Raw genomic sequence first — 140,376 nt, 5'->3', positions numbered from 1 at the left:
AAAAATGCCTTCCCATAGATTCCAGGCACCAGCACTGCCAAGAATTGAGTCAAACAGCTGGAAGGCTGGGCCCGCCGACCCTCCTCCAGCCACCTAGGGCTGGCGCAGCCTTCCCGGGAGCACCGGCGCCTGCAGTAACTCGTTCCTCGGGAGAGCCACGGAGCAGCCTCAGGGTGTGGCTTCAGGCAGCTGCGAGGTTTAGCCCCCGGGCCTGCAACGTGAGTCAGACTTCCCAAATCCCATTAAACGGCTCTGAAATTGTAACTTCATGTTCAAACGAGCCCAGTGGTTCTCCAGGACCTGGGATTCCTTTCTCTCCCAGGGCGCCCCGTCAGTGGGATGTGGGTTCAGTCCGCTGCGACCGTTGCGCCGTGCTCGCCTGCCCTGACCGTCCGCCACCGGGTTTTAACTCCCTGAGATTCAGCGCATCGGGTCCCGCCAGCCCTGCGGCGGGTGTTCTACCGCGCCTGGGCCACCTGCTGGCCCAGAGCGCCCACTTTCCTGTGGGCGGACCAAAGAGGGCGACTCCAGGCTCGTGTGGGCCACCCCCTCCCAGCCCCGGGCCCTTCCTGCTACCACCCTGACGAGGTCACGGGCAGCACCAGAGCTAAGCCTGGCCGGTTGGACCTCCTCTCCCAGGACCTCGGTTCTCCCACAGAGAGGGCCGAGCCGACATCGGGACCTCTGCTCGCGTGGCTACGGCGCCCGGAGGCCGCAGGAGCTGCCCTGGCCCTCGAGGCCCCCAACGCCCCTGCGGGTGCCACAGCGCCTGATGGGTGCCACCCCACCCCCTGGTGAGAAAGCTCTGTGGGCCGCCAAAGTTGGGGACTTGCTCATGAAGCTCCTCAGAGCCTGGGAATTTTTTTTAAAATTCTAATTATTTTGATTAAATAATGTATAACCTTAATACAACATTCAAAATGTTCATAAGAAAACTCTGCAAAAATGAATTGCCACCCCCGCCGCCCCACCCCATGCTGCCAGAGTCGAGAAATCTACGCATCCATTGTCAAGGCAACTGCAAACCTCACAAACAGGACCCTCCTCGCACACGGATCTGCAGCCTGCTGGGTCTTCCTTACCAACTAGCTTTGGGATCTCAAACCATTTCTGACGGGAGGAGCTAGCTGGGCGCTCTGGCTGAAAGGAACGAGGACCCACGGAAGGGATTCACGTCACCTGGCTCCCAGGAGCTGCGGGCAGGAGAGGTTGGGGGGGCCCTGCGGCTCTTGCAACACCACTGTTTCCTGTTGGGAGAAACGCGTTTGGGAGACGTGACAAAAGGCCTTTTGGCCTTCTCAGGCAAATGTGTCCAGTCCCCGCGTGTGCGTGTGCGTGTGCGTGGCGCTGGCTGCAGGCGTGTGCGTGGCGCTGCGGCCTTGCGCCGTGTGACGGCGCGGGACCATCTGCACTTATTCGCCTTGCAGCAGAGGACCTGGCCCAGAGGCGCCGGCGCCTGCCCCTGCGTGAGCCGCGCACTCGGGCCACCCGAGGCCGTTGTTTTCCCGCTTCCCAGCCCTCCTCTGACTTTCCTCTACCGGGAACAGCCGCTCAAATCCGACGTCGCCTGCTGAAGCTGCGCAGCTTCCGGGCCTCCCTTTCTGGGACGCTGTCTCTGGCCAGCCTGACTCTGGCCAAAGGCCACTGAGGGCGTCCCACAGCCCCACAGGCCAGCCCAAGCCCTACACTTACCCACGCTGACCCCAGCCTTTCCCTAATCCCAGCTCCAATACTGACACCAGCGTAAATTAACAGACGTGGAGAGCTGCGCTTCGCGCCCTGTCTCCCCAGACACTGGGGACCCCTGGGGCCTCGGCCGCGGAGCCTGCGTGCTGCGTGGGGAGCCACCGCCTCCGCAGCTGGCGCCCTCGGCACCTGTGCTCTCTGCTCCCACCGCCCCTCGGCCTGAGCGGTCCCCGCCGGCTGTGCCCCAGGCGTCTGGCCTATCGGGACTGGCGAGTGGCGCCCAGGGCGCTGTGGGTGGGGGCGGCGCCGGGGGCGCACCGGTTTGCTCGGCGTGGCCGGGGAAGGCCTCTCGGCGATGGCCTGAAGGGAAGGCAGCAGGGCCTGCGCGGGGCATGGGGCAGGGAGGGCTGGGAGGCGGGGGGAGGACGCGGGCCCGGCGCGCCGCGTGAGCGAGGGCGGCGGTGGGCGCGGTCCGGGGCGCCGCGGAGGGGGAGCTGCGCAGGCCTCGGGAGCCTCCAGGGCACCTGTGTGGCCGCACGGCCGCCTGGACGGGGCCGGGACCCGCGCGGCCGGGCGCGGGGCGAGGGCGGGCGCGGGGCGAGGGCGGGCGCGGGGGGCTGGCGAGGAGGCGGCGGCTGGGACCGCGGGGAGAAGCCCGCGTGGGGCCGCGGCAGGTGCCGGGAGCGCCCGTCCCACTGGCCCTGCAGCGCCTGGAATGGGGAAGGGCCAGGTGTGCGGCCGTGCACCCAGCCCCCGCGTGCGCCAAGGCTTCCGTCCTGGGTAGCGGGAAAGCTGAGCTGGGCGGGGGCAGGCTCCCTCGGATCGGGTGCCCGGCCACCCTCTCCAAGACTTCCCCTCGGCTCTCCGAGGCCTACAGCCCTCCGTGGCTTCGCTTGCTGCTGTGTGTGTGTGCGGTGACAGTGTAACCCACAATGTGCCCTTTTAACCACTTTTAAGCCTGCACTTCAGTGGCACTGATTACTTTTACAGTGTAGTATTCACCACCTTCCGATACTAAAACTTAGTCGTCACCCAAAGCAGAAACTCTTCATCCTTGGTGCAGGTTCGCCTTAACGCCATAAAGCCCGCGGGGATGATTCACAGTCCTGCCCCGTCGAGGCTCTGCCGTGCAGGCCCGCTGCTCGCCCGCTCTCCTCGCAGGGGCAGGGCCCTCCGGCTGCTCCTTCCAGCAGAGCAGCCCGACACCACCTCTCCCGGTACTTGCAGGAGCACGTTCTGTAGCACAGAAACTCAGCTTCACATGCAGCTCGAAAGGCTCTGAGCTAACTCTGGAAGCTCGCTTTTGGGCTCTGCTGGATGGTAATTTGGGAAGTAAGGACTGGAAACAAACAGCCCAATGAGGCCGAGGCCGGCCTCAACTGCAAGACGTGGGGAACGCTGCCCGGTCTCGCCCCTGTTGCAGGAAATGTCCCGCCGGTGTCCTCTGGAACAATAGAGCCAGCTGGAAAGTAAACAACTCCCTTTCCCCTTGGACGTCCTGCCGGGGACATCCCTCTCCCCGCCGCCAAGGCCTCCGCCAGCTGAAGCCCTCTGCAGGGGCTGGGGCCTGTCTTCGCCTCTGGTCAGAGGTCAGAGGTCAGAGGTCAGGGCTGAGCCTGCAGCTCCGCCCGCTCCCAGGCGTGGCCCCATCTTCCAGGGAGGAAGTGCGAGTGCTTTTTTGGGGGGAGGCTGCAGCTGCGAGTCTGGGGCAGGGGCAGATCGTCTGGTTCCTGCGTCTCTGGGCCTTGCTGCTCGAGGCTTCGTTCCAGCCCCTTGGCAGTGCTGCCCAAGTGACCGCCCACGTCCACGACTCTCCTTCCAGACCCCACGCCAGGACTCCGGCCGGGAAGGCAGGCAAGGATCCGCCCCCGGAGGCAGCTGGGTGTCCTCCTGGGGCCAGGTCTGATCTGCAGGCTCCTGGCCTCGGGGGGACCTGCAGGTGGTGGGGGGGCTCAGATGCATCAGGGGCCAATGCATACCTGGCTGGAACACGGGTTATATACCGTTCAGTCCTCCAGCTTCCAAACTAGGCAGGTGGCGTGCTTACCGCCATCTTACGCAGGAGGAAATTTTGTCTTGGAGACATTAAGGCACCCAGCCTGGAAACGGGGCCAGGACGGAGGCCCGTGGAGTCCAGGGCTGGAGCCGTTGTGGTGACCTCCGCCCTCGGCCAGGGCAGGGGAGGGTCAGCGCGTGGCCGTGCGTCTTGGCCCCTCGGGGAAGGGCCCTTCCGCAGACACTCATGAGGCTGCTCTGGGAGTTCAAGGACAGACGGGACGAGGCCCGGCATCCTGGCCAGGGCCGCTGCACCAGGCTTTACTCGGCAACGTTTCCTGGATGACGGAGAGTAAGGACGTGCAGTCTGCAGGATGCTAGCGTTCTGCGGCGGGTGTGCATGACTCTGGGCCTGAGGCTTTGTAAAACGCTTTCCTACAAGGGCTAAGCATGAACTTGAGGGGGTGGAGGACCAAGAGTGCCGTTTGCTGCTGTGCTCAGAGCAGCCGGCGCCACGCCCGGCACATCCTAGGTACCCGGGGAGGCTCGTCAGGTGAGCAAAGAAGCATGACCATGAGGGGAAGGGGCTTTGGCACGGTCAGAAGCGTGGCCCCGGCTAGATGGGTGGCCCAGGCGAGGCTCCAGAAGGTGCAGGGGGATTGTGCCGCCACCTCGCTGGGGCCCTGTGCCCTGGGAAGGGACGGCACCTCCTCAGCTCTGAGTGCCGCCTCTGCACAGCAGCCCAAATCCCCATCAGGGGGAGTGCACAGGAGCCGGCAGGAGCCTTCAGAGATGAGCGGGAGGGCTGAGGACTGTCCCCAGGGGAGCCCAGATCCCTGCCGGAGGGCCTGGAAAGGGAGGTGTGCCTGTGACCTGCAGCGCTCCTTAAAACCGCCTCCTGTGTGCGCAGGACGTGCAGCTGCCATGTGACCAGCTGGGTCAGGAGCAGCACAGCACACAGGTGGGAGGCTCCCTGGCCGAGCGGGACCCAGGCCCAGCCCAGGACAGCCCGACCCATCTTCCTGCCCTGCAAAGGGCCCAGGGAGGCCCTGCAGGCCCTCGAAGGCACTGGGGACAGGCCTTGCGTTTGGTCGATGACTGTTTAATGAGCACCGCCTTAGTGCCCGGCGCACGGCCAGGCGCTGGGATACAGCAGGACCCGAAGCACCGCCTGCCCTGCTGGAGCTCACACCCCAGGGCGAGGGCAATCCCAGGCCCCCATACGTCGGGAAGGCCCCGTCCAGGAGTGGCTGTGTCTCCCCTGCAGCCAAGAGGGTGGCTGAGCAGGACAGGCGGGGGCTGGGGAGACGGACCATCAGGCCCACTTTGACCAGTAACCAGTCCTGCTGGTCACAAACCTCCTAAGCCACAGAGTTTTTAAAAAGGCATCTTATCTAGAGTTCCAGGTACACAGTGTTTTATTAGCATAGCTTTATGTGGTGCATTCCTATTTGTAACATTTATTTACTAAGCCAATTGATGAGGACTCCAAGGCAGTTCTGATGAACACAACCACGGAAATCAGGGCGTGGCGCTCCGTCCGTCTCAGGCCAGCCCAGGCGTCGATGCTTTCTCCTCTCTCAGGGTTTTGCAACCTCGGGATTGTTGACGTTTTGGGCCGAATGCTGTGGGGCTGTCTGGAGCACTGCAGCGTGTTTAGCAGTGCCAGCGCATCCCCTCCTCAACTGTGACAACCAAGAAGGTTTCCAGGCGTTGTCACGTGTCCATTGGAGGACTAAATCGGTCCTGGTTGAGAAACACTGTCATACATTTTGATTGCTCAACCTCAAGAAAACCCTGTTCTGCATGAAAAAATATTTGCAATTATTAAGGCTTTTTTTTTTTTTTAATTAGCTGTCCTGACACTTCCAGGCCCATCTTTAATTAAATAGAAGTTTTATTCTAAGGTCTGCTCAAAAAAAAAAAAAACCCACAAAAAAATAAAGTTAATGCAGCTGCCCAACTAATGTGTTAGTGGTTTTCAATATACTAAAATTTGTATGTCATGCATTTGTGTGGGTGTGTTGTTTTTACTAGAATTTTGAAGAACAGAAAAATCTCCATATTAAACATATTCAAACCAAATGTTGTCAAATCCCCTGAAGCTGTTTGAGAGGCAGCTTGGAGCCAACGTTAGGAAATGCCCGTGGAGAGGGACAAGAATGCGGTCCCGTCGCCGGCCTGGGCTGGGAGGGCAGTGTCTCGGTGCCCGTCCCCCAACAGAGAGCTCCTCGGCTCCGCCACTTAGCCTGGAGGGGCAGGGAGGGCGTGAGGAGGGCCGGGGCCTCTCAAAGGGACGCAGGAGTGGAGTGAGGAGAACTGAGGCCGACTTAGGCATGAGAGGACGGGAGAAAGGCCATGCCGCGCCGAGAACGAGCCCATCATCTCGGTGAGGCCAGGCCAGGAGGTTAAACCCCAAATACTCATAATGGAAACAATCTGTTTGCACTATCTGATGCTTCCAGAAACTTCTGGGAGCAAGTCCAAGGTGGAGAATCCCAGCCGGAAGCGCTGCTGGTTGGAACTGAGAAGGTGGTGGTGGGATGAGGAGGCAGCAGGGGGCATCTTTCCTGGCTTCCTGGGACGGGGGGCATGGGGACAGCGTGCCCCCTGGAGCAGCGGCCCGGGGAAGGGGCAGGGCGCCTGCAGGCTCAGAAAGGACGGCTTGCTTTAACGTTCCTAAGAGAACCGTCCCTTGCTCTCCCTCCTCTCTAACCGGGAACCAGACGCACTGTCAGGGCGTGCTCCTCAGGAAACCTGCCTGAAACGGTGCAAGCCGCTGACCGCAGGCCACCTTCTCCCCCCGCCGGTGGGGGAGTATAATGAGCACAGCAAAGCTGACAGAAGCCTGGCAAGGCACCCAAGACCCAGCCCTCCTCTCCTCGGCTTCCAGGGGACTTCTGAGGCGCCCGGCCCGGGACCGGTCAGACGAGCCGGGCTCCAGCCGAAGTGAACCGCGAGCCGCCCGTCTCTCCCTCTCCTCCCCTGCAGCGTCACTCTGGGGAGGCCCATGCTTGAGATACAGTTGACCGCTTTTCAAAGAGCTGCATGTCAGAATGTTGGTTTCAAGAGTGATCTTAGAAACCTCCATCACTGGTGTGGAGGCAGCGGTCGCAGGAGGTTCTGAGGCGAGGGAGAGGGAAAAAGAGGTGTAAGATGGGGGCATTTTCTGGACATGGATTGTCCTGAAGGACGATGCAATGACAGATACAAGCCGTTATATATCTTGTCATAAATCCTGAAAGTGGTTAAAACAGGAAACTTATATTATATGGACATTACTGGAATAAAAATGTAACTTTAAAAAATGAGTGACCTTAGAGATAAGTAGGCCCAACTCCTTATTTTACTGCTGGGGAAACAGGCTCAGCACAGTGACCGTCCAGCCACCTGCCCAGACCCCCTGACCATGACCCCTACTTGTTTCCTGAGGGGAAGGTGGCTTGTCCAGAGCCTCTCAGCTTTGTCATCCAACCTGGTGTCTCCTGGCAGGAGTGTGACGGCGTAGGTGTGTGCACGTGTGCACTTGTGACTGTGAGCCCCGCAGGAGAGCGTATGTGTCTGTCTCCACATCTTTGTAAATTGCTCTTGTTGGGGAGCCAACGTGGCTCAGGGATTAAGCTCTGGCCTCCCACCTACGAGGTCTGGGTTCAGTCCCCAGTCTGGCTCCTAAAAAAGAGAGCGAGAGAGAGAAAATCGCTATTACCAATCTACGCTTAGGGTAAGGGGTTGGAAGTTGGGGTGTGTGAGTGAGCATTGAGAGGGGACGCTCTCAGAGGCTTTGACGGGGGTGGTGCTGGACTGGGGTCAGGCTGGCGAGAGAAGGCATGAAGGGAGCTGCATGAAGTGGGGTGCACAGGACGTCGAGGGCTGAGGAGGGCCTGGGAAGACCTCCCAGCAGAAGGGACGTGGCTAAGCAAGCAGCCAGCTCAGGAGGCACCAGGGCTGGGGAACGTTTACTGCGAGAACAAAGAGTGCGCTGCCAGGCATTTACTGACACCTGCTGCGTCCCGGGCACTGGGCTAAGAGCAGAGATAAAGAGAGCAGACTGGATTACCCAGAGGTTTTTCTGTTCATTTTTCCAAACACTTCTCGAGGTGCTAGCCCGTGGCACACACTGTGGATTCCAAGAGCAGTGAAGCGCAGTCCTGCCCCCAAGCACTCACAGTCACGGGGAAGACGATGCAGAAGCAGACAGGAAGCGGAGGGCAGAGGCTGCGGGAGGGCGCCTGCCTTGTCTCAACTCCCAGATTGATCCTAACTCCCACCTCAGGCTTCCGGGTTGGTTGTTTTTTTTAAGATTTATTTTATTAATTTATTCCCTCCTCCCACCCCCCATTGTTTTGAGCTTGCTGTCTGCTCTCTGTGTCCATTTGCTGTGTGCTCTCTGTGTCTGCTCGTCTTCTCTTTAGGAGATACCTGGAACCAAACCTGGGACCTCCCATGTGGGAGAGAGGCACTCAGTCACTTGAGCCACCTTGGCCCCCTGCTTTGTTGTGTCTCTCATTGTCTTTCCTCTTTGTGTCTCCTTGTTGCATCAGCTCGCTGTACCTGACTGTCGTGCCAGCTCACTTTCTTGCCCGTCTTCTCCAGGAGGCACCGGGAACCGAACCTGAGACCTCCCATGTGGCAGGCAGGAGCTCGGTAGCTTGAGCCACATCCACTTCCCTCCAGAGGTTCTTAAACTGAGAACTTGGGATGACCCCTCGGGGATCTCTAAACCCACAGACTCTGCGTATGTGTAACCCCTGCTCCTGTGAGAAGATTCTCAAAGGGCCCAGATAAGAAACACCCACCTGAGAACCAGCCCCAGGGGCCTGACAGAGCTTAGAGCTCACGGCTCATCGGGGGACAAGCCCCCCGGTACAGGGCAGCGCAGCTCACTGGGTGAGGAGATCTCTGCCAGCTCTTCTCTAACTCCTCATGCCGCAGGTCCTGCCAGGTGGGGCCACCCCAGCTGCCCCCCGCCGCTGCTCCACCTCGGAGGCTGGCACCAGCCGACCTCAGTATCCCCCCAGGACAAGTGGAGGCTGCGATGAACCTCATCTCCAGTTTAGAAGGCCTGTTGCGGGCTCTGCTGTCCCAAACCTCTCCTTTGGCGCGGTTGGCGGAGCGGCCAAGCTTCCAGTGCACAGACAGGGCTGGGGCTGCCCCGGGCCCATTTCCCCTTGGAGGCCCTGCCCCAGCCTTCCCTGTAGCCCCCGCCCTGCCAGGGCCGGGCCCCTTCCCTCTGGACGCAGGTGGGTGTGGGGCCGCCAGCCTCGGGGGTCCGGGTGGGGTGCCCAGGAAGGCCTGAGCTGCCCTCCACGCTGCGGGCGGCGGCGCCCCTGGCCTCGGGGCCCTCCCTCTCCTCGTTAAGGCAGGATGTGCACAGGAGGGAGGAGGCGCTGGGGGCGCCGAGCCCCTCCGCGAGTCACCCGAGGACGCGAAGGCTTCTGAGCAGCCTCGCACCGGGCTTCGGCGCGGGAAAGAAGGAGCCCCGGGCGGCCTCGAGGGCGCAAAGCCTGGCACGTGCCAGAGCCGCTGGGCCCCGGCCGGGGCTGTGCTGGGGGCGGCGGGCAGGGCGCGGGCCGGCTCTTCCCCGCGGGCAGAGCTCTTGGAATTGCGCGGCCCCTTGAGCCGACCCAGGCCGCTGCCCCTCCCGCTGCCCGGGCTGCAGCCCCTGACCCGCGGGGCGAGGACAGCCTGGGGGCGGGCGAGGCTCCCCGGTCCTCATCCGCCCCCTCTCCCCACATCCGCCCGCCGCCCTCCCCGCCTCCGCTCCAGGCCCCTGGCCTTCCCCTCCGCAGGGGGCCGCGCCGCAGCCCCGGCCCTCAGGCCGCTCGGGCTTCCGCCTGGACCGCCCTCGCCACATCTTCTTCTTCCCGATCAGTGCCCACCCTCCAGGCGCCAGAGCCGCCCTCGCCTCCTCGGGACGCTTTGGTGGCCTCAAGAGGGGGACGCTTTTGTCCCGTGCCCTGGGCTCTTCCCCAGCGCCCCTCACGGCCACAGTTAATTACGGGAGGACGACCCAGTCCACTGAACTCCCTTCCCCAGGCAGAGGAGGGCTGGACGGTGCTGCCGCGCCCACCTTCCCGCGCCAGGCGGCCTTGGAGTGGGAGGCGCCCGGCGGTTGTTGGGTTGATGGATGATCGAGCCACTGTTCTGGCTGGTTGGGGTTTTCTGAAGGCACTGCCTTGAGGCCCTGCACACGTGGGGGGCAGGAGGAAGGCGGGGATGCCCCAAGAAGGTGGCTGGGGAAAGGGCAGGGCACAGGCGGGGCCCCCGCAGGGGCGGGCCAAGTAGACGCAGGGGCGTTTGACCGAGCTCTAGCCAAAGGGGGCAAGGTGCTTTGCACCGGGTTTGTAGGGGAGAGGCAATGCACTGTGGATGTTGTGTGATGCCACCAAGAGCTCCTGCTCCAAAGGAACTGCCCTGGGGAGATGGCAGTGGAGTCCAGGCCGTGGTCAAGTCCACTCCCTCCTCTCTCTGGAGCCCTACTCTTCTCACCTGTAAAGTGAGGGTGAGGCACGCCTGAAGGTGTGACCGGGTGGTCAGCTGGACAACGGCCTTTGGCTTTTTCATTCTCTGCAGAATCGGAAGTCAGGAGTGAGAGCCAAGGGCAAAGGCCCCCCTGGCCCCTGGGAAGTGGTCATTCCTGCCTGGGCACTCGCCCTCCAGCCGGTGATAAAGGAGGGCAAGCCCTACTCCTGCTCACTGCTCTGGAGTGGTCAGTTCTAGGAAGAAAACAAACAACTGATTCCTGCTTACTTTGCACAGGCAGAGGGTTTTTCTTTATCCTTTCCATTCCATTGTTAAAAAAAAAAAGTACCGAGCATTTCCTAGGAATCAGGCATTGTGCAGGCACTGGGGAAACCGAGATGGTTTCCCTGCAGGGCTCAGGAGGGCAAGTGTGAGCAGAATTGTGGGTGAAGGTGCATGTCCTAGAGGGATGAGATGACGCGCCTTGGTGCTGGAGAGCCCAGAGCTCGGTCCTCCCCCGCCCTTGCTCCTGGAGCTCTTGCCCCGCCCCCTGGCTTTAAATTACTCTCTGCATGTCTCCCGCCCAGACTCTTTCCAGACACCCAGATGCTCATAGCCACCTGCCACCAACTCCTTTCCCACATGGATAGCTATTTGACAGCTCATCTACTTGTCCAAAACTGAGCTCTGGAAACGCTCTCCAAATTTGTCCTATTCTTATCTCAAGGGATGGCAATTCCAGGCAGTTGCTCAGGCCGAAACGCTTAGAGACACGTTGGGCCCTTTTTTCTCACATCCCACATCTAACCTGTTAACCAGGCCTGCCGGCTCTATTTTTAAAACATATGCAGAGGGAAGCAGATGTGGTTCAAGTGACTGGGCTCCTGTCTACCTTGCAGGAGGTCCAGAGTTCCATTCCCAGACCTCCTGGTGAAGGCAAGCTGGCCTGCGTGGAGAGCTGGCCTGGGTGGAGTGCTGGCCGACGTGGGGTGCTGGGCCACGTGGGGTGCTGGCACAGCAAGATGACGCAACAAAAAGAGACACAGAGGAGACACAATAAGATTTGCAGCAGACCAGGGAGCTGGGGTGGTACAAGAGACTGAGTGTCTCTCTCCCAGGATCGGTTCCCAGTACCACCTAAAGGGAAGACAAGCAGACACAGAAGAACACACAGCGAGTGGACACAGGGAGCAGGCAACGGCTGTGTGTGTGAGTGTGGAAATAAAATAATAAATCTTAAAAAAAAAGATAAGCTAATAAATTTCTGTTATTAAAAATATATATATATATATACACACATATATATGCAGAAACCAATCTATTGTGACAGAAAACAGATCAGGGATTGGATGGGACACCAAACGGGGGAAGGACGGACTACACAGAGACGTGAGGGAGCTTTCTGGGCTTATGGAAATGTTCATTATCCTGATTGCAGAAACAGCTTAATGGATGCGGATGTCGGTCAAAACTCATCAAATTGTATACTTTAACTATGTTTGGTTTAATGTACATCAATTATATTTCAATAGAGCCCATTGTTGTTTATTTTTAAAAATCAGAGGTTTCCAGTGACATCTGACTCCCTTCACCAGTCCCTTCCCCTCTGGAGCCTCAGCTTCCCCTCTGTAAAATGGGGTCTCTAAAGGGCCCCCCAGCTGGGACGACCTAACCTCCAGCTCACCAAGCCCATGTGTGCACGTCTCCCTGAGGGACTGGCGGGAAAAGGGCAGCCTCATGCTCGCGCTCGCGCTCTCTCTCTGGCTGAGGCGTTTGTCCTGACACTTTTCTCAGTCCAGGGCAGCCCGTCAGCCCGTCCCACGCCAGTGACTCAGCCCGAGTTAAGGGATTAGCTGGGGTTGGGGAATGCCAGGAAGGAGAGCCAAAGCCAAGTCATGTAGTGAAAATAAGGGAGAGAAGCCTTCACCCCACAACTCCACGGGCTCTTCTTCAGGCCCAGAAAACCGCTAGAGTGCTGGAGCTGGAGAATTTGACCAAGACCTATGTTTGACAGATGGGGAAACTGAGGCCCAGAGAGAGGTCGTTTTTCAAGAACGCCGAAACAGAGTCTGCCCGAGTTGGTCTGCCTCTGTGCTCGTGCCCCCTCACCCCCGACCCAGGACTTCTCCCTAGGCTCTCTAAGCTCTGCCACCCGGCTCTGCCCTGCGGGCCTCCCAGAGTGCTGCTTCCGATCTGAGAACCGGCTATGAAGACCGCGGAGTGCCGGGCTCCCTGAGGCACCCCCTCAGGGCTTCAGAGCCCGCTGACCCCATTCCAGGTGAGGGGTCAGGGTGCAGGCACTGGAGGGGCAGGGACTCAGAGGGGAGGGAGAGGGTAGGAGGAGGAGGGGCAATCTGCTACATTCGCCACCAGGACCACCTCCACCCAAGCCACATTCACCTCTTGCCTGGATTATTTCAAAAGCCTCTTACTGGTGTCTCTGCTTCCCTCCCCACCCACCCCTGCCCCGTGCAAACCAGCAGCGGAGTGACTGTTGGCACGTGGGCGCCTGTCTCCCTCCAGGGCTCCCAGTGCTCAGAGGACAGCCCACGTCCTGGCAGGGCCTGTGAGCCCAGCACTGGCGGCCCCTGTCTCTGCTGGTTTCCTCTCCTACGTCTCCTGCTCGTCCCACCCCGGCCACAAGGCCTCTGTTCTGGCTCTGCAATGTCCAGGGCCTCCGTGCCTCTTCTCTCTGCCAGGAAAGCTCTTCCCCAGATAGGCACCTGGTTTAATGCCTTCACTTCAATTCTTTGCTGAAATGTTACACCTTCTCTCCTTCTTCCACCTCCCTATGTAAATACTCGGCTTCTTCCCCCCACCTCCCCACCCTTCTTGATCACTGCTCCATTTTCTATTTTCGCCTTAGGATTTACCTCTTTCCAATGCATAATATTATTTACTTACTTATTATATATATTGGATCAAAGTTCTCTCTGCTGCTGTGTCTATGGAGCTCTCTCTTCCTGTGTATCTTCGTCTGTGTCTTCTTGAGTGGGTGTCCATTTATATCAGCCCACCAAGGGGGCAGGGACTTAACTTGAGTTTACCCTAGTGATGTGGTCGAATCGAAGCCCTAATCTTAACATAATTGAATCAAATCCATCTCAACTGAATCTAATACAATCAAAGGGTGTCACTCGCAGAGGAACAGACCAGTTTACAAACATCATCTTTATCTTTTTTGGCATTCATAAATAATCTCAGACTGCCATACCTTATCTAGCTCTAAAAGTCCAGCTCTGGCTGTTTAATTTTACTTTCCTACGCCTCCATTTTCTCTTCTATAAAACACGATTTCCCTGCGTCGGTTTGAGATCTATCACACACAAAGTGCCTCGGAGTCTCCTGTCTTCCTACAGCAGCAATACGGGGCCAAGCGCAGGCAGAAGCGGCCTTCGCTAGCAAAGCTGGTGTGCGGTGACTTTCTGGCAGATTAAAGAGAACAGGTCAAGCGTGCTGCAAACTTGAATTAGTGTGAAGCTCTCAGACGAAATGCTTTCTCCCCACCCTTGCGGGATATGTTGTGGTCCCGAGTCTAGTGAGACTGGAAGAGCCCCGCGGGGCCTAGGAGAGCGGGCGTCCCCCAGGCTGCTCGCTTTTTGGCAGCGGAGTCTGGGCCCCCTGCTTCACCTCTCAGGACCTGCTGTCTCCTCTACGAAACGGAACAAGAATGCTTTCTCAGTGTCTCTCGAGAATATAAGCAGAGCTTAATAAAAGAAGACTGATCAGTATGTCAAGACTTCAATATGAATGCATGTAACCGTGACCCTCATTCTTTAAAAGCTGCAGCCTGGTGGTCACCGTGGGCTCGGAGGGGAGGGGAGGGGAAGAAGGAGTGAATGGCACATGGGGCATCGTTAAGGTATTGGAACCGTTCTGCAGGGTCCGGCAATGACAGATAGAGGCCACTCTGCATTTGTCAGAATTTATAGAAGTGTATGATGCAGAATATGAGCGATAATGTAAGCCATCGACCATGACTAGTGGGCATGCTTCGATATTTGCTCATCAGTTGTAACAAATGTATTGTACTCATGTAAGATGTTATTAATAGTGGAAAATATGAGGGGGGAGGGGGAGGGAGAGAGTACATGGAAATCCCCTGTATTTTCTATGTGACTTTTCTGTTACCTAAAACTTCTTTGAAAATAAAGTGAAAAAAGTAAGACACTGGGGGAACATACAGAAGAAATTATCAGGGAAACAGATGGGGCTCAAGTGATTGGGCTCCCATCTACCATATAGGAGGTCCAGGGTTCGATGCTTGGGGCCTCCTGGTGAAAGGCAAGCTGGCCTGCATGGCAAGCTGGCCCACACAGAGTGCTGGCCCATGCAGGAGAGCTGGTGCAGCAAGCGACACAGAGGAGAGACCATAAGAGACGCAGCAGATCAGGGAACTGAGGTGGCACAAAAAGATTGAGCACCTCTTCCCACTCCGGAGAGTCCTAGGATTGATTCCTAGGGCTGCCTAAAGAGAAGACAAGCAGGCACAGAAGAACACACAGAGAGCAGAGAGCGAGCACAAAACAACAAGGCGGGGGATAAATAAATAAAATACATCTTTAAAAAAGAAGAAGAAATTGTAACTGTGTATAAAAGATAACAGATCTTAGAGGAATGAAAGACACAATGCAAAAAAAAGTTTTTTTAACTTCCATAGATTTTTTAAATTTAATTTTTAATTTTGTATTATTTGTATTTTTTTGGCTCTGATTTGGAGAGGTTTTGGATTGCAGAAGAGTCCAACTGTAGTAGGAGAGGATCGCTGGTGCAGGGTTTCAGTGGTGGGGGGATGTGTGGGGAGGGGTGCACCTGGGGCATGTGTCTAAGGCAGAGGATTATGTACAGGTGTTCATGGGGTGTTGTCTTTGTGGGTGGAGACCCACACAATAACCAACAGAATATTGAATTCCCATCCTAGGGAGCCCGGCTACATTCTCTAATATAATGGCAAGAACCCCTAGAGTACATGGGTAGTGCTTAGTGAAGGAGGACAGACCAATACGCCAGCCCCTTGATATTGATGTTTGTGCTTAGGAAGCTTGTTCTTGTGAAATTGAGACTTAGCCTAGGATTATATATTGCCTAAGAGTTACCTCCTGAAAATCTTTTTGTTACTCAAATGTGGCCTGCCTCTAAGCCAAACTCAGCATATAAACTCACTGTCTTCCCCACTGCATGGGACATGACTCCTAGGGATGAGCCTCCCTGGCATTGAGGGATTATTACCAAGTGCCAACTAGCAATGCATTTGTAAAAAAAATCTTTGACCAAAAGGGGGAAATATTAAATACAAATGAGTTTTTGTGGCTAAGAGCTTTCAAAGTGTGTTGTGAGGTCATTCCAGAGGTTATGCTTATGCATGACTCAGGAGGACCTAACTGACTGCCGCAGTAAACAGTGCCTCAAACAGGGTGCTCCTGAGGGCTCTAGAGACAGCTGGACACTACAGACAGGACAGACAACCCCAGGAATTCAGCTTCCTGTCAGTGGGCCTTACCTTGGAATATATGATAGCCTATCTCCCCAATGTATCAGAGTTTGACTCATCTAAAATTTCCTTACACGTGGTTCTTATGTCCCTTTTATTTGAACCTACAATTAGCACTATATCCATTCAATATATGTCCCAGAGACTTAAATCTCCTGGCTGTTTATCTGCTGTTTGAGCCCTGAATTTCAACAGCATTGCAAAACCTGCTCTCTAGTTCATTGGACTCACCCAGGACAACTAACAAAAAGATGATGAGGGACAATGCGCATCCCAAAATCAGAGAGTATCTACAACTATAAGCAAGACAGTTCCATCCATCTGCCCCATGGGATCTAAGCCCTCTCTCAACTGGAAGCAGAGTGGGTATCACCATCCCCAAATCCTCAAGATTGAGGAATAACAAACATAAGGGGGGAATGCAACTGTGGACTAAATTAGACTTACTATTACTCTAGTAACAGAAGAACTTGTAACACTGATATAAAGGCAGTGGTCACCAGAGGTTCTAAGGGGAGGGGGAGGGAAGAATAGTTGCAACATGGGGCATCTTGGGGACATTGGAATTGCTCTGCATGACATTGCAAGGACAGATGCAGGCCGTTATACATCTTGTCAAAACTTATAAACTAGTTGGTGCCAAGTGTAAACCATATGTAAACTCTAGACCATGGTTAGTTGCAGTGCTTCAATATGTGCTCATCGACTGTGACACGTGCACCACACTAATGAATGATTTTGTTAATGGGCAAAGTGGGGGGGTGGCTGGGGTAAATGGGAATCCCTTATATTTCCGATGTAACATTTATGTAATCTAAAGCTTCTCTTAAAATAATAGTAATTAAAAAGGAAATCAAAATTTAAAAACATAAAATGATGCTTTCTCTTGACGCAGGGCCTTGGGGAGCTGAAGGAGAACGTGTGGTGGAAAGGCTTTGGGAGCAGCAGGGATGGCCGCGGTAGGGGCGGGGCTTCTGCGGGCACAGGGCTAAGCGCTGCGGTTGGTGAGAAGACGCCTGCTGCTCTGGGGAGGTCTGGGTGAGACTCAGGGAACCACCCTGCTCCAGCTCCTGTCCCACCCAGATCCCCGGCTTCCTCCTTGGCCCCAAACTCCCAGCTGCCTGTGGCTCACCGCCTGCTTCCCTGGCTCCTCAAGCATGTCCAGTCGGGTCGGAAAGGCCAGCTAGACCAAGAGGAGTCGTTGTGGCCCCCGGGGGCCTTCCCTGAGCAGGGACCTTCCGGAGCATGCCCTGTGGAGGTACCGCGACAAGGGGATTTCTGAAGGTTTATGGTCACAGTTGCTCGAGCTGGGAAATGCTTTTTTCTGTTGACAGTGAGAAGAGAGAAGCAGCAGCCTGTGCTCCCTGGGGAGGGCTGGGCAAATACCTCGGGCCCTGTGCCGAGCGCGCCTTCCCTCCACGCGTCCCGAGGGGCCTGTTTGGGCACGCAGGGGCTGGCAGGTCTGTCTGTGTCAAGGGAGTGCCAGTGCCTTGAGCCACAGACTCCCAGATCGCTCACGGGAGAGCGCAGGGCCTGGGGCGCCGCTCGCGGGCAGGGACCCTCCTCATTCCGTCGCCCGGAAACCACGTCAGCGCCCTCGTTCTTGTGCCGAGTTTTACTTACTCATGAGATGCAGTGGAATCCTCTTTCCTTCCCCCAGAGTCACCGAACCCTAGCTAACGCTACCCTGTCCCCCTTTCAGGGACGTGTGACCCCTTTAAACTGGTCTGGCCAAGGACACAGCCCAAAAGTCCATGGAAGGAGACCACTGAGCATCTTGACCCTCTAGGAAGAGTTTCCGAGTCAGGCAATGGGGTAGGAATCATGTGCAACCCGGGTAGAAAGAAAGGATTTTGTTTCTTTTGTGAAGTAAGGACAAATGAGAAACTAAGCAGGTCTTTTCTGGGCAAGGCAAGGCCGGCAGCACTGCTCCCGTAGGCGTCTAGTCCTGCCTGGTCGGCTCTGCTCTTTGGTGTGTTCTTCTCGTAGCTGTCGTGCTGCAGAGCGTCAGTATGCAGCTTGGGAACACGGGAGCTCCCAGGTCCCCGGCTGCCTGACTGCACAGCCGAACGCTCTCCCAGCTCCCTCCCCTCTCCTTTGTGTCTGGCTGCCCCACGCTGGCCCCACGCTGACCCCTCTGTGGCCCACAGGGGAAGGGCTGGAAGGCCAGGCCAGGGCCGTGCTCCCCATCGGCCTCTGAGCTTAAGGAAACTACTGGCAGTTGGCGAGGACAAGCCCGACGAAAGTGACTGCCCTATACGCGCTCTGTTCCACAGCAGCTGCCAGCCTTCAGGGTTTCAGACTCAGAAGGATCCTGCTCGAGGCTGGACGGTGGCCAGAGCTCCGACTCAGGTGCTGAGTGTGAACGCTGGGTCACAATCGAGCGTTTTCAGTGAAGTACTTTAGGCCTGCCTTCCTTCATGCTTCGTCCGACCGCCCTAAATATGGATGTTTTCTAACAGAAGCTGAAAAACACCCACACGTCAAGGTCGGTGGCCTGCGCCAAGGATCAGACTAAAGCGGCCTTCCCCTGACAGTTCCAAGAGTGGATTAGCAGCCTTGCCGTGGGTGGTAGGGCGCCGGCGTGAACGGAGACATCCGTCTTTCCGTCCTCCCGTCCTGGGAGGGACCATGACGGCGGAGCTTGGCCCAGGGCCCCCAAGTCTGCGGAGCCGCAGGGGCCCCTCAGTGCAGACAGCTCTGGGCGGCCCGAGCTGGGGCTCCCCGGCGGGAAACCATGGTGCTGCGTTCACTGGAGGCCCCTGCCAGGGACTTTTCCTTCTCCATTGTTGCCTCCACATTAGAAGGAGGGCAAATAACCAAGCAGGAATGTGCATTAAGAAGATGTCTAGGGAATTTCCTAGTTGTCACTGCACATCAGCCCCACACCTCCTACTTCTGCAGCCTCGAGGGAAAAAAAACGATCCAGCTGGAATTCAGAACGTGTTCCAGGAATCATAAAATCCTGCCTAATTAAAAAAAATTCAATTACGCTTATTAGATGAATCTCACACAGTCAGAAAAATGAGAACTATGTTCAAGCAAAGATTTCCAATACTGGCATTTAAAACCCAGTCAGACACTGGGTGATGGGCGGGGCGTCTCCCCCACCCGCGGGGCTCCTCGGCTACCTGGGACCCGCTGGCCTGGCCCGGCGGGCCGTCCACCCGAAGGCAGCGTGCTGGTGAGGCAGGGAGGGCCGGCAGGTGGTTCCGGCCAGCAGGGTTCCGTTTCCTTTGTTTTCAAGCTGGTCCCACCCTACCTGGGGCCTGGTTGTCCCTGAAGAGCCCTTCTGGGGGAGTTTTGACTTGGGGATACACAGAGCGAGAAGCAGAGAGAGAAAGAGCAAGAGCGAGGGACGTGCAGAGGTGCAGGGAGGTCCTGCTGTGAGAAGAGAGCGGCAGGGCCTCCAGGTGGGAGCGGCAGGCGCCCGCCTCTGGGAAGCCAGCGGGCAGGTCGCCTCGGCGGAGCGGGTCTCCTCGGCTGCGCTGCTGGGCTCCTAACAGCCTGGGTTTGCCTTGCACTTACCACTGTGGGGACCTGACAAGTCACCAGCCTCCCGAAGCCTCGACTGCCTCGTCGTCACGTGGGCACGAGGTTGGTCACCTTACCCGCTCCATGACGCTGGGAGCACCTCGGGCTGTGCCCGGCCCCCAGCGGGAGCAGAGCCCAGCGAGCTCCTGCCGTCCTCACTAAAGCTGCCTTAGAAGTGCCCCTGCACCCTGAGTCCTCACCGAGGGCGCTGTGCTGTCCTGTCCATCTGTCCATCTGTCTCACCTTCCTCTCTTTCTTTCCAATGAACAGCCAAGACTAGATGTACTCTGACTTCTTCTGTGTTTCCTGCAGCTTGGAAGAGTCTCTCTAAAAGAGAAATAAGGGAAGCAGACTTGGTGCAGTGGTTAGGGCATCCACCTACCACATGAGAGGTCTGCAGTTCAAACCCCAGACCTCCTTGACCCATGTGGAGCTGGCCCATGCACAGTGCTGATGTGCGCAAGGAATGCCCTGCCATGCAGGGGTGTCGCCTGCATAGGGGAGCCCCACACGCAAGGAGTGTGCCCCGTAAGGAGAGCTGCCAGCGTGTAAGAAATTGCAGCCTGCCCAGGAATGGTGCCGCACACAGGCAGAGCTGACACAACAGGATGACGCAACAAAAAGAAACACAGATTCCCGTGCCGCTGACAACAGAAGCGGACAAAGAAGAACACACAGCAAATGGACACAGAGAACAGACAACTGGGGGTGGGGGGAAGGGGAGAGAAATAAATCTTCAAAAAAAAATAAAAAGAGAAATAAGGATTTCCTTGACTGGCCAGAGAGCTCAGATGGCCAGGACGGCCAATTCCCAGCACTCGAGGTTCAGCCCACACGAGAAAAGCGGCAGCGCCCAGAGGCCTGGCCTCTGAAGGGGCTGGCTTCCAGGGCACCGGGGCTCAGGGCAAACAGAACCCAGCGCACTTCTGGGGCGCTGCCTCGCTGGTCAAGGGAGAGGTGGTGCAGCTGCAGGGAGACCCCTTGGAGACACGCGGTGGAGGGGGTTCCTGGTGTCCCAGCCTGTCCAGGACCCCCGCGCTGGACGGCAGCGGCGAGGCTGCACCTGGTCGTGTGGGTGTGAACCGGGCAGGTGCACATGTGGAAAAGGGTGGATATGCAAGAGTGGGGGGCTGCGTGCACGGCTGCATGAGTGCTTGTGCCCAGGGTGGGCGTGATGAGAGGGGCTGGGGCGGGAGGTGTTGCTGCGTGTGCACAGGCACGCCTGTTGTCCCTGGGAGAGCTGGGTGCGCGTGGGTGCGGGGATGTCGTGAGCGTGTGCGCATGCGTAAGTGTGGGCACGGTCCTGGCCGTGGGTGTGTGGGGGTCACAGCTGTGCTCCGTGTCCCGACCTGGGGCTGGCCATGCGTGCAGGTGTGGACGGGATCCGTGCGTGGATGCTGTGGGCGTCAGCGTTCTCTGCCTTTCCGCAGCGCAGCTGGCAGGCGTGGGCAGGGGCGGGGCAGGGCGTCTGGGTCACCGGCGGGCGGGATGTAACGACAGCCTTTACAGGGCCTGCTGCTTCCCAGGATGGTGGAAGACGAGGAATGAGGAAATCCCGTTTCATTTCAAGGAGCAACAAGCGACCTTTGCCTCCCCGGCTTGCCACCTGGCCCCCGTCCCCACCCCCAGGGAGGGAGGAGAGGCCGGTTTCACTTTTCTTCCTGGTTATTTTCACTTTCATGCTCCCTTGATTAAATGCTCAGAAAGGTAAGACGATGGCCTGACGCGTGCCCGGGCTCCGGCGCCCCCGGGGGGCCCCAGGCGGGCTGGGCGGTCCTGGGAGGAGGCTCGCTCGGGGCCACACGGGTGCTGAGCCAGCCCGGCCAGCCAGGAGGCCGGGACTCCCCAGGGCACACCTTCTGGGCCTCCTTGTTCATACTGACCAGGACACGACGCATGAGATGCAGAGATGAGATGTGGCCGACCTACCGGGGCTGCTGCTGGCGAGGGCGCCGGAGCCGGCTGCCCGGCCTGGTACCCATGGAGGACAGTGGTCGGCCAGCGGCAGGCAAAGGCAGGGGCCAAGTCACGGCTCAAGTCTCCGTGGTCCACGCAACGCGGTGTGGCCCCCGCACCTCCGTCCCCCGGGCTGTGATGGGCTCCTGGCCTTCTGGGGCCGCTCCGCTGCCCCCTCTGTCCTCTACTCTCGCAGAGCCTCCAGCCCAGCCACTCCCAGGAGGGACAGGCCCCGAGCAGGCCCTCCAGGTCCTGGGCCACTGGCCCCCACGTCTCGCGTCTGCCTCGCTGTGGCCCGTGCCCTGCGCGGGCCCGGAGCTCTGCTGGACGGCCGTCGTGGGCCCTGCGTCCTGCGGGTTAGCTACAGCAGCCGCACGCGCACCCGGCGCCAGCCTGCCGCGCCCCCGCGGAGCCACCGCGGCTGCGGGCTGGGCTGCCGCGCGCGGGGCCTGTAAACTGCCGGAGCTCCGCGGGAGGCTGGCTCTCTTCCCTCCACGCCGCCCGCTGTGCTCCCAGACCGTGCTCCCAGACCGGTGCGCCCTTACTGTTCCTCAGGCTGGACTTGGTGTCTTCCACTTTCCAGATAAAACAACCAGTGCCTTTTCCCAAAATCACAGGAGAAATTAAGCTCACAGCTGGAACTGTCTCTCTTTTAAGTCTTTCCGCCCCTGTAAGCCCGTTCCTGAAATTTTGGCATCTACGACGCCCAACAAGCAGTGACACATTTGCTATAACGCATCTAGACTTGGCCTGCCAACCGCAATTTTCACATTAAAATTGGCCTTTATTTTGATCACACTGAAACTTGGTACTTAAAAACACTGCGTGTGTCTGAAAAATGCCAGCACAGTGACACCTCACCCGTGGAGTGGGTCAGATGGACCCGTTCTCTGGGTGGTCACCAGAGAACAGCTTGGCTGCCACCTGAGCAGTGGGCACCCCCGTCTGGGTGCCCACAGAGGTCCGACCAGGCTGGGTGCTTGTCCCCAGCATGCCACAACTGACCCCAGCATGCCACAACTGACCCCAGCATGCCACGCTTGGCCCAGAATAGCCTACAGTCACCGGGCGTAGGGCTACCGGATTTAGCAAACAAAAATACAGGCTAGGGGGGCGGACGTGGCTCAACTGATAGAGCTTCCGCCTACCAGATGGAGGGTCCAGGGTTCAAACCCAGGGCCTCCTGACCCGTGTGCAGCTGGCCCACGTGCAGTGCTACTGCACAAGGAGTGCCGTGCCACGCAGGGGTGTCCCCCACATAGGGGAGCCCCACGCGCAAGGAGCGTGCCCTGTAAGGAGAGCCGCCTTATGCAAAAAAAGCACAGCCTACCCAAGAGTGGTGCCGCACACACGGAGAGCTGATGCAGCCAGATGACGCAACAAAAAGAGACACAGATTCCCGGTGCTGCTGACAAGAATGCAAATGGACACAGAAGAACACACAGTGAATGAACACAGAGAGCAGACAACTGGGGTGGCGGGGAGTGGAGAGTAGTAAATAAAATAAATCTTAAAAAAAAAAATACAGGATACCCAGTTAAATTTGAATTTCAGGTAAATAAAGAATTTTTTTGGTACAAGTATATCCCATGCAAGATTTAGGACCTACTTCATGAAAAACAGATGGGTTGTTTACCTGAAATTCAAATTTAGCTGGGCATCTTATATTTTATCTGGCAACCTAATCTGGGCCAACATCCACTAGTGCGTGCTGTCGGGAGTCAGAGGCTCTGCTAGGAACTCGTAAAGAGTCATAAAGAACGAGGCTGGTGAATGATCTACTGAGGCCGGCCTCTGCGCCTCCTGCGCCTTCGCAGTCCTGGGGTGGGGGGAAGGGGGGTTGCAGCTCCGGTTCTAGAAAGCGCGCAGCCTCTGGCCAGTCTGGCTGACGCCCAGCCTGCAGCCCCCATCGGGCACTTTAGTGCATCGGCTCTGGCACAGGTGCCAGCAGTGCCAAGCTTTGAGCTTCCACCTTCACGGTCCCTTCCGCCTTTCGTTCTCTTCTGTGCCCGTGAGGACAAGTTGCGAAAGGAAAAAGGCAAGCCCGGTGATGAAAGCACGAAAACATCGCCCAGAAGGAAGGACGACAGGGCAAATGTCTTGGAGGGCTTCCCGCGTGCGGTCAGGGGTGGACTTTGACCAGCATTATTCAGGTCAAAGCCCCAGTCGCACACGCCTGCAAGGTAAATAAGAGCGCTTGCTCATGCTTCGTCTTCAGCAACACTTCCAAGCCGTAGTAAAAGCCACTGTGGGTTAGAGATACGGGAAGGAACCAGTGCTTAATGAGAAATGATGAATATTTGAAAACAGATCAGTCTTGTCGTCTGCATAGTTCACGGGATGGCTGGTCTCTTTCCTCACATGCTCGTGAAATGCTTGGGATGACTGTGGATGGATCCCGAACACCAGTGCCGGCAGCACTCCCTGCTCTGCATGCCGCGTGGTGTTTGGGGGACGTGTGGATGCCTCCGCCTGCCAGGGAGGGGTCCAGCCTGCCAGCCGGCCGCTGGGTGCAGGGCGTCTGCATGGCCGCCGCGCCCCCTCCGCACGCTCCGCGGCCGCGCTGCCTCGGCAGCAGCCTTGCCTGCAGTCGATGGAAGGGCAACTCGGAAGCCGCCTGGGAGACCCGTGCTGCTTCTCCTGGTGGTTTCCCTGGGTGAACCCGCTCGGCTGCCGGAGGAACTGGTGGGTAGGAGAGGAGCTGGCACTACCTCTGTCTGCTTGTCAGGCGGAGGGCCGCCGCAGCCCGGGCCTGAGAGCCGAGGCTGACCCCACCTTCCCGCTGCTCTCACGGGCTCTGCTCTCGGAGTCCCCCCGGGCGCCTGAGCCCCAGGGAGGAGCCCCGGGGCCTGTGACTGCCGGGCACGCAGCCTGGGCGGGCAGCCCTGCCCCCATGCAGCACCCTCCACCACTCTCCGCCTGGCCAGACCCGAGAGAAAGCAGTGGTCTGCCGGAGCGACCCTAGGAATTCGTCCACGGCCAGAGGCCCCAGAGCAACATTTCCCAAAGAAAGGAGCACATTCTGGGGCAGGAGGTGGGGTGGGTGTACCTTGACATCATTTTCCACACACAAACTTGAGCATTTTAAGAATGGTTAGGGGGAAGTAGATGTGAGTCAAGTGACTGAGCTCCTGCCTCCCACACGGGAGGGCCTGGGTTCCATTCCCGGTGCCTCCTAAAGAAGAGGAGCAAGACAGTGAGCTGATGCAATGGGCAGGCACGGTGAGCTGGCACAACAAGATGATGCAACAAGGAGAGACAAAGAGTAACGACAATGAGAGACACAACAAAGCAGGGAGCTGAGGTGGCTCAGGTGATTGAGCACCTCTCTCCCACATAGGTTCTGTTCCCAGTGCCTCCTAAAGAGAAGACGAGCAGACACAGAGAGCACCCGATGAATGGACACAGAGCACAGACAGTGAGCGCCAACAACAAGGGGGTGGGATAAATAAATAAAATCTTTAAAAAAATGACTAGGAATTTATTTTAATGTAAACTAGAAATATATGACATGAAACTCACTGTTTCATAGATATTATTGGCTAGGACATGGTTAAAGTGATATTTATGTTTAAAAAGTGAAGCTATTAAATATTGTGAAAGTGATAGCACAGGGGGTGTGTGGCTATAGCAACGTGGGACACAAGTGACTGATGTCTGGGAAATGCGTCGCCTGTGAAATTGGAGCGGCACCACAGCCCTGGCTCCCTTTGGGGGAAATAGCATGCCCCAGGAGACCATTTGGTAGTTATTTCCAGGGCTCTGAGGCCCAGAGCAGGGTGAGCACCCCTGGACCTCGGTGCCCAGCTGGGGGGCTTCAGAAGGTGGTGGGGGGTTTCTGGTGGGAGTGGGGCAAAGGGACGAGGGCTGGGTCTGCTTCGAATGGACGGGTGTATCAGTCAGCGTTCTCTAGGGGAACAGAATCAACAAGGGATATCTGTCAATAGTGTGCAATTCTGCAAGTCTCTTGCGCAGCCGTGGGATGCACAAGTCCAGGTTCTGCAGGCAGGCCACAACCAGGGCTGCAATGAACGTCCAGTGATGGTTCTTGACGAGTTCTGGGAGATATGGGCTGTCCAAAGACAAGCTGGGAAATGCTCTCTTTTTTTTTAAAGATTTATTTATTTCTCTCCCCACGCCCGTCCCATTGTCTGCTCTCTTGTGTGTTCTTCTGTGTCTGCTGGAATTCTTGGCGGCACTGTGTCTCTTTTTGTTGCATCATCTTGCTGCGGCAGCTCTCTGTGTGTGCAGCGCCACTCCTGGGCAGGCTGTGCTTTTCCCCTGTGGGGCGGCTCGATGTGGGACGCACTCCTTGCACGTGGGGCTTCCCTACACAGGGGCTATCCCTGCGTGGCACAGCACTCGTTGTGTGCAGCAGCGCTGCACGTGGGCCAGCTCAGCACACGGGCCAGGAGGCCCTGGGTTTGAACCCTGAACCTCCCATATGGTAGGCGGATGCTCTATCTGTTGAACCACATCCACTTCCCAGGGAAATTCTCTCTCAATGCTGGAATTACTTCCCCTTTTAAAGCATTCAACTAATTGGGTTAAGCGTCACTCATTGCTGATGGCAATCTCCCTGACTGATGTAATTATAGCAAGCTATCTGTGATTTACCACTGCAGTAAAGTCAGTGGTGACTCAAGTCCATAAATGCCCATGTATTACAGTCAGCCCAGTGCTTGCTTGACCAAACAACTGGGCACAATTGCCTGGCTGAGTTGACACAGTAGCCTGACCATCACATGGGGGATTCTAATTTATGTGTCGCTGAAGGGACCATTCCATTATTCCCAGCAGCCAGCTGCAGGATACAAGAGGGTTTGCTTTGTGCCCCCTCTGAGAACGTAAGACAGGGAAGGAGTAAAAGAAACAAGAAAAGCACTTACCTGGCGGGGAGGCATCACGACGGTTTCCAGGGCGAGGCGTGTTCACTGCACTCCGGCTGTGCGGTTTCCCCGGACGCGGGAACCTCGGCTGCGTAATCTGTGGTAGTGGGGACTGCGTTCGTGCCCTCCCCTCCAAAGGGAAAAAGAAGAGACAGGAAAAGCTCAGCTCAGGTGAGAGCAGCCAGGATCACATCAGATCTTCCGGAATGGACCGACTCCCGGGCGTGCGCGCGCTCATTCGCTCGAGAAGGACCTTGTGAGCACCTTCAGCGGGCGGGGTGCTGCTGCACAGGCCCTGGGGAAGGGTGGCTGTTTTGGATGATTCAATCAGATCTGGGTCTGAGTACGGAAGTGGGTACCGTTTTATTACAGCATTGACCAAAGAAAATGTCAAACACTTGAAGGCTTTGTCCGCAGACACTCAATCCCTCCCTCGGCAGCGTGGCCGTTCCTGAGTGTGCACGGCCTTGGCCTCACGACCTAAGACCCCTTCCTCCCGTGCAGACATGGCCCGCCCGTGCCAAGTGCGGGGAGCAGGCAGACTCCTGGCGAGGGGCTCAAGGTCAAAGTCGTTTATTTAGTCCCTCGCGCAGACGGCGGGTGGGGAGGAAGGGGCCGGCCCTGGGGAGGGCCGCTGACCACAGGCCCGAGCAGCCCCCGCGGCCCACGCAGCAAGCGCGTCGATTCCGCTTCCTCTCCGGGGCCGGCTGGCCTCCTCCTAAGAGGGAGATCCTTCCGACTCTCAGCCTGCGCATGGGTGCTGGTGGGTGCTGGAGGAAACTGAGGAAGTGCACTGAAGGTCGTTTATAACATTTTTAGGCCTCCAAGGAAGCTCAGCTGGGTGTCCTCTTATGACACGGAGAACTCAGAGGGAGGGACACAAGGAGGCACCTTGCCAGGGACCGAGGCACAGGCCGAGTCACCCCAGACACGGCCGGCCTGGGCGAGGCTCGGGCTGCGGGTACCTTGCGTGGGAAGTCCAGCCTCCGAAACCACGAGGCGAGAAACGACCGCTGTTTAAGCCACCAAATAAAAAGCAGAATATTAAAAAAATAAAACAGACAAACATGGATGGGGCAGAGAGAAAATGCAGCTGCCACGGCAAGAACGTCTGCTCCAGCCTGGGGCCAGGGGGCGCGACTCCCCCCCGGAGCAGTCACTGTCCCATCCACAGGTCAGCGCCGAGTGACCACTGGCGGCTGCTTTCTGCTTTCCAGCCCCAGCAACACTGAGCAGCAGGAACCTGGAAACGACCCAGGATGATAGCAAGGAATCCACCACTGCCGGCTCAGCCAGAACGAGGGGAGAAGCCGTCTCTCGAGCTTGGCGGAAGGGGCGCACCCGCTTCTTTCTGAGCCTGCAGGGTTCATGGCAGGGGTGGGGGGGGGTGCAAGAAGAGGCTGTACTCTAACACTCGTCATGATGCAGTTCTGGATGCAAATTCTCAGGCTCCGCCCCAGACCTGTCGAATCAGAAACTCTAGTTCCAAGTGTGCGAGCCTCTGCTCCGAGAGGACCACATCCTGGAATCTTCTCCATGGCGGCCTGCTCCGAGGCAGGCAAGTATCGTCACACATGCTCTACAGGTGAGCACACCCAGATGCTGGGGGTGAGCGAGTGGCCCGGGGCTCTGGACTCCCCAGGGCTCTGCTGCCACCGGCCTCTCTCCTCACCAGCTTTTTTTTTAGATTAATTTATTTTGTTTCTCCCCACCCCCACCTCGCTGTTTGAGCTCACTGTCTGCTCTCTGTGTCTATTCATGTGTGCTCTTTGTGTCTGCTTGTCTTCTTTTTTTTAAGGAGGCGTTAGGTAACCAAACCTGAGACCTCCCGTGTGATAGGCGGGTGCCCAACTGCTTGGGCCACGTCCGTTTTCCCATCTCTTCACCAACTTTTGCTTAAGTTCCACGGTGGCGGGGGAGGCAGAGCAGGAGAAGCAACTGGAACCTGAGCCGTCCCATATGGACAAGAGAGACCACCTTGTTCTCTCAAGAACAAGTCGATGGCGAGCTTTGCAATGTAAACCGAGGTCAGGGAAGGGATAGACGGCTCATTTGCATAGTATGATAAAAATTAGGTTAGTCAGGGGTGCAAGCCTCATGTAACTGGCGAGGGATTGACTTTGCCCGTGAGGTACATCTAATGTATTTTAGGTCTTCAGGCACACCAGAGGGAAGGGGGAGCAAACTGCTCCTGGAGTAGAGGGTACCTGACCTCTTTCCCCCCCTTCCATCACCAGGGGTCTAAACACTCCCCTCTACCCAGGGAAGATTTGTTCAAGGAGAGAAGGGCCAGGACTCCAGCCCACAGCTGAGGCAGTGAAGGATAACAGAGGCATGGAAATTTGGGACTTGCCACCTTCTGGAAGAAGTGGGAGCTTCAGGAACACAGGGGGACTTTCAAAAAGGGGGGTGAGTGGGCGAGGGGAGTGATTGGGGGAACGAGCTGCAGCGAGGGGGTCCTTGGGTCCACAGAGCCCCTGGCAGGACCCTCTCACCAGCCCGCTGGTGAGCCCCACGGTCGTGACACTCGAGGGGGTTCCAGAGAGGGACTGCTGGTGTCACCGCTTGGCTGTGGGAGTGGGAGGGAAGCCGAGCACAGCCCCGAGAGCTCTGTCTGAGAGTTACGGGGAGAGCACGCAGGAGCAGGAGGATGGGCAGGCTTGGGGAGAACTGGGGACGCTCAGATGAGCTCTAGGCACTTGGGGGGAGTGCAGGTGAGATGTGGGCGGCCGCTGGGCACTGGGCTCCAGCTCAGAGAGAGCCTGGGCGAGGGAAAGGCGGCTGTGAGCCAGCAGCAGCAGGCGGAAGCTAAGGCACAGGGAGGCTGAGCGAGAAAGAAGACGAGAGCGCCAGGGGTGCCCGCGTTGGGGGGGCCTGCGCAGGTGAGGATGCTGGAGGGCACCGGGGTGGGGGCAGCGGGGGAGGGGGCTGGACGAAGGGGGCGTGGCCTCGGGGGGTGATGAAGGCAGTGAAGTGCCACGAGGGCAGGGCCCAGGGGTCCGCGTTGATGGGGGAGGAGTGGGGGTGGAAGGTGGGGGTATATGGGGCCTCATATTTTCTGAATGTAACATTAAAAAAATAAAGACAAAAGAAAATGAAAAAAGATAAAACAGTGGAAAAAAAAAAGAAAAAAGTGGAGTCAGGCTCTGTAATACATAGTTCACAAAATATATTAATAAATATTTTGGAGGCTTTATTTTTTAACCCTTGCTTATGCATATTTGTTAATTAAAATAATCCATCTGGATCAATAATGATTTATCATGACTGCTGCTGAAAAAGATTTTGAGTTTTTCTGCCTCGTAAAATTCTGAGTTGGTGTTTTGTTATCTGTTATAATTCATTCCAATGAGATATGAAGAATTCCTGAATAGGAATTTGATTATCCAGAAAGAATTACGACCAAAATGGAAATTTCATTGTATTTTGATAAAAATAAACATTGGCTGCACCATAAAGAAAAGAAGGTCGCTGGCCATGCTGTCCAGAGGAACTCCACTGCGACGGTAAACCTCGAAGCCCGCGCGCAGTGAGTTGAGCAGAGAACAGAGGGGAGAAAGTGGAGATGCTTTCCGGAAGCTTTGTCTGTAAAGGGAGAACAGAAAACAGCAGTAGCAAGAGGAATCGGAGGAGTGGAGGGTTGTTTTGATATTAATATGGGGAACATGGAGACTAAGCACATTTATTTGCTGAAGGAAGAGGTTGGGAGTGTATCTAGGGAGTTGAAGAGACACAGGGGAGACGAGGAAACTCGAAAAAGCGAGTTTCTGCTGAGAAAGCAGGAGAGGGGCCCGGAGCACGGCTCAAGGGGTACTCCTAGGGCAAAGCAGGGCAGTCACTGACTCCTCTGGATTCTAGTCTGGGGAGGAGGTGAGAACAGAGGTGGCAGATGGATGGGAAAACGGGAGGAGTCAAAGACCTCTTAGGAGATGGAGGCACAGCCACGTTTGGAAGAGGGTGAGGGCAGAGCGCAGGCGCTTCAGAGGCGAGGCTTCTCCTGGCAGAGACAGTGTGCGGGAGCTGGTGCCAGGCCTGGGGGCAAGAGGCCCGGCCCTGGGTCGGGAGCCTTGCTCTTGCAGGGCGAGGAGGACGGACCTGGAGAGTGATGGCCGACGGGGAAGAGGGGGCTGGGCTGGGCGGGGAGAGACGCAGCGGGCAGGCGCCGGGCACCAGAAGCAGACGCCCGAGTGGGCTCGGCACCCAGGAAAACGCCCCTGCTCCCCAGCCGCGGCCTGGCTGTGGGTGCTGGAGAGCGGGCAGCCCTCCTGAGGGGAGCACAAGTCAGGAGCAGAGAAGCTCCAGCCAGGCAAAGGTGGAGCAGAGGGGCGGAGGCCGCGGCCAGGCGCGCAGGGGACGCTGCGCCCGAGGCTCAGAGCGGCCTGCGAGGGGCCGGCGGGGCGGTGGAGGAGGAGAGCCAGGCGGCAAGCGCAGCCGGGCTGGGGCAGGTGGAGGACCAGCCTTGAGTCGGGGGCCACATCCCAGGGGCGAGCGGCAGGAGGCTTGGGGCCGAGGGCTCTGCAGCCGCGAGGCCAGGGCTGGGCGTGGGGCTGGTGGCCATGCCACGCAGGACTTCCGCCAGGTGCGCCGCTGTGGTCAGGCCTGCGTGGCCCCCTCTCTGTCCTGCCACACCCTCCTCCTTCTCTCGGCCTGGGAAACACCACCCTCCTGCTGGGCTGCCTCCCCTAAATCCCTTCCTGACCCCATCGCATCCTCAAATAACCTTGAAAATCTTTTACAGTTTGGTGTGTATGGCCTGGCGGGTCTCCTGACCTTTCTGATCGTACATCGAGCAAAGATTCCTTGCATTTCTTTTATGTAGATATCACTATATCAATATATGCTGCATGTAATAAAATACATAAAAAATAGACACTAAAAATCATGAAGTAGAAAACCATTCTAAATGCAAACTGGGACCGGCCCCGGCCCCGGCGGCACAGGCTCCTCTGAGACCCCCGAGCTGGGGTCTGCGGCGTCTTAGCTCTCCTATGTTGTTTGTGCCCAAGTGTGGCGTTAGGTACACAGCTGGTGCTCAGAAACGCTGATGAAAGAGACAAACAAGTGACTCGGGAATGTTCTGGAACAGAGGCGGTGTCAAGTGTGGCCAAGGGCCTGGACTTTGGAACCCGCCGGATTGCCGCGCAGGTTCCTGCCCTGCCCTTCGCAAGCCCCGTGACGGGGACGAGCTCTTGGGCCCCACCGAGCCTGCGCTTTCTGTCCTGTGAAGGGGGAGCCGTGACCAGGCGCGCCTGCAGGGCTGCTGGCAGGGAGAAGCGGGCGGGACCCGTAAAAAAGAAGAAACAGGCGGGACTGCGCAAAAAGAGGGAGAAGCAGGCCGGACCGCGCAAAAAGAGGGAGAAGCAGGCGGAACCACGTGAGAGCTGCGTTCGCAGCAGGGAGCAACAGCGGATCCGCAGCAGCTGCTGGCTGTTCCAGACCAGCTGAGCCCGTGCAGGGAGGGGTGTAGGGTAAATGCAGACTGTGGCAGAGGCCAGGCCCCCAGCAGAGGTGGCCTCAGAGACCACAGAAAACTTACGGAAAACTTACGGAAATCTATGTGATCACATGGTTTCTCCCTTCACTTAGATTTTTCAAAAATAAGGTTTATTATATTTGCCTCATTATAATGTAATATTTATTATAAAAATCAGAAAAATGTAGGGACATTTTAATAAACTTTTAAAAAAACCTGTTTTAGGGAAACAATGTGGCTCAAGTGATAAGGCCTCGGCCTCCCATACGGGAGGACCTGGGTTCTATCCCTGGGGCCTCCCGGTGAAAAAGAAGAGAAAGCGTGCCTGAGCAGTGAGCCAGTGCCTGCACAGCAGGCCGAGTGCCTGCGCTGTGAGCCAAGTGCCTGTGTGGCGAGCTGAGTGCCCACATGGTGAGCCAGTGCCCACGTGGCAAGCCAGGGCCCGTGTGGTGAGCCGAGTGCCCACACGGCAAGCCAAGTGCCCACATGAGTGCCTGCGTGTGAGCCAGTGCTCATGGGATGAGCTGAATGCTTGCGTGGTGCCTGCATGGAGAGCCGAGTGCCAGCACAGCGAGCCGAGTGTCCATGCAGTGAGACAGTGCCCACACAATTGAGTCACGCAGCAAGATGATGATGCATCAAAAGAGAGATGAAGGGGAGAGTCAAGGTGAAGTGCAGCAGAAACCAGGAATTGCAGTGGTGCAGCTGACAGGGACCTTCTCTCCACATCAGAGGTCCCCAAGATCGAATCCCAGTGAATCTTAGAGGAGAAGAAATGAGAAGAGGTGACAAAAAGAGAAATAGATACAGAAGATGGCACAGTGAATGGACACAGACAGCACTAACAGCAGGGTGGAGGAGGGGGAAGGGGAAGAAAGAAAAAAAGACCTATTTAAAAAAAAATAAGACACTGGGGAAACATGCAGAAAGGATTGTAAATATACATGAAAGATAACATCTTATGGTGATGAAAGTCACAATGCAAAAAAAAAAGTTGGGACTTTGCTTTTGGTGAGGTTTTGGATTACAGAAAAGTGACAACTATGGCAGGGGAGGATCACTGGTGCAAAGTGTCAGTGGTGGGGGGATGTGTAGGGAAGGATGCACCCTGGAGCATGCCTCTATGGAATAAAAATTTGTTCATGTGGTCATGGGGTGTTATCTCAGTGAGTGGAGACCCACATAAAAACCAACAAAATGTTAAATTCTCAGTCTGGGGAGTCCTGCTACATTCTCTAAGAGAGTGGCAAGAACCTCTAGAACTTAGCAGTGCTTAACTAAAGAACAGACCAGTATCCAGGCCCTTGATATTAATGCTTATACTTATGAACCTTATTCTTATAAAATTGACTTAGCCTAGTAATGTATATTGCCTAAGAGTTACCTCCTGAAAACCTTCTTACTCAAGTGTGGCTTCTCTCTGAGCCAAACTCAGCATATAAGTTCTCTGCCTTCCCCTGTCATGGGACATGACTCCCAGGGGTGGACCTCCCTGGCACCAAAGGATAAATACCAAGCACCAACTAGTGATGCATTTGGAAGAAGACCTTGACCAAAAGGGGGAAGTATTAAATACAAATGAGTTTTTACAGCTAGAGATTTCAAAGTGAGTAGCAAGGTCATTCCAGAGCTTACTCTTGTGCACATCTCAGGAGGATCTCATGGACTGCCATGATAAGCAATGCCTCAAGCAGGGGTCCCTCTGAGGGCTCTAGAGTTATCTGGATACTTTAGGCAGAACAGACAACCCTAGGAAATCAGCACCCAATTGGTGAGCCTTACAGTGAAATATAACATATGCTAACCTATCTCCCCAATGTATCAGAGTTAGACTCATTTATAACTTCCCTACACATGGTTCTTCAGCCCCTTTTATTTGAGCCTATAATTAGCACTATACCCACTAAATATGTGTTCCAGAGACTTAAATCTTCAGTCTGTTCATTTGCTGGGTGAGCCCTGAAATTCAGCAGAGTTGCAGCCAACACCTGCTCTCCAGTTCACTGGACTCACCCAGGACGACTAACAAAATGATGATGATGATGGCCAATGCCCACCGAAAAAGTAAAGAATATCTATAACTGCAAGCAAGACAGTTCCATCCATCTGCCCTATGGGATACAAGCCCTCTCTCAATCGGAAGCAGAGTGGGTATCACTATCCCCAAATCCTCAAGATTGAGGAGTGAACAAGCATAAGGGGGAATGCAACTATGGACCAAAGTAGACTTCTTATTATTCCAGTCCTGGAAGAACTTGTAACATTGATATAAACAGTGGTCACCAGAGGTTTTGAGGGGAAGGAGAGGGAAGAAAGTTTCAACGTGGGGCATTTTTGGGACATTGGAATTGTTCTGCATGACATTGCAATGACGGATACAGGCCATTATATATTTTGTCAAAACTTATAAAGATGTGCGGTGCGAAGTGTAAACTATAATGTGACCATGGACTATGGTTAGTAGCAATACTTCAATATATGTTCATCAATTGTAACCAATGTACCACACTAATGAAAGATGTTATTAAAAGTGAAAAATGTGAGAGGGGAGGTAGTGGAGTATATGAGAATCCCCTATATTTTCAATGTAACTTTGATGTAATCTAAACTTCTTTAAAAATAAAAACTTCACATTAATATTGATTCATGAGTTGTAACAAATGTACCACACTAATGCAAGGTGCTAATAACCTGAGAAACGATGTAGGTAGAAGCATGTATGGGAACTCTCCGTACTTCTGTGCAATTTTCCTTTAAACCTAAAATTATTCAAAAATGTTTATTATTTTAAAAAATATATACCACATCCCTGCCATGGAAAAATAATCTTTATAAACAGTTTGTGCACTTCCTGCTGGTCTTGACAATTTCTGTGCACCAGCTTTTTGAAAGCCACAGTTGCTGTACATGTATTTGTTTGTTCTGCTTTTTCCCTTGACATTATAGCATAAGCATTTTCCTGGTTATTACAAATTCTTCATGGATGTCATTTTTCCTTTCGTTTATTTTTCCATTTTGTTTTATTATTTTATTATTGCTATTTTCGTGAATGTCATTTTTAACCCCAGGAGCTGTGTCTTTTTCGGGAGCTCTTTTCGGAACTTTGCTCTCTCCAGGGGGCTGGGCAGTCCCACCCCCACCCTTGTAGCCTCCTCGGCCGCCTGTGCGTGATCCCAGTGCGGAGCAGCAGCCTGAGACGCAAGAGTCAGCAGTAGGGCGAGGCTGCGACCCAGAGCCCTGGGCGCCTGTCGAGCTGGGGACAGGCGAGTCCCTGACCTCTGAGCGGCACAGATGGACCTCACGTGGCAGATGGGAGAGTGGGTGCGACCGTGGCTCCAAGGCTGCTGTGCACATCGCCTGCTGTTGAACAAACCTTGGTTTATTGGCCGACTCAGAGCTGGTCAGATGTCAGCAACAGGAAACCCAGCCCAAGAAAGCTGACACCATGAAGGGAACCTGCTGGCTCTCAGGCCAGGAAAGGTCAGAGGCCGCAGCCCAGCGGGACCGAGCTCGAGGGAGGCTGAGCCCCTCCTCCCGCGGCCCCAGCCCCAGCAGCTTCTCCCTCCGCAGGACCCAGGCGCCGGCCCTGAGGCTGTCGCCCTCCCTGCTGGCAGCGCAGGAGAGAGCACCGCGGGTGCCTGGGTCCCGCGGAGGCCCTGCTCACACCGCAGGCTCCGCCCAGTCGCTGCTGCGGGCACAGGGGAGGCCAGCCCCAGGCACACGCCGCCCTGTCCCACTGGGGGCCAGCCGGCCTTGACCTCATAGCCTGAGAGCGGGGAGGGGGGTACCCCAAAGGAAGATCGAGGTGCTCCCACCGGAAGGAGGGGAGATGCTGCGGAGGGGCTAAGAGCAGAGGTCCCCTGGGTGGCTTCCGACCCCCTGCTGTGGCTGGAGCGAGGTGCTCCGAGCAGGTGCGGTCAGGAGCCGCTGCGCCCTGGGGTGGGAGCACCGGGATCTTACCAAGCTCAGGTTGGAATCCGCCCTCCTCAGCCTCCTCTCCCGCTGCTGGGCAGGGAGGCCGTGGACATTCTCTGCCTGAATCCCCTGAGCTCCAGGCAGGCGACCCCTCCCTGTGACCCATGAACAGGGAGGAGGCCTGACGGCCGGTGACTTCACCAGGTGACTCAGCTCGCTGTACCCACAGTCCAAGGTGTGCTGTGGCTCCGGGGCCCAGCAGAAGTGCCCCCGGGGAGCTTCGATTTGCAGCTGCGAGAACAGAACTGGGGGCTGGGGGCACAGGGGGAGGACAGAGTGGCAGGGCAGGGGGCAAAGTAGCCGTGCAGCTGCCAGCCTGGGAGCTGGGGAGACCCCGCGGCTCCCTGCGCCCTTGGCCCTGGCTTTGTCCAGCTGGGATAGAAGGTGTGTGACCCTGGCAAGCTCCAGCAGCCCCTCACCCTCCCAAAGACCCCCACGGCCGTGTCTCTGCGGCGGCATCCTGCTCCCTGCCCCGGTGTTTGCACTTGGTCCCTGCCCTGAAGGCTCACAATGGGCCTGATATGGCGTCGGTCCAAGCAGGGCGGCCGGGGCATGTGTGCCACAAGGCAGGGTGCCGCTTGCCTTCCAGGTGAGAGAGACACAGGGCTCAGACACCTGTGCGAGCCGCGGACGCGCCGAGGGTGCAGGAGGGCAGGAAATGGGGAGCCGGAAGCCTTCCCGGTGAGTGAGGAGGCCATGGCCCGAGGTGAAGGCGGGGTCCAGGAAGCAAGGAGAGGGAGGGGTGTCAAGTGAGAGGTGGGCCCAGACCAGATCCAGAACCGGGGTCCTAGGGGCGCCCGGGGGCCAGCCTGGAATATGGAGAAAGATACTCAGGGCACCCTGGCCTTAGGGCTCCCGGGGGCTAGCCCTGCCCCGGGGGCTGGCCCTGTCCCGGGGGCTGACCCTGCCCCGGGGGCTGGCCCTGTCCCGGGGGCTGACCCTGCCGGGGGCTGACCCTGCCCCGGGGGCTGATCCTGCCGGGAGCTGACCCTGCCCCGGGGGCTGACCCTGCCAGGGGCTGGCCCTGTCCCGGGGGCTGACCCTGCCCCGGGGGCTGGCCCTGTCCTGGGGGCTGACCCTGCCGTGGGCTGACCCTGCTGGGGGCTGACCCTGTCCCGGGGGCTGACCCTGCTGGGGGCTGGCCCTGCCCTGGGGGCTGGCCCTGCCGTGGGCTGACCCTGCCGTGGGCTGGCCCTGTCCTGGGGGCTGACCCTGCCGGGGGCTGGCCCTGCCGTGGGGGCTGACCCTGCCGTGGGCTGGCCCTGTCCTGGGGGCTGACCCTGCCGTGGGCTGGCCCTGTCCTGGGGGCTGACCCTGCCGGGGGCTGGCCCTGCCGTGGGGGCTGACCCTGCCGTGGGCTGGCCCTGTCCTGGGGGCTGACCCTGCCGTGGGCTGGCCCTGTCCTGGGGGCTGACCCTGCCGGGGGCTGGCCCTGTCCTGGGGGCTGACCCTGCCGTGGGCTGGCCCTGTCCTGGGGGCTGGCCCTGCCGTGGGCTGACCCTGCCGGGGGCTGGCCCTGCCGTGGGCAGGGTGTGGAGGCTCCAGGAGAGCGTGGAGGGCAGGCAGGGAGAGGCACGTCGGACCAGGAAACATGGGGAGCTGGGGGAGGCCCTCTGTGCATGCCGGGACGTGTGTGTCCAAGCTGCAGCCAGACCTCAGGCCAGGACGTGGGCTCCAGGAGGAGGGGAGGAGCCTAGGCTGGACGGCCTTAGCCTCTCCCCGCACTCGGGGGGAGGGCAAGCCCCCTCTTGGCCCCAGCTCCCCTAACCCGGGGCAGGCCTGAGCTCCAGGCTGGCTCCCGGGGCAGGCCTTCTCTGCCTCCTGCCGCCCCCCGCACCCCTCCGGCCTCCAGGCCCTCGCTGGGACCCTCCAGGCCAGTTTCCATCGACAGGGCGCTGGTTAGACATCTCCTGGCAGTAGCCTCCGAGGGCAGGAAGCACGGCCTTCAGGGAGAGAATCGGAGAGCCGAGGAGGGAAGCAGGGATCCTGAGGGCAGCCCTGCTGAATTCAGCAAACAGCAGACGTAACGGCGACCCTTGCCAAAGGCTCGAGTCCAGTTCAAGCCTCTGAAGAGCTGGAGGAGGCACATGCCGCCCCGCTGCCTAAGGCCGCGCAGCCGCTCGCTGACAGCGGGAGGTAAGAGGAGGACCACGACAACCAAGCCCTGACTGACGGGTGGGAAGTCCAGCTCGGTCTGGAGGACGCCGTGTGAGGTGCCTGACCTGCAGGCTTGGGTGCCAAGGTCTTCGGAACTGGGAGCGGGGGCAGGGAAGCGCTCCCCGCTGCATTGCGGCAGCAGCTCCAGCTGGCCGGGCAGCGCCAGCACGGCGAGGCTCTCTGAGCTCCAGGACTTCCAACCGGGGACGAGGATGAACCCTGGGCGGCGGGCCGGCGGCCAGGCCACTGCCCCGGTGCTGTCTCTCCTCCTGGGCGGAGGAGGGGTATCCCTGGTGGGGGGGAAAGGGCGTGAGGGTAGAAACAGCCTGAAGAAGGAGTTCCAGCATCACACAGAAAATTCCTTGGCAAGTGCAAACCCATTGGCTTGGTAACGGCGCTGCTGGCTGCCAGGCCTCAGGCAAACGGGTTAGCCACCAAGCACGGCGCAGAGAGACGTGAGCAAGCCCCGCGCGAGGCCAGCGGAGGGGCCCAGGAGGGCTGCCCGCGCCAGGCAGAGGTGGGCCCCTCTCGCCGCGGAAAGACGCTTATCCTAACAGTAGGCTCCAGGTGGTATACCATGAGTTTTCCAAGTAAAAGCTTAAGGAAAGAATGAGAAAAAGTATAGTGTGGGAATTCTGGTGACTTAAACAACTATTTTATCTTTCTCAGTAGAGGTAAAAGATGAATTAATCCTGGGAAAGTACAGCATATAAAAAGCAGTTTAAAAACAAGCATCAAGGGAGTGGATGTGGCTCAAACAGTTGAGTGCCTGCTTCCCACATGGGAGGTCCCAGGTTCAATCCCCAGCACCGCCTAAGGAAAAAAAGCAAGGAAAAAAAAACAAAACAAGCAAAACAAGTGAAAAAACCAACACAGGGGAGCCGACGTGGCTCAGTGGTTGAGTGCCAGCTTCCCATATACACGGTCCCAGGTTCAATTCCTGGTCCTGGTATTTAAAAAAAACAAGCATCACGGCAAAGCACTGGTCCTCTGCTGACTCAGCCACACCAGCTGCCGGGACCTGCTGGGGCCCAGCTCCAAGCCAAGGGCAGTAGGTGCTCCGGGGGTGTGTGCTGGGCGGCTGCCAGCAGGACCTAGAGCAGGGGTGAAAGCCTGGCTGTGCAGGTGCAGGGGCGGCAGTGAGCGAGCACACACGGGGCAGCGTGGGGAACGCCCTGGGGTGGTGGTCGGAGCCCAGAGCGGGGGCACGGAGGAGGGGGCCGGGCGGGGGCTCCCCCCACACCCACCCAGACACGGCGGGGCAAGGGGCGAGGCCTGCTGCGGACTCCCCTTTTCCTGCCACTGCGCCTCTTTCTCAGCAGTGAGTGGCCGTGGCTGGAGCCCAGCAGCCACCGGGAGAGCCTGCCCCGAACAGTGCTCTGTGAGGAAACTGGAAAATCCCAGCACTCCCTGCACCCCACAAATGGGCACTGGGCTCCTGCTGTGTGCACCCCAGGAATGCAGAGTGGCTGGGGTCCCGGGCAGCAGGAGGCCCTGGAGCGACAGACCCCTCCCACCGTGCTCTTCGAGGCTGGGGTGGGCCAAGGCCTGCCTCCCTGTGACCGCCCTGTGGGCCCGGGGTCCTGGGAGGAGTGGGGGCCTGTGCACAGGGGAGGGGAGCGCCTGCAGCAGGTGCCGAGGAGGGCGAGCGCGCGGGGAAGAGCCGGCGGGGAGAAGGGCTCCCCGTGGGTGCAGCCCCCAGCAGCGGCCGACATTCCGGGACCACCCACCAGGCCGAGGAGCCGGCAGCAGAGGGGTTTGCACGGGCAGGGCCGAGGCCGGCAGACACCGAGGGGCTCCCCAAGACTGCGGCAGAAGGGGTGGGCCTGTCCCCGTCAGCCTCCGGGGCCTTCTGAAATCCATTTCAGCTCAACTCAATTCCGTGAACGTTCGTGCGCGACGGCGGGTGCCGAGCGGGACTGGAAGGGGACGGAGGCGCGGCCTGGGTGCTGAGCTGAGGACGCCGCGGTCACCTCGGGCAGGCTGCGGCCCCGCCTCGTGGGTCTCAGGCCGGCACCTCGCGCACCGCCCGGCGGGCCCTTCACAAGCACCCCGAGAGGCGGGCACCCACAGCGGACAGGAGACCGAGGGCCAGGGGCCCGCGGCGCCTTCTCCTGCAGACCCGAGGCTGTGCCCGAGGCCGCCTCCACGGTGGCCCGTGAAAACCAGGGCTGGGACGCACGGTGGGCGCCGGCGCAGAGCCCTGGACTCCGCTTACTCATCCGTGAAACGGGGCACCGCTCTCGTCTCCGGGCGACGAGGAGCGCCGGCCGCGGCAGGACTGCGGGGCCTGTTTCTCCTGTCGACACCAGGCCGGGAGGGTGCGGGAGCCGCTCCGGGAAGGGAGCACCTGCGCAGGGCAGGGCCGCGGGCGCGGGAGGCCTGCACTGCCCGCCGGAGCCGCGTGGCTGGAGACACGCGGGGCAGAGCGAGGCCGGCGCGCACAGCCCCTCCCTGGGCCCGGCGTCTGCTTCCCGTCCTCCCCCCAGCCGCCCCTCTGCCCCCCGCCGGCCGCCGGCCACGGCACCCCTGAAAACCCTCCCCGGGCCCTCGAGGGGCTCTCCCGAGCCCCGCGGGCCCTCCTCCAGGTCGTCCTGCCCCTCGGCGGCCTGGCCCAGCGGCCTCGTGCCCCCCTCGTGGGACACTCCCGCTTCTGCCAGCACTCCCGCCCCCCTGTCCCGGGCTTCTCCGTCTCCCTTGCTGTGCACCCCTGGACGCTGCCGTGGCCGGTGCTGGGCACACTCCTCACCGACGCCTTCTCACCGGAACACTCGCCCCCCCTCGAGGCTTAACCAGCACGGCCACGCAGGCTGCCCGAGCCCCTGGCCCCTGCGCACAGACCCGCATCCGCCTGTCGGCCCGACGCCTTCAGCCTCAGGCCCGCTGCGCCCTCGGACCTCAGAATGAGCGGGGCGCCCGGCTCGCCCGTCCCCACCGCTGCTCCTCCTCCAGGGTCTTCCGTCCGGCTGTCGTCCCCGGGGGCGGGTGGGCCAGGCCGGGTCCCGGGAGTCACCCCTCACGTCTCCCTCCCCGCCGCAGGACGCTGTGGCCTCCTCACCTCCCGCGAGGCCTCCTCTCGGCCGCCGCCATCCCCGCAGCCGCGGCCGGGCCGCAGCACAGCTCCCGGGCCGTCCCCCTCCACTCTTCCCCGGCTGCCGGAGAGGTGCAGGTGGAAGGGCAAGCGGGCCAGACCCCCCTGCTCTGAGGCCCTCCAGGACCCCCAGCGTGCAGGCAGCCAGGCCCCGCCCTCGTAGCAGGCCCCTCGGCGCCCGGCCGCTTCGTCTCACGCACTCCCACTGCCGCCCAGGCTCACGCGCCAGCTGCCCCGAAGCCAGGGAGCAGGCTTACCCTCCCTCCCAGCGCTTCCGGGCCTCAAGGTTCAGCTTGAGGGCCACCTCCTCCAGGAAGCCTTCCGGTGCCCCAGGATGAGTGAGGGCCCCTCTTCCGTGCTCCCGCAGCAGCTGTGCACGTGCCTCTTCTCCCCTCTCCCTGACGCCGTCTCTCCAGCTCCCTGCCGAGACCACCGTCTTCAAGTCGGACCCTGGGCTTGGGCATTGCTCTAGTGGGCTAAACAAGATTTGCTGAAATGCAAGGATGGGAAGTCTGGGGAGCAGCCCTGGGAGTGCTCTTTTAAGGAAATGGGTTAACTCAACGTGCAAATGCCCGAAGCGGAATGCTCGCGGTCCTTTCTCCTCCTCTTCCCTAATAGAAGCCCAGCTTGGACGGGGAGACAGCAACAGCGTTAAAGGACGACACTTCCTAGCCTCCTTCACGCAGGGAACCAGGGGGCCTGGCCTGGCCAGTGACACTGAAGGAAAAGTAGCTGAGAGACACGGAAAGACTTGCTCCTCGATGACCCCACTGCCCCTGCCTGTTTGCACTCCGTTCCTGGAACTGGGAGGAGGTGGAGGCGGAGAGGCCTTCTCATGACTGTGAGCCAGGCACGGGCTGACAACCACACACTGAGAAATCCTGAAGCAGCCTGGGCTGCCCTTGCAGGCTCTTCTCAGGCGGGACACATCTCGCTCAAGCTCCTTGGGCTGCATTGCCGTTAAGTGTAGCTGAACCCTGCCGAGTAAAGGCAGATGAAGGCAGGCGCCCATTGGTGAGCACTTCCAAGTACCCTTTCCTTCAGAGATGCTGCTGGTTTCCACAGCAGCAGAGAGCGGGGCTTACAAAGCACGAGGAGCTGGGGGGGGGGGTGGTCAGCGGCTGCCCCTCCCGGGGATTCTCCAGAGCACCACCGTACGCTGGGGAGAGCCCCAGCCCAGAAGCTGAGGAGGAAGCGCCAACCCAGGGGGCCCTCACATGCCTGTGACCTTGGCCTTGAGCTTCTCTGGTCTCTGCTTGGTTTCATGTGTGAAATGAGGCTGCTCTGGAGTCAGGCGAAGCGGGGCCCACACACTTGCTGGTTGTGTGGCTTTGAGTAACCTGACCTCTCAGCATGCGTGCTGTGAACTCCAGGGGGTAACGTCGCGGTCCCCGCAGGGCTATGCTGGGATTGCGGGTCACTCCTACAGGTGCTCAGCAGTGTCCGGCACGACAGCCACCCACGGGGGGTGCTAAGGGCAGCGCCCAGCCCACGCTCAGCACTCTGGGGTGCCAGCTGTCCTTGCGTTCATGCTTCTCGAGAGGACAGACCTGAGACCTGGAATTCATGGGCTGGGCCTGCATGTGGCTCTGGAAAGTCCCCGGATGTCCTCGATATGTGGATGAGTGGCGTGGCCAGAGGCCCCCACTGTCCAGTGTCTTCTTCCCCAGCGCGGAACACAGCTGTGTCCAGGGCCTGGGGCTGCAGGTTGCTGGGTGCAGCTTCTGGACACAGGATGTCTCGGGCCAGGCCCAGGAAGACGCAGCGCCCAGGGTGGAACTGAAGCCGGCAAGGCCCACCACTCGTCCTGGCCTTCGGCAAAGCTTCCTGGGCACTGGGAGGACGCTCTCCTGGAGGCAGGGTAGATTTGGAGGAGTTGGCTCCGCAGGAGGCTACAGAGAATGACCGCACTGGAAAAATGCCTCCAGAGCTGGATTCCTAACTGCAGCTGCTTTGACTGAACTCTCTCACCCTTCCCGTGAGGAGCCTCGCCTCCTTTGTCTTCTCCACGGCGGTGGTTAAAAAAAAAATCTTGGGTTAAAAATGAACCCGCGGTTCTCCTCCGGCCCGCGAAGGAGGTCAGCGGGATGCGTCCATCCCCCACGTCCCCTCCTCCCGCAGCCGCCCGGCCTGCTGACCCTGGACAGCGCCCGCAGTTTACCTTGGCTCCGGGCCCGAGACTTCGGGCCCCGCCGGGCGCCCCCACCTCTCCACCTCGTTACCCGCCCGCCTTGCGGCGCAAAGAGCAGTTTAAATATAAATCAGTGCTCGGCACAAACAGAGCCGCGGCGCCGCGCGAAGCCCTCGCCGGAACTGCGAGCGCAGGTTTGCGCGTCCAACGAGCAGAGGCCGGCTCGGTCCATCCCCCGACTCCAGCGGGCGGGGCCGGGCGCTCGCTCCCCCCCGGAGAGCCCAGGACCCCCTCCGGCCTCCAGGGACCCTGCCGGCCCCCCGCCGCTCCTCCAGCCCCCCTCCCTCCCGGCCCCTCTCCCGCTGCACCCACCGCCCGGATCCCAGGCCCCGGCCCTCGCCCCCTGCGCACACTCCACCCACCCACTCCCGGGCGGGCGGGACCGTGTCGGGGCGGCGCAGCCTCGCGGGCCGGCGCCCAGCGCGGACAGGCGCCCCGGGCCGCCGCGCGTCACACCTGTCTGATGGGGGCGGCCGCGGCGGGGGCGGGGGCTCGCAGCGCCCGGGACACCGGAGGAAGCGGGGGAGGCGGGAGCCCTCGTTTCATCATCGGCGGCGGCCGCTTATAAACTCGCGGGCGCGCACTCCCGCTCAGTCTCCGCGCCGCGCGCCTCCTCCGCCGCGGCCGCCGCCCGCGCCCCGCAGCTCCAGCGCCGCGCCCGCCGCCCGCACCATGGGGCTCCTGCCCCGGCGCAGCGACGCCCCCGCCGGCGCCCCCGGCCGCTGCTCGCGCTCCGTCTTCCGCAACATCAAGGTGAGGGAGGGCGGCGGGCCGGGGCGCGCGGCCGGCGCGGGGGCGACCCCGGGCCCGGGGGTGGGGGGTCCTAGCGAGCCGCAGCGCGGGCGGGGGGCGCGGGGCGGCAAGTGCGCCGGCTGTTTGCGAGTGCGCGCTCGCTCGCCGGGCCTCGCCCGGGTAGGGAGCGGGACAGCCCGGGGACCAGCTCGGGGCGCTTTGTGCCAGGTGAGGGACTTGTGCTCTTCCTTGAGCAAAATTAAAACAACAACCAACGGCCCCCCGCCCCCGGCTCCTCGCGGAGCACTTTCTCTGTCCCCTGTGCGCTTGGAGGGAGCGGAGCGGCGCCTTGGAGGGGACAGGCTGGGGGCTCGCCGAGATGGAGCTGGAGGGCATGTCCTCCCTCCGGGCGCGCACTTCCAGGGGCCGCCGGGGCCCTCTGCTGCCGCGTGCTTCCAGGCGCGGCGTCCAGGGGTGCAGCGGGCCCCCGAGACCTGACCCCCGCCCCCTGTCCTCCAGACAGCAGCCCTCGCGCTCTGGAAACGGCCTCGCGGGGCAGGGGCCCCTCGTCTCCTCAACGCCTGGGGCAGGCAGACCTCTCCTCCAAGTCCTAGAGGGCTGGCCGAGAGAGGGTGGGTGCGGCGGCCGAGGTCGGGCACTCTCTTCCCAGGGTCAGGAAGGCAGGCATCCTCCCTCCCGTGGCTGAATCCACGCGTGGGCCCTCGTGCCCCATCTGGCCCTGCGGGAGCAGCTGGGGGAGGTGCCGCCTGGAGAAGTCACACCTGCTTTGGTGAGGATGTGGGAGGCTGTAGAGCCGCATCAAGGCGCCCCGAGGTCAGGGTTGGGATTATGGTCCCACAAGGCTGTTTTTGACCGTCAGACCATCAGAGGGGATTGAATAGTCTCCAGTGGAGCCACACAGGGGAACCCAAATCACACAGAGGGAGGATAGGCAGTCTCTGTGGGCTGGTTTAATTGTGTGTCCAACAGAAAGCGATCTGTAGGTCGCAGTGGACCCCACCAACATACTTACCCAGCTTGTGAGTAGTGGAATTGGGAGCCTTGTTCCTGCTTCTGCTCTCTCTTTCCACACCACAATAAAGAAAGACTGAATTGATTCCATGGCGGGATATAAATAGGACACAAAGTCTGAGAGCATTAAGACTATCCTCAAATCTCCTTACTTCTGGTCCGACCTGGAATTTGTTTTTGTTCCACCATTTATAAGGATCTTGGAAATGTTTCAGTCGAGAATTGTGGAGAAAATTGGTGCTTTTAAATAAGGAAATGGGAGGCAGGGGCAGTCTCCCTCCGTCGTCACCACAAAGGGCAGGAGGGATCGTTCCCAGTTGTCCCTGACTGCGAGGATAACTTGGGAAGAGGCCGATCCATTTAGACCTGGCCCGACTTCCTAAAACAAGTACGTTTATAGCAGCAGTTTATATGAAGATCTATAAAAGTGAGATAACTTCTCACATGCTTACGGTTTAGCGACACGTGCCTGAGGCGTGCTCCCCGCCCCTGGCCTCCCGAAGGCTCAGACCAGGGTAACGCTCCCCTGCACTCGAGACCAGGGTCTCCTGGCATCTCCTCCCTGGGTCCTAGGAATTCCAGGACCGTGTCCCAAGAGCCCTCCACTTGGCCCCGCACCAGCCTGAAGCACGCCTGGGCCAATGTCCCCGGGCAGCCCTGGTGTCTGGCATTGGAGTGACTGAGCTCGCCAGGGCCTCGCCCCCCGGCGGTAACGGCCCTTTGGGGGAAGCTCTGTCTTGGGGCATGTGTGACGCGGGTAGGAATGGCAGACACCCGGGCCGAGGACCTGTCCAGGCTCTGCCCCTCGTTGCGGGGTCTGCTTTCCTTCACTCACCCTAAGGGAGGCACTAACCACTCAGCGCTGGACATTCCTGCAAAACCCCACAGACCGCGTGGCTTAGGCGAAGGGAATGAAGACCGACGACCCAGAGCAAGGCCCGGCCCCGCCTTCTCCCTGCGAGTCGCGGGGGCAGGAGCATCTCTCACCTCCGGGCCTCGCGGTCCTTTCCCGAAGAAAGCGGGTCATCCTAACAGTCCCCGCCTCAGGGGGCCCCGGAAGGCTTCTGCGCCGGGCTCGGCCCTCTGGGCTGGAGCGTGAGACGCCAGCTCTGGCCTCAGTAAACAGACTGTGCTTTGAACGTCACTTAGGAGCGGTCCTTCCACCGCGTGTGCCCTGCCCCGTGAGATAGTCAGGTGACGAGGAGCTGCGGTTAATGACAACAAAGTAACAGCAGCGGTAGCGGCAGGTTTTGAGCTGTTAGAATGTATCAGGCCCTGTGAAAGTATTTTACCCTTATTTAATCCTCATTACAGCTCCATCAGGTGTTGTTTTAATTTCCTGGTGTTTTAATGGCTTGGCTTAAGGCACGGGAGTTTATTGGCTTATGGTTTTGAGGCTACAAGTCCGAAATCCAGGTGTGGGCAAGGCGACGCTTTCTCCCTGACCACGGTGGCCTCCCGGACCTGGCAGTGGGCAGCGCGCGGTCCTTGGCTGACCGATCACGTGGCGGTGCCCACGGCGGGGCCTCTCCTTTCCCTCCCAGCTCCCGGCCGCCCCCGTGGCCCGTGTCCTTCACTCATGAGGACTTGCCCCTTGTTCGGTCTGGGGACACCTTAACTGATCACATCTCTGAGGAGCTGCTGCTTAGAGACGGGCTCCCCCGGAAGAGGGGCTGGGACCTGAGCGGGCCTCTTGTGGGGGCACAGGGTCCAGCCCCCGATAGGAGGATCCTCGGTCTGGAATGCGGATCCGTATCCAGGAGAAGGTGGAGTCTGCAGGGCCTGCCTGGCCCAGGGTTGAGACCCGGACACCACCCTGCCCACCCACCCTGGGTTAGCGGCTGTGGCTTCCGAGGCACCCGCTCCCGGAGGTCAGGGTGCCCCCCTGCCCCCAGGGAGCCGCCGCGGCTGCAGGGGTTGCGCCCTGTCTCGAGCAGGCCCCCCTGCCTTGCACGCTTCGTGACTCTCGTCTAAAGAGGCTTGCAGCTCTCTTGATGATTTTTTGTCCCTGCTCTTGCGGGAGCAGACACGATCCCATTCAGGGGTAGTGACTGCTCGCCAGTCGCTGTCAGAGCGAGCGGCTCAGTCCGGGACTCTAAATTGAAAGCAGGTTCCTTCGGCGCCTGGGGGAGGGCAGGGGGCCCTTTCAGGCTCACTAATTCTGGCGGCCTCCCAGAGATCTGTTTCTCCTTAAAACGAAACTTCCCTCAGGGGCCAAGCTGGGGTTATCTTATAGAAGGAGCAGCCAGGCGCTGCCCAAATTTCAGGAAATTACACGCCTCGCCTGGGGCCCAGCGTAGTGAAACAATTCACTGCCCCGGGAAGGGAGCGGGCCAGGGGGCCAGGGAAGAGCAGCGGGCAGGGCGCGGCACCCACTGCCCGGCCCCACGGGCCCTGGCGACGCCGGCCCTGGAGGCCCCAAGCGGGCCGAGGCCTGGGCCCTGGCCTGGGCCCGGAACGCCCTGCTGCCCCCCGGCACGGGCAGCCTGCTGGGCCCGGCAGAGGGACCCGCCCCGACCGGAGCCCTGACATCCAGTCCAGGGCCCCGCAGAACCCGCGGCCGAGGAACGCGCTACCTGGCGCGGGAATCGAGGTGCGCACCCTCTCCCCAGGCCGGTGGCCGACGCACCGTCCTCAGGAGCGCCTCTCCTGAAGGCCCCCCTTCCTGCCGCGGGCAAGGGAGCACTGCGGTGGGGTCACAGGCCCGGCCCCTCCCCGCGCGCTGCGCCAGCCTCCTGGGCCGTCCCCTCTCCTGGCGTGAAGGAATCTGCGCCCTCCGCCGCTGCAGAGCCAACGCGACAGCGGCTCTGGTGCGCCGAGCGCGGGGGCCCCTTTCCTCTCCTCCCCGCCGTGCTGGTTTGGGGCAGCGACCGCTTTCTTTTCTCTCCCTGCATGTCAGGAGGCCCGGCCGTGGCGCCGGGAGGCTGGGGTGGCTTCCCCCTCCGTCCCCTGCCCCGCCGTGGCTCCTGAAGGGGGCTGGAGGCGGCCCCCAGGCCCAGACCCCACGGCGTCCTGCTCGCGTCGCTCCCCTTGCTTGGTTCTGTCCTGACGCGTGGCCCCCACCCCCTCCCACCTCATCTCAGTTCTCTTTCTGCGGGAGAAGCGTTGACCTGCAGAGAGCTGCAGCTGCGAGCCACGGCCGCGGGCCGCGATGGTGGAGCTGGGAGCCGCCCAGGGACGCTCGGGGGCAGGGTCGCCCGTCGGGAGCCGCGCGTGGGGCTGGCGGGGTCGCCGGCCCTCGTTCGCAGGCTCGTGGCTGCACTTGGCCGGTCCACCCTCAGTTTCCGTGGAGCCATGACGTGAAGGAATGACTGACGGAACTTACACTGGTCTGTCCCCAGCTGGGGCAGCCCAGGGGGCTTGTCTCCATGGCACTGGGGGCAGCCCAGGGGACTTGTCTCCATGGCACTGGGGGGCAGCCCAGGGGGCTTGTCTCCACGGCACTGGGGGCAGCCCAGGGGGCTTGTCTCCACGGCACTGGGGGCAGCCCAGGGGGCTTGTCTCCACGGCACTGGGGGCAGCCCAGGGGGCTTGTCTCCACGGCACTGGGGGCAGCCCAGGGGACTTGTCTCCACGGCACTGGGGGGCAGCCCAGGGGGCTTGTCTCCACGGCACTGGGGGCAGCCCAGGGGGCTTGTCTCCACGGCACTGGGGGGCAGCCCAGGGGGCTTGTCTCCATGGCACTGGGGGGCAGCCCAGGGGGCTTGTCTCCATGGCACTGGGGGCAGCCCAGGGGGCTTGTCTCCATGGCACTGGGGGCAGCCCAGGGGGCTTGTCTTCATGGCACTGGGGGGCTGTCTCATAAGGGACCATGGGAAAAAGCCACCTGAGCTCTTAGTATCAGACAGAGTTCAATTTATTTTGAGTGTTTTCTTTTAACTTAATTTTGAAACAGTTATAGATTCATAAGAAGTTGCAAAAATACTGCTGCTTCCCACATGGGAGGTCCTGGGTTTGGTTCCCGGTGTAAAAAAGCAAAACAAAGAAACAACAAGCAAACAAATGGAAAAAACAACTCAGGGGAGCCGATGTGGCTCAGTGGTTGAGTGCCAGCTTCCTGCATACAAGGTCCCCGGTTCAATCCCCTGGCCCAGTACCTTAAAAATAAATAATAATAATACTGAGGGGTCCCCTGTGCCCCTCACCCAGTTTCTCCTAATGGCTACATCTTACATAACTGCAGGGTAGCAAAAGCAGGAGATTGGCACTGCTGTTGGTGTCCAGCTCCCTGCATTTTGTCACACTTGCAGATTCAGTGTGCAGAACACTCCGTCACCACCAGCTCTCCCTTTGCCACCTCTTTAGCCTCATGGCCACCTCCCTCCCAGCCACCGTCCCTAATCCCTGGCAACCACTAATCAAATCGGGTCTCTATCGCTATATAATTTTGTCATTTTGAGAATGTCATATAAATGAGGGGAGAGGGAGCAAGGGATGTACTACAGCTGGTTTAACCTTTCATGTCTGGAAGGATATTTTGTTTCTTTTCAGTTTGGGAGATTACATATTAACTGCTGTGAAAAATCATGTACAAGTTTTTGTGTGGACATACATTTCATCTATCCAGGATAACTATCCAGAGGTGCAGGTATTGGGTCATGTGGTTAATATTTTAAGAAAGAGTTGCCATATCATCTTACCTGCCCACCAGCAATGTATGAGAGATTCAGTTTCTCTGCATCCTCACCAGCTTTTGGTATTGTCGCTGCTTTTTATTTCAGTTGCTTTAATGACACTATCTCAGCATGGTCTTAATTTGTATTTCACTAATGGCTAGTGATTTTCAAGATCCTCTTTGATGAAATGTCTGTTGGTTATGTCTTTTGCCCATTTTCTAGTTGGATTGTGTTTTCATTGCTGAGTTTTGAGAAGTCTTCATATATGCTAGATACAAGTCCTTTATTGGATATGTGGTTTGCAAGTATTTTCTCCCAGTCTGTAGTTTGTCTTTTCATACTCTTAACAGAGTCTTTTGTAGAACAAAAATTTTTAATTCTGATGAAGTCCATTGATGGATTTCTTTAAAATGTTAAGAGTCAGGCTTTTCACGTCTTGGCTAAGGGCTTCCCCAGCCCTTGGTCCTGAAGGTTTTCCCCTGTGTTTTCTTCTAAATATTTTATAATCTTGGACTTAAATCCATGCTCCATTTTGGGTTAATTTCTGTATACAGTAGGAGGTTTAGATCAAGGTTTGTTTCTTTTGCCTGTGGGTCTCCAGGTCTCCAGCACTATTTGCTGAAAAGAGTATCCTTTCCCTTCGTGTGGCCGCTGCGCCTTTGTCAGAAACCAGCGCTCCTCCTGGGGTGGCTCAGTTTCCCGCTCTGTTTCCCTGCGCCTGTCCAGCCGGCACCACACACTTTCCATCACTGTAGCTCTGTAGCAAGTCTTGAAGTCGGGTAGAAGTTTGATTTCTCTTCTGCAGTGGTATCGTGTGGACACCAAGTCTTACACCCCGTTCAGTTTGCTTTTCTGCTGTGGCTTTTAGGGCCATTGAAGGGCAGGTGTAAAGCTCGCCTTTAGTGGTTGGGTAGGGGTTTTTTATGCTCCAGCTCTTTTTCTGACCTTCGCTGACTGGTCCTCTTTGCCCTTGACCTTGATTCTCTCATCTACGTTCATTAACGTTTCCTGGTCTCCACAATGGCCCTGCTCAAGATGCCCCAGCCTCTCCACTTCACAGCCGAGGAAACCGAGGCTCCTCGGAGGCGGCCTGTCCTGCAAACGGCCAAGCGGGAGTTCCCACCAGGGGTTCCCTCACTCCACCGCCTCCTCTTCCCGGGACCACAGGGTGCCTCTCAGCGCAGGGTGCTCTCGTCCATGAACGTTTGCGCTCGGTGATCTCCGGGGTCCTTTAAGTTCTAAGATGCTCATCACTGGCTGCTACGCTGCTGATTGAGCCGAGACGAGGAGCGGGCCGGCGGGGCTGAGCTTTGATGGGAGACCTTTACGGACTGGGAAAGCGGGATGGGGCTGGCTGAGTGGACTTGGCCCAATCCCCAGCCCCCTCGACTGCGAGGACCCTGATGGCCTGGGCGTGTCTTCCTTTTTAGGATGCGTTAAATTTGCCCAGGGGTGGGGAATGAAACCGAGGCAGAGGTCCGAGACGACCCCGAGGGGTGGAGGACGGCCCTGCCCACTGAGCAGCCCTGTCTCTGAGCCTCTCTCCCAGCCTCTTCGCCGTGTTGAAAGGACATGCTGAGGAGGGCTCAGGAGAGAACACCGGAGACTCTGGCTCAGCCGGGGCCACCCGCTGAGGGTAGCAACCCCAGGATTTATCTTTGGGACTGACACTCTGGTCAGTGTTTGTCTTTGACTCCCACACGGCTGCCCCCCTCCGCCTCCAGAAATTTCGGGCACACTGGAGCCCTGTAGGAACCTGGGCACTCTGATGCTAAGTTTCGTTTTGTTCACGTAGACACCAGCAGGGCCTCCGAGTGTTCAAAGAAGGCGCCCTCCAGCACCCTTGGAGGTGCGGCTCAGAGCACAGAATGCCGGGTCTAGGAGCAGGTGCGTCAGGGGCGGCTGCATCAGGCTGGGCCTGGCTGAACCGTCGCTCTCACATGTGCTGACTTCTAAAGGACGTGGCCAGGTCTCCCCCAGAGTGGCCGAAGGCGGGAGGAGGAGGTGTCCGGGGGGCTGGCTTGATGCAACCTGAGTTTTACACTTCTTTGATACTTTGTTTTATCTTGAAACCATGTGGCTATTATATTTTCTTTCATAGTATATCTCTTTCCAAATAATAATATGTAATAATTCTCTCCCAAAAGTCAGAGTAGCGCTGATGCCCCAGGGAGCTGCTCTGTGTCCCGGGTGTAGACTCCTGCGCTCAGGACGCCCGAGCGTGCAGCGACAGCCGAGCTGCAGCGTGAGCTAGTTCATCCGGGTGGTTCACCCGGCAGCCTGCTGGGCTCGGAGGGAGCGGTACCGAGAAGGTGGAACTGGGGCAGGTGTGGGGTCTGGATGCTAGAAAACTCCTGGGCTGAGCCCTGGGGACCGCTGGGGAGAGGAGCGGCTGGGGCAGCAGCGAGGCGCCTGTGGGCCGGGGAAAAGGGGCAGTGGCAGAAGGGAGAGGCGAGGAGACGAGCAGAACGGCGCCCCCCAGAGGCGCAGGTGTCCTGCCCGCCGGGCTGCCGCGCTCGGCACGGGGTTCGCCGGGCGCTTTCACAGCCGTCTCACAAGCCCCTGCTCAGGTGCGCCACCCCTTCTTCCTGGGCTTCCTCTGATTGACTGCTCATCTGAGGGGCGGTGGCCGGGGCCTGAGCCCTGGGTAGGAGCCATACTGCACATGTTCAGCAAGCGCTTATTGAGTGAGGCTCTCTACCAGGTGTGGCAGGGACAGCAGGTGGCTCTCTAAGAGTCTGTGGCCTCTAGGTGATAGACCTGTGCACTGCGCTGCTCATTTCCTTCTCGGACACCAAAACAGACCGGTTTCTTTCACCCAGATCGGCCTGCAGCCCTAGCCCAGGCTCCAGCCCCGCCTCTGGCAGGTATGGTTGGCTGGCGCAGACTGAATAATCAGAAGACACCTGGGGCAACTGTTGTCATCTTTGACTGGCACTGCATAAATTGCTGCCCACACCTGCAGTTCCATGCCTGCCCCAGGCAGGGGAGAGAGGGGCATGAAGCTTCATCAGTCTCTCTGGGCAACTACAGTCTAGGCCTGCACTTCAATTATTCCACACAGCTGCGACTCTGTCTCTACCTCTGGGAAAGGAGAAAGTTGGGAGAAGCTTCATTGGTCCCTGGTGCAATGAGGGCAGCTTGAGCCTCCACAGCTTATAGCACCAACTACATGCTTGGCTCCTACTGCACGACCAGCAAGGGAGAAAGGAAGCCCTAAACTAAAGAGAAAACTACACCCAGAATAAATACTCTATTAGGCCAGACGCCAAGACACCAACAAAAAATTACAATCCACACTAAAAAACAGGAAGCTATGGCCCCGTTAAAGGAACAAGATAAGCCTCCAGATGACACAAAGGAGTTGAGACAACTAAGCATAGATGTTCAAACAAATCTCCTTAATAAATTCAGTGAGATGGCTAAAGAGATTAAGGATATTAAGAAAACATTGGATGAGTGAAAGAAGAATTTGAAAGCATATATTGAAAAATAGTAGATCTTATGGAAATGAAAGGCATAATAAGTAAAATTAAAAAAAACACTGGAGTCATATAACAGCAGATTTGAGGAGGCAGAAGAAAGGATTGGTGAGCTTGAAGAAATGGCCTCTGAAAGTGAACATACAGAAGAGCAGATGAAGAAAAGAATGGAAAAAAATGGAACAAGGTCTCAGGGAACTAAATGACAGCAAAAGGCATGCAAACATACATGTCCTGGGTGTCCCAGAAGGAGAAGAGAAGGGAAAAGGGGCAGACGGAATATTTGAAGAAATAATGGTAGAAAATTTCCCAACCTTATTAAAGGATATAGATATCCCTGTCCAAGAAGCACAATGTCTTCTCATCCGAAAAAATCCAAACAGACCAACTCTGAGACATGTACTCATTAGAATGTCAAAGGTCAAAGACAGAGAGAATTGTGAGCCGCAAGAGAAAAGCAATGCATAACAAATAAGGGATACACAATAAGATTAAGTGCTGATTTCTCACCAGAAACCATGGAGGCAAGAAGACAGTGGTGTGATATATTTAAGATACAACAAGAGAAAAACTTCCAGTCAAGAATTTCATATTCGGCAAGATTGCCTTTCAAAAATGAGGTCGAGATTAGAATATTCACAGAGAAACAGAAACTGAGAGAATTTTTAACCAAGAAACCAGATTTTCAGGAAATGCTAAAGGGTGTGCTAGAGCCTGAAAAGAAAAGACAGGAGAGAGAGGCCTGGAAGAGAGTCTAGAAATGAAGATTATATCAATAAAAGTAACCAAGTATCAAAAGAATGGGGAAAATAAAATATGACAGATAGAACTCAAGTAAGAGTGAACTTAACCAATGATGTAAAGCGCTTGTGTTTGGATACCAGAACAGCTTCCAAGCTGGTCTTTCCCTCTTTCAAATTCATTTTCCACTGAACCAGAATGGCCTTTCTGGAACCCAGGTCCGGCCGTGCTGCTGCCACTCAGATCCTGGAGAGGCTTCTGTGGCTCTGGAAGTCGTGGCCAGCTCCTTAGCAGTGTCCACGCTTCCGCCTGCACCTGGGCACTGGCCGCCCCCTCCCCGACCCGGCACTGCCAGAGCCCCCCAGCTGCTGGCCTCCTTCCGTACCTTCCGTGCCCTGCCCGGACCTGCCTCCGCCCTGGCCCAAGGCTGTGATTGTCGACTGTTGATGCCAAGGCTCGAAGAGGCCGGGACAGGTCACTGAGTCCATCCTCTGGCCTCTGGATGGACGGCTTCTCTCTGGAAGAGGTAGAGAAGGGACCTGCTAGGGGCCATACTCACCAACTTCATCCTCTCTTAGGGCATCTGGCTAACGCTGAGGGGAACGTGCCCACCCATGCCAGACTGGCAAGGCCAAATTGATACAGACCCAGCCTTGCCACCGGGCCCCCTCCCCCCGGGACCCGGCCAGCACCGTGGGTGGCGAGCCCAGCCCACCAAGCTCGGCGGTAGCACCTGTCATTTTAAAGGTGCCCTTCCTGGCAGGAGCCTGCGTTTCTGTGCAGATGAGCTTCCTCCTCACGGAGCTCAAGCCCCCTTCCTCTTCAGCACTCCAGGAAACGGGGACCCACCACGTCAACGTGTATTTTAACAAGGAGTGGGGAGAGGCATGCATCAAGCCCGTTTGGTTGCTTTAAAGTCACAAGCAGGGAAGTGGATCACCCCAGTGGGTGCCTCCCTCCCGCATGGGAGCTCCCGGGTTCAGTTCCCTGTGCCTCCTAAAAAAAAGAGGAGCACACAACAAACGGACACAGAGAGCAGACAAACAATGATGGGGGGTAGAAATGAATAAATAAAATAAATCTTAAAAAAATAAAGAAATAGAGTCACAAGCATCCAGAGTACCCATCCTCCCTACCAACAAACACATTTCTAGTAGCAATTATGATTTTCTGAGATAGCATCATATAGATGGATTCATTGCATTTTAGTTTTTTAGGAGGTACCAGGGATTGGACCTGGGACCTCATATATGGGAAGCAGGGGCTCAACCCCTGAGCTGCATCCACTCCCCAATGAGAGTTAAGTTTTTTTTCTTTCTTTCTTTGTTTTAGGAGGTACCAGGAATCAAACCCGGGACCTTGTATGTGGGAAGCGGGCGCTCAACCACTTGAGCCACATCTGCTCCCCTGGATACATTTTTTAAGACATACATGTATGGTAAAACATAAGGGCATCTATGGATATTTGGTTGCCAATGCAATTACCTTGGGGGCCTCCTGCTTGGGAACACCCCTTGTGTGCCAAATTCAGTGAGATCATACATGGAAAAGGTTTAGTCCCTTCAAAAATGCTATCTGATTAAACCTTCCCCGCAGCGCTGCAAGCTGCACATTGTCAGATTATATAGCGGAGGAAACTGGAGGCAGCTCATGGGCGTTGCAAGCTCGCACAGTGACAGAGGTAGAATTCGGGCTCTCTGTCTTTAGACTCCTTCCTCTGAGCCTGTGCCCCGCATCTAGCTTTGCCACTTCATTGCTTTCTCCTGATAGGCACAAGCAGAGCTGCCTCTTGATATTTACCTGTTTATCTTCTGCAGCCGCCAGGCTTGCAGGGGTGTCCTCAGAGTCCTGGCTCCTCCGCTTCCCCCGCTCGCTGCACGTTCCCTCACCCACGGTCACTAACCTAGAATCCAGCTGCCTGGCACACAGGCACTCAGACCAGGGGCCCAGCATGGGGCGGGGGGCAGCAAAGCGGCTTAGAAACACTCCCTGAAAGAATTTAGCAGAAACCCAGTCAGCTGAATCACATTTTACCATGGAATTTATCTGCTCGGAATCTTATAATGAAGGAAACGACTTGTGCATCTAGCAACTGGAAAGTCAACAAATAAGTCATGGGACATCCATTTATGGACTATTTACAATCATTTTTTAAAGTTTTATTGAGAATAGTTTAAACCTTGGGGAAGGGTTCGTTCTATCATGTTAAGTAAGGAAGTCAGGATGGACAACCGTGTGAAGAAATGATCCAAAAACTTGAAAGCCACAGCGTGCAGGACGAGAAGGCTGGAAGGGGTCTACCTCCACAGGGGCGGGTCTCTCGATGAGCGAAGTCAAGAAATGTTCTTCTGCGTCCTTCATTGTGGCTTTCTGTGTTTTCCATTCTTCTGTAATAAGCACGTCCTGAACTTAGGACTAGGAAAAAAACGGTCAATTCAGGAGCTCTGCGATCTGCAGTCTGCCCGGCACCTCACCTGGGTGCGTGAGCTGCGGTGTGAAGAAGGCGGCTGTTCTCCAGGCCCCCAGGGAGGCCCGAGGGTGGAGCCAGGATGGCAGGCAGGATGGGGCTGCCTGGAAAGAGCACTTCCTGCTGTGCCCGTGGTTGCCCTTTCGTGTCTGTTATCGCGTTGGGATCTGAAGGTTCTCCAGGGATGGAGACAAAGTTAGATAACACTTTAACTTTTAAAGAGAGGTAAGAATGTGGAACATTTTTCTCTTCTGGGAAGATTGAGAGACGTTTTTGTCCAGGAAACCCTCAAGTGCCCTTCTACTGCCCACTCCCAGGGGCTGACTCAGAGCTTGGAAACCCAACCTTAAGAGCTGGCCAAACATCTTAGAGAAATGAGTGTATCTGATGGGCTCCTTGCCATGTAGGAAGAGTGGTCTCCAGGGGAAGCCGGCGAGGGCAGAGGCTGGATGGGATCTGCTAAGTGCTGTCTGGGGCTCTGGTCCTGGCTGGGCTTTCACCTCGTCATGTGGTGAGCCTTGACTGGCCACTCGATGCTCACAAGGCGCCACTGTGCTAGTCTTGTAAATGGCAGGGGCTTCTGAACTCCAAGCCCAGGAGTGGTGTCAGAATGGCTACCTGAGGACTCTTCCTTCATGTATTCGTTCATTTGACAAATAACAATTCATCATCTACCCTCAACCACTGGCGATACAATGATGAGCAAAATAGACTGGGCTGTGCTCTTCTGAGAGAGGTAGACAGTGGGCAAATGAACAAATAAATGCAAGTTTACAAAATATGTCGATAAAAGGGAAAAGAATGGATTCCCTTCAATGTATTGGATTCCAATGAATACATTGGGCGGGGGGAGTCACAGATTCTGAATTTTAGTAAATCACCTTTGCAGATCTGTTATATAACCTCTATGTGGGGAACACAATCATGATTCAGACAAGGTCCCTAACTTGGGAATCTGTGGTTATTTGGGATAAGATGGCCCCGTAAAGAGCTATAATGATTTATGGTGTACATCACCATGACAGGTTCACATAAGATGGAACCCCTCCTATTACAAATACCTGGAGATGCTGCATAAAATAGAACACCAAAAAGTTAAATAGAGAGCTGAAAGTGAAAATTTCAGGTATAAGAAACAAAGAATGAATCAAACACCAGAATACCAACTGACCTTGCAGAGGTGTGATTGGACCAGTATAGAGATCCTAAAGGTTAGGAGTGTGGGTTTTAGCAATCACACAAGTACCAAAAATGACATAGGGAGTTGAAACTCAGATCCATGTATAAAGCAGGACCCTTGGTGAACAGGGAACTAATAAAACCCTGCCTACCATCCCAGGAACAGCAAAGAGGATTGCCTCTGACAAGAACTCTGGGTGAAAAAAGTTTCTCTTAGAAATCACATCTCCAAGACTGTGCCACAAGGAATTAGAAACAAAATTTATACTATCCACATGGTGTGGGAATCCATAAGCAAATAAATTAATATAAAAATTGGTTCTGGGCAGCTGATTACTCCTTGCTGTCCCGCAAACACAAGAATAAATCCACTCTAGGTGGATATTTCTGCAGTCCAGACCCAAGAGAAAACAATCCCCTTGGAACATAAGCTAATAGTAAAAGTTACACAAGGGAATGAATCACTGTAAGTAGCACTCAGCAGATAGAGCAATGAGGAGGACTTAGCAACCCTAGATTTTGAGGTAGCACAACATTCAAGAAGACAAAATATGGATATTTTCAAACAAAGGCAAAGCATTTGCTAATCATGAGCCCTCACTGAAATTAACTACCAAGGATGGAATTCATAAAGCAAGAAATCAAACACAGAAGAAAAGGGTGGGGTTCAAAAAGTGATAATGATTATTGATTGTAGACAGGCAAAAGTAATTATGACTTATGGGGGGCCGAAAAAGTAGAAGTAAAAGAATACACAGCCAATAATATGAAACATTGGAAGGAGAAATTGGAGTTGAAATTTCAAGCCATTAGCTTGTTTGGGAAGAAAATTGAGGCACTAATTAACTTTACCCATTGTCAGTCAATTTTGTTTGTTAAAAATGTATGGGTACTTATGAAGAGAAAAGGCATGGAATATATACTTTCCAAAGCAGAAGAGGGTGAAAAAGAGATTAAAGGAACCCAATTAAACCAATAAGGCTGGAAAGGAGAGGGGGAAATTGAGGGGCGGTGGGGGGGGGCGGGGGTGAGCCAAAAGAAGGACAAAAATGACTTCATGGTAAAGACTTCATGGCACAGCCTAATGGGGTAGATAAAAATTGAGATTTGTCAGAAATTATAGCACATGAAAATGAACTACTCTCACCATTTCTAAGCTAAAGAATTTCAGATTGGATTTTTAAAATAGAGACAAAATCTAGTTACATGCTCTAGTTACAAGAGATACCTAAAATAAAATGGACACAGAGAGGCTGAAAGAAGAAATCCCAGGTGAATGCTTACTTAGAGAAAGGTGACTTATCAACTTTAATATCAGATAAAACAGTGCTGAAGGAAAGAAGAATGATGGATTAGTGAGAAGATGTTTGCAATGTATAAATTGACTAGAATGTACAAGGAACGCCTGATAATTGATTAAAAAAAAAAACAAGGCCAAGAAGCTCAGTAGAAAAATGTGTGAAGGCTTTGGCCAGGAAGACTAGAGCACCCGCTGGGGCCTCTCTGAGTGTCACTGTCATCTTCCGTTGTAAACCTCTGTCACCTTCATGGCTGGGTCAAGATCGCCTGCTGCCCGTCCTTTAGTTCCAACTTGAACAACTCTGGGCAGGATTCTGGTGGGTTCAGGTGGGTCACGTGCCCCTCCCTGAGGCAGGGGCCAGGGACTCTGACTAGTGGCTTCTTCTCCTTGAACCGTGGAATTGGATCGGGGGCCCTTCTCCAAAACAAGGGAGCACTGTTCCCAGGAGGAGATATGTCTTAAAAAAGGGCCTTGGTGGTGGGCGTGGAGGGAAGAGGCCTGCATCAGCCAGGATTTGTGTTTGTTTCCTATTGTCAGTGGCTTAAAACAATGCCGTATTCGTCAGGGTTCTCTCGGGAAACAGAATCAACAGGAGATGTCTGTCAACAGTATGAGATTTAGAAGGTTCTCTCGCGTGACTGTGGGGAGGCACAAGTTCAGGTTCTGCAGGCAGGCTGCAAACCAGGGGCTCAGACGAAAGTCCAATGAAAGTCCTTGATGAGTTTCTGGGAGATGTTGGCTGTCCAAAGACAAGCTGGGAAATTCTCTCTGAATGCTGGAATCACTTTCCCTTTTAAGGCATTCAAGTGATTGACTAAAACGTCGCTCATTGCTGACAGCAGTCTCCCTAGTTGGTCATAGATGTAGTCAGCCATCTATTACAGTAAACTCACTGATGACTAAAGGGCATAAATGTCCCTGTATTACAGTTAGCCCAGGGCTTCCTTCACCAGACAACTGGGCACAATTACCTGGCCCAGTTGACACACCAGCCTAACCCTCACAAATGTAAATCTGTTACCTTACAGATGAGGAGGTCGGAAGTCCTGAAATCAGGGTGTTGGCAGGGCTGCTCTCCTGCAGATTTTGGTGGAGAAACTGGTTCCCTGCATTTTCCAGCTGCTAGAGCCTTGCACACTCCTCGGGTTGGGGCCCTCTCCTCCACCTTTAGCATCTCAAACCTCTCTCCCTCTGCTTGGGTCATCCCGTTGCCATTTTTCTGACTCTAACCCTCCTGCCTTCCTATAATAAGGACCTTGGGGATTATTTTAGACCCACAGCCCAGAATAATCTCCCTATTTTAAGATGCTTAACTTAATCTACTAAGTCCCTTTTGCCATGTAAGCAACACAGCCACAGTTCTGAGGATTAGGATGTGCACCTCTTAGGGTGGGTGGAGGCAGTCTTTGGTCTCCCACAGGGTTCAACCAGACCAGAGGAGGAGATTTGCCTGCACTGTGGACACACCATGTGCATGTGTGTGTGCATTAAGAGATGCACCTATTGCAAGGATTTGGTTTGCATGATTATAGGGTTGGCTAAGCAAGTTCAGAATTCACAGGCAGGGCTGACCGTGGGCAGATGAACTCCCAGGCGTGGGCTGAAGCTGCTTTTCTCGGCCAATTCTCAGTCCCAAATTCAAGGCCTCCCAGTCAGGCCTGTCCAGATTATCTGATATCCTCTCCCTGGCTTAAAATTAACTGGGTACGTATCTTCATGACGTCTGCACCCTCCCTTCACAGCAAAACCTGCATTGTGTGTAACTGAGTCACTGTAGCCTGTTGACACATCAAGAAAACCATCACGGGGTCAAAGGGCAGTGACAGTGCAGGAAAGAAGATTCCAGCAGCAAGGCAGAGGGCTGCACGAGCGGTCAGTGTCACTGGGCAGCAGGAGCCCCGAACGGAGGGCGAGGGGAGCCAGGAGGGGCTTTGCTTCCTGAAGTCAGCCACGGCAGGAAGGAGCGCCCGGGGGGGTGGAGCATCTGCAAGGCGGCCCGGACGGGGCATTCTGCTCCTTCCCACCCACTGAAAGTCCCCCAGTGGGGTCTGCGTCCTTCCTCCACACAAACCGTGCCAAAGCCACACAGCTCAGACACCCAGATGACTACCAGATTCCAGACGTCGCTGCCCGGTATTCGCGCGAATGACTTTCTGCTGAGGTCGGGCCTGGGCTGCAGACGCGCCCAGCAGAGTTGGGAAGGGGCGTGAGCTCGCGTCTGCGCCGCTGGCGGGCCTGAGCCCCCGCTCAGCGCGTCTTCCCCCTTCTGCAGGTGCGTCTGCACGATCTCAGGAGTCTAGACGCTGCGGGTGGGAAGTCTGGCCAGAACGCGCCGTGTGCGCAGGGTGAAACCGCCGTCCCCGGCGCTTGCCTTCCAGGCTTGGGCTGAGGAAGCTGGGAGCGGTTGGTCGCGGGCAGGGTGCCCGCTCACGGCCGGTCACGGGCCGGCCCAGTCCACGCAGGCAGACCCCCACTCTGCGAGGGCACCCTGCGCGCAGATTGGCAGGTGTCCGAGGGGGCACAGAGAGGGCCAGGGGTGCGCCCAGGGGCCCCCGAGAAAGCCCCTCCGAGGCCGCGCTGCCCTGGGTGCCTAGCGCTGAGCCCGCGAGCAGGAGGCAAGGACCCGCTGAGCTGAGGGAGCCTGCCTTGAGCCGGGGGCAGGGCCCACAGCGTCCTGCCTGCAGCACCAGCACGGCCCTGGCCCGAGCACGGCGGAAGTGCAGGTGCTCGGCCCTGTCCCCAGGCCCCCTGGGTCAGAACCTGGAGGTGGCCCCGGCCTCTTTCCTCAAGCCCTTTGGGTGTTTCTGATGCATCCGAGGTTGAGAGGGTCTGTTCTGGGGCAAGGCACGTGTCGGGGCGCTGCTTCACATCCAGAACCCAAGGAGGAGGAGGCCGAGGGGCTCCCTCCAGTGATTGACGGGGAGTCATGGGCGTTAAGCGCAACGCGCGCCGGGGAGATGAGCGCGTCACGTCGGAGCCGTAACTGCCGGGAGGGCCTTCGGGGGCCTGCTTGAGAGGCCAGCGGCGGCCTCCAAGCTTCCTTGGCGGGAGGGGGGGCGCAGGGCGTGGCCGTCCAGCCAGGGGGCTGCGGCCCCTCTTACCGTGTCACAGTGAAGGCACCCTCCAGTGGCTCCGCACACAGGCTTGCTGCGAAAGCCTGACTCCCGTTTCAGTCTCTCTTCCTGCAGACAGTTTGGAGACGGCCGACGATCTGGGAGGCCGAGGCGGGTGCCCTAGCAGTGATGCTTACAGCGTGGCGTTAAATACTGCAGGGAAACAAGGCCCTCCACACGTTGGCCTGCCTTTCCGCTCCTGCCTGCTCTTGCCCGCCCTCATTTCCCGGGCTCAGACCCCACGATTCCTGGAACAGAGAAGGCCTGCGGCTCCGAAGCACCCCTCCCGGCCGGCGGTTCCTGGGACCCCTCCCTGGCCGCCCGGGGGTCACGGGTGCTGGGGCTGGGAGAGCGTGCTTGTGGGCGTGGGTCCCTGCGGAATGTTCTGGTTGCTCTAATCTAAACACGGTGTTTTAATCAGAAAGCAGCATGCCTTCCTTGCTCTGCGGCCTTGACCTCTTCGCGTACCAGCTTCCTTTCCTCTCTCGGTCAGCCCGGGGCTGGAGGAAAGGTTTCCGTGGAAGGACGTGGCGACGTGGCGGGCTTGCTCTGCAGGGCCCAAGCCCCTTCTCTTACCTCTGCCTGGAGCCTGGGTCCCACTCGGGTGCTTCCGCCCTCCCCCGACCCAGGCCCCACAAGGGTTTCCCCCTTCGTCCCCCTCCCCGCTGTTCTGAAGGAAGAAGCCGGGAAGAGAACACCTCCAAGACGAGCAAGCCAAAGAGGCGAGGCCACCGAGGAGCAGCCGCCACCTGGAGAGCCCCGAGAGCAGCTGAAGCGATGGGAGCTGAGAGCTCGGGGGGGGGGGACTCCTCGGGCGCAGACCCCGTGCAGAGGGCAGCAGGGAGGGGAGGGCTGGCCGGGCTCCTCCCACCTGAAGACCAGACCAGAGACTCGCCTGCAGACTCCCTGTGGTGTCCCCCCCACAGCCTGCATTCCTCAGGGCAGGGTCAGCAGCCCCAGGGGCCTGGGCGTGCCGGGCGCTCTGTGCTCTGGGTTCTTCTGCTGTTTTAACAAGGGGGGTTCCCTTAGGAGACACCCCATTTCAGGGAGGCTCTCCCTAAGATGGAGGTCTTGGGACGTGTGGGGTCTAGGAACGACGGAGCCTCTGGCCTCAGGAGAAAGAGCCAAGGTGGCAACACGGTGGGGAAGTCCTCTTTCCAGAGCTGCAGCCTTGCTCAAGGAGCTCCGGCGTTGCCCAAGGGCCAAGGGAGATTTGCTTCAAGATGCCAAACGCGGCTACGGGCTCCCACTTTAATCGGGGGCTGGGTCCTTGGAGTCCATCCGGTGGGGAAAGGGCCTCGTGTTTTTCTTCCTTGTCTGGGGATGAATTGTTGGCACCTGTTGTCTCGTCTGAAACCCAGGGACCCGTTTTGAATGGCACTGTCCATCAGCCGCTGCGTCCTGTTCCCCAGATGGGTGGCACATGCTGTCCCCCGCAGTACACAGGGCTGGAGAGAAACTGGTCTTGCTGCTCTAGGTGGCGGGAAGTGCCCGGCTGCTGCCCCCTCCCCCTGCCGCGTATCCCACTGGCCCTTTAACCTTGGCTCTCCCTCCACTCCCCTCTGCTGCTCCACCCCTGTCCCAGCTCCTTGTGACCTCCCCTCTCCAGGGAACGGATGGTCATTCCTGTGTCCCCGTCTCCCTGGATGCCTCCACTTGGGCCTCACCAACCCCAAAGTCCAAGCCCGCCTCCCCCCGCTCCCCCGCTCCCCAGGTCCTCTCGAGGTCCCTGCTTCACTGCACCGTCCTCTCCTCTTCTCCATCTTTAGGAGCACACCGCCGCTCCCCAGGATCTTCACTGGTCAAGCCAGTCCCTTCCCAGGATTCCTCTCCTGCTGGGTGCTCTCGCCCACTGCCACCCCCTAGCGAGAGGCTCGTCCTCCCGGGTCCCCGGCCCCCAGTCTGTCTCCTCGCTGGTCTGTCCCTCACCCTGGCAGAGGCTAATCTTTAGAAATGGTTGACATGCTTCATCAAACCTGCTCAGAGATCTTTGGCGATGGCAAGTGGAGATAAGATTCTGACACCCTTGGGCGCCCACCCACTTGCCTTACTTGACTACCAAGTGTCACCTGCCCAGAGCACTCCCAGATTAGCCAGGTCGTTTCCTGGCCCTTCATCGTGCTGTGCCTGTCCACTCCTCGTTTTGTCTCCTGGCCTGGGATGACCCCTCTTTTCCTTCCATTTTCTGAGATTCTACTCATCCTTAAGCCCAGCTCCAACCTCCCTCTCTCCCGGGATCCCTCTCTCCTGTACTGGAGCTCCCCCGGCACTTCTGCGAGTACCGCTCCTCTGGCACTCCCGCACCACCTGGAGAGTGATGACTGTGTACATTCGCCTCGTCTTACTGACAGAGCCCTCCCAGACGGGGTCTGCCTGTGCTCGGCCCACACTGATATTCAATAAATATTTGCTTATCACAGTGCTTTAAATTTGCCTTCTGGGCAAAATTAGCATTAATATACACACACTCCCACAACCACCCCCAATAAAATCTGTCAGATCTGGCAGGCCAAAGGAATTGCACAATGTGTCTGCCGCGGGCCGAGGAGGGGGCCCTTTCAGCTGAGGATGGGAGACGCCGCCTCCCCTGGCAGGGAGAGAGTGGAGGTGTGTGTGTTTCGCATTGAGAGCTCTTCAGGAGTGCACACACAGCCCGCCCCGTGCGAGCAGGGCCTCCACCCCAAGCGAGGAGCCAGGAAGGGCTCCCGGTGAGGCGATGTCCACGCAGAGCTTGGCGTGGAGTCAGAGCTAGGCAGGCAAAGGGGTGGGGGGGAGAACGTCCTAGGCGGTGGCAGAGCCTGCCGAGGAGTCGGAATCCGGAGAGCAAGCCAGCATTCAAGGCGTGACGCAGGCTCAGTGTGACAGGGTCTGGTGCCGCCCTGAGCCGGTGCGAGGACAAGGGGTCCTTACGGGAGCACTCTGGGAGCGTGGGTTTGGCATGAGCCCGGAAAAAGAAAAGTCTGGAAAAGCAAATCACTCTGGAGCCCTGTCCTTTTAAGTTCTAGAAAAATTATGGGCCAAGCACGCTGTAGGGGAACCAGAGGGCCAGGCAGGGGAGCTGCCTCCGAGAGCAGCTTGCGCACAGAGCAGAGGCGCACAGTAATGGCGTGGCAGCGGGGCCCGAGGCCGGCGCTGGGGTGGGAGAACGTGCTCCAGGGCTCCCTCCCATACAGGGCGGCTCTGAAAGAGGGGAGGCGGACAGGCAGGGCTTGTGGGGAAGGAAGGGCCCCTCGGTGCTCCGCAGGCTTCCCGTAGCTCTGTGGCCCCCCCAGAGGAGCGTGGGGTGGGGTGCTCTGGGCGGTGAAGAGGCCGGCCCTCCAGGGGTGGACAGGGGACCTGGGAGTGCGGGGGGCAGGGCTGGGACTGGCACCGCCTGTCCACAGCAGCCAGTGACCGAGCAGTGCATCAATCCGGGAAGTGGCTGGGCGAGTGGAGGAATGTGGACAATTTGAACTAAAGCCACCTGCCCTCTCCAACCCCCGGGCATCGGAGCAGATGCGTGCAGAACCGCCCTGGAGCTGGAGGAGAATGCATGGGGGGGCCTCGGAAGGGTGAAGCAGGCTTCTGCAAGGGCCAGGCGAGGGTGCCCAGGCCAGCAGGGACGGGAGCTGGTCACTTAAGGGAGGGGATAGAGCCAGGGAATCGCAGGGCGCGTCTCCCAAATGGGAGATGGCTCCGTCGAGCGGGCGGCACCGCCTGCTGGCAGCATGCGCCCTGCTCAGGCTCAGGAGCGCTCCGTGGGCAGGTGCCGACGGCCGGCCTTTACCCGGCACTGACAACAAGCGAGACTGTGTATGCACTTTACAGACATGAATCTTAGTCTCCACCCAGTCTTAGGATGACTTTAAGAGGCGCTATATTCTCACCACTTTACAAAGGACAAAGGGGGGCTCAAAAGAGAAAGTATAATTTGCTTGTCATGGTACAGTGTATAGCGCTTGGTGAGGTTAAGATTCGAATTCAGGACTCACAACAAAGCCCACACTCTTAGCTTTGCCTGCACGCCCAGAGCTCTGGCCCGGTAGGAAGGCTGGGGGGGCGGGGGGGGGGGGGCTAGCCTTGTCCTTAGCATTTTGCCGCGAGTTCCAGAAGCAGAGGGAGAAGTGGGGGGTGGGGGTGTTGGCAGGTGCATCACAACGGGGTGCTGGGGCCACTGCAGGGCCGGAGCAAGGAGGGGCTCTGCAGGAGTGAGCAGGGGCCGTGGCACGGGCTGGGGGGCCCGCAGGCCATCCCCGGGGCTTCTGCTGTCGTCAGTCAGTGGGCAGCCTGGGACCTGGTGTGCAGGACCGAGCCACGAGAGCGGCAAGCAGGTGGTGGGGTCTGGACGTGTGCACCTGCTCAGCACTGCCGGGAGGACACGCCGTCCTCCTGGGCTGTCGATGGGCCCGAGAGGTGCAAAGGGGGAGCAGAGCCTTGCCTTCCTCCCACCACCCCCAGACCGCGTGGGAGGGCCACCCCAGTGCCGTGCCGCCCTTAGACTGCCCCACGCCCCTTCCTCTCTTCTCCTGGCCGCTGGCCTGCTCTGGGTGAGGCTGGCTCGTGGGCGCTGCTCCTCACTTCTGAGCGCCGGGGGTGGAAGGGGCAGTCCTCCCGCGGGAGGGAGTCCCAGGGCTCACGCGGCCAGCAGGGGTGCGGGCAGGTCCCCGCGCAGCGGGCGGGCCAGGCGCAGATGGTGTGGAGGCCGAGCATGGCCGTGTGCGTGCCCAGCTCCACGGTGCTGTGGGCTTGGGGGGAATTCTGACCGTGGAGGTGAGAGCAGAGGGTGCAGGCCAGGCGGGGGCCCTTGGCCTGCGCCTGCTCCCGCTCCCGCGTCTGCTCTTCGGGGCCTCTTGGAGCCTCTGGGAGGTCCATCTGCACCTCCGCGGACCTTCGAGCGGGCTGGGAGAGCGCAAGCTTCACCAGGAGTGCGGCTCGGAGCCTCGGAGGGAGGGCCCGGGGTCTCGCAGGGGCCGATCAGGAGGCTGTGGGCACCGGCTGCCCCAGGCAGGGCTTGCCCTCCGCAAGGGCTCCTCCCTGGTCCGGCCAGGGCCCTGGCTTTGTTGGAGAAAAGGCGCCCGCACTGGGACACGGAGACGGGCCGCAGGCAGAACATTGATTGGGAGGGTCTGAGTGGGGTGCAGGGGCCAACAGGAAGCCCTAGAGGTGAAAATTTTCTCTGTACGGCTGGAGGGTAGTGGGGTAGGGGGTCAGGTTTTCTAGGAATGCTGGAGGAGCAGGTGGCGCTTTGAGCTGCAGGGGGGGAAGGTCTCTAGCTCCCTTCACTCCCGAGTCCACGTGATTTCCGTGATTTCCTCGTTCGACCTTTGGGGAAGTGCCGCGCTTTCAGGCACGTAGGCTATGGTGGGGGGGCCTGTCTTTCCTCAATGCATGTCAGGGGAAACTGAGTCACCCTTGTTAATTATTTGCAAGCCTAGTGAGGTGGAACCTCTAACATCTTTCCGGAAGAACCAGGCGTGCCCCAGCACGGAGTGGGGAGCCTCTCCCACTCCTCACTGCTCAGACCCCCCTCTCGCCTTCTAATGTGCCAGGGCCAAGAGCCAAATGCGGGTCTGCGGTTTCATTTCTCCACTGTGGCTCAAGAGGTCGAGCCTCGCCTTCCCACACGGGAGGTCCCGGATTCGGTTCCCTGTGCCTCCCGAAGACAGAAAAACAAAACGACGCAAACACATGGCAGTGCCGGCCCCGAGCTGACCCTGGGCACGCTTCTGAGCCACGTGGAAGAACCTGCCAGCGTTTGCTGAGCGGCTTCCCATGCCTTCAGAACTCCTTTGGGTACTGGGGAGCTAGGCAGGTACAATAGAAGAAAAAAGACCTGCTGCCTTCAAGGAATGTACCTTCCGAAGTCATCTTGCATCCCCACGCTTAAGGCGTGCTGGTGGGTGCCTGGGTAACAGGAGGCGTCACCCGCTGATTTTATTATTTCCTTTGATTTGTTGTCAGATATTTTTGGGGTGGGTTGCCTCTTTCTTGTGAAAGTGTCCCCCGTCTGCTGTCCTGTTCCTGCTCTGCCTTTCTGATGGCAGGTCGGTGCTAGGTGCCAGGGTGGCCAGGGGGCACAAAACACGATTGTAATTGCGATTGTGTTTAGTGCCCTGAAGATACGATAGAGAGAGAGTACCAGGAGGGGGTGGCCATGAAGGGCCGCGCCCTCCCCAGCCGAGAGCCCCCCACGGAGGCTCTGAGGCAATACATTGCCCCACAGGTCAGGAATTTTCCACTCAGCTACCACGTCAACTGTGCTTACCAGCAGTGAACCAGGTAGGCTGCTAGCCCCGTGGAGGCGGGGCTGCAGTGAGAGCAGACGGGGTCCTGGAAAAGGGGGGTCCTGGCGGGGGTGTTGAGCTTGGAATTTAGTCTGAGGCAATGGAAACCCACTGGAGAGCTTTTTACATGCTCCCTGGAGGCTCTGTTCTACATTTCCAAAAGATCCTGCTGATTTACTGTATGATTCTAATTATATGAAACACTTCCTGTCCAGCTTTAGAGTCCCAGTGACTTTACTAGTGCAAGTTCAATTTTAGCTCCCCCGCTCTTGTTCTTCCTGAGACTCACCTAAGTAAGGGACAAGGGCTGAAAACAGGAACGAGCCCTTGAATGAAAATCAAAAGCAGAAACCTCTGGTTGCCCCTCGTTCCAACTCCACTTTTAAGGACCTCAGTCTCCACGTATTTGTTGCCTCTCTATGTATATACCTTTAGGAAGAAAGTTTCAAATGGGTGCGAAAAAAAAAGTTAAAATAATGTGCACAGGGGAGTGGAGGTAGCTCGGTGGCTGAGCACCTGCTTCCCATGCGGGAGGTCCTGGGTTCGATCTGGTACATCCTAAACAACAGCAACAGCAATAGTAATAGTGCGTAGCCAGGAGAGTCGTGATCCTGGGGTTGGGCTTCAGGAGGCGGTAACGCTCTACTGCTTGATCCGGTGCTTGTCCCTGGGGTGCATTCAGGTTGTGAAGTTCATTGAGCTGTGCCCTTAAGGCTTGCGCCTTTTCTGTGTGAATACTATACTTCGATAAACAGTATTTTTGAAAGATCACCCTGGCTGCTGGTTAGAGAAAGGTTTGGAAGGGAGAAAGGCTGGGTGTAGGAAACAGGCGGGAAGTTATCACGGTGGCCAGGTGGGAGTGACAGTGACCTGGAGTGAGGCCAGCAGTGGAGATGGACAGCCTTGATTGGAGGGAAGCGGATTGGGCTCCTGCCTACCACGTGGGAGGTCCGTGGTTCGGTTCCCGGTGCCTCCCAAAGAAGACAGTGAGCTGGAGTGATGCGCAGGCATGGCAAACTGACGCAACAAGAGACACAAGAAGAAAAACACAATGAGAGACACAACAAAGCAGGGATTGGAGGTGGCTCAAGAGATCAGGTGCCTCTCTCCCACACCAGAGGTCCCGGGTTCAGTTCCTGGTGCCTCCTGAAGACACAAGGAAGACAGACACAGCAAGTGCAAACAACGAGGAGAAAGAAAGAAAAGAAGTCTTTTTCATAAAAAAGGGCTTAACTAGAGGCCAAAGCTCCAGGACGAGAGCTAGAATCGAGGGGCGGTGTTGTAGGCCGGGCATTCGGAGCGACGCGTGTGGGAGCAGTGCGAGGCGAGGCTGGCGTGGGGGCGGGCTGCGCTCGGGCTGTGGAGCGGCGGTTCCAGCACCTGTAGGACTAGCCCGCGGCGGAGGAGTGGGATGCCCGGGGAAGCTGCACAGAGAGGGACAAAGGCCAAGGCAGACCCCAGATAATGTTGATGCGAGGTTGGGAGCCGAGAAAATGACTTCTGCACGGGTCTCTAAGGAGGACTGGCCAGTGGGGTCCACGAGTGTCCAACACCGCAGAGCTTAGGGAAAGTGATTCTTGGAGGCCACAAAATTTGGCATTTCGGTACCTGGCAACCTTGGTGTGAGTAAGTTCATCAGAGTCTGCTTCCCCAGAACTCGCATAAGATCGGGCTGTGTGGTCGAGCAGGAGGGTGGCGTGATTTGGCGCCGGTTGGCAGCTGCTGTTTACCAGCTGTGACCCAGCATGTTGGCTTCCCTGAGCCTCGGATTCTTACCCACACATGGAAGTCTTCGCACCTGCCTCCCAGGGCTGGCATGAGGATTAGCTTTATTCCACAACACTTCACTGAACATCTACCCTGTGCTCGTCAGGCGGATACTGAAGATAACAGGCAACTGAGGCTGACGATGGGAGGCAGGAGGCCAACAAACAAGGCGATGTAAAAAGAAGTTCTCCAGCGCTTGCTTTGCGGTCCGTGACCCAGTCCCCTTGGACAGGGGGTCCTCCCGGCCTGGGCAGCAGCTTCAGGGTCGGCTCCCAGAGCCACAGGCTGTTGGGCTGCCACGGGCTCGACCCCCTCTTTCTCTCTGAAAAGCTAGTTTCCCTTTCCTCGAGGGCAGGGGGGGCTTAATCGTCAAAGCCTTCTGGGAGATCAGGGGAAACACATCCCATCTTGTTATAACAGCGAAGAAGCGGAAGGAAACAAAATAAGTGAAGCTGCCGTATTCATCCATTCTCTTTTTTCTCCTGCCATACATGATTCAGAATGGATTCCCTCATGGTGCCCCACTTCTGCCCAGCAAATCGCTTTCGTGCCAGCTGCCCAAGAAAGACAAGATGGCACTTGTTCTCCGTGGAGGCAGGAAAGCGTCTCTGCCTTAATAAAAGACCAGGGGTTTTTGAATAAGAATTTGAACACATATTTACATCCACGTCAGTAATAACTTTGCTTCAAAGGTTTTGTTTTTCTGGGAACGTTTTCAGCACCGTGCCTCCAGCTAATCTGATAAATTCGTTTAGTCTCATGTGCTCACATGTGCTCGTGTTTACCCCGTCCAAAAAAAGATTTTCTTTTTTTGGATCTGTGCTTTCTAAAGCCCAGACACAGGTCCCATCACCTCAGGCAGTTTCCTGCCCTTTGCTCTTTTCCGTTCCAGGCTTGCCTGAGAAATGCCCCCAGCTCCATCCAGCCGTCCCCCGCCTCCACTCCCACTGCTGAGCTTCAGGGAGCACAACACTGGGGAAGAAAGCAAAACAGCCACCCCAGAAAGCGTCTCAGGAACTACTGACACGCGCGTGCTGCTTGGAGCTTTTCTTTTCCCCGCTGAAAAAGTGGAGACAGCATTGTTCGTTTGTCTTCTAGGCTTAGCATTACTTTGAGCTAGAAAGCCTAACTGCTTCCCTCTTAGGTGCCCCAAGAAGGAAAGAGGAGGCTGCAGCGGAAATCCGTGTGTTTCTTTTCAGATTGTTCTGATTTTATACTCCCAAGAGACCTTGGATGAGCCCTTGTCTTATCAAAGGCCTTTTCTAAGTCATAATAATGCAGAATGCAAATATACAAAATAACAGCCCAAACCACAGAACGGGCGGGTGGCGCCTGCCAACACCCATTTCCCCTGCGTCTTGCGAGGCTTTCCAGCCAGGCTGTGTTTGAGCGGAGTGTGCTAAGCTGAAGGCCGGGAGCAGCCCGGTCAGCCCCTTTCAGCGAGGACCGGCGGCGTGAGGCCAGGAGCCCGCCCCTGCCCCTCGCCTCTCGGTGCCAGCGCGTCCCTGGGGCCTCGGGCGGCTCTGGGGCCAGATGCTCACCTGGTCCTGGAGGCGGTTCTCGCGGGCCCCCCAAGGGGCTTCTCTCCATGGGGTTAGGGGAGCCCTGCCCGCCTGGAAGGGGAGCCTGTGGACAGTGGGGGCTGGCAAGGGGCCTCGAGCGCAGAAGCGGGGACACTGCACTGAGTGGCTCCATCCGCCCCGCTCCCGGGTCAACCTTCCCCGGCAGCGGACCAGGCCCGCCTCAGCTCTCCCGGGAGCACGGGAGCGGAGAGCGCGGCCTGCCTCGGAGTTTTATCCTCGGCAAAGGCTTTTTCTAGTTCGCCACGAAGCCAGAGCCCACAGTGGCTCTGGCTGGCTTCTCTCAACCTTGAACTTTACCTCGCTCAGGTGTTCTGCATGGGAAAATGTTTGACTTCCTGAATCACTTCTTAAAAGACACATTCCCCTTCGGGGTTCCTGGGCCGTGGTTTGCTGAGTCGCACCCTGCAGAAGGCCTGAGCTGGGGGAAGACACCGATGAGCTAAAGAGCCTTTCCCTTCCAAGACGCATCCGATTCCTTCCTTTGCTGCCCTCTTCCTTTTGAAGAGGATAGGTGTAGCAGTTTGATACAATTGATGAGCTCCAAAAAGAAATATTGGATTATGTTTGTAATGTAGTCTGTACCTGGGCATGGCTGAGTTATGATTAGGGCGTGGAGTCCCCGCCCCTTGGTGGAAGCTCACAGACCAAGGGCATGGCAGAGGACAGAGCGGCGCTTTTGATGCCAGGGCTTCTGATGTTCGAGTTTGATGCTGAAGACTTAAGCTGAAGCCCCGGGAAGTAAGCTCACAGAGGAAAGAGAAGCCAGCCCCGGGCAGGGAGGAACCCTGAAGCCAGAGTAAAGCCAGCCCCAGGAACATAGGTACCCAGGAAGCCTGAACCGTCACAGATGTCGGCAGCCATCTTGCTCCAAACAGACTTTGGTGAGGGAAGTAGCTTAGGCTTTATGGCCTGGTGTCTGTAAGCTCCTACCCCAGATCAACACCCTTTATGAAAACCCACCAGTTTCTGGTCTTTTGCCTCAGCACCCCTTTGGCTAACTAATATGAAAGGGACAGAAGGAGAAGGACTCTTTTCTCCCTTCCAGCTCTGAGGGCCCTGAGGCGGGCTCAGGCGAGCCATCCCGGAGCTCCGCTCTGTCAGATGCTGCCTCCCTCACACTGTTGGAGAGAGCCAGGAGTGAGCACTTCCGGGTCCCCTCCCTGACGCCCATTGCACAGGGCCTCCAGCCCCGCGCCTGACTTCCTGGGTCGTGCCCGCCTGCCAGCCGCCAGCCAGGGCCTGAGCATGGGCTGAGGGCCGTGAAAAACGGGAGTCCAAGTGCGCTGGGCAGGCACCCCAGCCACAGCCTATCTTTGGTCATGGGCCTTTCGTTGGAGAATCTAGTGAAATAAGTAAGTGTGGAAGAATCTAGCCAAATAAATGAAGTGTCAGGACATACAAGGATCCTGGGCGCGGGGAGGGGAGGGTACACTTTCTGTTTGCACAGCTTAATGTAAGCCTTACTGCTTTGAGTCTTTCTTTTCCCCATTGAAAAAGTGGGGACAGAATGATGAGTTTGTCCACTAGGCTCAGAAACAGGCGATAGATTTGGTTTGTAATTCAAGAGAGCAGACCGAACACGTTTGTCTACTCTCATCTTCAGGACCCATCATTATGAAAGTAATAAAAGAGAAATAAGAACACGCATAACAGAAAAGGAGAAAGGGAGACAGGCTGTGAGTGGATGAAGGGTTTCAGCAATTTCAGCAAGACGGAAAGTGGATGGGAAGTGCAGACGGATGAGCCAGAGTCGGGAAGGCAGGCCTCCAATGCACACACGGGCCCGCCGTGGGCACGTGCCTGTGGGCTTGGCACAACCCCAGAGAGGCAGAAGATTTACAGTTGGCAGGTGTGGCGGACACCAGAAAGAACGGGGGATTTTTCCCAGGGGAAGCGCTAGGAACCTTCTCTCCAGGAACTGAGGGAGGCTCATATCGTTGGGTGCTTGCCCACAGGGGGTGCTCCTCCCGCCTCCCAGCTCGCTTGCCTCCAAGTGTAGCCATCCAACAGTAGTGAAGACAGCAAGAGAACTATTAAAAATTGGGAGGAGTGGGGAGAAAGATGGGCGCCTCATCCTTTTCTGTAATAGCGTGGACTTGATAAATCAAGAAATTACAAGACAGGGAAGCAGATGGCGTGCAAGTGATTGAGCCCCTGCCTACCACACGGGAGGTCCAGGGTTCAGTTCCCAGGCCTCCTGGAGAAGGCGAGCTGATGCTACAAGATGATGCAACAAGGAGACACAAAGAGGGAAGACAATGACAGATGCAGCAAAGCAGGGAGCCGAGGTGGCTCAGGTGATTTCACACCTCTCTCCCACATGGGAGATCCCAGGTTCAGTCCCCACGCCTCCTAAAGAGAAGACAAGCAGATAGTGAGCGCAAGCAATGAGGGGGTGAATCAATAAATAAAATTTTAAAATAAAGAAATTACAGTACAAGCATATCATTTTGCGATGTGACAGGAAAACTGAAAACTCAAAGCAGAGGGGGCTGTCCCTGAACCGCAGTGCTGGGGCCAGGCTGAGCTGGGGCTGGGCTGCGCCTGCCCTTCTCGCCCTTCCCTAGTCCTCGATTTTTACAACCTACGATGCATTACACTAACTTAAAATAAGGGAACCTTTAAAAGTGAAAAGAATGTCAACAGGCTCACAGTTCCGCAGGAAGGATTCCAGCTGACTGTTAGCTTCTGACTGCCCAGCACTGCTCAGCCCCAGAGGCGTGTCCGCCTGGCTGGGCCGTTCTGGTTCTCCCCCAGAGATGTGCGTCTCGGGGTTCTCGCCTGTCTGGGGTGCAGTCAGCTCCAGCCCAGAAAGAGGAGGGACAAGATGGTCTCTGGGATGGGCTTTTTCTTTTTTTTCCAAAGATGTTATTTTATTTATTTCTCCCCACCCCCTCATTGTTTGCACTTGGTGTGTCTATTCTTTGTTTCTTTAAGGGGTACCAGGAACCAAACCTGGGACTTCTGATATGGGAGGGAGGTGTCTAATTGTTTGAGCCCCCTCTGTTCCCTGCTTTGTTGTATCGCTCGTTGTGTCTTCCTTCTTGTGTCTCTTGGTGCATCATCTCGTTGCATCAGCTCGGCATACCTGCCCATCACGCCAGCTCGCTGTCTTGCTCATCTTCCTTAGAAGGCACTGGGAATCTCCGCTCCCTGCTTTGTTGTGTCTCTCATTATGTTTGTCTTCTTGGGTCTCTTGTTGTGTCAGCTTGCTGGGCCTGCCTGTCATGACAGCTCACTGTTTTCTCTAGGAGGCACTGGGAACGGAACCAGGGGCCTCCCAGGTGGTAGGCGGGAGCTCAATCGCTTGAGCCACTTCTGTTTCCCTGAGACCAGCTTTTGATTCTCAGAGGTTGCAGGGGCTGAAGGACCCTCAGCTGTCCCCTGCCCTCACTCAGGGAGCCACAGCGTGGCCACAGCACACCCCTGAGCTCCCCCTGCAAGGTTGTGGAGGGTTGAAATAAGGTTGCGCTCTGTTGTCCTTCCCTCGCTCCCTCCCTTCCTTCCTGCCTTTGGAGGGACCGTTGTATTTAGATTACTCTGTCTGAGCTCTGTTTGGAGAGCCGACAGCTGCCATTTAGAGGTGGAAGCGGTTTCTCCAAACAGGGAGGCCACGCGGCCTCAGTCCAGCCCCTTCTCAGCCCCAGAACGGTTTGCTTCTCCCTCTTGGGCCCCTCAGTACGTGACGCGCCACAGAGAAGTCCCGTCCCGCGGACGTCCAGCTTCGGGCGAGCTTCCTAGACGCTTGCCTTCCCCGGGAGGCTTGCGGCTGGCAGCAGCCAGGCCTTTAGTGGGTGCTAACCTACGGATCGCGTTTCAGAGCCTCTGCTCAGTGTCTCTGTAACCAGGGCCAGGCGCCGCAGGTCTGCCGGTGTGTAGTTTGGAAAAGAGAGGCTTATCGTATGTAAGGTTTTCCAAGCTTTTTTCTTCGGGGGAACCCTTTTCACTTGGAGCATCTCAAGCAAGTGGTGCTCTGTGGAATTCACTGGGAAATTCTGTTCTCAGGTTCTCATGCCACGGAACAGTTGACAGCAACAGAGAGGTTAAATTATTTGGGGGTAAGTGGTGGCAGGGGAGGGAGCCTTAACTTATTCCCTCCAAAATGTGGAGCCCTCCCTGAGGGCCAGGGAGGGTTGCAAGATGCTCTAAGTACATTATCTCGTACCCTCACACTTGAACAGGTAGCGTACTAGCTTCCGTTTATTACTGGGGAAACTGCTGGTCAGATAAGTCGCTGACGGTCTTGCCATTCCCTACAAAGCCGAAATCGAAACTGTGGCCTACTGGATTCCAAAACCCATGCCCTTAACCATGTAGTAGCAGTAAAGGGTGAGTAGCAATCCTCCTCCCACCAATCCATCTACCTATACTTTTTTCTTTTTTGTTTTTTGACGTACCAGGCAGGGGATTGAACCCAGGACCTTGTATGTGGGAAACTGGTGCTCAACCACCGAGTCACATCGGCAACCCTGAGTTGGTGTTTTTGTTTTGCCTGTTGTTTGTTTTTGTTTGCTTTATTTTTAGAAGGCACCGGAACCAAACCTTGGACCTCCCGTGTGGGAGGTGGGAGCTCAACAGCTTGCGCCACATCTGCTCCCCTTACCTCTACTCTTTTTTTTAATTTATTGTATTTGTTTGTATTTATTGATTGATTTTTTGTATTGTTTATTTGTTTTTCCCCACCCCCTCGTTGCTTTTCACTAGCTGTGTCTGCGTGCCTTCCCTGTTTCCTTACTAGGCCCTGGGAGCCCAGCCCAGGACCTCCGATGTGGGAGGGAGGCGCCTAATTGCCTGAGCCACCTTGCTCCCTGCTTTGTTGATCTCTCTTATGTTTTTCCTTCCCACATCTCTTGTTGAATCCTCTTGTTGTGCCAGCTCGCTGTCTTTTAGGAGGTGCCGGGATCTGAACCAGCAACCTCCCCTGGTAGGCGGGAGCCCAGCCCCCTGAGCCACACCCGCTTCCCCTACCTGCCCTCTTGACCCTGTGTCCTCCCCTGGACGTCTGTCTCTTCTGCCTGGTGCCGAGTGTTCCTTCTCTAGTCCCATGCTGGGCACTTGGGAACCCCGAGCGCCCATGAGGCACCCATACCTGGCGAGGAGATGGTGGGCAGCGCTGGAGGGGCCGGCGATTGGACAGCTGCTGGACAGCTCCGGCGAGTCATGCCCCGTTCCTGAGGAGAGAAATTGGGGGGCTCTGTATTTACCAGAAAGGGCAAGTCACCTCCCAGGAAAAGCTCTGAGATGGACGGTCTGTCCCGCTGCCCCTGCCTCTCGAGAGAAGGCGAGGAAGTTGGTGGCACTTAGGCCCTCCTGTTAACTCATTACTTGTTTGGAAAGGGGGAGACTGGTCTTTCCCCAGCTTGGTTCACAGAAACGCACGTGCTGCGAAGCGGCTGCCGCCTCCTCTCCACCCACGCTCCTCCTGGGCACGGCGGGCCCCCGCGCCCCTTGCCGCCCTCCAGGCCCGCGGGCTCTGCTCTTCTCTCTCTCCCTGTTGTTTTTCACCTGGAATCAGGGGCAGGCCTCATCAGCTCAGCCTCCGCAGGAGTCCCTGGGCCGAGCCCAGTGTGTGGCCGCTGCCCCGCTCAGGCCGAGCCCTCGGGGGCGCCGGGGCTGTGCGTTCCTCACTCCCTGGGTAGATACCGCCCTTGTCGCCAACCGCGGGCCCCTCCGTGGAGACGCCGCTGTGCAGGAGTGGGCAGCAGGGCACTGGGGCTTCTAGAAGCTCCCTTGATGTGCGCACACGGCCGAGCCCATGCTGAGCAGGCTCCTGAAGAGCGAAGAGGAGCCACCCAGACTAGGACGAGGAAGGCCACCTGGGACAGGTCATGAGCGCGGGCGCCCACACAGCGTGCGTGCTGCAGGGATCTTGGCGTGTGAGACTCTAATGGAGTCTGAAGGGCAGGTCGTGTGGTGACCAGTCATGCAGCCGTCCAGTGCTGCGTAACAAAGCAACCTGAGTCTCGGGGCTTGGAATGGTGGCATTTTGCCTGCTCGCGGATCAGCAACCTGTGCTGAGCGCGGTGAGCCAGCGCACTTCTGCTCCGCCTGCCATCGGCCGGGCCATCTGAAGGCTCACTTGCTAGCTCACGTGGCGGCTGATGCTGGCCGCGGGCTCAGACCTTAACTGCGTCCTTGGCCGGAACACCCGCACGTGGCCCCTCCGTGAGGAACAGGCTTCCTGCAGTTGAGTCTGGGTTCCAAGGGTAAGCGTCCCAAGGGAGAAAGAGCTGGGCGGACTCCGTGTCGGCCTTTAGGGCCTGGCCTTGAAGGCCACACCGCCTTGCCTTTACTTCGTTCTCTTCATTAGAAGTGAGTCGTTCCAATTGGCCCATTCTCACAGGGAAGGATCAACAGACGCCGTCTTTGGTGGAGCAGCAGAGGCACGCGGAAAGAAGAACACGAGGGATGGGAGGTGTTGGCGCAGCCATCTTGGCAAAGTATGGTAGACACAGCAGGATTTGGAGGGCGAGGGCAGGAACGGTAGAGCTCGGGTGCCCTGCCAAAGGCCTTCTTTTTCACCTGATGGGAAGTGGGGAGCCAGTGAGCGGTGTGGATTGTGGTGTGACACGCTCGCCTTTTGTTTGAAAAGCTCTCTCTGGGGCGGAGTGGTGGAAGGTTAGAAGGGGCAGGCAGGAGATGAGTGGGGGGCTGTTGTCATCAGGAGGAGACGTGGGGGCCTGTGGCAACGTGTACACCTGGAAGCGAGGGGCAGGGTCAGAGCTGGAGACCAAGATGAGCTCACAGGGCTTAGCAACGGAGTGACCCCCACAGGCTGCGGAGCCCAGGGCATCCCGCAGGGTTGCTGGAGTCTGGCTTGGGAGAATGAGGGAAGGTGATGGAGAAAGAAAAAAAAGAAAAGGAAGAGGAGGCGGGGAGACAAGGAGTCCTAGTTGGGAAGTGATGCATCTGAGGGATCTGAAGATCTGAAACCCATCCGGGTGGCTGTGTCCAGCAGACAGCGGGGTGGACCTTTGTGTAACGCTCGGGAAGTTGCGGAGCTTTGGATGCCATCACCCGATGGGCAGAGGGATTGCTCGTGAAAGCGTGTGGGAAGGGCGCCGTGTCTGGAGAAGGGCTCTCCTGACCGTTTGGGGGACGTTATCCTCAAAGGACGGTCAGAGGAGGAGGATCTGGCAACCACCCAGGATAAAATTGCCTGGACCGGGGAATCTGGGCTAGAGGGTGCTTGAAATCCTGTGTCTGTGGAACACGATCTGATCTTGACGGCGTGCCTAACAGGGCTCCCTGTGCCAGCGAGGATGGGTGCAGAGACAAACGGCCTCGGCCCCTTCTCCAAAGGCCATTGTCACCCATCCCGGGAGGAGCCGGCGCAATCGCAGGCACCTGACGAGGTGGTAGCAAGCTGCCCGAGGATGGGAAGGGAGCCTTCATTCCAGCCAGGGGCCCCTGCGCCGTGGCGCTCGTTGGGCCCAGTAGAGGTGGGCCTTGGGGGAGGGATGCTGACGGGGGTGGGAGGGGAGCCGGGGGGGAGGTCAGGAGCGGGAGACCGTGAAGCGGGGTGACCTCGGGCGCGTTTGTGCACGGGGAGTGGTGTGACCTGGATGCCGAGTGGCGTTGCAACCTCCCGGGGCACGGGAGGCCCCAGGCCCGGGGGCAGCTGGTAGAGGAAAAGTCAACGGGGCGACGGCCCTGGGTGCGTGGCTGCGAGGCTAGTCCTTCCCTCGCGGGGCGGGGAGCGGCTCCCCAGCCCTGTGCAGGTTAAGGGGTCTTTATGCTGCCTGGTGGGAATGGCCAGCAACACGTGGTCACGGCGGGCCGAGGGCTTCCCAGGGGCCAGGCAGCTTCTGGCAACGGCGTCGCCTCGCGCTCAGGCCCACTCCACGCAGCAGGCGTCCCCCGTGTGCCAGGTGAAGAGGCGAGCCCCTCCTGGGGCGGGGCGGAGGCGCGGTCCCGGGCGGCCGGCGGGGGGCTCAGGCCGTGCTCCCCGCAGGTGTTCGTGCTCTGCCACGGGCTGCTGCAGCTCTGCCAGCTCCTGTACAGCGCCTACTTCAAGAGCAGCCTCACCACCATCGAGAAGCGCTTCGGCCTCTCCAGCTCCTCCTCGGGCCTCATCTCCAGCCTGAACGAGGTAAGCAGGTGCAGGCCCCGCACCCCTCCTTGGAGCCCCGGGACGCTGCTCCGCAGGAGCGGGAACGGGGGGTGCGTGGCTGGGCGAGGCTCCCGTCTCTGCACGGGGACCCAGGGGAGGGGGACGACCAGATCCAGCCTGGGGGATGGGTGCAGCTGCCCTTCCCGAGGCGGCACCTGAGCCAAGCACCTCGCCCACACCTGGCCTCAGGTAGCCTGCCCTTCCCCGCCTCACCCATGAGGACGCCGAGGCGCAGCACGTGCTGGGCCTTGCCCGCGGCAGGCAGACCCGGCTGCCTGCAAACGCGGCGTCCTCCCGGCTCTGTGATGACCCTTGAGCTGGCGTGGCCTCTGCTCCCTCGCCAGGCTGAGGAGAGCGCAGCCCCAGGCTCTCAGGCGGAAGGACAGCCCCCCGGCCAGGTCCTGGGGGGCCATGGACCCCAGAGCTGCTCCGCGGCCTTGACCCCCAGCTCTGCTCTCTCTGGCCTCCCCGCAGCATGGGGGAGGCCATTTCACACTGTCCCTCAGTGACCACCGAGCCAAGCGAGAGGGAAGGAGGGTGGGCTGGGGGCAGGCGCGGAGGTCAGAGGGCACCGTTTGCTCGCAGTCGGCGGCAGGGAGGCTGCAGCGCCCGCGGCTCCAGGCGAGATGGGGCGCCCAGGCCTGGTTTCCCGCCTCTCCCCCGAGGCCTGCTGTTCCCACGTGGAGACGGTGTTTCACCCCCCAGGAGCCGAGCTGCGGCTCCTGAGCATGGCGAGATGTCTCCGTGATGCACTGGAGTTCAGGGAGATGGAGGGATTTAGAGACGTGGGGTTCCCCCCAAGACGCCTCTGGCTAAGATGGAGCCTGAAGGAAAGGGCGATGTCTCCTCTGAGCTCCAGCTGCGTGTGTGTGTGTGTGCGTGTGTGTCTTCACTGCTTTCTGTGTGTGTCTATGTATACCTGGGTGTGTGGCTGGGCTGGTCGCCGTGAGTGCCTGTTTTAGTCTCCTAGGCTGCGGAAAGCATATACCAGAAACGGGTTGGCTGTTACAATGGGCTTCATTCCTGTACAAGCTTCTGGTTCTGAGGCCTGAAAATGCCCAGGCCGAGGCATCACCAGGCAAGGCTTTCTCCCCACGAGCAGTGGCCGGGAGCCTGCTCCTCTGTCACGTGGCGAGGCAGGTGGCAGCGACGGCTGCTCTCCCCTGTCTTCCAGGGTTCACTGCTTCAGCTTCTGGCTTCCGTGGCTTGGTTTTTCTTCTGCAGCCTTCCCTCTGTCTCTCTCCCTGTTCATCCCTTTCATAAAGGGCTCCCGTAGGAGGATGAAGGCCCACTCTGGCCCACGCCCTGCTGAAGTAACCTCAACCCCACATCGTTCTCACCCGGGAATGGGCCAGCTCTAGCACCTGGCTGTCTGGGGTAGCTAGAGTCTCAAACTACCACAGTGTCTCAGGACGTGTGTGTCTGGTGGTGTGACCCCATGGGGTGGTTGTACTTTAAATATACGGATCAGAGAAGGCTAAGTCTGAGCAGAGACCCAAGGGGGTCAGATGGGAAGGGAGCCCTGTGGCCATGTAAGGGGCAGGCAGTCCAGGCAGAAGGCGGGAAAGCAAGCACAAGGCCCTGAGGAGGGCGTGCAGCTGCCATGCAGGAAGAACAGCAGAAGGCAGAGGAGTGGAGCGAAGGAGAGGGGGCGAGGGGGCGGGGGAAGAGCGCGGTCAGAGAGGCAGCAGGGGAGGGCCAGGCTGCTCAGGCTTGGGGGGCCTGGGGACAGCCACTGCCTTTACCATTGATTGAGCAGAGGGCACATGGCCTGGCAGTCCCCCAGGGCCACTCTGTGCTGGTGGAGGGTGGACTGCAGCAGGGCAGGGTGGACGGGCCGGCCAGAGGCCATGGCCGACGTTCAGGCCAGAGGGCTGGTGGCGGTGGTGGGGGCTGTGCTCGGCTTCCGAGCGGGTCCGGAAGGTCAAGGCAGTGTGAGCTGCTGCTGGGCTGGCTGTGGGTGCGAGAGCAGCCACGGTGACGCGCAGGTCCTCCGTTGGCCGGCTGGGAGGAGGGAGGGCTGTTTACTGAGACGAGGAGGCCTGGAAAGGGCTGGGATGTGAGGCTTCTGGGGGAGAGAACAGCACCCACAGGGCATGTGAAGCCACAGAACTGGGGAGACAAGAGCAAGAAGCACCAGGACGAGATCACAGCGAGAGCGCAGCCAGCGAGGAAGAGCAGCCACGGGGGTGACAAAGGAGCAGCCCAGAGACGCAGGAGGAAGATTAAGAGGGGTGGGGTCATGGAAACGCAGGGAAAGATTTGTTCCAGAAAGAAAGAAAGGACCACCCAGGCATGGGTGCCGAGAGATGGAGATTCCACCAGTGGGTGCAGCCACGAGGAGGGCTGGTGACCCTGGTGAGAGCCGAGGACTCAGGGCAGAACTCCCTCGCCTGCAGCCGGGAGACCGCGGCGCACAGAGCGGGGCTCGGCGGCTGGCGTTCGGGGTCCTCGCGTCCAGGTGGGGTTGCCTCCTGGGGCAGAGCACTCTCTGCTTGGGTGGAGGCACGGTCAGAGGCCTGCCGGCCTCCCTTTACCAGCTAGGAGCCTGCCCCAGGCTGGAACCCTCAGGCCCCCTCCCGGGCCCTGCGTGAGGCTGGGAGAGCACCTCCTTCCGCGAGACACCGCGAACGTGGGGCTCCGGTGGGTCCAGCGGGGAGGGCTCTTAGGGACGATTCGGTCCTCATGCCTCAGTTCACGGAAGTGGAAACAGGCCCACAGAGGGCAGGGAGCAGAGCCGGGTGGAGGCCCATCCGCAGCAGGCAGCGGCCGCTCCAGTGGAGATGCTCTACGCCGGGCCGCCCTGGGTGCAGGCCTTGGGCCAGCCACCTGCTGGCCCTGGGCCTCGTCTGTAAATTGGGGTTGTTGCATGGTTCAATGAGATGTGCTCCTTGCTTGCTGCTATTCTGACACCAAGCCAGAGCGCTTAGGGAGTTTAATTAGGGAACGGCCGCTCCCAGCAGCCAGCCCGCAAGGGAGGTTTCCTGGGATTTGCCCAGTTGTCTGGTCCTGAGTGGCTGAAGCTCACGGCCTCCGGGTGCTCCCGCGGTCTGGTCTGGGAGGCCGCGCCTCTGTCCCCTTGTGAGGGTCTCCGGGGAGGTTAGAGCCCCCGGCTCCCCTGGCCCCTGCGGGCTCCGGGCACCTCGGGCCCCGCCTCCTCCGTGGGGCCTCGGCCTCACCGGCCCCTCTGCTCTCTCTGCAGATCAGCAACGCCGTCCTCATCGTCTTCGTCAGCTACTGCGGCAGCCGGGCGCACCGGCCGCGGCTCATCGGCGTCGGGGGGCTCCTGCTGGCGACGGGGGCCTTCTTCCTGACCCTGCCGCACTTCCTCTCCGAGCCCTACCAGTACTCCCTGGCCGGCGCCGGTGAGTGTCGCGGCGCGCTGCCAGGGAGAGGGACGGGCCTCTCGGCCGCCCGCGGGGACACCCCTGGGGCAGGGGACAGGGAACTGGGCCTCTCGGCGGTGGGCAGGGGACAGGGAACGGGGCCTCTCAGCAGCCCGTGGGGACGCTCCCTGGCAGGGGACAGGGAACGGGGCCTCTCAGCAGCCTGCGGGGATGCCCCTGGGGCAGGGGACAGGGAACGGGGCCTCTCGCCCAGCCTGCGGGGATGCCCCTGGGCCAGGGGACAGGGAACGGGGCCTCTCAGCAGCCCACGGGGACGCTCCCGGGGCAGGGGACCCCAACCGGGCCAGGTGGCCTCTGCGGGAACGTCCCCTGGGCATCTACCGTTTGTTGCTCCGTGAAGCACTCCTGAAGTTGGGAGCGTTTCTCAAGTCTGTCGAGATACGCAGCGGCTGTCGGAGCTCTGGCTTGTGGAGGAAGGAGCCTGCTGGTCGTGGCCTGCTCCCCCTCTGCTGCCCTGTGCCCCCCGCCTCGACTGACCCAAGGTCCACTTGCCGGGGATACTTGTGCGCGGTCCCTGCCGTGGGCTTGGCGGGAGGAGGAGCGGGGGCGGCCGACAGTGCGAGCTGTGGGTTTTCTCAAGGCTTAATCATAACACTTCCTGACGTTCACGCTTTCGTCCACCGTTCATCCTAATTGCAATGCGCTCTGGTTCTGTGATCTCATTTGATTCCCTTGGACTCTGTCAGGAGGGAGAAGGTCTAAGACTAGGGCTTGTGACTCAGTAATGTCCAGTAACTTTTCCAAGTACACCCGGTCAGTGCTCCAGGGAGAGAAACTCAGTGTTCTAACTCTTAGAACAGTGGCCTGCTGAGACCCCACACCTCTTGTTCTCGATGATACGTCCTGTGGCAGGGAGATGTGGGAGGCTTTTACAAGATTCATCAACACAGGAGGAAACAATACAGAATTGCCAAGAGTTCCCTTTTCTTTATATTTTACTGTATTTTTTTAATATGAAAAAAATTCAAAATAAAGCAAAGAAAATAATGTAACAGACACCTAATTCAGACGGCCAAGATTTACCAGTTTTCCTTCAGATATTTCTTTTTTAAAATGAAATAAAGCGGTGCCTCCCTCCCACTCTGCTCCTCCCTCCTTCCCCAGAAGTAGGGACTGTCCTGTGGTCAGTGTGCCAAGCCCATTGCTTATCTCTGTACTTTTCCGCCTTGTATTGTCCTCTTGCTTTAGCCCTAGCTTTTCTTCCTGCTGGTTTGGAAGTTAAACATTGCTATTCACACTTACATTAAAAAGTGTTTCTAAAAAGTATTATAGAGTGCAATTGACCTCACAGTCAAACATTCTAGAATACATAAGGAAATAACCTGCCATGAACAGAACCAAGCAAACATAAAAACATTGGGAGGGTTAGCATTCTCAAAACCTGAGCTGATGGAATAATCTGAAACTATAAAGAGAATGCATTTAAAATGATGGGGGAAATCTAAGAAGGAAGGGAAGTCATAAGGCAACTAAGAAATTCTGAAAATGGGGCAGAGAGATTTGAAAAACTGTCAAAATAAAAATGTATAATCTAAAGGACAGATTAGACATCAAAATAATAGAGCTGGAGAGAGACTAAGGGAACAGAAAGACATACTTGAGAAAATTGCCCAGATGTAGCACAGATGGATAAAGCACTAGAAACTATGAAAGAGAGGTTAAGAGACAATAAGCCAGAAATGAAAATGTCATATGTGTGTGATCGTGTGTGTGTAGAGAGAGCAAGAGATAGCAGATAGCAGTAAAGCAGCTCTAGAAGGAAATGATGGCGTGAATAGGCATGTGGCAATATTGTGAGTATTTTTGGCTGAGAATTTTTCATTATTAAAGAAATATTGTGGGCATTTTTGGCTGAGAATTTTTCATTACTAAAGAAAAACCTTAATCATCAAAAGAAAAAGCACAGTGAACTTCCAAACAGGATAAGTTAAAAATAACTCATTCTCAGACACCTTATGGGGGACATTCAGAACAACAAAGAAATGAGAAAATCTTAAACACAACCTGACAGAAAACCCAGAATATTTATAAAGGAATGACGATTAGACTAGCAGTATCATCAAGGGATACCAGAAGACTGAGGCATGGTGCTTTCAACGTGCTGAGGGGAAATAACTGTCAACTTAAAAACCTCTCTGTAGCTAAACTGTAATTCAAGAGCAAGGGTAAAATGAAGGCAAAAAACTTAGAGATCTTCTCACTCACAGATCCTTCTGAAAATAACGCCAAAGAATGTGCTTCAAGAAGATGGAAATTGAATCAACAAGGGCGGGTGGTAAAATGCAAGAAGGAACCGTGGGATTTTCTCTCTGTAGGGATTTTCTGTGGTCTGAGTGGTGCAACTGGCCCCCAGAGTGATGTGCACTTGCATTAACTAGGCACCCTGAAACGTCACCTCTCGGGAGCTAATTTTTATATTAATTTGTTGGCTTCGGGTAAGTCTGCGCCGTGTTAAGGGCTGAGGGGCCCGTTGGTTTTGGGATGAGCAGCAGTGAGAGGTCCATGAATGAGCGTCTTTAGTCCACGCATCTGAGCTGAAGCTGTCGGAGGATACGTGCGCCACCAGGAACGTGCCGACGGAGAAATCGACTCTTGTTTGCTTGAACGCCAGGCTCTTTTTTCAGCCAGGTGTGCAAACCAGGCTTGAGAGATGAATCACTTAGATAGAAGGAATTCCTTTCTAGGTGGTAAGGTCTAGGTGGAGAGAGACAGGGGCTGGAATGGAGAAAGAATGGGGCAGGGACGGGTGGCTATGCGGAACGCCGTCTGGTTTCTTTCCCCACCTCCCCATAATCGTCAGTCCTTTCTCCTGAGTGTGCTGTGGCCTTGGCTCTGCTCTGGACTGTTGAAGGGCTGCACCCTGCTTCAGGTGGGCCCAAGGTGAGGTCAGACCTGCGCCCACCGGCCCTGCCCTGCCCTCCCCACCCCTCAGTCTAGACAGGGGTTTGAGGTCAGCTCTGAAGGAGAGTCGGGAGTGGCTGGCGGCCCCAGGGAGCCGTGCGGCCGGGCCCGCTGCACTGTCTAGCCCCTGCCCTTCACCGTCAGCCTGACGACTGGGCTAATGAACCCGCTGGGGAGCCCGGGGCGCTGGGGCCAGGCCGGGCAGAGGGCACACCGCCGGGCGCCACGCGCCGAGGCCTGCTCGCCTGGGGGGCCTGCCCGGGGCCTGGACCCCAGTCCCGGTGGCATTTGCCTCGCACAGAGCAGCCACCGGAGGACCACGAGGGGCAGGCCCTTGAAGGCAACCCCTGTGCTCTAGCAAGCCCCCACGCCCCTCCACGGCTCAGAGGGAACGGTCTGCCATTTGGCTCTCTGAGCCAAACTGCACTGAGCGAACCCAAGGGGGCTGCGGGGCCACAGCTGGCCCCCCGGCTGCAGGAAGGACTCGCAGGTCAGGAGAGGAGAGTTTTCTGTTGTTGCTGCTCATTTTATTTGTATAGATTCTCACTGCAGTAACAGGGCCCGGCAGTGTCCCTGGGCCTGGCTGGGACCGCAGCAGCCGCTGGACGTGCTCAGGGCCGAGCTACCTTCGGGGCATCTTCCCAGTGCCAGGCAGTGGGATGAGGAGGACTTTGGCCCAGGAGCCGGGTCCCTGGAGTCCAGCTGGGGCCACGGGTGCCAGTGTAGCCGGGTGTGTGCTGTGCTGACAGGAGCAAAATAAAAATATTCCCAAAGTCCCACCTTGGGGGAAGTTGGAAATGTGACTCCTACTGCCAAATGCCTTTCCTGCAGCCCTCCTGGCCTGGGAGTGGTGTTGTGAATGGGAAACCGCCTCGTCCTTGGACTGAATTTGTGCCTAAGAGCTCGGCCTTGGGCGACTTCCTCCCGGCTCTGAGCCTTAGTTCCTTCGTGGTAAAATGGAAACACGAGCGACCCTCCCCGCAGGGCTGCCGGGGTCCACAGGATGCGGCGTGCAGAGTTTCCCCAGCCAGTGGCTGGCGGGGGCAGTGGAGCTGCGGTGGAGACAATGTGTGTGATGTTGCATAAACTAGCGGGTCCTCAGGGCCTAAGTGAGGAAGCACCTTGCTTCCAGGAAGAGCCAAGGCCCACTGCTCGGGCCGGGGCGGCTGCGGGAGCCTCTTCCTCCCCCGGCAGGCCCCTCCCTGGCCTCCTCCTGCCCGAGGGCAGGGGCTCTCCCCTCTGGGCTGCTCTTCGTCTCTGCCTCCTCCTGCCCGAGGGCAGGGGCTCTCTCCTCACGGCTGCTCTTCGTCTCTGCGGTAGGTTGGAGCAGCATGGGACTTTGCCATTCAAATCCCAGTCCGGCCCTTTACTTGCCAGATCTCCTCAGGCAAGCTACGTAATCATTCTGAACCTCCACTTCCCTACCTGTAAAAAGGCAACCGTAATACCCATGCTTTCTACGGGCTCCGAGGGCAGAATTAAAGGGCAGTAATAGAGATAGAGTGTGTGGCTCCTGCCAGCTGTTGAGCAAATTTTTCTTTTCCTGCTGTTGCTGTGGTATTTGAAATCTGTTCCTCATGAGCAACGTCCCCCAGACCTATTATTGTATTTGCGATTGCTGATTTCTTCCCCCTTGGAGCAAAGCTGCTCCAGAAATGAGCATGGGAAATGAAGAGAAGCTATGTGTTTTAGGGGGGAAAAAAATGAAAGGAAGGCTGGATGTTTCGGGAATCATGGAGACCTTTAACAACTAATTGCTAATTTTGAAAAGGCCATGCAGGCATTTATGGATGTTTAGATTTTCTAAATGTCAGTGGGGTCCGGAAATGGGCCCTGGCGCCTTCGGGGAAAGACTTGCTGCCCAGCCAAGCCTCCAAGACCACTTCTGGGAGGCATGGAAAGCTTTATTAGATGGGAAACGGGCCAACAGGAGGCCGTTCTCTCAGGAGATAAGAGAAGGGTCTTCGGAAATGAGCGTCTGGTAAGAATAGGTGTAACCTGTGAAAGGTCCCCGGCCAAGTCCACAGGGACTCCTGCCCGCTCGCAGACAATGGATGCACGCAGGCAGGAAGCTTCCTCGGGCAGGGAAGGGAGAGTCCGGTGTTATTTTTGGTGGGGTCAAGGAAAGAAAAGGAAGAGTCACTTTCTAGTCCTTTTTTCCCGAAGTTTCCAGCACCCCACCCCTGCTCGCCCATCCCCGTCCCTGGAAAGGCGAAGGGCGGGGAAGCCTCGAGAGCCCCGGCGACCGCCACCCCTTCCTCAGTGGAGGGGCTCGCAGGCTCCAGACTCAGTCCCCAACTCCCAGCGTGAACCCCACGCCCCCGGCCGCACGCGCTGCAGGGCCTGAGCCGAGCGGAGGGCGCGTGGCCGTGGGGCCGGCCGGCTCAGTGGGAGCACCGCCCTGTGGGGCCTGGAGATGCTAGGAGCCGGGCACTGCCACGCAGGGCCGTCGTGTGCAGGCGCGAGCGTCAGGGCGTGGTGTGGGGAGCGGGGTGTCGCTACGATGGGGAGTCGGTGCGGCGAGGAGGGGGGGCGGAGGGCAGGCGGGTGTGTGCAGATGCGGTGGGGAGGGGCAGGGTGGGGGCGCGTGTGTGCTGTGTTGGGGGTGAGGGAGCCGGGAGGGGGTGTGGAGGCGTGTGGGGAGCCAGTGTCCTGGGTGGGCGTGCCGTGGGCAGGGGAGCGTAGGGGGGGCGTGGGGGGAAGGTCTGAGGGGGCTGCACGTCCTGCCAGGCGAACCCATTTAACTGAGGAGGAAGAGAGAAAAACAAAAGGGAAGCTCATGGAACACATGGTGTTATTAATTCAACCGAGAGGAGAAACCCAGTGCATCAGCAGAACAAAACCTGGTGAGATTTGATGTGGAACATTTTTAAAATACGTAGTGAGGGAAAGAGTAGACGCAAACCTGGAGGAAAGGTAGAGAACACCAGGCCGATGCGCTGAGCGTTAAGGGAAGGCCCGGGGCCCTGCCCAGAAGGGTCGTCGCCATGGCAACGGCAGGCTGGCCTCTCTGAAGGCCAGCGGCTGACAGACAGGCTGACAGACAGGCAGCCTCTCGACTCGGCTCCTGGAACCTCTCTCTGCGGGCCAGTCGCAGAAGCCGGGCACGGGCTGCTGGTGTGGAAGCGCCCCCCGGTGCAGCTCCTGGGTCCCCACAGCCGGCCCGCAGCGAGTTGGGTCTCCTGTTCAGGGGTGAGGCTGGCCGGCAGGCCGCTCGGGCCGGGGCAGGGGCAGGCCGCAGTCCCGCTCCCCCGGAGGGCTCCCCTGAGGGTGTTGGTGGACACCCTCAGACCCTCCTGGGGCCAGTGGGCGGTCTCCCTGGGGGAGGTGGCTTCTGGGGTGGAAGATAAAGGCGGGTCCCTGCCCCGATAGCCGGGGCACCTGAGAAGCTGCTGGGGAGTGGGGTGCAGCCCCGCGGACCAGGATGTGGGCTGCGACCGGGCGGCATGGTTGAGGGAGCCGTGGGACTCCCTCCAAGAATCCCCAAACCAGACAGGGAGGAATTTTCTGCTCCTCGTGCTACGCTAGGTAGAGGGGGGCCCTGGCTGAGCCCCGGCACCTCGAGACAGGAGCCCTGGGGACATTCGGACAGCATGCCGTCCACCAGCCGGCGGCCGGCCAGCAGGGGTAGCTCCTTTCTCTCAGGCTCCAGCGTTCGGACTGGGTGTCATCAAAGAGGATGGAGGCTCAGAAATGTGGGGAACCAGAAAAGAGAAGTCAGCATGACAACCCAGCTTACAAACCCACTGTGCACGTTTGGCCTGAGCCCCAGAGGTCACATAAGGGGGCAAGCTGCTGCTCTGGAATGCTCTGGAATGTTCTGGAGAGCTCCTCCCTGAAGCCACAGAGCGGTGGGCCTGAGGTGAGGCACGGTCCAGCTGGGATTCCAGGCCCCACCCTGCCAATGACAACAGCTCCAATTTTGTCTGTTTAGTACATTGTGCTTTCCCGAAAGTGTTTGAAATCAGAATAGACAAGGCGTCAGCGTATTTGTTCTGTAAAGGGCCATAGGCCTGTGGGTCATATGGTGTCTTAATAACTAGTCAACTCTGTTGTGGTGGTACAAAAGCAACCACTGACCATACATAAATGAACGGGCATAGCTGTGTTCCAATAAAATTTGACTGGCAAGCAGGCTGGGGGCCACATCTAGCCCCCCCGGTGTCGTTGACCAGCCCTGAGTTAGACAGTCTCCCAGACCTCTTCCAGGCCCACAGCCGCCCTCCGGGCACTCAGCCTCACCTCGGGGCTGCCCGAAGCAGACAGCTGGGGGCTGTGGGAGTAGACTCCTCCTTCCCTCCCGTGTCCCTCTTTTCCTCAGCGCTCCCTGAATTCTCCACTCACATACGACATAGCCTCAGTCCCAGGCCTGCCCTCTGGAGCCACCCCGAGCTAATCCGTCCATCCACGGTGGTGGAAACAGCCACGCCATGGGCCCAGAGCCCTTGCTGCCTCAGCGGCAGTCCCCTCGGCTTTTCCTCACAAAATGAGGCCTCAGGCCCCGGGGGCCCCCACTACCTAGGACCAAACCTGGCACCTTCAGGGTGGCCTGCCCGGGAGAAGACAGTAGGAGGCTCCCCCTGGATCTGGGGTCCGCGCCTATGCAAGTGAAAATGATGAGCGCGTGGTCAGAACACCAGGGACTTGGCCCCATAACTTTGTCAGGCCGGGTGTCACCTATCCGGTTCCCAGAGCTGATTCTCTGACGTTCAAGTAAAGCTTAGTAGGTCATCTCCATTAGACTTATTCTGCTTAGGCGGCGCCCCTCCCAATAGCCTCGGGCCTCATTTTGAATTTTCAGCCTTTGGACGGTGCGGTCAGCCAGACCTCCTGGCTGCACGTCCCGCGTGTCGCTCACACGTCTGTGGAGCTCGTTTCCCTGCTTTCACCCTCGGCCTTGAGCAGGTGCGCTCTCAGGGACCCCCTCTCCAGGCCACACCGGCCCGTCTGTGTGCCGCATGGGGCACGCTGCAGCTCGTTCTTTCCCGAGGACGCTCCAGCCACGTGCCTGCGTCTTGTCTACCAGGACGCCAGGACAGGCGGTGCCCAAAAGCTTCCTCCAGTCAGAGTCACACCGTGTCGCGGCTTCCTGCGGGCCCAGGAGTCCCCGTGGCAAAGGCAGCGAGCTTGGTTTGGCATGACCGGCTCCTGATGAACTCATATTGGCTCAGCTAGTGCTTTTTTTTTTTTTTTCCAAAGAACTCCTCATCCGCCTATTGAATAAATCTTTGACCAGTAAGTTCTGCTTCACACCCAATTCAGATGTGCAAATTAAGTGAACATCTCTTTGATGTTAAAATTAAATGGCTCTGAACTGCCATCCTGCTTGCTCAGATGTCTTCCTTCCTGTCCACTGAAGAAACAGCTTCAGGGATGAGCCCAGCCACGGGCTGCCTCGTTCCTTGCCTAGTGGTGATTCCTCGGGGTGCAGGTGATGGGCAGGGCACAAGGGCATGCAGGGGGGTGGACAGGGGACGTCCTGGGCTGCACCGGGCACAAGCAGGCGTCCCCTGGAGGCCCGGCACAGCCACCCTCCTGGTCTCAGGAATCCCACCCTAAGAGCCGGGCAGAGGCCCCTCCTGCCACCCCTTCCGAGTTCACCGTGCCTGCCCAGAGGCAGGCACCTCCGAGACCCGCGAGTGCCCCCCAACTCGTTGCTCACAGTCCCTCTGTTGCTGGTGACCAGCCCTGATCTTACTTGTTGTGAATTTCTGGACCAAGTTCTTAAAAACGTGGACAACATGGTTCCAGGATTCTGCCATCTCCCTTATCCATTTGCGTTTTTAAAATTTACTTGTCACTTGTCAGATCACTGTGTCCCAAGTGCGAACCTGCTCCTTATCTGTAGTCCCCTTAAGAGGGCTGCAGGTCGGCATTTTCGTGCCTGTTTTGGAGATGAGGACACAGCAAGACCCCTGACAGGGGAGCAGTCGAACCCCGTTCGGACCCCGGCGTGTCTGGTCTCAGCTGGAACTCCTTCCATTGCCCGCAGGGTGCCCCGGGCTGTCTAACCCGATCCTGTTGCTTTGTGCTAGGCAGTAGGATATGGTTCTCCCAAGATGAAACTCAGAGTGCATTTTCCCATAGAAATCCTTTTTCAGATGGGAGGTCAGTTGGAAGAGAACACACATCACTAGAGGGTCATCGTGGATTAATTAGGCTTTGGGCACTCGGCTGGGAATGCAGGCACTTTCTGATCTGCGTTAGAGCCCAGCTGACAAACGGGTCTGAGTTCCCAAACCGTGAGTGCGTTAAGGACAGCCTGTACCAGGCCTGCCAGTGGGCGTTGCCGGCATTTTCGGGAAGGACTTTGGAGTCGCGGAACTTAAGATGAGGAAATAGGTCCTTGAGAGCAGAACCTTGTGAGCGCGCTTCCAGGCGCTGTGCTGATAGCCGGGCTCAGCACCCTCGCCGCCTTTCCGGAAGCACCCTGCCTGGCCCCCATTGTTCTCTCATGGATTGCTTCTGAGGCTTGGGCGCTGTGACATCCGCCTCATTTGACCCTCCTCACCCGCAAGCTCCTTACCCACGGCCGTGCCGCTTCTGAGGCTGTACCGTGTACCTGGACTTGAGCTGAGAGCCCACTGCCACCCTCCACTTTCCTGGTGGAATTCTCCTTTTTCCTCTCCAGAACGACAAGAAGGACCAGTCAAAAGAAAGCCCCACCTGCCATGGCCTTGCCCAGTGGCTTGACTGCTTTAGGGTCACCCTCGTCCCCAGAACTTGGCCCCTCCACTGCTTCCCAGCCCGCCGCCTCCTGGCCACGCGCAGGAGCGCGCAGGAGCCTGGAATGCGTGGCCTTGCAGAAGGGACCGGCCAGACCCTGGGCTGCCCTGGGGCACCCCATCTCCGTGGACCCCGTTCTAGGGAAGGAGACCGTCTCAGGCAGCTCCTCCTGCGTTCCCAAACCTGCTAATGGGTTCCGGGATTCAAGCTGAAATGCTGCATATTTAAATCGTGGGGTGAGTCAGAGGGCTGAGTCCCGGGCAGCTGGGCGGGGCCAGGAGCGGAGAGGTCGCGGCCTGTTTCTAGTTAGCGGCTCACAGCCCTGTGAACGCTGGCACGGCCGGCCCCTGGCATCCTGCGGGAGAAAGAATGTGCTCTGATGAACTGGAGCCTTCCAGAAGACTGCCTCGGCAAAGATGGGAAACAGACTGGCCTCCACGAATGAACAGACCCCCCTTCCTCACCGCAGGCCCTGCAGGTGGAGGGCAGGGGCGGTGGGTGGGCGGGCGGCCTCCAGGGCTGCGGGGGTCCCCGAAGTGGGCCCAGCAGCCGCGCAGGAGGGCGCTGTGCTCCCGCAGTGCGATGGCCTTGTGCGGTGGCGCCGGGCTCCCCGCAGGCTGCGCCCACAGGTGGAGCAGCCGGGCCCTCCCCGACTGCATTTAACGCGTTTCCCGTGTCAGAGCCAGGTGGGGCTGCGCTTGGGCTCCGCTCGAGGTCGGCACCGTGAAAGGAGAGTCCGCTGGAAGGTCTTGAATCAATCTGGGATGCAGAAGAGACCGAAAGGAACTCCACAGACCTGGACTTTAATGGGGGCCAAAGGATTATTATTTTTTTTTAAATACACACTTTTAATAAAAGCCATTTCTGGCTTGTAAGTTGCCATTTTTAAAGTTAATGATAACAGTGAAATGATCCCCAGAGATTTCCGCCTCCTGGACGCTTCGTCGTATGAAATGTCGTGAGGATTTTTGTGGCATTGGCGCGCCATGCAACATGCCATATAAGGATTAAATAAGCCACTCAACTTCTTTTACAACCTCTGATGACCATTAAATGTCCCACAAAAAAAATATTTTTACCACGCAAGTCAGCAGCAATGTTCTAATAAATGTGAATTCAGTAAAATCAGGAGAATCAACAAAATCAAGAACTAGGACTCTTGAAAGAAACACTCGTTCTCTGGTCCTTTGTCGTGGCCCTGTTCCCCTCCACTGGACCTGGCCTTGTGGAATGTGTCCAAAGCCTTGGGCTGTGCCCCACCGTCCGCACAGCCACCCAGCTGGCCGTGTGTGGCCCCATCTATTTTACCCACCTAATTTACAGGGTCAGTACAGGGGCCTGGAAAACTGCCCGTGATCGCTCCAGTGCGCTCATTGCACGGCTCTGCTCACCATCTTCTCGCTCTCCGCTGCCTTAGGATACGATCAGGCCCCGCCCAGGACTGCAAGCCCCCCGAGCAGCTGTCCCTCACCCCGGTGGTTCTTAGGCACCAACCGCACTGAGCCTTTTGGGGCGTGGAGTGGGCCAGGCAGTCCTCTGGCCCCTCCATGCACTGTTCTTCTCTCCTCCCTGCCCATCTCCGAGGCCACTTTCTCCAGGAACCTTTTCCAGAACCACTGTGCTAGGCTGGGCGCCTCTCCCGCGTGCTTCCCGGAGCAGGTGGCATTGTGGTGGCTTCTTCAATGCTCTCCTCCACAGGGCGTCACCAACTCCTCTCCCGCCCCAGCAGAGGGCCTGTTACAGGCACTGGTGGCCAAAGAACGGAAGGATGAAGGGAGCTTGGCCCTGGTTTCTTTTCAGGACCCTCGACATCCGTGCTTCCCCGCTGTGGAGCAGGCAGCACCCTCCTGGAGCCTGGACCAGGATTGCCAGTTGTCTTCAGGTGGTCTTTAACCCACTCTTGCAAAATAGCGTAGGCCTGGCCCTGCCATCCTTAGCCTTTGGGACAGCATGCCACTGTCACAAGAGTGGCCGGCTCAGCCAAGCACAGTTGGGGTGACAGCAGCCCCTGGTTTTAGGGAGCTTCAGAATTTGCTCAGTTTCTTCATACATACTTAAATCTTGAAAGAAATACCCATTTGAGAGCCACGCAGCAGCGGTTTTGTTCGTGGACCCAGAGAGGATGTTGGACCTTTAGAAACACATTGCTTTAGTCTAAGTTGGCACAGAAAGGCGAGCAGAGAAGTGCCTGCTGCTGATCTGCAGAGTGGCCGCTCAGCTGCCTTTGGCCAGTCAGCTGTGCCCGCGCGGGTGGGTTTGTGGACACACCTGACCCTTGGGCCAGGCAGCCCACCCAGCCTGTGTTCCTGAGCGTGCCCGTTTGGTCTTGATAAGGGCGTCAGGGTCACGGTATGTGCCCCTCCGCTCATTCTAAAGACCGGCCCATGCGGTGGCGTGTGAGCATTTCTCCGTCCTGGGGCAGGAGCTGGGTGACCATGGGGCTGCTGCACTGAGGACAGGGAGGGAGTAGTGAGCTCCTCAGCCTGCGTGGCCCTCCAGCAGCTCCCCCCCTCTGCAGGGCTAGGCCCTGCCTGGAATCCCCTGAGGCCTTTGGAAGTCAAGGTCACCAGGCACGGAGTGGTGGATTCAGGTCTAGAGCCCAGGCCGCAGGCTCCCAGTCCAGCCCTGCCAACCTGTGTTGGCTTTGCCTGCCCACAGCACCCAGACCGCCCCCGAGGAGCCGTGGAGGCTGCCGACCCCGCCCTGTGGCCCTGGGCATGGGGCGCAGGTCAGTGCTGATGGAGGGATGCCCGCATGCATGCGCGGCAGGACTGCCCAGGTCTCTCTCAGCAGGTGCATTCTACATTCCTGCACTTCCAGGCTGTAGAGGCTGCCCTGAGAGTGGGGCCCCGAGGGCATCACTTTGCCCCTTCCTCCTCGCGGGCAGGACACAGCCCCCAGGCCTGCCCACTGGCCAGCGGGCTCCGACTTCTCGTGCCGGGGCCTCTTCTGGCACCACCGCCTCCGAGCTCTGGAAGGACCACAGGGCATCTCCCTATCCAGCCACCTCGTGGCCTCTGCCCCAGGGAAACTGAGGTTCAGAGAAGTCTAGTGATGTGCTCATGATCGTACAACCACCTAGAGCTAACACTAATTTCTTGGCACATGTGAGTATGTTTATTTCATCTCGTTGTCCCAGGTTTCAGCAAAAATCCCAGCAGCCAGCCCCTTTCTAGGACACCTTACCTAGGAGGAAGTAGGTTCAGGGTTCCAGCCACCCCCAGGCCAGAGAGCTTTGAATGTGTGTTTTGTTTTTCATATTTCACATATGGTTTAACTGTGCTATACAGTCCCGTATTACATTTTTTAGCTTTCCTTTTAGTTAATATACATGTCCATAGACTTTCCCTTTAAACCCCTTTCATACATAATAGTATCACTAGTTACAGACATTATGTGGGGCTTTCACCTTGTGTATTCACTTCCAAAGATTAACACACGTGCTTTTTACTAATTCTGCACAAGGCAACCCTCAGCTTTCCGTTCTCTAATCTCATTCTATCTTATGGTGACCCATATTCAAGTTATTAACTCCATGAGATTCCACAGTATATTTGTTTCATAGTAGCACGATCATACAGTATTTGTCCTTTTGTGTCTGGCTTGCTTCATTCAACATAATGTCCTCCAGGTTCATCCATGTTGTCATATGCTTTATGACTTCATTTCTTCTTACAGCTGCATAATATTCCATTGTGTGTATTCACCACAATTTGTCTATCCATTCATCAGTTGAGGGAAACATGGCTTGTTTCCATCTTTAGTCAGTCGTGAATAATGCTACAATGAACATGGGTGTGCAGATGTCCGTCGTGTCACTGCTCTAAGGTCTTCTGGGTATCTACCCAGTTAACGATATTGCAGGGTCACATGGCAAGTCTCTATTCCACTTCTCTAGGAACTGCCAAACAGTCCTGCACAGCGGCTGTACCATTCTGCATTCCCACCGACAGTGAATAAGTGTTCCTATCGCTCCTCATCCTCTCCAGCACTTGTAGTTCTCTGTCTTTTTAATTGTGGCCATTCTAATAGTGTGAAATGATGTCTCATTGTGGTTTTGATTTGCATTTCCCTAATCACTAGTGGCATTGAACATTTTTTCATGTGGGTTTTTTTTCTATTTGTATTTCTTCTTTGGACAAATGCTATTCAAGTCTTTTTTAATCATGTCATTTGTCTTTTTTATTATTGAGTCATAGCATCTCCCTATATATCACAGATATTAAACTCTTATCAGATATGTGATTTCCAAATATTTTTTCCCATTGAGTTGGCTGCCTTTTCACACTTTTGACAAAGTCCTGTGAGGTACAAAAGTGTTTACTTCTGAGGAGGTCCCATCTATCTATTTTTTCTTTTGTTGCACATATTTTGGGCATAAGGTCCAAGAAACCACCACCTACCAACAGTAGCACCGATTCCCACCACCCGTTGTCTGCTCTCTGTGTCCATTCGCCATGTGTCCTTCTGTGTCTGCTTGTCTTCTCTTTAGTCAGCACCAGGAACCTGTCCTGGAACCTTCCAGAGAGGGAAAAAGGTGCTCAATCTCTGGTGCCACCCTAGCTCCCTGGTCTGCTGCATCTCTTATTGTCTCTCCTCTCTGTCTCTTTTTGTTGCATCATCTTGCTGCACCAGCTCTCCACTTGAGCCAGCTTGCTGCATGGGCCAGCACTCCTGCGTGGGCCAGCTTGTCACGTGGACCAGAACTCCGCTCAGGCTAGCTCACTGTGCAGACCAGCCTGCCTTCACAAGGAGGCCCGAGGAATTGAACCCTGGACCTCCCACATGGTAGACAGAAGCCCAGTCGCTTGAGCCACATCCACTTCCCTTTTTGTTGCTATTGTAAATGAAATTTTTTCCCCTGACTTCCTCCTCAGGTTGTTCAGTACTAGTGTACAGAAATATTACTGATTTCTGCATGTTGGTCTTGAATCCTGCCACTTTACTGAACTTATTAGCTCAAGGAGCTTTGTCATAGATATTTCAGAATTTTCTAAATATAGGATCGTGTCGTCTGCAAATAGGGAGAGTTTTACATCTTTTCCTATTTGGATGCCTTTTTTAAATTGTCTAATTGCTCTAGCTAGACTTCTGGCACATGTAAATAACAGTGGTGACAGTGGGCGTCCTTGTCTTGTTCCACATCTTAGAGGGGAAGCTTTCAGCCTCTCCCCATTGAGGACAATGTTGGCTGTGGGTTTTTCACATATGCTTTTTGTTATATTGAGGAATTTTCCTTCTATTCCTATTTTTGAAGTGTTTTTATCAAGAAAGGATGCTGGATTTTGTCAGTTGCCTTTTCTTTTCCGCATCGATCAAGATGATCATGTGGTTTTTCCTTCAATTTGTTAATGTGGTGTACTACATTAATTGATTTTCCTATGTTGAACCACCCTTGCATACCAGGAACAAATCCCACTTGGTTATGATGTATAAGTCTTTTGGTATGCTGTTGGATTCTATTTGCAAATATTTTGTTGAGAGTTTTTGCATCTGTTATCTTTAGAGAGATTGATATGTAATTTTCTTTTCTTGCAATATCCTTATCTGACTTTGGATGATGTTTGCTTCATAAAATGTGTTGGGTAATTTTCCCTCCTTCAATTTTTTAGAAGGGTTTAAACAGGACTGGTGTTAATTCGTCTCAAAATGCTTGGTAGAATTCACCTGTGAAACCATTCGGTCTTGGACTTTTCCTCGTTGGGAGATTTTTGATGACTGGTTCAATCTCTTGTGATTCGTTTATTGAGTTCTTCTACTTCCTGTAGAGTCAATATAGATTGTTTGTGCATTTCTAGAAATTTGTCCATTTCATCTAGGTGTTCTAATTTTTTGGCATGCAGTTTCTTATAATATCCTCTTTTGATCCTTTCTTCTCCCCCTGTGGGGTCAGCTGTGACTTCGCCACTGTCATTTCTGATTTTATTAATTTACATCTTCTCTCTGTTTTCCTTTGTTAGTCTAACTAGGGGGTTGTCAATTTTATTGACCTTCTGAGATAACCAGCTTTTGGTTTACTTGATTTTCTCTAATATGCTTTTGTTCTCAATGTCATTTATTTCTGCTCCAATCTTTATTATTTCTCTCCTTCTGCTGACTTTGGGGGGGTTTGCTGTTCTTTTACTAGTTTCTCCTATTGTTCATTTAGGTCCTTGATTTTAGCTCTTCCTTCTTTTTTAATATAAACATTTAGGGCTATAAATTTCCCTCTCAGGACTGCCTTTGCTGTGTCCCATGGGTTTTGATAAGTTGTGCTCTCGTTTTTATTCGTCTCAGTGTGTTTACTAATTTTACTTACAATATCTTCTTTGACCCACTGATTATTTAAGAGTGAGTTGTTCAGCTGCCATACATTAGTGAATTTACCTCTTTCCTCTCTAGTATTGATTTCATTTCATTTCATTATGATCCGAGACAGTTCTTTGTATAATATCAACCTTCTTATATTTTTTGAGAGCTGCATTGTGACCTACCATGCAGTCTATCCTGGAAAAAGATCCTTGGGCATTTGAGAAGAATGTATGAACCACCGAGTTTGGGTGCAACGTTCTGTATATGTCTGTTAAGTCATATTGTTCATATTGTTCAAGTTCTCTGGTTCTGTGTTGATTTTCTGTCAAATTGTTCTATCTAATGATGGGAGTGGGGTGTTGAAGTCTCCAACAGTTATTGTAGAGATGTCTATTTCTCCTTTCAGTTTTGCCAGAATTTGCCTTATGTATTTTGGGGCCCCCTGGTTAGGTGCATAGATATTTATGACTGTTATTTCTTTCTGGTGGATTGTCCCTTTTGTTCATGTATAATGGCTTTCTGTATCTCATAAAGTTCTTGCATAAAATTTTTTTGCAAAAATCTCTTGTCTTTTTCTTTCAGGCTCTAGGGCTTCTTTTAATATTTCCTGCAAAGGTGGATTCTTTCTTACAAATTCTCTTAGTTTCTGCTCATCATCTTTTAAGCTCACCTTCATATTTAAAGGACAATTTTGCTGGATAAGGAATTAAAAGGCTGGCAGTTTTTCTCTTTCAGTTTCCTAATTGTATCATACCACTGTCTTCTCGCCTCCATGGTTTCCGATGGGAAATCCACACTAAGTCTTACTGGGGGGCCCTTGTATGTGATGGCTTGCTTCTACCTTGCTGCTTTCAGAATTTTCTCTTTATCTTTGATGTCTAACATTCTGAGTAGTACGTGTCTTGGAGTAGGTCTATTTGGATTTATTCTGATTCAGATATGCTACTCTTCTTGGACATGTCAGTTCATTTCTTTTGTAAGAGTTGGGAAATTTTCAGCTAGCATTTCCTCAAATACTTTTTCTGCCCTTTTTCCATTCTCTTCTTCTTCTGGAATTCCCATGACACAAATGTTGTAGCATTTCATGTTATCACCTAACTCCCTGAACCTCTGCTCAATTTTTTTCATTCTTTTCTATCTTCAATTTTAGATACTCTGTCTTCTGTATCACTTATTCTTTTGTGTATCATTTTGAGTCTGCTGTTGTATGCCTCTAATGTATTTTATTTTATTTTTTTAAAGATTTATTTATTTATTTATTTCTCTCCCCTTCCCTCCTGCCCCCGCCCCAGTTGTCTGTTCTCTGTGTCTATTTGCTGTGTGATCTTCTTTATCTGCTTCTGTTGCTGTCAGTGGCATGGGAATCTGTGTTTCTTTTTGTTGTATCATCTTGTTGTGTCAGCTCTCCATGTGTGTGGCACCATTCCTGGGCAGGCTGCACTTTCTTTTGCGCTGGCGACTCTCCTTACAGGGCACATTCCTTGTGTGTGGGGCTCCCCTACATGGGGACACCCCTGCATGGCATGACACTCCTTGCGTGCATCAGCACTGTGCATGGGCCAGCTCCACACAGGTCAAGGAGGCCGGGGGTTTGAACCGCGGACCTCCCATGTGGTAGATGGATGCCCTAACCACTGGGCCAAGTCCGCTTCCTGCTCTAATGTATTTTAGATGTCACCTGTCATGTCTTTCATTTCCATGAGCTCTGAATTACTTTTCTATTCAGGTTTTCAAATTATTCTTTGTGCTCAGTCAGTGTCTTCTTGATTTTCTTGATCTCTTTAGCCATATGTCTTTCATCTCATTAATTTGATTTGGGAAATTTCTGTGCAACTTGTTGATTAGTTGTCTCAAATCCTTAGTCTTTTCTAGGGCTTTGATATACTCCTTTTCTTGGGCCATTTCTTCTATTTTCTTAGTATAGCTTATAATTTTTGCTGATGTCTAGACATCTGATTAGGATGGTGAGTTTACTCATGCTCAGTTTCTCTCTCTTTATTTAGGGATTTAGTAGCATTAGTCTGTGTGTTACTGCTGTTCTTTGATTCTTGGTTCACCTTATTCTGGATCTTTAGAATTGTCCCAGTTAGTTTTTCAAAACTGGGCTCTGGACCCAGTTATGGGTTGCAGACTCACTTCCTAAGGCCTTGGGGAGGGAGACTATAAAGGCCAGAAAAAGCCTCTTTTACTTTTAATTTCCTCATGTGTACTTCCTTGGTCTGCCAGTTGATGGTCCCTTTGGCAGCCCTCTCAGTTCACTGCCTAGTTGTAGAGTGTTTGCTACAACATGGACTGGATCAATGTGGTAGAGGCCTCTGCCTGGAGGCTAAGAGCCTTATACTTCAAACTTTTTCAGAGGCAGTTCTCCAACCTTTGCTGCCCGTCCCCTCCCTGTTACCAGGTAGGAAATAATTCCACTCCCCTCTGCATCCTCAACAACCAGCCCCCATCAGTGGAGGGAGATTGAGAGGCCAGCTCTCTTTAGTCCAGAGCAGGCTCCCAAGCAAACACCGGCGAGGCCACACCCAGCCTGGAAGGCTCGTGGGACACAGCAGACCAAATTTATGGGTCGAATGCTGAGTCAGCCTTAGGCTGTGTCCCTCTTTCCCTTTTCCTGGGAAAGTGGATCCGTGGGGCCCCCTTTGTCTGTAGCCGCTGGCCCCAAGGCCTGAGAATTCAAAAGTGTCTCTAGTGTGGGGGAGGTTGACAGCTGCAGCCGCTGCAGATCTTAACTCATAATTATGCCATCACATTTCTTTTCCTTTGTCCCTCTCTCCTCTGGGTGGTGTCCAGCCTTCCCCAAGTGTCCTAAACCCTAGAAGATTTTTCTCCAGGCCATTTCTGCTTGTCCTCTAGTTATTTTTTTCTGGGAGAGAAGTCTGCCGTCTTCCCAGAAGTCCTTCTGAATGAGTCTAAATGTGGCTGGGATAGGGGGAGTCTCCGCCATCCTTGCTCCTGCATCCCTGCAAAAACTTAAATGATTTTTCTCTTTTCCCAAAGCCAGCATTTCAGGTTTGACTACATAATGGACTGAGTCAGATAGACCCAAGTCCAAACTGCAGCTGTGCTCCAAATCAGCCTCTTAGGTAGGCCAGTAACATCTCTGAGCAGGAGTCAAATGTCCTCGTCTCAGCTCAGGGTCTGGAACATTCTGTATACGGATATTTTAAAATGCTGGTGCTGGAACGCAGGTCTCTACAGTAGAACCTGTAAAGTGGGGAGGAAGGGAAGGCTCAAGGGAAAGGAGGTGGTGGGGGGCAGAGTAGCACAGCCCTGGCGTGAGAGATTCCTGGGCAGGCCATGGCCCAGACCAAGCAGAAGGGCAGTAGGAGTGGAATCAAGAAAAAAGAAGGAGTGAGAAGTAGTTAAATTCCGAATATATTTATTTATTTTTATCTAAAAACTTGTATTATTGCTTTATTTCAAAAGTATCACGTGTTCATTATAGAAAAGTTAGAAAATCTATTTACTCAAGCAAACAATACAAAAAGATTACTGCAATCTCATCAGCCCTGGAGAGCCATGGTCTTGCAGAAGTTTTTTTCTGCATATTCAATTAGGCAACATAAATCTTGTGAATTAGAGCTCATAGTCTTCTCTAAACTGCTGGGTATTTTTTTTGAACTAAACAAGATGTAACAACTATCTTGCCGTGTGAATGAGTCTATCCCCACCCTAAGTGTAAGAGGGCTGCTATCCCACTGCGCGGTTGTACCACTCTTTATTTGGATTCTGGTTAAGGCAGGATAGTGACTGTGAATGGGGGACAGAGGCAAGGAGGGAGCAGTAGCCAAAGCCTGGGTGCTGAGGTCCCTGCTCTCAGCTGGAGTGGGGTCACCGTGACCTTGACCAGACACATACCGCTTGGTCCCAGACCTCCCTGTCAGATGGGGGAGTCCCCCAGGACAGCAGTTTTCAAATATGTCCCAAACAGATGCCAATGTAGAGAACCGTCCATGGTGGGCCAGACGGGATGCGTGGGGGTAGGGGAGGGCGACGAGGAGGGCGGCACCGGCCCCCAACCCCACCCTCCGGGCAGTCTGAGCGCGACGCTGGCAGAGGCCAGGCTGCAAAGCAGGGCTAGTCCACAGCCCTCGTTTTCCCTCTCCGTGGTATTTGGACGCCCGCCGTCTGGCCATCCCCTCTCTGGCAGCAGCACAAATGAGAGTTAAGCTGAAGTGCCTTAGTATTAAAGGAACAACCCCACGGACAAGGGAGGAAAGAAGGAATCTCGTGGGAACAAGCCCTCGGGCCCCGCAGGAGAGCCCAGCGATGCGGACTGTTCAGCGGGGGCCAAATTAAAACCAGGCGTGGGCGGCAGCCCCCGCCCGGCCAGGTCCCCACAGCCACAGAGGCCAGCCCGCAGGCCACACGGGGGGGGGGGGTGGGCATCACACACAAGGACCTCGAGGTGGGCCCCTTGGGTGCAGCCTCAGTTTCCCCATGTGTCATAGGAGCGTCTCCAAGTCCCTCCGGTTCCTGGAGGTTCTGCAGCTCTGGGCGGCTGCCCGGGGTGGTAAGGATGACCGGCAGTAGGCCCTCCAGGGCGATGTGCCGTGGCACCCGTTTAGGAGCAAGGGCTCCAGGAGGCTGGGGTGGAGGCCTCCCAGGCTGGAGGCCACCTCCTAGGAGCAGAGCCACCCCTTTCCTGCTGGAGAACTTACCCTGGGGCCCGAGCAGCGGGGGAGCTGGAGGCCGACAGCCCCGCCTTTGATCCTGCCTCCCCTTTTCCAGCCAGCCGTGACGGTCTTGATCCTTGCAGGCTCAGCGGCCCCCCAGTCCCCAGGGAGGAGAAAGCGTGGGTGCCCAGGAGAGAAACGCCCCTCTCCCACCCAGGAAGGGCTGCCCCTGGGGGAAGCCCACACTCACCTTTATCTCTAGAATCCTTCCTGCCAGCCACCTGGAAGGAAGCGACCTCGTCCCACGTGCCAGCACAGCCCCTGGCCCCAGGCTGGCCCTGCCCGAGGGGCCGGGAGGCGGCCAGGTGTGGAGGCCGCTGCTGGAGCCGGCTGTGCCCTCTCCCTGCAGGGAACAGCAGCCACTTCCAGGCCGAGCTCTGCCAGAAGCACTGGCAGGACGTGCCCCCCAGCAGGTGCCACGGCACCCCCCAGGACGCCCGGAAGGAGGCGAGCAGCATGTGGGGACTGATGGTGGTCGCCCAGCTGCTGGCCGGCATCGGGACGGTGCCCATTCAGCCGTTCGGGATCTCCTACGTGGACGACTTCTCGGAGCCCAACAACTCGCCCCTGTACATCTGTGAGTCGTGGGCTCGAGGACGGCCGCGGGGCGGGGGGAGCGGGGTGGGTCCTGACGTGGCACTCGCCAGGGGCTGCCTGGACAGGGCACGTGGGTGCTGGAATCCAGTCTGACCTCCCCGGCCCCCCAGCTGGTGACCGCGGAGGTTTGGGGATCAGACAGAGCTGGGTTTGGATTCCAGCTGGGGTACCCACGAGCTCTGTGGCCGCAGGCAGGTGGCTGAGCCGCAGGGCCCCGGCTTCCTCACTGCGGGTGGGGCTGCCGCTCCGTGGCTGGGTGCTGGGAGACTACGCGAGACGCATGTGACAGCTTCACCCCGTGCTCGGCACCGGGGACGTCCTCAGGACAGGCTTGGCCTCCATGAAGCGTGCACAGCAGAGAGCAGACGGCCCTCTGAGGGCCCAGGTCCCTCCCGTGCTGCAGGCCACACTCAGCACCCTCCGGCTTCTTGCACAGCAAACCGCCCCGCAGGCTCTCTGGGCCCGCAAGGCTACCAAGGCTGTGGCCGTTACCTGGGTCGGCCGCGCTCAAATGCCTTGGGGAACGCTCCCATCCCGGCAGGCGGGTCCTTCCGGCTAGAGGGGGAACAGGCTTGGGTCTGCATGGGCCGCCACTGTCTGGCCTTGTGTACCGCAGGGGGGCCGGGCAGGGCCGGGGCAGGTGGGGGGCATGGGAGCACCGCCCGGCCTCCAGGCCCTCAGCCGCCTCTCCCCGGCTTCGTTCCCAGCCATCCTGTTTGCCATCTCCGTATTTGGGCCGGCTTTCGGATACCTGCTGGGCTCTGTCATGCTGCGGGTCTTCGTGGACTACGGCAGGGTGGACACAGGTGAGTGTGGGCAGGGCCCTCGTGGCTGTCGCCGGCCACGGAGCAGCCCCGGTGGCAGAGAAGCACACTCCAGTGCGCACGGCCGCTTCCCTCCCCCGGCTCACGGCTCCTCCTTGCCCGCAGGCAGCAGGAGCGGGCAGTGGGCCCCCCACTCAGCAGGACCCTGCTGGCTGCTGGGGCAATGCACAGCCAAAGAAAACCCACTTTCTCCCCTCAAGAAGTCTGCCGTGGGGAAACCTTGCGACCTAGGACAGGGTCTCGGCGGGTGCCACCACGGGGCCCTCTGGGTGGGGCTATTAAAAAACTCTAGGTTCCTTGACCCCAAGATACTGTTGATTACTTGAAAAAACGATTCAAAAAGAGTTCCTTTGGGACAAAAAAATAAACACTACGTAAAGTATACACACGGACCGTGGCTCACTCCATGCGGTGTAACATCGTGTGTAACGTGTGGGCACTGGAGCTGGACTGTCTGTCTAATCCTGGTTTCACTTGTTGGCTGAGGGGCCTTGGACGAGTCATTTCATCCTCAAGTGCCTCCGTTTCCACATCTACAGAGTTGTGCAGAGTAGAACATGCCTGGTGCATATTAAGAGGCTAATCAGTGTGAGTTCCGGTTCTTGGAAAAATGGTACAAAATAAATCCCAGTGTGTCTGAGAGTGAGAGAACATTGTCAAGGCCGCATGCACTAACATTTAGGGAGCCAGCCCCAGGATGAAGCCGGCAAGAGCGCACTGCCTGCTCTAAGGCCGCCCAGGGGCAGGAGGGCCGGGGCCTTAACAGAGGGGCAGGCAAAGTGCCTCGAAGTCCAGAGGAGGGCGCGCGAGCCCCTGCCAAGGCAGTCAGGGAGGGCTCCCGGGAAGGAGGCGTCTCACGGAGCCTCGACAGGTGGGTGGGATTCGGCAGAGAGTGATGAGGGCTGAGGCCTTCCCAGTGGAGATGGCCCACCCTGGCCACCGAACCAAGCCAAAAGGGCTGCAAGTGTGGGAAGTGTGTGGGTGGTCCGGAAGGTTCCCACTTGCGAGAAGACATGGCTGGAAGGCAGGTCTGAGTCAGACTTTCAGGAATGACACCCCACGGGTGCCTGGCCCGCACCCAGCCTTCTGATTTCGTTAAACTATCTGAGCCAGCATTCCACCTGGCCAGTGCTGCCAGAGCCTGCAGACGCCTGTCCCTGTACTCGGACCACAGTGGCACCTGCCGACGTCGTTGTCTGTACTGCTCTTGAAAGGAGGAAGCACGGGCAGAGTGGTCCTACCTCCTGCTCGGGCCATCCTTTCCCTTTTGCTGTTGATTCCTGAGTTGGCTCCAGCTGCTCTTGGTTGCCCAAGGAGACCAGCTGCTGACGTCCTTATCCATCCTGGGATCGTGCCCAGGGATGCCTGTGGACCACCCTGCCCCCTCCTCCCTTCCTCTTTACCTGGACACCGCATAGAAACACATGGTAGACTTTCAGATGTGGGGTGGAGACTTGCCAGGAGAAGTCTCCTTCAGAGGCCATGTGGCTGATGATTGTTTCTTCAGGGCCTTCTTTCTCAGGGATCTGAAAGTTGAGGGGCAGGAGAAGTCAGCGTTTAAGAGTGCAGAATTGGGCACTAGGAAGACGTTTGAAATTGGCCAGTAAAATGGCCCCTGCTGGCCTTGACCTTGGAGAACAGCCTTAGCCCTCCTGATCCTCAGTTTCCTGACTGGTTATGGTGGGCAGGCATAGGTCCTACCTCTAAGCTTTGCCAAGAGGACCTGGTGGGATAGCACATGTAAAGCAAGTGGCCTAGTATCTGGCCTGTGGTCAGCCCTTGGGAGAATCCATTCCCCTCATCATTATTCTCGCCAAGGGCTGGAAATAAAATGAGGTGAGGGGACAGTTCTGTCCCTTCAGACCATGGCTTTTCTGACCCTCTGTTCCAAGCACAGTGGCCTCAGCTCTGCAGGAAGACCAGAACAGCCTGCATAAGGAAAGTTGCCTTGTGCAAGGTTCTAGCTCATGGCTCGTATCTTCTCAACTGTGGCCTGAAAGCCACTAAGAGCCCCATCATAAGTTCATGAGATCGTGCAGGCATCCAGTATCACCTGTGCCCTTTTGTTCCTCTTCAGCTACAGTTGACTTGAGCCCTGGAGACCCCCGATGGATCGGAGCCTGGTGGCTGGGCCTGCTCATCTCCTCAGCCTCCTTGGTTCTCATCTCTTTCCCCTTCTTCTTCTTTCCTCGATCAATGTCCAGTGGAGGAGAGGTAGGATTGTGAGCGCGCCTGACCCCACCCGGAGGCGTTTGGGTGGGGGTAGAATATAAGCAGAACTGAGAGATGCAGTAGGTCGAGCAAATTCTGGGTGATATCTAAACAAGTTTCACAGATGCAGGACTTCCCAGAGGCTTGAGAGGTGAAGCTGCTGGGTAAATCCCTAAAAGGTGATCTTGTCAGTGTTCCCTTACCATGCTAGCATCTCGAGGTTCAGGAGGGCTCCAGAGAGCATTTGGAAAACACTGAGTTCATCTAAATTGAGCTAAAGAGTTAAGATCCAGTAAAATCCAACTGTGATGTGGCACAGGTGACTTTTGCATTTAACAGGGCCCTTCAGTGTCCTAATCTGGAGGACTGAGTAAGAAGGGGATTCCTAGCACTGAAGAGTAGGAGTAGGGTGAGAATGGAGCATGTTTTGAGTCGAGGGACCTTTTGTGCATCTATCCGGTCATATCTGCTGGGGAAAGAAATCAGGGAGGGATGAGAATGGGCAATGGGAGAGAAGTCCGGGTGGGGGCTTGATGGTATGTTGGAGGACCTAAAACTTGTTCTAATCCCACCAATTTCTGGGGCACTGCAGTGAGAGGGTGACCACCTGGGTAGCAACATGGTGCCTGGGTTGAGGTTGGCGGTTAAGAAGGAAGGATGGCCAGTGCAGAGATACAGACAAAAGATGGGGCACACAGCTGAGTGGCTGTCAAAGAGCTGAAGCAAGGGCAAGAATAAGCATTCCTGGAGAGGGGGCTGGATTAGAGGAGAAGGAGGGGATAAGCGGGTGCCAAGGTGTTGAGCCAGAGCTAGACCTTGGCGTTTGTAATGCGGTGAATGAGGTCACTGTCCAGCCATGGGGCAAGCAGCAGGGTAGGAGCACCTGGGCTTGCCTAGAGGAAGAATTTCGGAGGTGGGCAGCACATGGTGGTCCAGGGTCAGGAAGACCTGGTTTGTGGACCCAGTTCTGCTATTCGTAAACTAGCTGAATGATCCTAAGCGGGTTGCCTTGTTCCCAAGTTCTCTTCTTTAAAATACCCCTGATGCTTAGAGCACCTGTCTCGGAAGGAGATGGTGAGGAGCGAGACGACGCAGGTGGGGCGCGAGGCAGAGTGCCCAGCGTGGAGTAAGCCCTCAGCAAGCAGGGGTCCTGTTCCTGGCAGTGTCTCCGCTGGAGGCTCCTGTCTGTCACAGCTCGGGGGGGTTGCATCCGTGCTGGGGGTTCGGAGCTGGGGGTCTCAGGCTGGCCAGCGAGTCCACCAGCAGTAGGCGAGCTCAGAGTTAGAAGGCACAGAAAGTGCAGGGAAAGGGCCAGCACTCCAGTTTGGGGCCGGGAGGAAGCAGGGGCGCCACAGAGAAGTCAAAAAGGGCGAGCTAGGCAGGGCGGACCATCTGGACAGGCTGCTCCAGAAGCGGGCAGTTCCTGCAATCCGAGGTCGGGGGGGAAAGGTGGACATGACGGACAGACAAGGGCTGGGATCTGCTAAGACACCCTCAGGCATGTGCCACGGGCCAATTAGACGTGAGACAATATGCTCACAGTTATCGCGGGAGGTGTCGGCCTGAGAGTGCCCTGGTCGTCAGGCAAAACCCCAGCTTGCTGAACTATGGGTGGAGTTTGCGTCAAGAGAACAGCTTCCGTCTGTCCTCCCTCACACACACCTGGGGCGGCTCACAGCAGCGCAGCCCCGAGCCTCGAGACCAGAAGGGTCAAAGGCGCAGGGAAGGGTGGCAGGCTGCGGGGCGCCCGGGCCGCTAACACACGCTCCCTTTGCTGTCTGCAGAGGACTTCTGCCATGGCGGACGAGGCCAGGAAGATGGACGAGGTCAAGTCAAGCGGCTCCCTGGTGGATTTCATTAAAAGTAACGCACTGGCCCAGCAGCCACGGGCGGGCTGGCTCTGGGGAGGGGCCGGTCAGGGGTCCCCAAGCCCATGTGGTATTGTATGTGGGAAGGGGCAGAAAGAGCAGGTGGTCTGGAATTGGCCCTCATCGCCCAGGTATTCCTACAGCTTCTTTCCAGGGACCGAAAGACCCAAATTCAAGCCCAGCCCTCCAGGCGGAGTCCACCCACTCCCCCTCTGGTCTGGCCTCCATGTTCTCCTCGCCCTTGAACCTTCATGTGGAGGTGGCTGTTGCGTGAGGAGACTGTTCCCAGGGTCAGTCTTCCTTCTCTCCACTCGCCACATGGTTTTTTTTAGGCGCATCCAGTTTTATTAAGCCCGTGAGCACGTCCAGTGGGAGTCTGAGTGACTCTGTGCCCCTGGGCTGGCCACTGAACATCTTGGTGCCTCGGCTTCTCCCCTGAGGAAGAGAAAAATGTTGTCTGGAAGGAGGCACCTCGCGAAGGCCCTCCTGCCCTGACAGCGCCTCTGTCTGCAGGGTTTCCCCGCATCTTCCTGAGGCTCCTGATGAACCCACTTTTCATGCTCGTGGTCCTGGCCCAGTGCACCTTCTCCTCGGTCATCGCCGGCCTCTCCACGTTCCTCAACAAGTTCCTGGAGAAGCAGTACGGCGCGTCCGCGGCCTACGCCAACTTCCTCATAGGTGAGTCAGGAGGGCACTGCAGGAGCTGGAGGCTGCGTCTGAGGGAGGGGTGCGACACCTCAGGCCTCCCAGCCAGACCGGACGCAGACAGGAGAAAGCATTTTAAGGACATTTTTCCTGGTCAGTATTCTAGAACATTCTTGGCAGGTTTCTGGGGCCGCTGTGTTTCCTGTCAGGAGCTCGTCCAAGGGCTTCCTCTTCCTGCGTGGCGGGAGGCCAGAGTCTGCCTTGCTCTGGTCAGAGGGGCTGGAAGTCTGACCGTCTCCCAAAAGCCTTGACATCAAGCAACAGAGACAGGGGGCGAGCTGAGCTTGGCCCCGGGCAAGCCTGCCTGCTGGCTCTGCCCTCCTCTCCGGCGGCGTGGCTCCGCTGGCTTGGGGACGAGCGCGTGGCCCACTGAGGCTCACGCCGGCTGCACTTTGGGCTCCCCTGGAGAGCCTTAGGAACACAGGCGTCGCCCCGCCTCGGGTCAGGGAGCCAGCGTCCCGCGGGTAGAGCCCTGAGGCGGCTGAGGTGGCGAACCCCGATGCGGCCTCCCTGGGCACCCAGGGCACTTCGGGTCCAGTCCACAGAGGGGCTTGACCAGACGGGCCCCGAGGCCCCCTGAGAACGTCAGTCCCAGGTCTTAGCTGCCCAGGCCCACCTGCCGTGGTGACATGACTCGGGGGTCATCTCTGAGCAGGCCCCTAAAGAGAGCACCTGTGGTTCAAACATCCCCTAAAACATTTTGTGTGGTCTCTGTATCTTTAAAAAAAAAAAAGATAAAAAATATATATATGTATCTCCTAAAACAGTGTGATTGCCAGGGGCCCCGGCCAGCTTCCCAGGATCCTGAGGCAGGGTCACCCCAGGGCACGTGAGCCCACCCAAGGAGTCGGAAGGCCACGGCCCCTTGCCCCATGCCCACGCCGGGAGGGGCACAGCCCAGGGCAGCTCCCAGAACTGCTGTCCAGCGGCCTGCTCGCGGGGGTGGAGCCCTGCTGGGGGCTTGCCGACACGCCTGCGCAGAACTACTCCCCCCCTTTTTTTTAATAGAGGAACAGTAAATCTACTTTTTTTTCATCTTTGATTATAGTTTGAGTCTGAACACTTTTTTTAAAAATTTATTTTATTTTATTTTATTTTTTAATTATCTTTTTAAAGTTAATAGATCACAAAAAATGTTACATTCAAAAACTGTAAGAGGTTCCTGTATAACCCCACTCCCACTCCACCCCCACTCCTCCCACATCAGCAACCTCTTTCATCACTGTGGCACAGTCATTGCATTTGGCGAATACATTTTGGAGCACTGCTGCACCGCATGGATTAGAGTTTACATTGTAGTTTACACTCTCCCCCAGTCCATTCAGTGGGTTATGGCAGGATATAGAATGTCCAGCATCTGTCCCTGCAATATCATTCAGGACAACTCCAAGTCCCAAAAATGCCCCCACATCACATCTCTTCTTCCCTCTCCCTGCCCTCAGCAACTACCATGGCCACTTTCTCCAGATGAATGCTACAGTTTCTTCCATTACTAGTCACAATAGTTCTATAGCAGAACACCCGTAAGTCCACTCTAATCCACATTTTGTTCCTCCATCCTGTGGACCCTGGGATGGTGATGTCCACTCCACCTCCATATCGAGAGGAGGCTTAGGTCCCACGTGGCTGACGGATGCGATTCTCCTGCTTGCAGCTGAGAACTCCCCTTACACCCAACTCAGTTCACACAGCCACCACCGCCCCGGGCTCCCTGCCCCCCCCAGCCCCTCAGGCCCGCCCTCCATGCCCCCTTCCCTCCTCTCCACGGGTTTAACGAGTCCCTGGTGGGGGGAGATAGATAGGGGGCACACGTCTCGTGTCTTCAGGGGGATGCCCTCCATTCAGCCGGGACGTCTGAGGGCCTCCTCTGTTCCAGGCACTGTTCCCGGCTTCACGGGACGACGGGCACACTTGGGTTATGTGCCAATCCTTTCTAATCATGCTAATTGTCTTCAAATGAACATTTTCAAGGTTTTTCCCCTCTGCTAATAAAAACAGACTTGGATAAGAAACTTAAATGATACAGAAGCCTAAAGAAACAGAAACGGAAACTTGCTGCCCCAGCCGCCTCCGGAGCATCCGAGGCAGCGGCTGAGCGAGCCCCTCCTGCCGTCTTTGCCAGGCACTCACAGCTTAGGCATGCATGTTATTTTTAATAACAAATGCTATTTGATTTTTTATATGTGATTTTCTCCCCCCCCCCCCCCCCGCGGTTTTTGCTGTCTGTGTCCATTTGCTGTGTGATCTTCCGTATCTATTTCTCCTTTTGTCTTCTCTTCTCGTCTTTCTCCTCTAGGATTCACCGGGATTTGATCCTGGAGACTTCTGATGTGGAGAGAGGTTCCCTGTCACCTGCGCCACCTCAGTTCCTGGTCTCTGCTGCACTTCACCTTGACTCCCCTTCGTCTCTCTTTTGTTGCCTCATCATCTTGCTGCGTGACTCGCTTGCACGGGGCACTGGCTCGCCGCGCAGGCACGCCTTCTCTTCTTCTTTTTCACCAGGAGGCCCCAGGGCTTGAACCCGGGTCCTCCCATATGGTAGGCAGAAGCCTTGTCACTTGAGCCACACCTGCTTCCCGTCTTGATTCTCTGCGCAGACAGGCAATTGTCTGCATCTACAGGACTCTGTAGGTGTGAACTTAGAGCCAGGCCTGGCAACAGCGTGTTTCCAGTGGTCCGTGAAGTCACGGCCCCTTCTCCTGGGTCCGGCTCGGTACCTGCAGCCCACACGCACGCTGGGGCCAGCGCGCCCACACCGAGCCTTCCTCTCCACCCGCAGGGGCCGTGAACCTGCCCGCGGCAGCCCTGGGAATGCTGTTTGGAGGAATCCTCATGAAGCGTTTCGTTTTCTCTCTGCAAACCATCCCCCGTGTGGCCGCCGTCATCATCACCATCTCCATGATACTCTGCACCCCTCTCTTCTTCATGGGATGCTCCACCCCGGCTGTGGCCGAGGTCTACCCTGTCAGGTAATGGGCATGAGGGGCACGCAACCCCTTCCAGCCCCACGGCTTCCCTCCTGCTTCCTAAACCCTTTTCTCCTCTTTCCGCTTTTTTAGCTTGTATCTTACAAGGCAACTTAGAAAATCACCTTGTAAATAGTATGCTCCATTATCAGAAGAGATCAGAGGGTCCTTGTGGACCACCAGCAATGAGGGTTAGAATTCTGTATTTTAAGAAGAAGCAAAAACTAATTTAGTTTGGTTTCAAGCGGTGAGCCACGGGAACCAGGAAGTAAACTATGTTTCGCATCGGCTCTTTGTCAGCTAGAATTACAGAGTCTCATTGAGCTGCTGAAGAAAGATGAGAGAAGGCAGCTTGAAAAGACCTGGAGAAGAACAATGAAAGTGATGGCAGACTTGAAAGATTAGGGCAGGGGAGGAGGAGGGCAGGTAAAGTAGAGAATATCAGTTTGCCTCAAGCAAGGCGGCTGTAAGCTCTCAGCCTGGCTGGCGTTCAGGAAGGGCTTTAGAGGCCTGGGAGGGGCAGGCCGCAGAGCAGGAGCATTTTCGTTCCTTCCTGGGTGTCACCTTTCAAAGGCCTTTTCTTTTAGCGTTTGCCACATTGGGAGCCGAACCTCTTGCCTTGGTGTTTTCTCTCTGTCTCACTTTGAAATAATCTGTTCTGTTTGTGGTGGGTGGAATCGGGGGCGTGGGTGAAGGGGGCGTCACTCAGGATTCTACCCCCTGGCCTGGCCTTCTGCAGGCTGACTGTGCGCTGCGAGAAGCTGCAAGAAGCTGAGAAGGCTTCCGGCCCGTCGCTGGCCTTCCCTGCGGCTTAGCGCAGGGTTTTTGCAATCAGACGGGCCTGGGTTCTAGTCCTGGTGCTGCTCTTCTCTAGCTGGGGACATTCCTTGGCTTATCTGAGCTTCCTTTTGCCCACCCACCAGAGGAGACTTGTAGCGCTGTTGCTCGGGTTATGCATTCCCCGCGCCTGGCCCAGGAGACGTCCCGGAAGTGTTACTTCTCCTGAGCACAATGATTTGAACAAAGCTCTGGACCGCAGCTTGTCGGCCCTTATCCCAGCCTCCCCTAGATCGTGAATGTCAGCCAAGGCAGTGGGGGGCCTGCGAGCTGGGCCGTGAGAGCCTCTGGCTGAAGCTCCGGGGCCCGCGTGCCTGGCGATGCCAGCGTTGGCCCGGGAGTGGGCAGCCGGCTGGCCCCGGGCGGCCTCCAGGGCTCCGACCTCTGCCCTGGCCGAGCCAGAGGGGCGCGGAGGGCCGAGTGCCTGTGGCTTCCTGGCTCTGCCTGCCGTGCCTGCCCCTGGAGCCATGGTTGTCCTGGGCCCTGCTTGGGGCAGGGCGCGGTGGCCTGCCAGCCCTCTTCCAAAGGAGAACTTGGTGGGTTTGGCTGAGAAGCAGATGGGTGAGGCTCCAAGCGCAGGAAAAATGGCAATTGCTAGCGGCCCCGCTAGGCGTCGCCCAGGCCCCCGGTGGCACGCCCGGGCCGACACGGCGCCCAGGTCCACACGGGCCGGCTGCCTCTGGCTGCGCGGAGCGTGGAGGGCGCGCTCGGCTTTCGCCCTGTCTGACACCCCGCTTCCTTTTTGCTGGCAGCACATCAAGTTCTCTACACCCGCAGCCTCCTGCCTGCCGCAGGGACTGCTCCTGCCCGGACGCCGCCTTCCACCCCGTCTGCGGAGACAACGGCGTGGAGTTCCTGTCCCCCTGCCACGCCGGCTGCAGGGCCGTCAGCGTGGGCTCCGCGGCCGCCAAGCAAGCCGTAAGGACACCGGGGTCCCGGGGGGCGGAAGCGGCTGCGGGGGCCGGGCCCGGCTGCTGCCGCGCAGGCCGCTGGTTGGCTCCGGGACGGGCAGGGCAGCTCATCACCAGCATCCTGGCCGGCCCCACCCGCCCTCTCCCACTTCCCCTGCAGCCCGAAGCCAATTTAAGTTTGGCCTGTGTCCAACCAATGCGAATTCCTGAGGTCGAGCAGAAGGGCGAGCCAAAGCGCTCCTTCCAGCTCACGCTGACGTCGCTTCACGGGCCCCTGTGGGGTCGGAGCCCTGGCCGTGTTGCAGAGCTGCCGGGGCGGCCCAGATAGATCGAGGGCACAGGGCTTCTGTGATGGGACCTGGAAAGTTAGCGGTGGAAGCGAGAGAAGAGGTCATTTGGGTCAGCCCCTCAGCAGCCAGGTGAGGCCACTCACCTGGGCTGATGTCGTGGGAATACTTAGTGGCAGCTCTGGGACTAGAACCCAGGGCCCTGCCCAGGCAGGGGCTCTTCTCTACAAAGCCCTGCATCTCCTGGCCCCGGGCTTCCACGGTCAGCCAGGCGCAAGCCCCCCAGAGCCGTGTGCTCCGTTATTCAGCAGATCCTTAGTGGACACAGGCTCAGCCACTGGGGCTGCGGATACAGCGCGAGAACATCAGGCAAGACCCCGGCGGCCCCAGCACTTACATCCTATCAAGTAGGCCTGCGAGATGGTTCTAGAAAGTGATCCACGCCCTAGACAGACAGAATGGGGCCTGCTCGAGCCTGGTGGCCAGGGGAGGCCTCTTTGAGGGGGTGACATCAGAACTGAACAACCAGAACAGGAAAACGCTGTGAGGATCGGGAAGCCAGACGTTCCGAGTCCAGCGAGCAGCATGAGGGCCTCGGGGCGTGAATGAGGGGACATGCCCAGGGCAAGAGAGGGAGGCGCTGCTGCTGAGCAAGGAGGAGGCTCGCACCTGATGGACGGGGGCCGGCAGGGCTGGGGCCGAGCAGGCCGGCGTAGGAGCTGCACGCTGTCCATCCTAAGAGTTCCTAAGCGTTCCTAAGGACGCCCCATAGCAAGGGCCGCCTCCCCTCCCCTTAGGCCAGCGTGGAGGACGTGGGCAACGCCAGCCCCTGCCGATCCCCTCCTCTGAGAGTCAGGGCAAGACTCTTCCACGGCCACCTCCGTCGGCCAAGGAGTGTGGGTCCCAGGCAGGGGGACGATGGGGAGCCGGGACAAGATGCCCTCTTAGCTACTTTCCAGGTGGAGGAGTCCGGTGGCTTCTGTGGTTGTCTTATCTTTATGTACTTACCTCTGACTCATCTACTGCCAGAAGTAATCTTGACATGTTTCCAATAATAGCACATGCACGTCAAGACCCAAATCCATTGGCATAGTATCAAGAAGGAAAACAGTAAAGTGTAAGGGGCAAAAATCTACAGGGAAAAAAAATTCCAAACTGAGGGAAGTTACAGCAATATTGTCTGTAACTTATTTCCAAGCTGCCTAGCAGCTAAGGTAAAGAGGGTACATAGTGCTCATTGTCCAGTAGGTGAACGCTTACCAGCTCATTAGTTCTGAGCCTGATGCCGTTACTGCTCTGACGTTTAAATGGCCATCGAAGCAAGCTGCACAAGTGGGTTTCACACAGTTGCACGTGTGAGAGCAGGACCTCCTTCTCTGTCTTTTATAGATAGGCGGAGCCCAGTGGATTCCACTGTGCTCCCCACTGTGGCTGGGCACAGGGGTGGCCTGGCCCAGAGGCCAGCATTCCCACCTTGGATGAGCTGGGCCTGGCAGTAGAATCCGGGGTCTTCCCAGCACACCTGCTAGAAGAGCCCAGCCCAACCTGGGAGGACTGGCTTTGGGAAGAGAGTTTCTGTTGCCCAAACAGTGATCAAAGGCAGAGCTCATGGGGCACCTCGAAACCCCCTCCCGGGCCCTTCTCCAGCTTCCCCATCCGTATCATTCTCCTCCCTACGGGCCCCCGGTAGGAGCAGAGGGGCTGAAACCCGAGGGACGCCCCGACGGGAGCTGGCGCGGACACTGGAAACGGGCGGGGAAAATAGTAACAGCAGGTTTCCCTCCCTTCCCTCGCCTCCCGTCCCAGGTCTACCTGAACTGCAGCTGTGTGCCCGGAGGATCCGCCTCGGCCAGCACGGGGCCGTGCCCCATCCCCTGCGCCCACTTCCTGCTCCCGGCCATCTTCCTCATCTCCTTTGTCGCCCTGATAGCCTGCATCTCCCACAACCCCCTGTACATGATGGTCCTGCGGTAAGCGCTGCCCCCCGGGCTCGGGGCTTGGCGCCCCCGGCCCCCACTTCCCTTGGCCCGACGCCCAGCTGCCGCCCCACGCCCTTTGGTCACACCGTGCAGGATCCTTCGGGCGTTGGGCGTTGGCAGCGTGGCGGGACCCCCACCTGTGCAGGGCTCGGTGCCGAGCACCCCGCTGCCTCGCCTCCCTCACGGTACCCCGGAGCACCGGCTCACCTGCCCAGGCCTGCTGAGCTGGGACGGCCGAGCCGTCTGCTGAAGCCAGCCCACCTTGTGGAAATGTCTGTAGACTTAACTTACTTTTTAATCTTAAGAGAACTGTGAGGAGGAAGGAGAATTCGGTTGGATGCAAAAGAAAGATCAAAGAAAGAAAAGGAGGACAATTCTGGAGTTAGAATGGGGGTTCTGGAAAAGATGGAAAATGAGAAAACCCAGGACCAAGTTCTCTGGTCAGGAAAGGAGAAGCCGGCACAAGAGGAGGGAGAGGGGAAGGTGCTTGCTTAGAGCTGGCGCTGGAGCGCGTCTGACGAAGGCCCCTCCCTTACCTCGCCCTCTGCAAAAGAGAAAGCAGTATTTCAGCAAGTTCACCTCACCTGCCCCTGCCTGCCTCACCATCCTTCTTCCCTCCTGTCCTCACGTACCTGGAAACAAAGAGGGAAAAATAGGATTTGGACACAGAGCCAAGGTCAAAGTCCCAGCTCTGCCACATCCTGGCTGAACATCCTGAGCTACTGCCTAACCTTGCCAGGTCCCAGTTTCCTCATTTATCAAATGATATTGACCTCCAAGACTTGGTGCCAGGCTTATATGGTAAATTGCTTTGTAAATACAAGATGTTCTATATATTAGTTAATTATCACTATTAGGCAAATCATTATTATTATTAACAGCCAGGTGGATGCTCATGACATGTTTTCCCCAGAAGGTTAGGAGGTGAGGAAAGAGCAAAAGCAACCGCTTGTCAGTCTGGAATCTTACCCTAGGTACAAGGTAGCTACCAAGTTAGCCTGTTACTCTCGCCAGGATGATGGCAGAAGATATGAGACTCTTGGGTCAGAGACAAAGGACTTTACACTGTCAGCACAGCCAGCAGCCTGGGCATCAGGCTGCATCACTTATCTTTTCACCTCTCCTACCCTAGGTCCCACCAGGAGTGACTCGGTGGGCCTGTGGCACGACTGAGGAACACTGAACGTGGGAGAGCCCTCACTTTTCCAGTAGCAGTGAGCAATCTGCTCTTGGTCTAGGGGAAGATGCTACTTCATGCCTCAGGGTTGCTCCCTGCAACCACAACCCCGAAACATGGTCCAAAAAGAGCAGCCTGGCCCTTGCCTTCCTGACATACCCAGCAAGAACAGGCAGCGACCTCAGGAGCCTTGGCGTCTGCCTCTCCACACGCCACTGTCCCCTCTTCTCCACTGCTCCCCAACCTGCGCATTCCCAGTCCTGCTGCTCGCAGCCAGGTCGCCTGAGTGGGGTTCCTTCATGTGCCCAGGTCAGATGACCGTGGCAGACCCTCCGACCCTGAGCTAAATCTGCATGAGACCATGAGAGAGGGCAAGGAAGAAGGAACTTGCGTGGGAGGTCCCTGAGCACCTGGGGAGCGAGAGCAATCCCTGTCGACTCGCCTTCCAGAAGATGTCTGCCAATAGAGACAGGGAAGCAGAGCAGAACAGAGCATCAACTCACAAGACAGGCAACCTGCGGCTCTTCTAAAACATCTCCCCCTTCAGAAGCTGCGGCAAAACCGAAGGGAAGGCCCCAGAATCCCAACGTGGTTTAAAGATAAATCCGACTGGGAAAGATGAAAGAACAGATGTATTGAGTGTGGAGAAGGTGAGGCTTAAAAGCGACTTTGTAGTCAACCCAAGGATTATTTTTAGCTACGTCCTGGCCCCCAACCAGGCCCAGGAACACAGGCTGGAAGGGAAGGCCAGCGGGCGATGCGGAGGGCGCGGGAGCCGGCAGCAAGACGCAGGAATCAGACACCAGGTCGGGCCCGCAGCACAGTCAGAAGCCGAATTAGGGTGTCCACTCCCAGTGAACTGATTCCCAGGCAAGTCTGCCTGGACTTCAGTCAGATCCAGGCAAGGGGCGCTCTCCTGCGGGCCGGGTGGCCGAAGGGACCATCGTGGAAAGGAGTCGTCCACGGGGACTGACTTCGAGGCCCTCTCCGTTGTGGGGCGTCCCAGGGGTGCCCCTGGCCCTGAGGAGGATGTCCCTCACCGGGCCTCCCCTCCACGCCAGGTCCCTCTCCAGTTTGCTAGAAGAATTGTGGCGGTGCGGGTCCAAGCGCCGCGTGCAGTGGTCGGGGTTTACTTCTGAGTTCCCTTCCTCACTGTCCCTTCATCCGCCAATGCTGTTCCTTGGCAAGCACCCGCCGGGAGCAGGAGCCTATGTTGCGAGCACAGGGCAGCTGGGGTCAGGTGGCTCACCTCTTGTCTCTCCAAGGTCACCCTGCCTCTGAAGCGGCCTGGGCCTAACGCAGGCCTGGACGCCTGCTGGCCAGCCCTAGCCCCCCTCAGCTCCCGAGGGTTGGGTGGGGCCTGGCAGCACCCCCTCGGATAGTCCCTTCTGTCGCTCTCCCAGCTCCCTTTCTCAGCTAAACACATTCCCTCTCTTGGAGGAGGAAGAGCAGGAGCAAGTCGAGCTACATAATTTGCGTGTCCCAGGGCAAAATGAAAATGCAGGGCCCCTTGTTAAAAAATTATTACAAATTTCAAGACAGTGAGAGCAGAGCATTACGCCAAACTCAGGGCCCGTCTGAGCCTGGGGCTGTGTGCAGCACACAGGAAACTGGCTCTGGGTAGGTGATTCTTCTAGTTGCACAAGCAGCCTTCAGCCCAGGGGCTCTAATTACCCTCTGCATCAGGGCTTTCTTTTACTGGTATCAGCTACTCTGTGGGAACTGTTCAGACCTGCTGCTTCAAATGCACCCTTAAGCATCCTTCTCTCCATTCCCAGCCTCTTTCCCCGGCCCCCTGCCTCTTTGGAGGGCCTCTAGGCAGCCTTGACAATCTCATAAACCAATGCTTCCACATTTGAGCATGTGACTATCTCCTGGAGGGCTTGTTTAAACACAGACCAGTAGACCCCATCTGCAGTGGGACCTGAGAATTTGCATTTCTCACGAGTTCCCAGGTATGATGCTTAAGTTTGTGGGCCAACTAGGCTAGGGTATTGTGTTAGGGTGTTCCAGAGAAACAGAGCTGAGAGAAGATTATATTGTATTTATATTACATTATATTATATTTGTATATGGTATATATGTAAATACTATGAGATTTATTATACGAATTGGCTTACATGGCCATGAGGTTTGGCAAGTCCAAATTCCAAAGGGCAGGCTGCAAGTTGGGAACTTGAATGAAGATTTCAGTGAATTCCCCAGCAGAAGCTGGCTGGCTCGAGTAGAGGTGAAGTTCTTCTTTCTGACTGCTGAAATCCTCAGTTCTCACTTTAAGGCCTCAGCCAGTTGGATGAGACGTCTCTTGCCAAAGGCGATCTCCTTTGTTGAGTGTAAATGCACTCAGCATAGAAGCAATCAACTGACTAATGATTTAAATCCATTAAATACACTCACAGTAACAATCAGGCCAGAGCTTGCTTGACCAAACAACAGGGCACCATAACCTAGCCAAGTTGACACATGAACTAAATCATCGCCAACTTGGCACCCATACACAGCTCCTTAAGCCATACTTAATTTCTAATAAACACAGAAACAGTCATACTTTGACCTAACTTAATTCAGCCATCTTGCATACAGTTAGAAACATACTTTTTCCCCAGAAAAGGATGCAAATCCTTGGGTAATACTCACTCTTAAACTTAATATCTTATAACTTAAATACAATGAGATAAAGTTAATATGTTATATGATAAGGGGATAAGCTAGAAAAGAAAACAAAGATATTTGTGTATCTGCACGTACATACAAACATGCACATGTTCATAACAAACAAGGAAGAAGAACGCATCACATTTATAGTCCTCGTTCCACAGTTGGTCATGGGAACATAGCTCGGGTTTCTAGCTACCTTCTTCCGTTATCCAGTCCATCCTTCCTTTACCCTCAGCAAGCCCCTCAGCTGGCCATGGTTCTTTGCCTGGTGGGGTGATCCAAGCCTTCATTTCTGAAGTTTCTGGCCAGTTGGTAGTCCTGCCTGGATTGGGTTTTCTGTTGACTTTAATCACAGGACATGGCACTACTAAGAGACACTCCAGATCTTCTTTATTCCAGGCAAACTCTCTACCTCCATTGTGCAGTAGTAGTATGGTTCTGACTCCCCTTGATAATCAGGATCAATCACCCTAGTAACTCCCTTCTTTACTTGCTGATTCTGAGCCATGAGGAGCCCACATTGGCCAGGTGACAGTTTTAACTTCCAGTTAAATGGAATCATTGTTGTGGCTCCTCATAGAAGTGCTCCTCCTTTGGGAACTAATACCTACAGACCAACAAAGTTTAGGGTTGCAGGGACAGGAAACAGAATTTTTCTAGTGGATCACTAGGGGCAATAGTGTGTGGTACCATTCCCAATTCCTGGACCCATGAATCCTGGCTACAGGAGAAATAGCACCATAGAGCGGGCACTGACTTAGAGCATATACATTCTCCTGGAGAACACTGCCTCGGCCCTGCAAGGCATTGCCACCTGGTTGGTGCTGTAATTGAGCCATCAAAAGGCCATTCCATGTGCTGTCAATCCAGCTGCTTCATGATGATTGGGAACATGATTTAAGGCTGGTGATTTCCATAAGCATGTGCCCATCCCTCCACTTCATTTGCTGTTAAGAGTGTTCCTTGATCAGAAGCAATGCTGTGTGGAATACTGCAATGGTGGATGAGGCACTCTGTAAGCCCATGGATCATAATTTTGGCATAAGCACTGGGTACAGGGAAGGCAAATCTGTATCTAAAGTACATTTCTATTCCAGTTAGAGTAATGCACTGTTCCTTCCAGGCTGATCACCTCGGGGAATGGTGCCATGTTGGGGACTGAGTGTTGGTCTCTACCTCTAGAGATTGGGCACCCAGCAGTGACTGTAGCCAGGTTGGCCTTGGCGAGGGGAAGTCCACGTTGCTGAGTCCATGCATAACCTCCTTCCTTACTTACATTGCCCTTTGGACAATGGCAGGAGTGGTTTGAGAAAGAAGCCAACTACTATCCATAAAATGGATCATCTTATCCATTCAATTATTTAACTCCTCCTCCGCTGAAGTCATCCACTGGTGACCATTCACATGGGACACAAATATCTTCATGTTTGTCACCCATTCAGAAAGGTCTATCCACATACATCTCCCCCAGACCTCTCTGTCACCAATTTCCTAATTATGTTCCTTCCAAGTTCCTGACTATCTAGCCAAACCATTGGTCACAGCCCATGAATCAGTATACAAATGCACCTTCAGCCATTTTTCCTTCCAAACAAAAGGACCAGGTGCAGTGCTCAAAGTTTTGTCCACTGGAAGGATTGCCTTTCACCACTGTCCTTCAGAGATGTCCCAGAAAGGGGCTATAGTACTTGAGTTGTCCACTTTCAGGTAGTACCTTTATATTGGGCAGAACTGTCTGTAAACCAGGCCTGAGTTTTCTCTTCCTCAGTCAACTGATAGTAAGGAACTTCCCATAAGGCCATAACCACAGGCGGGCAAGTAGAAGATAACGTGTCAGGAGTGGGAGCCATTCACATCTAGGCATATAACTTCCTCGTACCTTCAAAGCCTGCTCAAGCCTGATCTCATAGATACCACTTCCATTTGATGATGGAGAGCTGCTATGTACACCCAACTTTATAGTTTGATGGGTCAGACAATACCCAGTTTATTATGGGCAACTAAGGTCTCATGGTAACTTGGTGGCCTGTGGTTAAGCATTCAGTCCATACTAAGGCCCAATAGTAAGCCAAAAGCTGTTTCTCAAAAGGAGAGTAGTTATCTGCAGAGGATGGCAAGGCTTTCTTCCAAAATCCTGAGGGTCTGCATTGTAATTCTCCTAAAGGGGCCTATCAGAGATTCCAGACAGCATCTCTATTTGCCACGGACGCTTCCAGCACCATTGGATCAGCTGGATCCTGTGGCCCAAGAGGCAGAGCAACTTGCACAGCAGCCTGGACCTGTCACAGAGCCTCCTCTTGCTCTGGTCCCCACTTAAAACTAGCAGCTTTTCAGGTGACTCAGTGGAGGGGCTGCAATAGCATAGCACACCCAACTGGAGAATATGTTGTCTCTAAAATCCAGAGGGCCAACGAGGCATCATACAGGGCTCCCATACATCACCCCATCACCAATAGATTGCATTTTGGTGAAATATTTGTGACAAATTATGAAACAGCATCATCAAAGGTATTATCACAAACTGCAGTCCATATCTTACGTTTGGTGTATTTTCCCCCAATTCACCCTATTATTTTTTTGTTCATAAACCATATAATTTTTCTAAAGTGTACAATCAGTGGCATTTATAATCACAGAGTTGTGCATTCATCACTTCAATCAATACTAGAGCATTTTCATTCTCCAAAGGAAAAAAACAAACAAACCATTATACCCATATGTCAGCACTACTAATTACAATCCTATGATGTGCTTTCACCATTTCTATTCATTTCCAAGCAACTTTTTACCAATTCTGCACAGATTAAACCTCAGCTTTCCATTCTCTAACCACATTCTATTCTCTGGAACTTTTATTCCATCTATTAACTCCATGAGTTTGCTCATTATATTTAGTTCATAATAGGGAAATTATAAAATATTTGTCCTTTTGTGCCTGGCTTACTTCACTCAACATAATGTCCTCCAGGTTCATCCATGTTGTCATATGCTTTATGACTTCATTTCTTCTTTACAGCTGCATATTATTCCATCATGTGTATGTGTACACCATAGTTTATCTATTTGTTGAGTGATGGACGTTTAGGTTGTTTCCATCTTTTGGCTATCATAAGTATGTTGCTCTGTATATCAGTGTGAAGATATCTGTTCATGTCATTGCTCTCGGTTCTTCTGGGTATATACCTAGAGTGGTATTGCCAGGTAACATGGTAGATCTATATCTAACTTCCTTAGGAACCACCAAACACAGTAGCTGTACCATACTACATTGCCACCAACAATGAATAAATGTTCCTATCTTTCCACATCCTCTCTAACACTTGTAGTTTTCTGTTTTGTTAATAGCCATTCTAGTAGGTATGAAATGATATCTCACTGTAGCTTTGATATGCATTTCCCTAATAGTGATTTTTTTTCTTGTGTTTTTTCACCATTTGTATTTCTTCTTTAGAAAAATGTCTATTCAGATCTGCTGCCCATTTATTAATTGGGCCGTTTGCCTTATTGTTGTTGAGTTGTAGGATCTCTTTATATATCATGGATATTAGATCCTTGTTAGATGTGTGATTTCCAAGTATTTTCTCACATTGAGTACGCTGCCTTTTTACCTTCTTCACAAAGTCCTTTGAGATGCAGAAGTGTTTAGTTTTGAGGAGGTCCCATTTATCTTTATTTTCTTGTGGTGTTTGTGCTTTGATTGTGATTTGATTTCTCCCAGCACCATTTGTTGAAGATATTCTATTCCAGAAAAGTGGACTTGGTAGGCTTGTCAAAAATCAGTTTACCAAAGCGGTAAGGGTCTATTTCTAAATCTCAGCTAGATCCCATTGATCATTGTATCTATCATTATGCCAATACCATGCTGTTTAGACCACTGTAGCTTTATAATACATTTCAAGTCAGGAAGCATGAGTTCTCCGACTTGGCTTTCCTTTTTTAGGATGTTTGTAGCTATTTGGGACCCCTTTCCCTTCCAAATAAATTTGGTAATTGACTTTTCTATTTCTGTAAAGTAGGCTGTTGGATTTTCATTGGTATTGAAGTGAATCTATAAATCAATTTGGGTAGAATTGACATCTTCACGATGTTTAGTCTTCCAATCCATGAAAATGGAATGTCCTATTTGTTTAGGTCTTCTTTGATTTCATTTAGCAATGTTTTATAGTTTTCTGAATACATATCCTTTATATTCCTAGTTAAATCGATTCCTATGTATCTGAGTCCTTCATTGCTATTGTGAATGGAATTTTTTTCCTGTTTTATTCCTCGCTTGCTCATTAGTACTGTATAGAAATACTACTGATTTGTGTGTGTTGATCTTATATCCTGTCACTTTGCTGAACTCATTGAGTAGCTCTAATAACTTTCTTGTAGATATTTCAAGATTTTCTAAATATAGGATCATGTCACCTGCAAATAGTGAGAGTTTTATTCCTCTTTTCCAATTTGGATGCCTTTTATTTCTTTTTCTTGTCTAAGTGCTTGAGTGAGTTCTAATACGATGCTAAGTAAGAGCAGTGACAGTGGGCATCCTTGTCTTGTTCCTGATCTTAGAGGGAAAGCTTTTGATCTCTCTGCATTGAGTACAGGGTCGGCTGTGGAATTTTCATACACCCCCTTTATTACGTGGAGGAACTTTCCCTCTATACTTAATCTTTTGATGTGTTTTTATCAAGAAAGGATGCTAGATTTTCTCAAATGCCTTTTCTGCATCAATCAAGATGATCATGTGGCTTTTGCCCTTTGATTTGTTAATGTGCTGTATTACATTAATTGATTTTCTTAAATTGAACCTCCCTTGCACACCAGAGATAAAACCCACTCGATCATGGTGTATAATTCTTTTAATATGCTCTTGGACTGAATTTGCAAGTATTTTGTTGAGAATTTTTGCATCTATGTTCATTAGAGAGATTGGTCTGTAATAACTTTCTTTTCTTGTAGTATCTTCATCTGGCTTTGGATTTAGGGTGAGGTTGGCTTCATAAAATGTGTTGGGTAATTTTCCCTCCTTTTCAATTTTTTGGAAGAGTTTAAACAGAATTATTATTAATTTGTCTCAAAATGTTTGGTAGACTTTCCTTTGTTGGAAGATTTTTGATGACTGGTTCAATCTCTTGTGATTGGTTTGTTGAGTTCTTGTATTTCTTGTAGGGTCAAGAAATACATTTCTTGTGTATTTCTAGGAATTTGTCCATTTCATCTATGGTTGTCTAATTTTTTGGCATATAGTTTCTCATAATATCCTCTTATGATCTTTTCTATTTCTGTGGGGCAGCCATACCTTCACCTCTTTCATTTTTTTTTAAGATTTATTTTATTTATTTATTTCTCTCCACCACCTTGTTGTTTGCACTTGCTGTGTCTGTTCATCTTCCTTGTTTCTTTAGGAGGCACCAGGAACCGAACCTGGAACCTCCAATGTAGGAGGGAGGTGCCTAATTGCTTGAGCCACCTCCACTCCCTGCTTTGCTATCACTCATGTTTTTCTTCTTGTGTCTCTTGTTGCATCAGCTTGCCATGCCTGCCCATTTCACCACTCACTGTCTTCTTTTCGGAGGCAACAAAGACCAAACCAGGGACCTCCCAAGTGATAGGCAGGAGCCCAATCACTTGAGCCACATCTGCTTCCCTTCTTTCATTTTTTATTGTATTTATTTGCTTCTTCTCTTTTTCTCTTTGTTAGTCTTACTAAGGGTTTGTCAATTTTATTATCTTCCCAAAGATCCAGCTTTTGGTTTTGTTGGTTTTCTCTATTGTTTTTCTATCTCAATTTTGTTTATTTCTGCTCTAACCTTTGTTGTTTCTTTCTTTCTGATTGCTTTGGGATTGGTTTGCTCTTCTTTTTCTGGTTTCTCCAGTTGTTCAGTTAGATCTTTGATTTTAATTCTCTTCTTTTTTAATATAAGCATTTAGGGCTATAAATTTCCCTTTCAGCACTGCCTTCGATGTATCCTATAAGGTTTGATAAGTTATGTTCTCATTTTCATTAATCTCGAGATATCTACTAATTTCTCTTGCAATTTCTACTTTGACCCACTGATTGTTTAGAAGTATGTTGTTTAGCCTCCATAAACTGGCACATTTCCCCCTTTCCTGCCTATTTTGATTTCCAGTTTCATTCCATTATGATCTGAGAAGGACGATATTTCAATATTAATCAATATAAGTTCAGTCTTCTTAAATTTATTGAGAGCTGTGTTGGCCCAACATGTGATCTATCTTGGAGAAAGATCCATGAGCAATTGAGAAGAATGTACAACCTGCTGATTTGGGGTGTAATGCTCTGTTTATATTGGTCAGGACCAGTTCATTTACCACATTGTTCAAGTTCTCCGTTTCCTTGTTGATCTTCTGTCTGGTTGTCCTATCTATTGATGTGAGTGGCATGTTGAAGTCTCCAACTATTATTGTAAAGACATCTATTTCTCCTTTCAATTTTACCAGAGTTTGCCTCATGTATTTTGGAGCACCCTGGGTAGGTGCTTCGGTATTTATGATTGTTACTCCTTCCTGGTGGGTTGTCCCTTTTATTAATATGTAATGGCCTTCTTCATCTCTTATAGCTTTTTGCATTTAAAGTTTTGTCTGACACCAGTATAGCTACCCCTGCCCTCTTTTGGTTACTATTTGTGCGAAATATCTTTTTCCAATCTCTCACTTTCAGACTATTTGTGTCCTTGGGGCTAAGGTGAGTATCCTTCTGACAGCATATGTTTTCTTAGCCATGCTGTTAGCCTTTGTCTTTTGATTGGGTTGTTTAATCCATTAAAATTCATTGTATTACTGTAAAGGCATTATTTACTTCAACCATTTTATGCTTTGGCTTTCATATGCTGTCTCTTATTTTTATCCATCATTTTACTTTTTTGGTTACCCTCTCTATAGTCTTCACTTTTACACTCTCCTCCAAGTCTCTCTTTAGTGAAGAACTCCTTCAAAGCTGGATTCATGTTTACAAGCTCTTTTAGTTTCTTTTTATCTGTGAATATTTTTAACTCACAATCATATTTGAAGGACAGTTTTGCCAGATAAAGAATTCTTGGTTGGCAGTTTTCCTCTTTCACTACCTTAATTATAACATACCACTTGCCTTCTTGCCACCATGGTTTCTGAAGGAAACCCACATTAAGTCTTATTGGATGTCCCTTGTATGTGATGTTTCACTTCTCCCTTGCTGCTTTCAGAATTTTCTCTTTATCTTTGGCATTTCATATTCTGAATATTATGTGTCTTGGGGTAGGTCTATTTGGATCTTTTCTAATTGGAGTACACTGTGCTTCCTGGACACGTAGATTCAGTAAGTTTCGGGAAATTTTCAGCCATTATTTCCTCAAGCACTCTTTCTGCCCCTTTTCCCTTCTCTCGTCCTTCTGGAACTCCCATAGCACATATGTTGGCTGCTTCATGCCGTCATTCAGCTCCCTGAGCCCCTGCTCCATCTTTTCCATACTTTTCTCTTTCTGTTCTTCTCTCTTTTCAGTTTCAGTTGTTCTTTCCTTTATGTTGCCGATTGTTTCTTCCATGATTTCAAATCTGCTGTTGTGTGCCTCTATTGTACTCTTAACCTCTTTCTTCCCCATAAGTTATTTTTCTATCCAAGATTTCAAATGTTTCTTTATGCTTACCGAGTGTCATCTTAATGTCTTTTATTTCTTCAGTCATGTTGTCCTTCAACATGTCCTTCATTTGATTTAGGAGATTTGTATGAACCTCCTTGATTTGCTGTTTCAAGTCCTGTGTCTCTTCTGGAGCTTTGGCTTGTTCTTTTGCCCGAGTCAAATCTTCCTTTTTCTTTGTGTGGACTGTAATTTTTTGCTGATTCTGATGATGAGTTTACTCCGATGTTTAGTTTCTCTCTCTTGCCTAGGGATTTCCTGTTAAGTAGCTCTGTGCTACCACTGTTCTTTGACCCTTGGTTCAGCTTGTTCTAGATATTTAGGATTGCCCTTGTTTAACTACTCAAACAGGGCTAAAGACCCAGTAACGGGGTACAGGCCAGTTTCCAAGGACCTTGGACAGGGAGTCAGTAATTCACCTGATTGCCTCTTTTATTATTTTTCCTTTTTCATGCACTTTTCTGGCCAGCAGATGGTGCTCTTTGGCAGACCGCTCAGCTCAGACCCCAGGTGCGAGCGGGGCATGCATTCAGTGAACTCCACGGTGGGTGATGTGGAAGCTATGTCCTCCGAGCTGGTCAAGCCGCACAAACATTCTCAAAAGCTCCTCTCTTCCCTTGGCTGGCTGCCTCCTCAGCAATCAGCCCAGAGCAGCAGGGAGGGTGTTTGAAAGGACAAATTATCTTTAGCTCCCTGCCAGCTCTCAGTGCAAACAATGTCAGGCCCAACCCAGTTTGAAATTGTGTGACCCCTCCAATGCAGCAGACCACGTTTCCTGCCAAAATCTGAATTTGCTGTAGGCTGTGTCTCCCCCTTTCCCCCTTCTTGGGGAAGAGGACCCCTGGAACCCCCTCAGTCCACAGCCACTGCATTTCACAGACTGCTGTTTGCTCTGAGGGTGGGGAGATGGGCACAAGCTGCTGCTCCTGCAGCTCTACTCGCAGGGTTTTTCAGCCTGCTGGCACTCCTTTCCTTTGCTTCTCTCTCTTCTGGGTGGTGTCCCACCTTCCCTGGTGTCCTGAGCCCCAGAGCAGCCCTCCAGATGGTCTCTGCCTGTTCTCTATCTATTTTTTCTGGGAGAGAAGTAATCCCTCTGCTTTGCTACCTCCATCTTCCAGAAGTCTGTGCCTCTTTTTTAATAGAAGGAGGGGCCAGATGCAAGAGCTTATCCTTACTTTAGAAGGGATATCTCATTACTTCATACCACTGGATGCCTAGAAATATCACTGAGAAGGAAGGACCCTGAATTTTTGCTTAGAAGGAATATCTCAATGCTTCATACCACTGGATCCCTCAAAATTTCACTAAGTTTGAATTTTTCCTGGATTTATCTCCCATCCTCTGTCATTCAAATTCCTTACCAATTAGTCTAGAGTAGTTACTACTTCTTGCTCACTAGGTCCAAGCAGCATAATGTCATCAATATAATGGACAAGTGTATTGTCTTGTGGGAGGGAGAGACAATCAAGATTCCTGCAGACAACATTATGACATAGGACTGGAGAACTGATATACCCCTGAGGTAGGGCAGTGAAGGGATACTACTGGCCTTGCCAGCTGAAAGCAAACTATTTCTGGTGGTCCTTACTAACAATTGATAAAAAAGCATTTGCCTCCTAGAATTCATGTCAGTTCTGAGCCAGCATCTTATAATCCCCAAAATGTTCGATCATTTCCTTTACCTGGTAAAAGCCATAGTATAAATTTTTGGAAGTATAAATTTTCGATCATTTCCTTTACCTGGTAAAAGCCATAGGTCCTTTTGGGGGAGGCTGGGAGGAAGTATAAATTTTTGGCAGTTTAGCAAGATTTTTCCCCAAGCAGACCCAGCCTTTCCTCCTTCATGTTGTTCCAGGTCTGTAATCTGTCTCAAGTCTGGGAATTGAGTGAGGGATCATGACTCTCTGTTTTTTTGATTCAAGTGAGACTTATCTTCACTTGACCTAGAACTCTTCGCTTTACACAAAGCAAGTAAGAATTTGGTAGACTGCTTACCAACAAATCACTGTCACCCATAGCCTTCCCTCTTACAAGTATTCGAGTAGCAGTACCCAGTGATAATATTTTATCTATCTCTATTGTCAATTCATGCTTCAGACTTCAGTGCCATCTTGACCACTGGGAATAGTCATTAGTGGTTTTTATCTAATCATATTAAAGAACGAATTCCAAACACCCCAGAACCAACTCAGAAATCTCACTGATTCTGTTTCTCAAGAACCACTCTTAGTACCAAAATCTGTATGAGTTAGAGCTCTCCACTGAAACAGAACCAACAGGATATATCACCATCTGTGACCTTATATCACCATAACTGTGATAGCTAAGTCCTTGCATCAACTGGCTAGGTTATGGTGTCCAATTTAAATAATGAAGCAAACATCTTTGTTTTCTTCCTGTATCTTATCCCCTTATCATATAGCATATGTTGTATTAACTTTATGTCATAGTATTACAGTTACAGGCTATCAAGTTTAAGAGTGAATATCACCCAAAGACTTGCATCCTCTTCTGGCAAAAGGGTTAGTGTGTTTCTTTTCTCGCTCTATGCAGGACAGTTGAATCATGTTAGGTGAAAGTATCACTACTATTTTTATATAGAAATTCAGTATGGTTTAAGGTGCTCTGTTTGGGTGCCAAGTTGACAAAGGACTGTGATGGTGAAGTTCATGTGTCAATTGGGTAGGTTATGGTGTCCTGTTGTTTGGTCAAGCAAGCTCTGGCCTGATACTGTGACTGTATTTCATGGATTTAAATCATTAGTTAGTGGATTGCATCTATGACTGATTATATCCGCAATCAATAAATGAGATTGCCTTCAGTAATGAGAGATGTCTCATCCAATCAGCTGAAGGCCTCCAGGTGAACCCATGATTTCAGCCGTCAGAAAAAAAGAACGTCCATCTCCACACAGCCAGCTTCTCCTGGGGAATTCATCGAAAACTTTTGTCAGAGTTGCCAGCTTGACAGAATTTGGATGTGCCAGTCCTCTCGGCCATGTGAGCCAGTTCCTATAATAATAAGTCTCATAATCCTTACATGTGTAAATCCTGTCAGTTCTGTTCCTCTGGAGAACCCTGACTGACGCACCAGGTGGTGGTGACGCCACTGGTCCAGGGGTCATGCTCTGAGAACCCCTGACGTGGACCCCAAAAGCGCTCCGCCCAGGTACACCGAGTCAGCCAGGTGGCAGGCTGCCTTGGACAGGAAGGGGTTCCGGTGCACGCTGAGGCTGGCCGCCCCTGGCAAGCAGTGACACAGCCCTGAGTCCTCCTGGGCTGACTTCCTGTTTCCTTTTCAGCGTGGTGAACCAGGAAGAAAAGTCATTCGCCATTGGGGTGCAGTTCTTGCTGATGCGCCTGCTGGGTAAGTGTCTGAGATGCCCTGAAGCATCCGAGGATGTGGCGTGCAGGCCCGGGCTGGGAAAAGCACCATCTCTGTTGCAAAGAGAAGCTGTGCATAATCAAAAGCAGGTGCCAAACCCCTCTACTGGCAGTTTCCCCAAAGGCTTAAGGTTAGGAAAGAGTCCTTCTATGGCATTATTTCCACACTAAATTATGTAACCAAAACAAAGAGCCCTGCCCCACCCTCCCAGTAATCTTTATTTTTTTTTAATTTTTTTTCTTCCCCCGTCCTCCCCCCAGCCTCCCCGTTGTATGCTCTGCATGTCCATTTGCTGGGTGTTCTTCTTTGTCCACTTCTGTTGTTGTTAGTGGCACGGGAATCTGTGTCTCTTTTTGTTGCGTCATCTTGTTGCATCAGCTCTCCGTGTGTGCGGCGCCATTCCTGGGCAGGCCGCACTACCTTTGGCGCTGGGCGACTCTCCTTATGGGGCGCAAGAATCTTGCACGTGGGGCCCCCCTACGCGGGGGACACCCCTGCGTTGCAGGGCACACCTTGTGTGCATCAGCACTGCGCTTGGGCCAGCTCCACACGGGTCAAGGAGGCCCGGGGTTTGAACCGCGGACCTCCCATGTGGTAGACGGACGCCCTAACCACTGGGCCATGTCCACTTCCCCCAGTCATGTTTCAAACACTGGCTCCCTCCCTCTGCTCAGAGCACTTGCCGCCTTGGTCTCATTTTTGAGCTCAGATAACCCATCTGAGATGTATAGTTCAAAACTCAAGCCTGGAGGGATTCATCGCCCAGGAACACAGTTCCATCATTGGGGTAGAAAGACTCGTGTCTCCAGACCCAAGCAGATTCAAGCCTTTTCTGGACTTAATTTCCACCTGGAGAGGAGTCCATGGAGGCCAGTCCTTACGTCCAGTCTCCGCCCTCATTCCCCTGGAGACTGGGGACTGAGCAGGGCTGAGCGGAGAGGCTACTTCTCCAAAGGTTCATGCCCGTGGGTGGGGCCCAGGCTGCTCACTGCCTCTGCCCAAGCTGGTCTCCAGGCGGGAGGTGTTCTCAGTGCACAGAAGAGGGCAGCCCAGCCCGGGTGGGAGCCTGGACATGTCCCTCTCCCAGTCACGGGACTGTCGAGAGCAGCTAATGGGATGGTCAGAACATAAACAGCCAGTAAGGCATCGGACCCTGCTAGACCAGGCCTTAACTCTCAGCTGCCGGCAAGGTCAGGCGCCTGGGGCAGGGGCCGGGGGTCTTTGGGGGAGTGCTGTCTAAGCCAGTAGGACAGCTTGCTGTAGTGGAAGGACACGGGATTTGAGCCTGGGCCAGCCAGGGCCCAAAGCGCAGCCCTGAGCCTTCGGGAGTGTGAAATCAGAAGCTAGCTAATCTCCCCTTCCCCTCGGCAACTGCTCCCCACCCAGGCCTGGGCGAGGACTTGAGGAGGGATGCCCTGAGAGCCCCCTGCCCCAGCGGAGCTCAGGCCCCGCGCCCTGGGGCCAGCCCCAGGCCTGGGAATTATTTTGCACATCTCTGAGATGGCGTCCAGGTGACTCCTGCCCTGAACGGGTGGCCCAGGACTTTTTCTCCCCTAAGCCTTCTGTTGAAAGAGACATCCAGGCTTCGCTGAGACTATCTGGCTTTCCAAAGTCACTGTGATCCCTGCACGGGGAGCTGCTCTCCTGCACGCGAGCGATGCAGGGGCACGGGGGCCTGGGGCCCGCCCGGCCGGGCGTCTCTGCTGCAGCTCCATGTGACTGGGGCCCTGTGCCCTCTTCCCGGCCCCGCCAGCCTGGCTGCCGTCTCCGGCCCTCTACGGCCTCACCATCGACTCCTCCTGCATCCGCTGGAGCTCGCAGTGCTCAGGGCGGCGAGGAGCCTGCGCCTACTACGACAACGATGCCCTCCGGGACAGGTGAGGGCGCAGCACGGGGCCCCGGGGGGCGGCCACCTGCCCCCACAGCTCTCCGGTAGCCTCAGGCTTCCCGGGGAGAGGCCGCAGGGGCGGGCTCTGCCTCGGCCGGGGTCTCGCAGAGGAAGCGCCCAGTTTGCCATCCCCGCAGGCCCTCGGGGGGCGGCAGCAGTAGGAGGCTTGTCAAATGGAAAGGGGGCGGCTGGGGAGGGAAAGCCAGCCTCCCCGTCTCAGAGAGGGGGCCTGTCTGGGCGCCAAGGAAGTCAGGGTGGAGGCCAGCCCGGCCCCAGCGGGCCGAGCCCAGCCTGAGCGCTGCTGGATTCGCAGCTCGCCTTCCAGCCACCGCACCTGCTACCACTGCATGGATGAGACCCGTGTGCAGGGTGGGCCTGAGCAGGCGTGGATGGGACCTGGAAACAGTGCAGGAGCATTAGGGACAGCCCGGAGAGGGGTGCGCCAGGAGGGCAGAGAAGAGCCGTCCCTCGCCTTCGGCCGAGCAGCCTCTGCTTCCAGAGGGCTGGGAGCCTGGGGGCTTCCGACCCCTCGGGCAGAGGCCGTGCGTTGGTTGGAGGCAGGGACCCTGGGGCGGGCCTCTGGCCGTCGGGAGTGCCAGTGGAGGGATGAGGCTCGCTGGATTAGTAAACCTACTTCCTGCTCACTCCCCAGGAAGTTTGTACCTTGTCAGACAAAGGAACCAGGAGGGGAGCCCCACCTGGGAGGTGTCGGTTCCCCATCTAGATGACAAGGGAGCCCCACCTGGGAGGTGATGGAGCCCCAACTAGGTGACGAGGGAGCCCCACCTGGGAGGTGACGGAGCCCCATCTAGATGACAAGGGAGCCCCACCTGGGAGGTGATGGAGCCCCAACTAGGTGACGAGGGAGCCCCACCTGGGAGGTGACGGAGCCCCATCTAGATGATGAGGGAGCCCCACCTGGGAGGTGATGAGCCCCAACTAGATGATGAGGGAGCCCCTCAGAGGTGACGGAGCCCCATCTAGATGATGGGGGAGCCCCACCTGGGAGGTGACGGAGCCCCATCTAGATGATGAGGGAGCCCCACCTGGGAGGTGACGGAGCCTCACCTGGGAGGTGATGAGCCCCAACTAGATGACAAGGGAGCCCCACCTGGGAGGTGACAGAGCCCCATCTAGATGATGAGGGAGCCCCACCTGGGAGGTGACAGAGCCCCATCTAGATGATGAGGGAGCCCCACCTGGGAGGTGACGGAGCCCCATCTAGATGATGAGGGAGCCCCACCTGGGAGGTGACGGAGCCTCACCTGGGAGGTGATGAGCCCCAACTAGATGACAAGGGAGCCCCACCTGGGAGGTGACGGAGCCCCATCTAGATGATGAGGGAGCCCCACCTGGGAGGTGATGGAGCCCCAACCAGATGACAAGGGAGTGCCACCTGGGAGGTGACGGAGCCCCATCTAGATGATGAGGGAGCGCCACCTGGGAGGTGACGGAGCCCCATCTAGATGATGAGGGAGCCCCACCTGGGAGGTGACGGAGCCCCATCTAGATGATGAGGGAGCCCCACCTGGGAGGTGACGGAGCCCCATCTAGATGATGAGGGAGTCTCACCTCGGAGGTGACGGAGCCCCATCTAGGTGACAAGGGAGCCCCACCTGGGTGGTAACCAGCACATCCCCTTGGCTGCTAGTGAGAGTCATGCTGTCCTCCTAGTGAGCCTGGCCCTGGGACACAGGCCACAAAGTGCCACCAGCCCCCCTCACTGGTCCTGCCTCCTCCTGCCCACAGGTACCTGGGCCTACAGGTGGGCTACAAGGCACTGGGCGCCCTGCTGCTCCTGTTCATCTGCTGGAGGGTGAAGAAGAACAAGGAGTACAACGTGCAGGAGAAGGCTGTAGGCCTCATCTGACCCTGCCTCGGTCGCCCTGCCCCCGAGAGGGCCTGCTGCCTCCTCCACAACTGTATTTCCCAGTGTTAACAAGTCATGTCCTGTTCGATTTTTAAATAAGAAATCCCAGCCACCATCTGCCTTCCCTGCCTCTCCCCCCAGATCCCCCCAGTGTTCCTGAGGGCTGCCATGCCCCGGGCTGGGTGGGCATAGAGCTGGGGTGGGGTCTTCCCTGGCCCCTTTGGAGGGGTCCCATATGTCCAGGCTCTCTTCTGTGCTGGGCTCCCCAACACAGATGCCCATGAGGTGGCTCCCCTCACCAGTCCCGTGGAGGGTGGTTTCCTAAGTGGATAAAGGAAAGGGGTATCTGTCCTTCTTGCCAGGGAGTCCAGCTGTCCCTCTGCTGCCCACACCCTGCTGAGAAGGGGTGAGAAGAGGAAGGGAGTGGGGTGAGCCAGGCCAGGGGAGGGGGTGCTGGCTGCAGCCCCTCTTGCAGGTGGGCTTGGCATCATTGCCTGCCCCTGGAGGCCACGCTGGGAGGTAGTCCAGCGGCCCCCCCCTCAGCTACTCACACTCAGGCACTGGAGAAAGGACGAAGAAGCCCCAGTGATGGGCCACCGAATGCTGCCATGTTAACCCTATATTCTTTTGTACTTGTATTTGCATACGTTTGTCTGTCTTTCTGGGGGTTCATTCCAAACAGAGGAAGGCACATCACGGGGAAGCCCTGGGGAGGGGCTAGGAAATGGGGCCCAACCTCCTACTTTCACAGAGTGAGGAAGACACCCCCTTATCTCAGAGTCATGGGAAGACCCTCCCCAGGTTTCCCTGGGAGCCGATGAGGAGGCTTCACATGGGCTTGCCTGTCTACACTTCAACCCACACACCAAGAAAGAGTAAAGACAGGCCGAAAGAGCCAAGCAAGCGATGAGGCAGAGTGCACACCGACAGGCCCGGCTGGGTGGCAAGCCGCGGCCACAGACGGGAGGCAGGCAAGGCTGGCTTCCTGGGTTCAAGCGTGCTTGTCTTCATCAACGTTTCTTCTGCCTCCTCTCAACACCCACTGAGAGAAGGGCCGGGCATGGCTCGAGAGACACCATGGCTCTGCGGTGGAGCTTCAGTTAGAAGCCAACAGAACAGGCCTTTTCATCAACAGATACTAAATTTATTGGGAGACCAACTTTGTGCAAGGCAGTGCGTGGACATCCCCCTAGTATGTGGCTCTCCTCCAAGCTTCCACAAATCTTACCTCACCTCCCTCCATCCACACTAGGTGCTCCTCCCAGAGTGGGTTTGGGGGGCAATGGGAGGGAAGGCACAGCAAGAACCCGGAGATTGTCAACAAGGATCCTGACCTCCATGGGCCCACCAGATGCACCCCACACCTTGCCCTTGGCGGGACAGAGACCTGGTCGCTACGCCCTCTGAAGCAGATGGCCATGAGCTCATGGAAACACAAAGCCCATCGCGTCACGTGGCTCTGGAGCCCCATTCTTCTTGGAAGACCTCTCCAGAAGCATACCGTCTTTGTGCCACCTCTGGGAAGACTTCATATGGTGATAAGCCAAAATATTTATGCCCATGTGCAAACTGCCATGTGACTCAAGTCTTCATGGAAGCCACCGTCACAGCCTTATTTTCAAAGCCACCAGCCTTATTTCCAAAGATCTCACTCAGGAAGGGAGGCTTCATGCAGCCTCAGGGGCCAGTTTCAGCATTTACAGTGGTTCTGCTTGGAAAACGATTCCCTGCGACTAACTCTGTCCTTCTTGCTGCAGTTTAACCGAATTCTTAAGGCCCTGCCGTCAACTGAGCTCATGAACGGTGGGTGCCGATTCTGGAAGACTGGTTGCCCTCCCAAACCTTTACCCTATTATGACTATTGCTATTAATATATTATAATTTTGCTATTGACGTATCTTGGTCATGAGTTTGTGCTGTCACGTACAACTGTCGGAGAGCAGCAAAGCCTGCATCTTGTGGGTGGAAGGGTGCCTGACCCCAGCCCTCAGGGAACGCAGCTCTCAGCCCATCGGCTCGTACTGAGCAGGCGGCAGAGCTTGCTCCTTCAGTTAAGTTCTGCAGGTAACCATCAAGGGCCGACTGCTGGGCTGTGGGAGGCCTAATCGCTGCTCTCGAGGATAATCCAACACTGGGGCTGGGCACGAACATGACACACACCCGAATTAATATACCCACAGGTGGTCGCTTGGTCACAGCCAATGAAACCACTCCCCAGCAAACCTTTCCTCTCAGCTGCCTGCAGGAGCATAATGGTGCCACTTTCCACTTCCGTTCTAGAAAAAAGATGAACTTCCTTGAGTGTAGAGGACGTTGTTGAAATGCAGATTCCCGTCACCCTCCACTCCACCCCAGGCTATTTCTGAAGGTCTCCCTCTTAACTGGCCCCTGCGGGAGGCTGAGGAGGATGGTCCTCAAACCCTCCGTGGTCGTGGGTGCCCAGGAGCCTCCCAGAACCTGCTGTGCTTAGACTATGGGGAAAGTGACAAACTCAACAGCCTTTGGTAAATTCAGATGTGAGTAAAGGATGATGAGGTGAAGGGGAGCCAGTGGATCTGACTTCCTGGATGGCTCCAATCAGGAACAATCTAAGAGCTCATATTTATATTAGGTTCTTTCCAGTGCCGGGAGGAGAACTCTTACTCCACAGACTGGGGTGCATTAAAAAAAGGTGAGAGTTATTTCTTTAACTCAGTCCAGTCTGACTTCCGAGCCCCGTCCCACTGGCTGGCTGGACATTCCACCAGCAGCCCTGCAAGGATGCGGCTCTCAGAGACACGCCCAGACCCGAGGTGCCAGTGCGGACAGGAAGACCGTGATGGGTGCTTGGCCTCTGCCTAGTCTGAGGGCGTCTGCTTCTCCCTGAGCCTGGAGGCTCTGCAGAGGCCAGGGCCCCTCCCAGCACACACCCACAGCGAAGCCTTCCTCCCCACAGCCTAGGAGGCCTGCTCCTCTGCTTCACTCCCTCCCCCCATGCACACTCAAAAAAAGCCCGGAAGGGAAGGGTCTTCAGGAAACTTTGTGCACCATCCTTCCTTGAAGGAGAGAGAAAATGCAGTGAAAGCTGATCACCAGCCAATGTCTCCATAAATTTAGCCTTTGGCCATGATGGGGGCCCACTGGAGGATGAGGAGTCAGAGATGGGGGGAGCGGAGGCCAACCTCAGGCGAGTAACGCCTGGGCGCCCGGGACTCCCCAGGTGCCCGGCTCCCGCTGGCCCGGCGCCATCTCACCCACTGAGTCACTCGGAAGTGGTGGGGCACCCTATTTTCCCACTGAGGTTCCCTGGTCCACGGAAGGGAGGTGGGGGGGATCTGTTGGGGGCCATGGAAGGGGGCGGAGGGTCATGGGGGTGGGGGTGAAGAAGCAGGTAATATTTCACTTACCCACCTTAAAGTCAAGTAGCCAGCACAGCACACTGTTAAGCAATCAGTTTAGCACCTGCAGGTGGTGGAGAGGAGGCTTCCAGAAGAAAAGGCTCTGAGAAATCTGCAGGCGGGCAGAACTTGCAGGGGACACTTGCATCTGGTGACTGCTCAGCAGAGCTTAAGAAGCAGAGCCATTCGTGGCTTTTTTTCAACCGCTCTCACAGGTTGAGAGATCCCGTTAAGCTGGGGCGGGGTCCACTCGGGATCAAAGTGATATTAAAATATTGTATCAGATTCCCAGAGAGGCTGGCAGCTGCTCTGCAGGTATGTGCATGTGTGTGCGAAGCCCTGACCCCTGGGAGGCGAGTCCTGTCTCTGACAACCTCAAAGGCAGGACAGCTGGGAGGAGTGGCCGTCTGTGCCAGCAGCACCGGTATCACAGGCGTCCATCAGAGGTTAACTATGCAAGCCCGTGGCAACTCGCACAGCAGGGCAAGCCTCAGCCCTGCCTTCCGCTGTCCCCGCGGTACCTGAGGCATGATGGCAAGTGGCCAGCGCATGGTCCCTGCGCTTCTGGGCCACCTACTTAGGGGCAAGAAGTGGGCCTTCCCCTCCCTCCCCCTCTCTCTCCCCCCCACCCCCCCCCCCAGTGCTGGGGCACGGCTCGCCCTGCAGAGCCGGAAGGCGCAGGACTTCAGAGCAGGCGAGGCAGCGTATTTAAGGGGCCTTGACTCCGGCCCGGTGTGATGCCAACCGCTTCCCCTGGCCTCGCGCGTCCCTCGGCGCACTCCACGCCACACGTCCCCACACCCAAACACGCGACCTCAGAGCGCCCCGGCGGGCACCGGCCTCTGTTCCAGTGGGCCGCCACCAGCGCTCGCCGCCTCCCACCGCCGACGAGGGACGGGGCGCCGGCCGGACGCTCTCCCCGCGGGCCGCAACGGGAAGCCCGGAGGCGGGTCGCGCTCCGTTCCCGCCGGGCCCCGGGCCGCGCAGCCCTCAGCACACGCCCGGGTTCCAGAGGCGCTCCCCGCGCCGCGAGCGCGCCCTCTGCTCGCGTCTCCCCCGGGGCGCGGCGAGCGGGGCCTCGGGCCGGAGCCCCGGCCGCCCCCAGGGGAGGGAGCGCCCACCCCGCCCGCCGCGCCCCCGGGGGGGGGGGACGCCGGCCGGCTCCCCGCGCCCCGCCCGGCCCCCCGCCCCCCACGCGCGCCTGCCCCGCTGCCGGCCGCGGCTCGCCCTCGGGACCCCGCACCCGGAACGAACGCCGTCCAGTCGCTGTCCTTTCCGCGCAAACGAGTGATAAGCGCGTTCAAGAACAAGGAAACGAGAGGCGAGGGGCCGCGCAGCCCCAGGGGCGCCCGCGCCGGCCCGCAGCGAAGTCACCCCCGGCGTGGCCGACGCGCCCTCCAGGTCCCCACGCGGCCCCCGCGCGCCCGAGGAGGCAGGGGCGCCGCCCCCCGCGCCCCCGTCCCCCTGCCGCTGCTGACGCTCCCCTCCTCCAGCCCGAGCCGGCGCCCGCGGGGCGGGGGCGCGGGGAAGCGCTGCGGGAAGAGGGGCCGGCGCTGAGCCACGGGGCAGGACTGGCCACCGAGAGCGCGCGACGAGGAGCCAGCGGCGGCGCCGGGGTCTGCCTCGGGCGGCAGAAGGAAATCCAGAGCCGGACTCCCCGCCCCCGGCCCCAACCCCTTCCACTGGGTTTCCTTCTGCTGACCAGACCAAAGGCTTGGAGAGAAGAGAAAATCCGCTTTTTATGTTTATTGTCGTACTTGTATAGAAGCACTGATTTTAGCTTATGTTCAGTGAGTGTTGACAAGTGTTTGGGACCATGTCATTTCCACTTGTATCAAGAGAGGTAACATGTCCACGACCCCAGAAAATTTCCTGGTGTCCATTTGTGGTCAGTACTGCCCCCACCCCACAGCCCTTCCCTTGCCA

The 140,376-nt window shown here is 55.8% G+C and overlaps 1 protein-coding gene across 1 annotated transcript; it reads left to right on the top strand.

Annotated features, from left to right (window-relative positions):
* The first annotated feature begins 43,282 nt into the window (after positions 1-43,282).
* On the top strand, positions 43,283-136,966 carry SLCO2A1 (solute carrier organic anion transporter family member 2A1). The gene is made up of 14 exons (XM_058294980.1): positions 43,283-43,653; positions 79,130-79,267; positions 82,491-82,653; positions 103,642-103,869; positions 104,597-104,695; positions 106,791-106,927; positions 108,709-108,787; positions 109,306-109,470; positions 112,277-112,466; positions 114,053-114,218; positions 116,305-116,468; positions 131,233-131,297; positions 133,069-133,192; positions 134,953-136,966. The coding sequence occupies exons 1-14, from the start codon at positions 43,573-43,575 to the stop codon at positions 135,071-135,073; spliced, it is 1,920 nt and encodes a 639-aa protein (XP_058150963.1). The 5' UTR covers positions 43,283-43,572; the 3' UTR covers positions 135,074-136,966.
* Positions 136,967-140,376: the final 3,410 nt, after the last annotated feature.

Source organism: Dasypus novemcinctus, chromosome 4 (assembly GCF_030445035.2).
Source record: "Dasypus novemcinctus isolate mDasNov1 chromosome 4, mDasNov1.1.hap2, whole genome shotgun sequence".
In the NCBI taxonomy this organism is placed as follows: domain Eukaryota; kingdom Metazoa; phylum Chordata; class Mammalia; order Cingulata; family Dasypodidae; genus Dasypus; species Dasypus novemcinctus.
Note: the sequence above shows the minus strand (reverse complement) of the source record. Positions and strands in the feature narration are given on the sequence as shown.

Bases quoted from the DNA above. Each gene is read 5' to 3' on its own strand.
- SLCO2A1 (XM_058294980.1), top strand. From the start codon at position 43,573: ATGGGGCTCCTGCCCCGGCGCAGCGACGCCCCCGCCGGCGCCCCCGGC. The intron at 108,788-109,305 runs GTAACGCACTGG...CTCTGTCTGCAG, and splicing joins CCTGGTGGATTTCATTAAAA to GGTTTCCCCGCATCTTCCTG. The intron at 133,193-134,952 runs GTGAGGGCGCAG...TCCTGCCCACAG, and splicing joins AACGATGCCCTCCGGGACAG to GTACCTGGGCCTACAGGTGG.